The sequence below is a fragment of the Schistocerca americana genome, chromosome 1, assembly GCF_021461395.2.
Source record: "Schistocerca americana isolate TAMUIC-IGC-003095 chromosome 1, iqSchAmer2.1, whole genome shotgun sequence".
NCBI lineage: Eukaryota > Metazoa > Arthropoda > Insecta > Orthoptera > Acrididae > Schistocerca > Schistocerca americana.
This window is the reverse complement of record NC_060119.1, coordinates 418119468-418263646: the sequence shown is the minus strand read 5'-3', so window position 1 is coordinate 418263646 and position 144179 is coordinate 418119468. Positions and strand designations below refer to the sequence as shown.

General features: G+C 41.8%; 1 protein-coding gene across 1 annotated transcript; it reads right to left on the bottom strand.

Moving 5' to 3' along the window:
- Positions 1 to 78682: 78682 nt before the first annotated feature.
- LOC124555734 (melanization protease 1-like) lies at positions 78683 to 133799 on the bottom strand. The gene is made up of 8 exons (XM_047129799.1): positions 133757 to 133799; positions 120400 to 120539; positions 120215 to 120318; positions 115788 to 115882; positions 100661 to 100766; positions 95148 to 95326; positions 92822 to 92923; positions 78683 to 78993 (listed from the first exon to the last, which is right to left on the bottom strand). The coding sequence occupies exons 1-8, from the start codon at positions 133797 to 133799 to the stop codon at positions 78683 to 78685; spliced, it is 1080 nt and encodes a 359-aa protein (XP_046985755.1).
- Between the last annotated feature and the right edge of the window lie 10380 nt (positions 133800 to 144179).

The following is a 144179-nucleotide window of genomic DNA, read 5'->3' as shown; positions in this document are numbered from 1 at the left end:
GCCGTAGGATCGAGATTAAGTTGATAAAGAGAATTTGCAAACCGAAGATTTCTAACCCTCTAACCAAAAAATCAGAGTTAACTATAGGAGAACAGATTGATGTTAAAGTAACTAAAGCAAACGCCCTGATATCTCAACAGAAGCATGAGTTGAAACAACTGGGTGTTATCAAAAATTGTGTGTGCCATTTAAATATTAGGCCACACAAAACTTACTGTCACCGATATTACTCCATTCCATGGACATTAAGATCTGCTACCGATCGGGAGATACAGCAAATGATTAGCTGGAACATCATTGAACCATCCAACAGTCATTATTGCAGTCGACTACATGTAGTACCAAAGTTAGACGGTAGTGTACATTTGGTTTTGGATGCTAGGGAGATTAACAAAATTATTCTTTCTGTGGAGAACCCAACCTCCCAATATAGAAGAACTAATCCATAAGTTTCCTGGTGTCAAGATTTTTTCTACAATTGATTTGCGATCCTCATTTCGGCAGGTTGTATTAGACATGGAATCGAGGAAGTACACAGCATTCCTTTATAACGGCTGCAGTTATCAATTCACGGTATTACCATTTGGTTTAAACGTGATTTCAGCTGTTTTTATTCCAGCGTTGGATACTGTCTTGGGACCGTAGCTGCGTGAATTGGTTACCCCATTTGTGGATGATATGTTGATTGCTACAACCAACTGTGAGCAACGTATTGTAATCCTTAGAAGAGTCTTAGAAAATTTTAGATTACCAGGAGTAACTGCTAACTTGTAGAAATCCAAGTTTTCCTTGAATGAAATCAATTTCCTAGGACATCTAATTACATCCTATGGGATTTTGCCAGCCCAAAAGAAAATTGATGCAATAGAAAACGCGCCATCACCACGCAACTGAACACAATTAAAGGCATTTCTGGGATTAGCTTCATTTTATCGTCGTTTTATACCGACACAGTATCTTAATTCAGAAGCATTAATATCCTTACTTAGGAATAATGTGTAATGGCAATGGACTCGAGATTGTGAAGAAGCATTCAACAGAATCAAATTGGCACTTGTCAATGCACCCATACTACACCATCCGTACATGACAAAGGATTTTGGACTAATGACAGATGCATTGTCATATGGTTTAGGAGCTTGCTTATTTCAAATTCAGATGGTTGACAATAAATCTATTTTTTGTGCCAAATCTTTTGCAAGCCAGACACTCACTCACTGTGAGCGAGCACACACAATCACAGAGCTTGAAGCCTTAGCAATTATATGGGCATTTAGAAAGTTCCACTATTACCTAGCTGGTGCGTATACAAGAGTGTACTGTGACCATCAAGCACTAAGTTTTCTAAACAACTGTAAATTCCTTCATCCAAGATTAGCAAGATGGATACTAACACTTCAAGAGTACCAGTTTGAGGTGATATATGTCAACGGAAAAGAGAATATTATAGCTGATGCTCTTTCCAGACTACCAGAAGGATTAACTGAATCTGAAGAAATAGAAGATCAAACAACAGAATTCAAAATCTTATTAATGAAGGATGTTGAAAACAGAAGAGATTACATTAAGATGTGCAAATACATGACCCATTTACAAATAGAAGATCCTCGATGGGTACAAATAATTCAGAAGATAAAGACAAATGGCTCACCTAAACTGAAAGAGATGTATCAATTACATGACAATGTCTTATTCCATAGAAGACATTCCCAATCGAACCAATGGTGTGTCTGAATTCCACGCGATTACGAAAGGAAGTTAATATGGCATACACACATAGTCTGGGAACATTGTGGGGTAAGTAAATGTACAAAGAAGATAGGTAGATACTGTCACATTCCTAACTTGAGAAAGGTTCTACAAACTACCATAAGGAGTTGTCAGATGTGCCAAAAGGCAAAGTCTTTGAATCATGGAGCAAGAGGACTGTTGCATCCGATTATGGTTGAGGAACCTTTGAAGGTAGTAAGTGTTGATGTAACGGGACCCCTACCACGAGCCAGAGGGAATGTTAAGTACATTGTCGGATTTTACGATTTACTCACCAAGTATGTAAAATTGGATCCGATCAAGACTTGTACTGCAAAGGCAATTATTAAGAAAATCATCACTGATTATATCCCAGGAGTTGGAAAACCCAACGTTTTCTTATCTGATAATGCATCAAATTTCACCAGATGCATATGGAAAAATTTCTTGAAGGAATGCTGGATTAAACAACTATTAATTTCTAGATTTCATCCAGAAGCCAATCCAATTCAGAGGCTATTCCGAGAAGTTAACAGATTTATAAGGACTTATTGTCACAATAAACAAACTTTGTGGGTGGACTATTTAAAACAATTTGAAGAAGTTTACAATAATTTACCACACACTTCAACCAACTATACACCCTCAGAATTGATGTTTAGTAGAAAAGAAAATAATGAGTGGATAAATTGTCTACCTAAATTATCAACCAGTGAAGAATCTAGGGAGGCAAAGATTCGTCAGGCACTATCAGTGATCAAAAGAGAAAAATTTATTATGATGAAAGTTTAAAAAGGACAGACATTTCAGAGTGGAACGAAGGTGTTACTCAAGACACATCCCAAAGCATAATTGCTCAAGAAAAGGAATAAGAAGTGGTCATTAATTTTTTCTGGACCCTACAGAGTAATTTCAATGCCAAATCCAGGAGCCTATATTGTAGGACATCCAACGACTAACAAAGTAAAGGGCATGTACCTGCATAAAGATTTAAAGCCATATTTCTCAAAAGACTGATACAGTCAATGATCTAGGTTCAAATGGTTCAAATGGCTCTGAGCACTGTGCGACTTAACTTCTGAGGTCATCGGTCGCCTAGAACTTAGAACTAATTAAACCTAACTAACCTAAGGACATTACACACATCCATGCCCGAGGCAGGATTCGAACCTGCGACCGTGGCGGTCACGCGGTTCCAGACTGAAGCGCCTAGAACCGCACGGCCACACCGGCCGGCTGATCTAGGATAATTGTGAAAAGTTTGATTTTAATTGGTATATTGTACTAGTGGTATTGTGTTATTGATCTTGTATGTTAGTGTTAAGTGTTTTTAAGGTGATGTTTCTATAATTTAGTAGTTATGAATATAAGCGCTTTGCCATTGAACTTCATATACAGCACATAAAGGAGAGTATCCGTGAGCTGAGTCCCATACCAATACCACGCAAGAGTAGAGTTCATGTATGTCATCAACTCTGAACCAGAACCTCGATCCTGATCCTGGACTCATCTTCCCATCGTTTGCAACGTCGCTCACCACGACCAACATCGCTCGTTGAAGTTTATTCAGCACAATTAAAGATCAGTGTGTCATTATGCAAACAAATAAATAAAACCATTGCAATTGTCAATGCTGAAGGCCTCAATGCGGTTTTTTGCCAGGTTTTCCCGTTATCCATGCTCGAGTGAGGAGGCAAGATATAAATCCAGGATTGTCTTTTTGTTTTCCAGTATTGAGAACTGTAGTCGAGAAACAATCATGCACGCACACACACACACACACACACACACACACACACACACACACACACACACACACACCATACAATACCATCATTCACAAAACAAATATTAAAAAGTGTTATCAGTTTGTTGATATTATACATGTGTGTTAAATAATGAACAACTGTGGGTAGGAGTTCATATTCGACCTTCAGTACTCTTATGTACTCCTAGAGAGGCATATGTAGTGTAATAAATAGGTAATGTACTGAATCGACTTTGAGAAAGCTAAGTGGCAAAGACGTTATCTGAGAGACTCTATGATAATTATATCGTTGACTCGGAATGTTACTCTCTCTGTGGTTTACTCGTAACTAAGGGTAACTAGAGTTTTCTGTTCGCTTCTATTGATGTTATGTAGAGAATTGTACAAGAGACACAATAAACCGTTATTATTTCATGAGAACAAAGGTGAGCGTCATGACCTTTATTAGTATCTTTGGAAGTATTGAAATAGCAGAATTGTTTCAGATTGAATGCGACGTGTACGGGAAGAGACGTGGACAACAACACTCGAACCTGCAATCTCATGTATGAATAGTTGCTAAAAATATCCAGCCGTCTCTCCCAGGGCTCTTCATACGTGCAACAAACAGTAATTATTTTAACAGCACTATCAGAGACAATTTCATCACGTTGTTACGATCTTTTACTGCGAGCATAATACATCGACAACAGACAAACAAAAAATAGACAAACACATAGAAGAATTTACCACAATGAGCTGATGTACCTTTCCGAGTAGTGAAAATGGCTACGTGACCTTCTATAGGATATAGTACATCTGTCCCATGCTGAGACATGGCCTAACGGTTTGCAAATTAGAGGTAGGAAACAGCTGTGACAGGTTCTTTAGAGAAGCCCATGATGAGTGCCCTGTATCACGAAGTCGAGAAGTGCGGTAACAAATATTTGTTTTTATTGAACTAGCATCTTGTTCAGTTAGCTGTAAAATTCCACAAGTCTACATCTGGAAGCCTCTCTTTCTGGAACTGATCTCTGGTTGGAACTCCTGTTTGACGTTTGAGGGCCTCTATATACGGCATTTGGGCCTTTTTGGTTATAGATGGTAAGTAACCGCGTCGCCTTTTACCTCGTTTCCTATCAGTGAGCGTGAAATCAGTGGTTTCTCAATGTGTATGGCCCCACGCACTGATATAAAGAAAGCGGCTTGCACCATATGTCTCCAGCTCAGATACGATTCTGACTACTAAAATCCGTACTAAGGTAATTTTTTCCCTTTTCCAGCATCGCTTCATGATTCGCTCATTCCACCACAAAGAAATTTACAACGTAATAACGTTGTTCTGCATGAGACTGAACAATATTTATTAGTACACTACTGGTCGTTTTCAACTATACAGCCATTATTAAATGGTGAATTAAGTCCATGAGAACAGGTCAAAATCATTCGACCACAAGGATATGACACAAAACGTAAACATCTACGACAAATGGTTGTTCAGACTTCAAGACAAATGTGACGTTTTCGAACATCCGTCCATAACGTCATAAGGCCAGGAATCGTCATAACAGTAATCATAGGAAAGCAGTGTTAATCTAAACTGTCTTTCTCGCTTTAAGGACATATCAAGTTGCATGCAGAATAGTAAGTAGGAAGGCGCGGTGATCAGCACACTGGACTCGCATTCGTTTCACATACCGTCCAGCCATCCAATTTAGGTTTTCCTCGATTTCCCTAAATCGCTAAAGCGGATGCTGGTAGGATTCTTTTGAAAAGGGCTCGGTCAATTTTCTTCCACATCCTTTCCTAATCCGTGTCTGAGCTCCATCTCTAAAGACCTCGTCGACGGGACGGTAAACACTAGCCTTTCCTTTTAGTAGTGCAACGCAGTTGATTATGTTAGCGGGAGGGAAATGGAGGCGACGCGATAGCTATTGAGCGTGACTTCAGTGTCGTGGTTGTCACAGTCAACAGAGGTTTTGTCGACGTGTCCAACGAGGAGAGAAAATTCCGCTGCTGCAGTTATCGTGTTATGGAAGTAAAATTGTAAATTGTAAATTGAGTTGATAGAAAGGTCAAATCCGGGAACTTCGGTGCGTCCGTGGTTTCCCACTGTCATCTCTCAAAGATCTAAAAGCGGGTTTTAATGACAATAACTGAGCTGATAACTATTATGTTTCATTACCCTTCACTGAAAACACGAAACGCAATAACTGCTGTAGTAGTCACGAGTTAATCTTTTACGACAAACGTGGTATGGATCTGTAGTGGTTAGTATGAATCAGAGGGCTGTTGGAACTTTCAACCCAAGTTCGTATTCACCAACGCATGCCAAATTTGATGCTTGAATCAATTTTGATAATTGTCCGGCTTATGTTTTATTTGTAATCGTACAACTGTTGCAGTTACATACTTTTTTTTTTTAAATGTTGTCTACTGCAACCTTGTATAATTGCCTGTAGGGAAAGTCTAGTTTACAGTGTCATTCACATTTCAAATGAAATGTCAAAGCAAATAATTGCTCACGGCTGATCGATTCGTTGTAGTATCTGTAAGTTTAAATTGAGAGAGCGTTGGAGCCCTCACTGTTTTCGTGTCAAATTAAGAAGCTTCTGATCATTCTTCCATCCACATCGCAATAACTGGCTATTTTAACATGTTACTGTCGTAAATAAGTACCACAATAACATCAGTTTAAACAGTGGGGGGAATACGTTGTGATGGGCTCACACACAAGGTAAATGAATTTACATATGCTACCAGTGTCAGTCAGCTCCTGATAATGAGGAAGGAGGAAGCCCTCAGAGGCTACAGCTATCATTACAAAGTATTGTTGTTGTTGTGGTCTTCAGCCCTGAGACTGGTTTGATGCAGCTCTCCATGCTACCCTATCCTGTGCAAGCTTCTTCATCTCCCAGTACCTACTGCAGCCTACATCCTTCTGAATCTGCTTAATGTACTCATCTCTTGATCTCCCCCTACGATTTTTACCCTCCACGCTGCCCTCCAGTACTAAACTGGTGATCCCCTGATGCCTCAGAACATGTCCTACCAACCGATCCCTTCTTCTAGTCAAGTTTTGCCACAAACTCCTCTTCTCCCCTATTCTATTCAATACCTCTTCATTAGTTATGTGATCTACCCATCTAATTTTCAGCATTCTTCTGTAGCACCACATTTCGAAAGCATCTATTCTCTTCTTGTCTAAACTATTTATCGTCCACGTTTCACTTCCATACATTACATACGTTACAAAGTAATCAGAGTGAATTTTATCCAGCTATTTCATCGAGATAAGCTACGTCTCTAGAACGTAAGAACACTTCATCTTGTCAAAAGCAACAAGAAAGGTAATACCTACAGGAAATAACAACGAATATGAGTCGAAGAAGAGTGAGGCGTAGAACTTGCCTGACAAATAGTTAAACAGTGACGTCCAGGGGTACTTGTTGACGGTAGTCACGTTGCCCGTCTGTGATGCGGTAGAAGTCATCCTGGTAGCACGTACTGCTCTCTGCAGCACATGAGCACGCCGCCTAAAGGATAGATGCTAGTAGCGGAGCTTGTGTAGCAACACAAATTCTTGCATTCCTGAATAACGTGATCATGTTATATACTATCTTTGACCACCACAGAATTTAAGTCCACGCCGATTGCGACTGCTTCTTTTCGCTCTCCACCTTCGCTCTGGTGGTAGTTAATGCTACACCTCACAACCTGAAGTACAAAACCAGTTGAAATTTAAGTGTGGCAGGAAATTCCTAATGTCGAGAAAGGAAAATTACTATATCGGTCTCATATAAAAGCAATGACTATTCAGATTACTTCATCACCATGAAAAGGAAATATTACGAAAACCTAGCAGCATCACTCAACACTAATCCGGAAATTGAGTGAACTATCAAGAAGTGCCAAACGTCGTAAGCAGTACTGAAAAGTCTCAACTGTACTAGTAATTTAAACAACTTTGTGGACAGCTCACCACGTCCTCACTGCTAGCCACTGCTACCACTGCCCCAGCCAGCACTCAGGGCACCTGTGCTACCAGACGCGGATGTGAGGGACGAATTCAAACCGAGAATAGATTACACAATTGTAGAAACACATTTTAGTTTCAAAGTTATCCTGTTCGGCTTGGAGCCCAAGTCTATTTGAACAAAATAATGCAAAAGACCTTGATCAGAATTTCAAGGAACATTAAGATACTGCGCAAAGTCGCCATCAAATGGACTGTATCCACTTCTGGCCCTGTGTCATACACAGCTAAAATATCGGCAACACAACAGAATGTGGAGATATTATGGGTTAACAGACTAATACATTGATGCCACGTAGTTTTAAACCAAATTGTGGATAACTGTTCAAGCAGAAGAAATAGGTAAATGCGGAGTTGTGTACTTCTGTCTAACCGACAGTTGCTTTGAATGTATTCAGAGACTTTCTCTTGTTTTGTTGGTGATGCAACTTGGTATTCGTGAAGCAGACGACTACGGCTACTCCTGCGAGGTTGACAGGAGATATATGCCGTAGAGAGCTAAGATTCGTCATTTACTTGTGACAGCTAACAGCTCAATTAAAGTAGTAGCCAAAGGAAGTAATAAGATACAGCTTCTGCAGCAAAATTGGAACTAATTTCAAAAATGGTCACCACTTAGAACCTGAGCACTTTATAATGATGTGGCCAAGTCATTGCTGCAGTAAACACACTCGCATTGCTATAATTCGTAATCTTAGCTGAGGCAGGTAACTCGCAACGTGAAAGATGAGAGTACGGGTAACTACCTCCATTTTTTTAGTTTATTGGCTTTCGGTACGTGCCCATACAGCCATCTCAACACTAGGAATATAATTCCACGGTTTGTTCTGACGATGTAGAGTATCCGTTAGTTTAAGTCGTACCATGGTACGAATTTACATAGACTTAAAGGACAGATTACGACATAAAAAATTTTACATCGACAGTATACTGAAAGGAGTAATCGGGATGAAAATGTAGAACAGAGTAGACGAAAGTAGTCTGCTATAAAAATCCTACTGCCAACACAATGAAAAATGATAAAACCTGTCGGTACACATTTAGGATTTTCCTAATTCAGTCCACATTAATTCCAATTTATCAAAATTAGCAGTAAAATGTGCTTTTTTTTGTCATGAAGAATTGTTTCTAAAATTGTGGGTAGATGACTGAATACCTATGCAGGTCTGTAAGTACCGTCTAGAAAGATAATAAGGAAAGTATACAATAAGCAGATTTTGGTATTACAACCTCACATATAAGTACAGTATACAGACACATACATGTAGGAGGAACGTTAGATTAGCAGCTGATACTGTTAACAAGCTCGTACAGCATTTTACACGTTGCTATGACGTTGGATAATAAAGTTTAGAAGCTGCTTGAGAACGATAACCAAGTGTCCGAAAATTACTTGTAAGGACGTTGAGCCGACAGAGGTGTTTGTTGAACTTCCAGTGATTAAATTTCAGCTGTGCTATAACTCTCATGGAGCTCATTGATGTTTGTGTTTTATTGTACCATACTGCTCTTGGAATCGTTGGATAAATAAGTGTGTAGTGTCTGCCTTTCATTTCAGATCTCCTAGACCATTCCTCTTTCCAGTACGATGACAACCGCTTTCTGAGCGTGGATGTCACAGAGGATGTTTATGATATTCAGTAGCTCCAAGTAGAGATGCTTCTTTGGCTAGGACGTCTACTTGTTTATTTCTAGGTGTCCCAAAGCAGCCTTTCATCCATATCATCGCGATGCTGCGATAGTTCTGCTGCACCCGAAACACAACGGCAGTAATTGCTGCAACTATGGCATCGGGACAACTAACCTGTTGTAGGGATGACGTACCACCAGGGATGACGACTACTGTGTCTGCTGGGTCGTCTGTGCGAATAGTAGGGCATCCTAAATGGCAAACAGCTCTGCTATCATAATAGTGAAGTGTAGGTTCAGCTTGTATTAACCTTGTTGTTTGCTTCGGGGTTCCCACTAGGCACTACCAGCGGTGTCACTAGACTTAGACCTAACACAATGCACGCATCTTGACAGTGAGATAGAATTTCCATAGCCGTTGCGTTAATCGATCCTGGTTTTGAAACGTTAAACACATCCTAGCCTCAATCTGCTGATCTGCCATTTCGTATGACCTGCTTCAGTGCGGTATAAGAGGTCTTTTCCTCACCTTGGACCTTAATGCCTACATCTCCATATATTCAGAAACGACGGGTGGAAGTTGCATATTTATTCACCATTGTCTGTTCACGCACTGCAAGATGTCACTTACTGGATCGGCAAGTGGTCCATATTTGTCGAAAAAGAGCCGGAGGAGGAATTTCTTGCAGAGGAACATTCATTACAGTTTTAACGGATGATTTATTCACATCAAGCAGTACTGCGTTGGTTGCGGTTGACATGAACGCTCAGTAACTATTCATAAGGGTTTGTATTGTGTACTGTCGAGTTTTTGCAGCGTTCTGTCTGATGCTGATCAGTAGCACGTATGTAAATAGTTAAAGTGTGTGCTTAGTACTGGCTGGTACAAAGCCTTCGCTGTCCGCCGATCGGAGTCCCACCATATTCCAGTCGTAGCTCTGATTAGATTGCATGCATTTTCACATACAGTAGTGATATGTCGCATGAGCCCATCTTAGTTTGTCATCGATATTCATCCAAAAATATTTGCGAAACTTGAAAATTATGTTGTCCCAGTTGCACTGTTTGGGGAAGTGGGAGCCTGTGGCGAGTTAAGATCGTTAGAGTAGTCTTTCTATCACAGATTTCGAGACCATTTCTGTACGCCATTCATGCAGACTTATGAGAGCGGTATGCATTTTCCATCGACAGGACTGAAGAGTACTGTCCTCGGAATATGAATTTTGTACCCTTTTATTGAATATCTGGAGGAGAAACAACTGTATTCGCATAAGGACTGTTTTTACACACAGCTGCAGCTTCTCGGAGGTAATATCATGAAGAGACATAATTTTGATAACTTTGTTAATTTCATTGTATCTGAAACACATTGGCGAGGTTCAAGTTAGGGCACGCTGAAAACCATTACAACGAATACAGGCTGGTTGACTGGCCTCCCAACAGGAATCACTGCTGTGAGGGCCTGCGCAGTATGAATATCTTTTGTTACTTCTACATCTAAAATGCTTCGATTCTCTTCTGTTCCGGCTTCCCCACATTCCATGTTTCACTGCCATACAACGCTATGCTACAAGCGTACATTCTCAGAAATTTCTTCCTCAAATTTAGGCCTATATTTGATACTAGTAGACTTCTCTTGGCCAGGAATGCCCTTCTTGCCAGTGTTAGTCTGATTTTCGTGTCCTCTTCGCTCCGTCCGTCATTGGTTATTTTGCTGTTAGGTAGTAGATTGCTTAACTTCATCTACTTCGTGGCCATCAACTAATGTTAAATTTCTCACTGATCTCCTTTCTGCTACTTCTCATTAATTTCGCCTTTCTTCGATTTACTCTCAATCCATATCTGTACCCATTAGGCTGTTCATTCTATTCAGCAGATCATGTAATTCTTCTTGACTTTCACTCAGGATAGCAATGTCATCAGCGAATCGTATCATTGCTATCCTTTCACCTTGAATTTTAATTCACTGCTAATCCTTCGGAATATCGGCCTCCAAATTTGCTTTGTCTAGGAAAGAATGCTGAAACAAGGCATTGGCAGTTAATCCTGACGCAGGCTCAATTTGCACACAGTTTTTCCCTGCCGCCGTAATATTGATTCTGTGATTGAATACTGACTCACGTTCCTATGTAATAATTTTGCCTAGCGCCAGAAAGTGGAGCCGGTTTATGTTCCGTCTCTACTTTCAACAAATAAGATGGACGGTCAATTTTAGGTGCTTGCGTGTAAGTCAGCAGTGCAACTTACATGTTGGTGGGTGATAGTTCCTCCCTGGGTGGCGTCACCACGTAACACTTTCTCCATTTTGTTTACATTGGTCGTCGTGTCTTCCCTCTTCTGTGCATTCCCACTGACGTTTCTGCATGGGCTGAAGGTCTCTTGTTGTAGGTGCATCGACGGGTAGAACGGGTTGGTATGTGTCTGCGGCATTATTCCAAGAGAGAATATGTTTGTAGCAGTTGATAGACGATTAAGGGAGCCCGGACGTTTTGATGTGAACAAATTTGACACTGGAAGATATCGCTACATGCGGACCATTCAATCTACAGAAACGTTCTTGATATGGTTGCTGCAAATCATGCTACCAGATCGAGAGCCCCTGATAATTTGTCGAGAATAAGGAAAGTTAATCTGACATTCTTAAATTATGCTTGAAAACTAACGTATCTGTTTTTGGGGGCTGCAGGTATTGCACGTGGTGATACTGGACGTCCTACACGGCGAAAACCTATATTCCTACCACCTACAGAAACTGCAAGATTTGGTGGAAGACTCTCCTGCTCGGAATCAGTATTCCCTGTCGTGCTTAAAACAATGCATCGGAATTCCATATTTCGGAAGGAGAGTGTCGTGTGTAGACGAGGCGTATTGCACCAGATAAGGACCATTCAGCTCTCGAAACAGACACATTTGGATTGCCGAAAATACGCATGACACGTATGTGAGGTCATTTCAGCGTAAGTTTGGCGTGAAAATTTGGGCGTATATCGTAGGCGACTGTTTTTAGGATCCCGTCCTACCTCCTCCCTGTTTAAATGGGTGGACATATTTAGCGTTCCGTGTAAACGTTCTTCCGTTGTTTTTAGAAGACGTTCCTCTAGTGGTCCGCCAAGCTATGTGATGCTATACATGATGGCGCACCGCTGCATTTTACTGTTGTGTTACGGGAGCATTTCGATTATATGTATCCGCAGACATGGATTGGCCAAGGTGGTCCAGTTCCCCTGGTCAACTCTTTCGCCAGCTCTTACCCCTTTAAATTATTGTCTGTGGCGGTATGTGAAGAAAATTTTCTGTGCGACTCCAATAGACATCTTCGAAGATTTTCTAGTGTAGATACTTTTAGCCTTTGATGAACTCAAGGAAAATTCTGATTTCGGAAAACTTGCGAACTTCAAGACGAAGCGCTGCAGTGTGTGCATTCATGTTGGAGGACGACGCTTTGTGCAGCTGTCGTAAATAGTTACTGCTACTTTTCGTTCTTGACTATTTTGTTGTTACATGAACGACTTGAGAAAACGTTGTATTTATTCCTTCGTCATTATCACAGTCTTTCCCCGTTTTTGATAATTTATGGCTGTTGACTAACAAGGAGAGGTCCGTAAGGCTGGGATCCCCGTTCTGAAACCACTGGAATTTCGCGTGATATACTGGTGCCTTAAACATAATAATAGTGCCTAGATTGGTGGCGCAAGGTACTGGTAAAAGGATATTGTCCACATGGGTTTGAATTTCGTCAGGTGCTTTGGCATTTTTATTTGTTGATCCTTATGTAAATTTCTTTGGTCATCATGTTCATTCAGTTACGTGGCTTAAATGTAATTTTTTATTTCAATTCCTTTGTCACTTCATAGTAATCAACGTATGGACGTTCTCATTTGCTCTCACTGTTTTTTTTTTCATTTTTTTCTCATTTGCAGTTTTTGTTCAGACGATTCTGATTATTTTCATATGTTAACGTTGGTTTCATTTCGTCCATATCTTTTCGTCCACATTACTGCATTCATTTTATCTATTCCTCATTGTGGTTGAATTTCGGTTTTAATTATGATCCCTTCTTCCGCTTACATCTTCATCTGCGTTACTTTTTCTATAGTACAACCAGAACCTATGTTTAAAATATTTATATGACGATTATCATCCATAACGTCCAAAGCCTGTAACGGAAAAACATTTTTGATGCCACCGTACAGTCAGTACAAATAGATTATTTCGTATTTTTGTCGCTAACCGATAGATTGTCAATTTCAAAAGTTTCAGCCTTGCACAAAGATTACAATAGGTAAAACTATGATAGAAAGAAAAAATGGAGACAAATGAAAATTTTTAAGACGTTCAAATGGCTCAGAGCACTATGGGACTTAACATCTGTGGTCATCAGTCCCCTAGAACTTAGAACTACTTAAACCTAACTAACCTAAGGACATCACACACATCCATGCCCGAGGCAGGATTCGAACCTGCGACCGTAGCAGTCGCGCGGTTCCGGACTGAGCGCCTAGAACCGCTAGACCACCGCGGCCGGCTTTTAAGACGTCAAAATGACGTTACAAAGAAGTGGAAATAAGAAACATTCACTTAAAGTAATTTATTGCATAGTGATCAAAGTCGTTTCGGTAACGAATTACAAATAAAAAACTCAAATCACCTAATGAGATTCGAATTCACAACCTTCTGCACGTTACAAATGTCCCTTAACCACCTTTTTTCGTGGGTTATTCGCACACGAGGGCCTACCAGCGTGACTGGCTGCAGATTCAATCCTCGCTACCACCCAATGATTTCCTTTTTTTTAAATTATTTTCTCAGGTTCAACTAACCAAACGAAGAACGTGTTTGACAGCACCTCTGGCAGGTCTCAGCACAACCTACCCTGCAACAGTCTTACAAGTATTTTACACTGTTTCTCACCACCCTGTAGATCATAATGTGAAAAACGTAAGAAGGCGTAGAAATGCTGATTGCCCGCATTTTCAGCTTAGTTTCTTTGTTAATCACCTCAATTTTCAGTTTCTTCTCATCTGAATCCTCAAACGAATTGGTTACTGCGTGACAACGAATAATTAGTTAATAGCATCTCTTCTTGCTTCCACCCCACACTTTCGCATTCTCCTAGTACTCTTGAAATTAAATTTGTATGTGACACAGGATTTCAATGGACACGTCAGCATCGAGGTGTAAAGTGTTTCATATCTTACTGTTTCGTGACTTATGGCACAGGTTGATTTCAATTATTTTTCATTCCATTGAAATAAATTTACATTGCAAATTAGCAAAGTGTTTCATTCATTTGTATTTTGAGGAAATTGTAATCGCGACAGAATAGTGTATACAATATTGCACAAGCTAAATGCTGCTTTGATGTCCCTGCACTGAAATTACGTATCAACCACCTTCACAGCCTTCTTCAACGTCGAAAAGCTTCGAAAATGAGGAATTCTAAGTTAACTGAAAGTCTAAATAAATAAAGCATGAAAGGCGACATTATGAACTATCAGGAGTTAGCGCTGTGTAAAAACCAAAAGTGCTCGCGCCTCCCCTTTGAGAGCCTACATAAAACGATCAAGACAAGCAGTTTGCAACATAGCTGCCCCTAGCTGATCTAAGAATCGGCAACATCGATGCAAATACACACATCAAAAAAATACACACATCAAAAAAAGCATGTTGCACCACCATACAGCTAGACCTTCAGAGATGGTGGTCCCGATTACTGTGCACACCAGTACCTCTAATACCCAATAGCACGTCCTCTTGCTTTGATGTATGCCTGTATACGTCGTGGCATACTATCCACAAGTTCATCAAGGCACTGTTGGTCCAAACTGTCCCATTCCTCACCCGCGATTCGGCGTAGATCCCTCAGAGTGGTTGGTGGGTCACGTCGTCCATAAACAGCCCTTTTCAATGTGTCCCAGGCGTGTTCGATAGGGTTCATGTCTGGAGAACATGCTGGCCAGTCTAGTCGTGAGATTTTCTTATCCTGAAGGAAGTCACTCACAAAATGTACACGATGGGGGCGCGAATTGTCGTCTATGAAGACGAATTCCTCACCAATATGCAGCCGATATAGTTGCACTATCGGTCGGAGGATGGCGTTCACGTATCGTACAGCCGTTACAGCGCCTTCCATGACCACCAGCGGAGTACGTCGGCCCCCACATAATGCAAACCCAAAACAGCAGGGAACCTCCATCTTGATGCACCTTCTGGACAGTGTGTTTAAGGCGTTCAACCTGACAGGGTTGCCTCCAAACCCGTCTCCGACGATTGTCTGGTTGAAAGCATATGCAACACTCATCGGTGACGAAAACGTGATGCCAGTCCTGAGCCGTACACATGTTGTTGGACCCATCTGTACCGCGCTGCATGGTGTCGTGATTCCAAAGATGGACCTCGCCACAGATGTCGAGAGTGAAGCTGCGCCTCATGCAGCCTATTGCGCACAGTTTGAGTCGTAACACAACACCTGTGGCTGCACAAAAAGCATTATTCAACATGGTGGCATTGCTGTCGAGGTTCCTCCTACCCATAATCCGTAGGTAGCGGTCATCCACTGCAGTAGTAGCTCTTGGGAGGCCTGAGAGGGGCTGTCATCGACAGTTCCTGTCTCTGTATTTCCTCCACGTCCGAACAACATCGATTTGGTTCACTCCAAGACGCCTGAACACTTCCCTTGTTGAGAGCCCTTCCTGGCACAAAGTAACATTGCGGACGCGGTCGAACCACGGTATTGACCATTTAGGTATGGTTGAACTACAGACAACACGAGCCGTGTACCTCCTTCCTGATGGACTGACTGGAACTGATCGGCTGTCGGACCCCCTCCGCCTAATAGGGGCTCTTCATGCATGGTTTACATCTTTTGGTGGATTTAGTGACACCTCTGGTCAAAGGGACTGTGTCTGTGATACAATGTCCACAGTCAACGTCTGTCTTCAGAAGTTCTGGGAACCGGGCTGATGCAAAACTTTTTTTTGATGTGTGTGACTAGCCAACCTTGTGACAGTGCATTTACTTCCGCGTGTAGTCCTGAATTTTTCAGCTTAATTCATTTGGCATTTCGTTTCCATTTTGATGACTTACGTTACACAATCCTCATGTAAGATGAGCGCTTGGGACAGAAAATGTAATTTTTGTACCGCAGTAAAGCCGTATTTCAAATTAGCGAAAATTTTTTTTATCTTTAACACTTTGTTATGAGGTTTAGCTACGGATACTGCGACGAGAGAGGCCTGCTCCCAGAAGTGTCTCACTAGCTCATTAGTTCCACACTTGTCTTACGATGCAAGGGCGGTGTGAGTTTTCAGTTCTAATCGTGATGCAGACCAGTGTTCTTAATTTCCATTTGGTTTAATGGGGAAGTATTCTCACAAGCTCAACTCAGTTAACTTTGCTAATGGCTATAGATGTCTGCTTTGTGAATACCAAGCTTGCTCACTGTACAAACGTCTCTGAAGAACTTCGACTCGACCGTCAACAATACGAATTTGTGTTGTGTTCCACATTTGAGACCCATGCGTCAGGGGAATGGTTATGAAGCGAATAAACTTCATCTGCACTGAATCTCTGTAATAGCGGTAATACACATCCTGTGGACGTTTACTGATATCGGCATAGGCAACTTATTTCCACTCTGTGTACCGTCAAAAACTGGTGTATTTCTTGGTTTAAATCTAATTCAGAAGCTTAAATAATACGTTCGATCAACGAAATATCACTCTCGATCAACGTTAAGCTGTCCTTGAATACATACATGGTCCTGAAAATCAGCAGTACGCTTGCGTTGCTAGAGGGCGTGCACTGCAACGAATTCACGGGGTTTATCGCTAAATTTACTGTAGGAAGTCAAACAACGACAGCAAAATATAATAAATCACAATTACTCACTGTGCCTTGAGGAAAACATACCAATTCCTGACGAAAAAATTTCTTGAAGAATAGCTTCTACAAGGAGAAGAAACGAGATATAAAGCATTAATAAGAACCCTAAACAATGTAATGAGATATTCTAACTGGATCTAAATTTTGAGCCGTTAGTGTAATACAATACTTTTCGTTTTAAAGTGGGTACTCTGAATTAGCTACTATTTAATGTGAAATTGCAAATCGTAGACATTTTTGTTGATCATCACTCAACAACAGTAAAGAATTTTACAATATCCAGAGCGATGAGCGGTTCTGCCGCGAGAAAGCGCAAAGCCTGCCGCGGCACTGCTGTCTGGCGCCAGCAAGTGGGTCGCACTGATCTCTGGCGCACGTGCCGTTCAAAGCTACACGGTCTGCAAAGATAATTTTCGCATAATATTATTGGACGGAACTATTATTACCGGTGTGAGAGAAAGTGAAACACATTGCAGCTGTATTACCATTACACTCAGGATTCCAATTTCAGACGAAAGGTGTTATAACAGTTAAGAGTTTTGATCACTGGATGTCGTATTCAGACCGTGTGTGGTTTAACACTAGACCATGAGCATACGCGTTGCCCAATACCTCGAACAGAACACAAGACTTCCTCCAGGAATTTACACAGATCTCAGAGTTGTCAGCTTGTGCAGGTAGCCAGACTTAAAATATCGTGTGTGACCATGTTACTTGTCCCACGCCTCTACTGGCGGGGACTTCGGTTCTGCAGTGGCCAGCCGCCGGCTAAGTTGTGTGTCAAAAAGTGAACCTGCATGGGTTCAGAAAGACATTGCAGCAGCTGGCCGCTGGCCAGTTTTTATGTCAAAAAGTGAACATTCTGACATTTGTGCCTTTAGAAACTGACAAATGACTACAAATTAATTGGACATATTATAAAACAGAGTTTCGAAACTTTTATAACGTTGCAAGAACTAAGGAAAGTGTTTTCTTTGTATCTGTAAATCAATCTTACTTTCTCAGAAAACAGATTATGACGAAGTTCAGCAGGTGCAAATGTCGAAGTTCTAATGGTTATGTTAAAGAAACCAGGCGACCTCTATTCGGTGATGTGACTATGGACACGTGGTTGAAGTTTAAAATAATACATTTTCACAAAGTGAACAATTTACACAAAATCAACTGTCCTGTTCCCGATCAGAGAAACATCACTGTCCTCTAAACTGCACTGATCAAGCAGGTTTACTTTAATTTCCATTACAGACTAGCTTCACGTAGTGATTTACTAAGACCAAAATAGTGTTTAGAAAGAGTTTTCTGATGAATAGTAAAAAATTTAAAAATCTCTGCAAGTAATGGTGAAGACGAAAACGTTTTTTAGTCATATACGGGATGACCCCGAACTCTGCCTACAAAATGTCGGAAATTTTTCATGTATGTTTCCTGAGTAATGTGGTATAAGGGGCCCTTACTCTCGGACATATCATTGTAGATTACTTACATTTCTTTTGATTTCATACGGTGTCACGATCCCTTTCGCCCTCCCGCACTAACGCTTATGACTGTATTTATATTCCACAGAAAATAACTGCACAACAACGCTGCAAATTTCTGTAGTATGTTCGGTGGGTCTCATTTGGAAATAAAGTTTACCTTTCACTCGCGATATTTCCTGCTGATAACTGTAATGCGTACTTTATTCTTCGCCCTCGAACTTCTATCCAGCAATGCCTTTTGTTTGCTTTGCAATCAGTTGCACTTTAAAAGTGTTGCATAGCAGTATGAATAAGGTGAATGATGAGTTGGTCAATATAGCGTATGTGTGAGTTCATGGAATGCAATGGAGGTCGACAAAAAGACGCTATGTTGTGCTATTCCCACAACTATACGAGTAAGCGGCTCTGTGGGCTCAACAAGAGTACTCTGAGTTCAGAAAAGGGAGATAAGACTGATCTGCAGTGTCAGTTTGCGAACTTTGTGTAGGTCGTTTTTCTGGTGTCTTGGAATTCTAACTAGGCCAATCCTGTACATATATTCCATCATGGAATGATGATAACAACTCATTGAGAAGGAAATGCAATTCATTCAGTGAACACTGCATGGACTAAACAGTGCCTTTCGATATTCTGGTGGTTTCACTTCCGACAGGCTTGAAGCAGGACTGAATAAATTGACTGGTGAAACCGAAGTAATGAAATTCGAGGTGAAAAGTTTGTTTGTGGCACACTCCTATTTAGTACAGGAGTCCCTGACAGTAGTTGAGAACTTTGCTCTGTAATACGTTGCTTATTGGTACATTCTCCATTTTTACGGGCTTTATTAATTGTTTAATTCTTTCGTTTGTAAATTTTCTAACCAGAATTCTGTAAACTACGTACTGACTTGTTCATTGACTATGAGGTCTGGCTCATATGGCCCCACGAAAATTGATAAATGAACGAACATCATACACTACTGGACATGAAAATTGCTACACCAAGACGAAATGCAAATGATAAACGGGTATTCATTGGACAAATATATTATACTAGAACTGACATGTGATTACACTAATACGCAATATGGGTGCATAGACCCTGAGAAATCAGTACCCAGAATAACCACCTCTGGTCGTAATAACGGCCTTGATACGTCTGGGCATTGAGACAAACAGAGCTTGGCTGGCGTGTACAGGTACAGCTGCCCATACACCTTCAACACGGTACCATAGTTCATCAAGAGTAGTGACTGGCGTATTGTGACGAGCCAGTTGCTCGGCCACCATTGACCAGACGTTTTCAATTGGTGAGAGTTCTGGAGAATGTGCTGGACAGGGCAGCAGTCGAACATTTTCTATGTCCAGAAAGGCCCGTACAGGACCTGCAACATGCGCTCGCGTATTATCCCGCTTAAACGTAGGGTTTCACAGGGATCGAATGAAGGGTAGAGACATGGGTTGTAACACATCTGAAATGTACGTCCACTGTTCAAAGTGCCGTCAATGCGAACAAGAGGTGACCGAGACGTGTAACCAATAGCACCCCATACCATCACGCCGGGTGATACGCCAGTATGGCGATGACGAATACACGCTTCCAATGTGCGTTCACCGCGATGTCGCCAAACACGGATGCGACCATCTTGATGCTATAAACAGAACCTGGATTCATCCGAAAAAATGACGTTTTGCCATTCGTGCACCCAGGTTCGTCATTGAGTACACCATCGCAGGCGCTCCTGTCTGTGATGGTGTACTCAACGACGAACCTGGGTGCAGCGTCAAGGGTGCAGCGTCAAGGGTAACCACAGCCATGGTCTCCGAGCTGATAGTCCACGCTGCTGCAAACGTCGTCGAACTGTTCGTGCAGATGGTTGTTGTCTTGTAAACGTCCCCATCTGTTGACTCAGGGATCGGGACGTGGCTGCACGATCCGTTACAACCACGCGGATAAGATGCCTGTCATCTCGACTGCTAATGATACGAGGGCGTTGGGATCCCACACGGCGTTCCGTATTACCCTCCTGAAGCCACCTATTCCATATTCTGCTAACAGTCATTGGATGTTGACCAACGCGAGCAGCAATGTCGCGATACGTTAAAGCGCAATCGCGATAGGCTACAATCCGACCTTTATCAAGGTCTTAAACGTGATGGTACGCATTTCTCCTCCTTACACGAGGCATCACTACAACGTTTCACCAGGCAACGCCGGTCAACTGCTGTTTGTGTATGAGAAATCGGTTGGAAACTTTCCTCATGTCAGCACGTTGTAAGTGTCGCCACCGGCGCCAACCTTGTGTGAATGCTCTGAAAAGCTAATCATTTGCATATCGCAGCATCTTCTTCCTGTAGGTTAAATTTCGCGTCTGTAGCACGTCATCTTCTTGGTGTAATAGTTTTGGTATCTGAGGGTTGTTCACTGCGTTGTATTTTGTGTTGTGCATTTTTGTCTTTGAATGTTACAGGCTTATATACCGAGCGAGGTAGCGCAGTGGTTAGCACACTGGACTCGGATTCGGGAGGACGCCGGTTCAATCCCGTCTCCAGCCATCCTGATTTAGGTTTTCCGTGATTTCCCTAAATCGTTTCATTCAAATGCCGGGATGGTTCCTTTGAAAGGACACGGCCGATTTCCTTCCCAATCCTTCCCTAACCCGAGCTTGCGCTCCGTCTCGAATGACCTCGTTGTCGACGGGACGTTAAACACTACCCACCACCACCACCACCACCAGGCTTATAGGTGTTGTAAAAGTATTATCACAGGAATAAAACGAGTAAATAATAATGACCTTAATTTTCAAGAGGGGTAGGATAGATACTGCCTACAGGAAAATTAAAGAGACCTTTGGAGAAAAGAGAACCACTTGTATGAATATAAGAAGCTCAGATGGAAACCCAGTTCTAAGCAAAGAGGGGAAAGCAAAAAGATGGAAGGAGTATATAGAGGGTCTATACAAGGGCGATGTACTTGACAGTATAATGGAAATGGAAGAGGATGTAGATGAAGATGAAATGGGAGATATGGTGCTGCGTGAAGAGTTTGACAGAGCACTGAAACACCTAAGTCGAAACAAGGCCCCGGGAGTAGACAATATTCCATTAGAACTACTCACAGCCTTGGGAGAGCCAGGCCTAACAAAACTCTACCATCTGGTGAGCAAGATGTATGAGACAGGCGAAATTCCCTCAGACTTCAAGAAGAATATAATAATTCCAATCACAAAGAAAGCAGGTGTTGACAGATGTGAAAATTACCGAACTATCAGTTTAATAAGTCACAGCTGCAAAATACTAATGCGGATTCTTCACAGACGAATGGAAAAACTGGTAGAAGCTGACCTCGGGGAAGATCAGTTCGGATTCCGTAGAAATGTTGGAACACGTGAGGCAATACTGACCCTACGACTTATTTTAGAAGAAAGATTAAGGAAAGGCAAACCTACGTTTCTAGCATTTGTAGACTTGGAGAAAGCTTTTAACAATGTTGACTGGAATACTCTCTTTCAAATTCTGAAGGTGGCAGGGGTAAAATACAGGGAGCGAAAGGCTATTTACAATTTGTACAGAAACCAGATGGCAGTTATAAGAGTCGAGAGACATGAAAGTGAAGCAATGGTTGGGAAGGGAGTGAGACAGGGTTGTAGCCTCTCCGCAATGCTGTTCAATCTGTATATTGAGCAAGCAGTAAAGGAAACAAAAGAAATGTTCGGAGTAGGTATAGAAATCGATGGAGAAGAAGTAAAAACTTTGAGGTTTGCCGATGACAACGTAGTTCTGTCAGAGACAGCAAAAGATTTGTAAGAGCAGTTGAACGGAATGGACAGTGTCTTGAAAGGAGGGTACAAGATGAATATCAACGAAAGCAAAACGAGGATAATGGAATGTACTCGAATTAAATCGGGTGATGTTGAGGGAATTAGATTAGGAAATTGGACACTTAAAGTAGTAAAGGAGTTTTGCTATTTGGGGAGCAAAATAACTGATGATGGTCGAAGTAGAGAGGATATAGAATGTAGACTGCAATGGCAAGGAAAGAATTTCTGAAGAAGAGAAATTTGTTAACATGGAGTATTGATTTAAGTGTCAGGAAGTCGTTTCTGAAAGTATTTGTATGGAGTGTAGCCATGTATGGAAGGGAAACATGTACGATAAATAGTTTAGACAAGAAGAGAATAGAAGCTTTCGAAATGTGGTGCTACAGAAGAATGCTGAAGATTAGATGGGTAGATCATATAACTAATGAGGATGTATTGAATAGGATTGGGGAGAAGAGAAGTTTGTGGCACAACTTGACTAGAAGAAGGGATCGATTGGTTGGACATGTTCCGAGGCATCAAGGGATCACCAATTTAGTATTGGAGGGCAGCGTGGAGGGCAAAAATCGTAGAGGGAGACTAAGAGATGAATTCACTAAACAGATACAGAAGGTTGTAGGTTGCAGTAGGTACTGGGAGATGAAGAAGCTTGCACAGGATAGAGTAGCATGGAGAGCTGCATCAAACCAGTCTCAAGACTGAAGACCACAACAACAACAACAATTAGTTCTTTATTGCGGTCCATCAGAGACCATGGTTGCCGGCGGCCAGTATAAACACGAGCAGACACAGGAAAGAGACGGCGCCACTCACAGGTGGGAGCCGCAGGCTGGGGTGCTGCAGCGGGCTGTGCGGCCAGACGGGACCCCCTGGCTGCTGATGCGTTTCTGGCTGCGGCTGCAGCAGGCCTGGCGATGGCCGTCGGCAGAAGAGCACGAAGCGGCCGTTCCTCCTGCCGCAGACGGAGGCCGTCATTGACTCGTCGACGCCTGCGGGGCGTCTTTTGTGATGCAGCAGCACCGCCAGCCAGCCGCACTGCACCACCCGCACAGACGACGACTCGCACTGCCCTGAAGACACAGGGGACGTTGTAGCACCACCGTTCTTGTGTGCACTACATCTTTACTAATGGACTCACTTTCTAGAGGCCCCGCACGAATAATGAGGACACAGTCATCAGACTACAGCAAAGGAGCGTTAGAATAACAAATAAAATACTAACTGAGCTCCCTGTACTGATGTGTTTAGACACCTCTCATTTATAACTGCACCATGTGAGTAACTTTACCAATCAGTTGCGCACATGAAGAAACTTCATTGTTTTTCACGAATAGCGGAACAGGACGTAAACTAAATTACATTAACCGGGAGTAGCCATTCCAGGGAAGGAGAGGTGGCTACAATGTCAGGGGGCAGACAAAGGAGGGTTTAGGCAGAACAGCAGGCCTGTGAAAGCCCAGAAAAAAGCGCCTTTTACAATTAATGTTTTATTTTACACTGTTAGATTAGCAGTTCGTCGATGTGGGAAGGTGAGCACGCTGTCACTCCATGGAAAGACGCCAGATGGCCGGCAAGTTAACAGCTAGCTACTGGACAGCTTGCTGCAGCGATCACATGCCCAACATTTTAACAACTTCGCTTAGTGCTTGGCATGCGACTGCGTTGCGTGATCACAAACGCTGGGTGTCAACGGTTCACGAAGACGAAAAGGAATCTTGCAGAGGTAGCCATCCCCATGACAAATGACGGCACCTAGGCAGTAGCTGTGTGCAGCGACAGGAGACACATGCTGTGCACAGGTGGCAACTTGCTCCTCCAGGGTACCAGTCCGGCTGCTGCTGGAGTTTGCCAGGATCTCCCGCTGTGCTATGGCAGTCTGAAGGGCGGACTTAGTGCGAGAAGCTGGAACTGCAATGGGGGCCCGAATGCATGACTGCTGCTGGTGGTTCTGTGCGGTTCCCTCATCTAGTATAGCCCTGCGCCCTAGAAATGGAAGAGGTGTGAATGAGAAAAGAAAATTGGCACGCTTTTATACAAAGTAACAGTGTAATTGTAATGGGAATGTGCTACTTCTCGTTGCATTCTCGGCAGCACCACTGAAATGTACTTCTGGAGGAATCCCCTCCTCGCAATGCAAGAATCGTGCATTACCACTGCACTAGCAGATTTCATCGAGCAGGCCTGGTCCATCTCCCAATAATGCTACAAACTGGTTGCTATAATTGAAGTGACAAAATCCTGCACTTGCCAGCTACCAGCGTCTGCTGCAGTACTCTAGCACACATTCTCACAGATTTAATCTCAAAGTGGTAGTGGTACTAGATAAACAAACACAAAACAGTATTTTCTACAGCGGAATAAAATTTGCAATAAATATCAAAATGTTCCCCATATACACTGATGGAAAAAATGGCAGCATCGGAAAATGATAAATATAGAGTAATGAAATTTCTGGAATACATAGTTAAGTGATTAACATTGCAACATCACAAGTTAATGGAACTGCGAGATAAGGAATTACAAATGTGAAATGCTGGTACATTAAGAGGCAGTCTTACAACCAGATGTTGAATGAAAGCGTGCAACCAGCCATCCATTGCCTTGTACATGTACTGGATGTCACTTTTTGCGATTTAATTCTGTCTGTTGCTCTTGCTCGGTCGAAACAGGGGCGGTTATTGCCGTTTGTGAATGACCCTGGAGTTTCCCATGTGCCAACGATTGGAAAGAGATCTGGTGATCGAGCAGACCAAGGCAACATGTCAAAACCCTGTAAAGTAAGTTGGGTTACAACTGCGTAATGTGGACGGGAGTTATCTTGTTGGAAAACACCCTCTGGAATGCTGTTTATGAATGGCAGCACAAGTCGAATCATCAGACTGATGTACAATTTGCAGTCAGGGTACTTGGAATAACCACGGGAGCACTCTTGTTGTCACACGAAATCGCACTCCAGGCCATAACTCAGGTGTAGGTCCAGTGTGTCTGCCTAGCGCGCTGAATAGTTGGTTGCAGGCCCTCAACTGACCTCCTTCTAACCAACATCACTGGCACCGAGGCAGAACCAGTTTTCATCACAAAACACAACAGACCTCCATCCTGTCCTCCAATGAGCTCTCGCTTCACACCACTGAAACTGAAAAAGACGGTATTTGGTGTCAGTGTACTGCACGCTATAGTGCATAAGGCTCGGAGCTGTCCTTGAAGTAACCGATTTGTAACAGTTCTTTGTGCCATTGTGGTGTCAACATCTGCTCATATTGCTGCTGCAGATGCATTACCATACACAACAGCCATACGCCTAACACAACGGTTTTCTTTCTTTGTAGTGCCCGCAGCTCGCGGTCTAGTGGCTAGCTTTGGTGCCCCTGGATCACGGGTTCACGGGTTCTTTTTCCGGCCTCGTTGGGGATTTTCTCTGCCCGGGGACTGAGTGTTTGTGTTATCGTCATCATTTCATCATTATCATCATCTTTTTCATTCGTGAGAGTGAATAAATTGGACTGTGTACAAAATTGGACATGGAAAAGAATTGGGACTTTGTACGGGCGCTGATGACCGCGCAGTTGAGCGCCCCCACAAACCACACATCTTCATCATCCCTTGGTAATGCCGCGAGCTCGTCGGAAGCCCTGCCTCCTTGCTACTCTACATTCCCATGACAACCACTGACAACTACTCGTTGCCCTGTTACACGAACTTCTTCAAACTCAGTGAGATGTTGATAATCGCGTCTTTGTCGCTTTAAAGGCATACCATTTTACATCAACTCACCACGTCCAGTTTCGAAAGTAACTAACGCTCACGCCCGTGTAACTTAGACATTTTTTTCGATTTTTGTAAGTTATCGATGTGCGTGTTAGAAAGAGCAAGTTACGTTACTGTTACACAATCTTTGGTCTTCTTGTGGCACAGTATTTGCCTCTGCGCAGTCTGATACGTTCTTAGTTGGAAGTGTCGTAGGCAATGGACGTATTTATTAGTGGAATGTTGACCTGTGATGGTATCCTTTATATGAAGAAAAATTTATCGTAAAGGACAGCAAGGATGAATATGATGTATTCATTGAAAGACGAAAGGAATATAAATTTTGAAGGATGTCATTTTTCATAGAGAAGAAGTTCGAGTTAAGACTGCAGCACTTCGCAGCTAGTTTGTAGAAATAATTATTGGAAACTAGTTGACTTTGTTCACTTCCTCAGAGCTGAGAGGAAGACCAGCCAACTTTCCCGAGTCTTGCATTAACATATTAACTGATTAAGATGTTGGGTTTTTGCAGAAGTTCTCTGCTAACATTGTAAACTTTTTAAATATTTGTTTACTTTGTTAAGCATAGTTTTGTTCTGATCAATGTTATGTATAAAAATCACGCGAAGTTTTACTATGTCTTTTTGAATACATACGTCATTCTAAAATCGTTGTCTTGGAATATAATTTCATAGGAGTAGTTAATATCCCCACTCGACTGTCTATCATTACGCATTACCACATTGCGCCATGTGGTATGCAACAGCTTGAGTATTTATTTAAAAACAAAAATCTAGCTTAGTCCCTTGGTACTTGCTGTTTGCTGTCGTGCTTTTTAGATACCTGCAACAATTTTGTCGAGACGCGAGATAAGTAGAAATTTTTATTACAGCCAGATAATACTTCAGTTCAACTTGTCTTTATATTATATAAAGACAAGTTGTGTTCAGACAAGTTACAGTTCAACTCAAATTAGGTTGTGGTTGGTCAAAGGTTAGCATACCAGTTTGAGCTGGATAACGGTTTGCTTGTAGTTTTAGTAATACGTAGGCTTTTCATTGAGTGGGAGGTAAAGTTGGGATAAATTTCATACAGAAACATTCATACTGGGGACGTTACAAACAAAGCAAACCTGATTTGCTTCCCCATAGTGATGGTATTAGCGCCACTCTTATGCGACTTGCGCAAATTTTGAATAGAAATCATCTTTCAGGTGTAGAAACAGGCCTATCAACTTTTGTTTACGTCGCATAACTCCTTCTTGGTTTTGCTTTTTTTTCTTTCAGTGTATATACTTTCACTAAAATGGGTCACTTCGCTTTACAGCAAAGACTTTGAGTAGCTTAGCGCAACCGTTTATTAATAACGTGAATTAAGTAACTTATTCTGCCTAAGTGTTCAGTCGTCTGAATTTTAATTGTTGAACTTCAGAACGACCAATCAGGGATCACACTTTGCTAAGGTATTTAAGCATTTTCTCTTACACGGCATAGGACTCTAATGATTTCAGATCGTGAGGGTACGTGCTGGCGTGTACTGTGTTGAGAAATTCAACAGCTAAGTAATTGCATTTCCATCATTTATTCGGTATCTTTTAATCTACTAATTGTATAATCAATCTCAAAGATTAAATGCGATGAATCACATAAATTTAACAGAATGACATTATTGGAATGTTGGCCGAGGCTGAACTAAGAGTGTGGAATCGTTTGATGGCTTCAACCATCAAAGCACAAGATCTCTCATCAAGTGAATGAGCGTTCAGATGTGACAGGTAAAGAATCGAAAGGAAGGAAATGAACACTACTTGGCTAGACTCGATTACGCAGTTTCATTTTTCCCCGACTACCTAAACTTAAAGCCGTATCTGCTTTTTTCGATGTGCGCTGATTGCTCCACATTGCGCAAACCTGACCGTGGCGGACTCGCAGGTTACAGCGGCTGGCGTGCTGGTCCAGCTGCAACTCTACGCCCGTCATCTGCCTCCGTCCACCAGCGGAGTCTCCACACCAAGTTTTGCATCTGCAAAACTGTGTCCAGTCTCTAGTACAACTCAGACTGAATGCTTGCTGCCTGAAGACACCTACTCTTCACCTAGACAAAGTGCGCTGCCTCCTCGCTTACCGCTTGACCAATCGCTGCGAACAAGCAAGATACATCTTCGAATTAGAAAACTATATAAAAAGCCATGTAAACGTTCATTTGTTCAAAACTGTACATCTCCGGAATTTGTTGACCGACTGATTCGAAATATCCTATATCCCCCTTTCAAGACATCCATAGGATGTCCATTCCGTTCAACTGCACATTCAAGTCTTTTGCTGTCTCTGACATAATAACAATGTCATCTGCAAACCTCAATGTTTTTATTTCTTCTAAAGTCGAATTCTAATACGGAAGTGTTTTTAGGTATCTAACACTTTAACATGTGTAATTTTGCTAACAACTAATGTACAGGTATGAGCAGCCCATGCATTCTTTTTTAAAAAATTTTGTGACTAAAGCCCTTTTGGCCTGTCAGTTATTTTATACGTGACATGTAATTAATGTCTCTGTCTTGTATTGTTAGTCAGTACTTACACTTTTATATAAAAAATTTCTTTTCCCACAAATTCGTAATTATGTTATAGGCCACTTTAAACATTTAAATTCTGATGAAGGCTCTCTTAGAAGTGTTGAAACCTAGTTAATAAGACTAAAAATTGTGACCGAGGGTTCGTTTGTTTTCAGTTTTAATCTATAAACGGTCACTGAAGGAAGCAGCCATGTTTAAAACTTTGCCAAGTATTTTATATTATTATTCTCATTGTTATTCGAATCAAACAAATCTTCCAGTCCCGTTTCATCGTCATACAACATATTTTTCTCACTTATTCCTCTCGCATGTCTGTTGCTTTCCTTCCTAGTTCTCCATACTTACCTTTAATCTTTTACAACCTCCATTTCCATTATTCGACCTCTTTTTATCTATTCCATATATACTATTCGATTTGCTATCCATCATGCCCTTCTCCACGTCGGTTTATTTTGAATCTCAGAAAGTGAAATGCGGCGAAAATAAGTTTTCCAATCTCCTCTCGTGCTTATGTGGTCCTTCAACTCTTTGCTCCGTATCACGTGTCTTAAAATTTGCTTGTTGATTATTGCCCGTTTGTTAATTACTCGCATTGCTACCAGTGTACCGATGAAATTGAGGTTGCTGTTTTTGTTCATGATAGTTGAAATTACCATAGTGACTCCCATTACCTCGTCCGCTCTTAAAATTTTGTTGCTTTAATTTCAATGAGTGTTCTCACTCAGACTGCCCAGCGGCCAATTTACGTGTACTATTTCACAGTGAGGAGCCAAAGAAACTGGTACACCTGCCTAATATCACGTAGGGCCCCCGTGAGCGCACAGAAATGCCACAACGCGACGTGGCATGGATTCGACTAATGTCTGAAGTAGTACTGGAGGGAATTGACGTGATGAGGCCTGCAAGGCTGTCCATAAACCCGTAAGAGTACGAGGGGGTGGAGATCGCTTCTGAACAGAACGTTGAAAGGCATCCCATACATGCTCAATGATGTTCATGTCTGGAAGTTTGGTGGCCAGTGGAAGTGTTTAAACTCAGGAGAGCGCTCCTGGAGCCACACTGTGGAAATTCTGGACCTGTGGGGTGTCGCACTGTCGTGCTGGATTAGCCCAAGTCGGTCGGTACGCATAATAGACATAAATGGATGCAGATGATCAGACAGGATGCTTACGTACATGTCAATTTGTCAGATCGTATCTAGACGTATCAGGGGCCCCATATGACTCCAGCTGCACACACCCTACACCATTACAGAGCCTCAACCAGCTTGAACAGCTCTCTGCTGACAAGCAGTGCCCATGGATTCATGAGGTTGTCTCCAGACCCGTACATGTACATCGACTCGATACAATGTGAAACGAAACTCCTCCGATCAGGTAACATGTTTCCAGTCATCGACAGTCCAATGTCGATGTTGACGGGCTCCAGCGAGGCGTGTGGTGCAGACATCAACGGTACATGAGTGGGCCTTTGGCTCCAAAAGCCCAAATCGATAATGTTTCGTTGATACGTTCGCACGCTGACACTTGTTGATCGCCCAGCATTTAAATCTGCAGCAATTTGAGGGAGACTTGCTCTTCTGTCATGTTGAACGATTCTCTTCAATCGTCTTTGGTCCGGTTCTTGCCTGATCTTTTTCCTATAGCAGCGATGTCGGAGATTTGATGTTTTGCCGGATGCCTGATATTCACGGTACACTCGTGAAATGGTCGTACGATGAAATCCCAACTTCATCTCTACCTCGGAGATGCTGTGTCCCATCGCTCGTGCGCCGACTATAACTCCAGGTCAAACTCACTTATATCTTAACCTGCCATCGTAGCAGCAGTAACCGATCTTAAACAGCTTTGCCAGATTCTTGTTGCCTTGTATAGGCGTTGCCGATTGTAACGCCATATTGTGCCTGTATTTGAATACGCATGCTGATACCAGTTTCTTTGTACCTTGAGTGTAGTTGGCTTACACACACAGAACTCCCGCATCGTGTCACTGCAGTGACTGTAGCCTGCCCCGTTATCGCATCAGCTTCGCCGCACTCCAGAAATTATTCACAAAACATTTTTCAAACATTTTGTGCTGGTAAGTGAATCATTCGTCGTATTTGCCCAAGGTTTCACTCCACCTTCTAGCTGCCTTTTGCTGCCCGACCTGTTGCTAAAGCGCATTTTGTACTCGTATATTTAATTTTCTGTTGCATTGCCCTGTCTCCACTTCAGTTGCTTCCTCTAACGCCCGCTGATTCCGTACAGTGGCCTTCCGCACACGACTGCTTTTACAGACGTGTTATGGATTGCCGTTCGAATCTCTCCCACACGTGCATTTTACATTACTATACAGTGATTTACACCACTCACCAACTCATAATGCATCGTTTCCAACTTTATACCTATCGATTTTTTGACAATATCTATTTTACCATCAATATGTCTGACCTCATTAGCAATTTTGACCATTCCTGTTCTAATCTCTGTTACCCTGTTTAACAGACCTCTTCCTATGATGTCCACTGTATATAAGTTGTCCTACTCCTTTGTCCACATGGTGACTTCAGGTACTACAGGAGATTCAAATTTATAGTCCGAGGTCGTTAACAAGTACGAACAGTTTGGTACTTAACTCATATCGATGGCTGCGTTGTTGTCTTCGTGAAGTCTAGAGGTGATTCCACTGCGATGTTCCCGCGGTTTTCTTTGTGTTTGGATGAGACTAACTGGTTTGTAGGGCGATGTGGTATTTTGATTTTTAGAGAGCAAACGTTACATTAGTTTTGCAAATCACTATTTAATTCATTTATTCACATTTAACACTTCTACAATAATATGCAATAAGACATTGTTTCACACCACATCTGTATTCGCACCTGCTCTAGCCCACGCTTTCTCTCCAAAGTCCTTTAACCACCTCCCCCAAAGATCGACCTCCTTTCCGCATGTCCAAAGATAACTGTCTCTTAGTCGTTAAACTCGCAGTCAAAGGCTATATTTACATAAAACATTACACGTAAAGAAATTACTGACATACACGATCTTACGTTCTGTTACAATACCCCCCCCACACAAGTCCGTGCATGGCGTGCATGGGATTGTGTGTCACTATGGAATAAAATATGTCTAATACACACATCATAATAAAATTTCCAGTTCCGAAAGTTAGTAATAAAATTGGTTCCCAAGTGATCTTAGTTATATATATATACACTTTCCATGATATACAATTTGAAAGTTACATTGGCTGTATTGAGCAATAAGTGTAATGAGCTTATAACTAACAATAAAATATGGCACCTTATATTTAATTGATCATGGTAGCTGAACAGCCGTGTTAAGATGGGTACATAATTATATAGTATATGCATAAACTCAAGTTTACTTCAATACTGACTTAATGCATCTTAGTTAACCTCATTCTTCTGATTGTCAGTGGTTTCTTTAGAATATATTAAGTGAATTGTGGAATGCAGGCATCTCTCACAATCTTTTAATATAAGTGCTTCAACAAAATACCTTATGGCATGGATTGTGCCCAAAACAACCATTAAATCTAAAGAAATCATTATTCTAAAATACACAGGTTCTTTTAACCACATACATAAAATAGACATAATTCAAAATATTGTAATACTTATACACAATGTTAAATGGTTGTCTCTTAGGGAAAATTCATGTATACGTGATGAATGGAATCACATGGTGAATCCAGTGCAAATTGAATTATGTGCGACCAGCACTGTATTTTCAGAGTCAGATTGGTTTACATATTTATGATTTAATGTTTCCTTTATAATGAGATAGCTGAGACGTTCCATATGATTGTGACTATAATTGCAGTATCCTCACATTGTACATCTATTTCAGCTTTATAGGTCAAATTATGACAAACTCTACACTTAAATTGTGTAAGATTGTTAGTATTTATACCTTAACTTTACATCATTATTAAGCAGTGTTTCATTTTTATTTACTCTCCTGTGCTCAAATAGCATATTGCCATGAACAGAAATTATTCCAAATTGTGTAACAGGGTATGGGATAAATTCCTAACAGCTCTTCATTCACTTTAACATTTAATTATCTAAACTATTACAAAATATTCTCCCACAATATAAACTTCAAAATTAGTATCACATAACCTTCAATCCATCACAAGTGTTTCAAAAGTAATACACCAACATCTGTTTCCATAATGCTCTAAACCTCAATACATTCTTAATTTGCATGATTAAATTTTTAACACACTATAACATACCTGGTCTTTCAAAGTACACTCTCATAATCTGACAAGTACCTCCAGTTTGCTTTATCCATTAAATAACATTCCATCTGACATAGCTTACAAATGACAAGGTTTTGTCTTCTTACACACAATCACTATTCATATCTTATTACTTTAAAAGTGTCCACATCATTAACTTTGGTTTCTGTTAAGAGACATTACTATGACACTGTAGAATGGTTCGTAGCCCGACACACTGATCTCGTACCAAATTTAATGAATGGGTATACTAGAGAACAAAGAGAAATTAGTACAGACATAATTCACATTAACACAAAATCTACTTCATACTTTTAGCTGACCTAGTCCCACACTTTGACATGAAGTTTTCCTTGAATGATAAAACAATAAAGTGATGTAGTTGGGCCAGTCAACTAGTTCTTTCCGAGCAGCATTTTACTTATTAAAGACTATTTTATGGGTCATGTTTGTAGAGTTTTAACTCTGTAACATTGCGCAGTCCAAATAACTTCTTGGATTTTGGGTAGATTAGCCTATAGGCATTAGGGTGTGGGTTTTCCTTGATTTCAAAGGGGCCTATATAGATGTCAAAAAATTTCTTTATTTCAGAACTCATCAATCTAGATTTTTCCTGTGTTTTTACTAAAACCAGATCTCCTGCCCTGAACTGTACTCCTTTACTTCTTGCATCATGTCTCCGCTTTCTTACCTCTCCTTGTCTTTTCATAGTGTTCCTAACAGCTGTCTCTCTTTCCTGGGGTGTCATAGTTTGACAAGGTGGGAAATTAACATTCTCAGAAATCAAATTTGCAGGTCGTCTATTAAACATTACTTCGTAAGGTGAGAAACCAGTGGATGAATGCTGTAGGCTGTTCATTATATCCTCAAAGTCAGTAACATTTTCAATCCAATTAACATGATTTTTACTACAGTATGTTCTGCAGAGCCTTCCAATTTCCCTCATGTACCTTTCTGCTGGGTTACTTGATGGGTGACAAACCGAAATCAAGATATGTTTTATTCCTGTATCTTCAATAAAATTTTTCCATAATTTAGATGTAAACTGTGACCCATTATCAGACATGATGGCCTGGGGAATACCAACATTTGTGAAATAATGATTCGTCAGCTTGATGATAATTTGTTTACTGGTTGCTCTCTTTAATGTATACAATTTTATAAATTTAGAGAAAACGTCAACTATAACGAAGATGTAACTATACCCTCCCCTTGACCTTGGTAGTGGTCCATATAGATCAATAGCTGTTAATTCAAGGTTTTTATTTGGTAAAATGTTTTGCATCAATCCTTTAGATGTTTGGTTGCTCACTTTTACTCTCTGACAACGATCACAGGTTTCAAGTTTTTTCTTCACTCTCCTACTGATATTATAGAAGTATACATTTTCCTGTATCTTCTGTATACATTTTGTTGCCCCGCAGTGTCCGAAGCTTTCGTGTATGTAACTGATTAACGTGTCAATACATTGCTCAGGCCAACATAGTTTCCAATTGTCTAAGTCAGGTCTAGGTCTCCTAAACAAAATCCCTTTTTGTACTTTATAATACTGATCTACCTTTTCTCCTCCCTTTTTCCCTATATAACTTTTAACCAACTTCCAATTTTCATCATGGTTTTGGTTTCTACGAATATCATTACAGATTTTCAGTATTTCAGCTTCATCTTTTACACCCTTTAAGTACATAAGTTTGAACTCTTTCTCCTCTTTTCCATAAGTATTTTCAACATCTGCACCTACTGGTAGTCTGGAAAGGGCATCTGCAATGACATTATGTTTACCCTGAATAAATTTGATCTCATAGTCAAACTGTTGAAGGAATAAAACCCACCTTGTTATACGGTCATGATAGAGTCTGCACTCCTGAATGTACGATAGAGCTTTATGGTCAGAGAAAACAATTACCTTGTGGCCTAAAAGATAACTTTTAAACTTATTAAATGCCCAGTGGATGGCAAGTAGTTCCTTCTCTGTGACTGTATATGATTTTTCATACTTTTGTAAAACCCGGCTAGCAAAAGCAATAGAATGGTGTTCTAATTTTCCTTCTACTTCTATGTTTTGAAACAAGTGTGCCCCTAAACCTGTCTCACTACTATCTGTCATTATACAGAATGGTAACGACATAACAGGTCTATACAACATTTGACTTTGGGACAGTTGTTGTTTTATTTCCACGAACGCATCCTGACATTCTTGTGTCCAATCCCAAACAGTATTCTTTTTTAGTAAGTTACATAAGCAGTTTGCATTTAAAGCTTGGGTACTAAGAAATTTTCTATAGAATCCAGTGAGACCAAAAAAGGACTTGAGTTGTTTTTTGTTCTTGGGAGTAGGGAAGTTAACAATGGCCTCAAGTTTACCCGTATCAGGTAAGATTCCCTTTTCTGAAATATTATGCCCCAAAAATTTCAGTTCATTAACTCCAAAACAACATTTTTCCAATTTTACGGTCATTCTCCCTTCCCTCAATTTTGAACAGACTTGTCTCAGAAGGTTTAGATGATCTTCCCAGGTTTTTCCAGTTACAAGAATGTCATCTACATATACTATTAATTTTGAAGACAATTCATCACCTAATACAAAATCCAGTGCTCTGATAAATTCAGCCACAGATACATTCAATCCAAAAGGGACAACACAATATTGGTAACTTTTGCCACCATACAAAAAGGCAGTGTACTTCCTAGAATCAAGTTCAAGTGGTATTTGGTGAAAACCAGATGTCAAGTCTAGGCTACTCATAAATTTTACATTATCAAATTTGTGCAGGAGTTCATCCATATTGTCAGGATGGTCATTTTCTCTAATCAAAAACTTATTAAGGTGCCTAGAGTCAAGTACAAGTCTAACCCCACCATTTCTCTTAGACACAACTACTAATGGGTTGTTGTAAGCACTTCTACTCCTTTCTATAATCCCCCAAGTTTCCATTTTTTGGATTTCCCTTTCTACATCTTTTTTCCTGGAGAATGGAATGCCATATGGTTTTAGGAAGAAAGGATGATGATCTCTGAGTTGAAGTCTGCACTGATAGTCTTTTACCTTCCCTGGTCTCTCACTGAATGTATCCTGAAATTCCCATAACACTTCTCTTAACTGATTTTTCTGACTTTCACTTAGATTTACAGCTTCCTTCAATTTTACTTCGACTAATTCTTCGAAATTTTGTTCATTTATAAGATCAAAGGATGTGTTATCACTTATGGCTTGACTATCTACCTTGCTTACAACAGCTTTGATATGGTTGCAAGAATTACTACAGTTAAGGATGTACATTTCTGTTTTCAGAATACTATTTTTCTCAGGTTCAGTAATTATAACAGTCTTATCTTCCCAAGAGAAGCTTACACCCACTTTTAAGACCCAATCCATGCCAAAAATGAGATTTTCTTCTAACCTTGGGACCACAAGGCAACCCTGCTCAAACTCCACATTTTCAATTTGAAACGTTAACAATACTTGACTCTTGACTACCTTACTTTGCCTACCAGTGGCACCTCTGATTTTTACCCCTACAACCGGCATTTCTACAAAGTTCTTACCATCTCTAATTTTATCTCTAAATTTTTCTGAAATTGCGCATATGGGGCTTCCTGTATCAATAAGACAGTGCCCTTCCCACTGATTTACTCTTATTTTAATGTATGGACAGCCTAATTCCTTTTCATCTGCCTTCCCCTCGGGGACTTCATATAATAAATCTTTTTCAATTTCTTTATAATTTCCATCTCCTTCCTCCCTTTCAGTCTTCATCAGGTTTACCTGATTTTCAGATTCTAAGTTACTAGTGTCAAGTTTACACTTTGGCTGCACACAAAATATCTCCTTACTGTTTATGTACCTTTCACTCAGACTCTTTCTTTTACTCTCCCACCAGCGTGGGCATAAAACTCTACTAATTATACTTAGACGATACCAAAACACTTTGCTACTACCATTCTCATTATACTGGTTCCACAGGATTTCTAAAAATTGGCTTCCTTTACTTTCAATAATATCACGCAAATCTAATTCTTTCACAATATTTTCACTTTTGTTATCACCACTTTGATTAACCATGAGCTCATCAGGAAAGGCATGTAGCAATTGATTTTCAGCGGTCACTTCATTATTCTTATCATATTCCTGTACTTCGTCACCACAACTATCATCAAGTTCCAAAACTTCATTATTTATTTCAATAAAAACATTGTACTCACTTACTGGTTTGCTTACCATACTTTTCACATCAAAAATACTAACATCATCACTACTATGGTATACTTTACTGCCAGTTTCATCTATTTCTCTCTGTTTTTCACTTTCTATGGTTGATTCTTTTTCCTGTTGCTTAGGTTTATCATCAGCTGATTCACTATTACCTTCTTGTGTGAACAACCCCCCCAATTCTGAACTAAAACATTTGTTACTCTCTTCATTATTAGCTTGCTCTCCCCTTTTTGCCCACCTGTAAAAATCATTTAACATCTCCTCATCCAGAATTGAGTCAGAACTTTGGTCTCTCCTATGTTTATTTTGTGGTGGTCTACCGTGCCACATAGCATCCCAAAATTTTTTATCAAAATTTATATAATTCACTTGGTATTCCTGGTTTTTAACCTGTTTGTTAATGGTACAGTTATTTACAGTATTGGGTTTTGTGTGAAAGTTAGTGGTCCTATTATGTTTAAATCGGTTCGCCCCAAAGCTGTGGACCTTCATTGAGGCGGTCCGGAGTTTTCCGGATGTCTACCTCTATTGTCACTCCTCCAATTTGTATTCATTCTGTTGTTACCTTCCCATCTGTTGTTCCTAGTTACACCATTGCTTTCCCAGTTACTCCCTCTCCAATTAGCATTGTACTCTCTTGTTCTATCATATTGGTGTTCATTCCGAAAATCTCTATCGTCCCTCCTAGGGTTCTCTCCACGGTAATCAGAATTCCACCTCCCACTGTAATGGTTTCCGTTACTAAAATGTTGCACATTTCTCTCCATTGCCCTGTCTAATTTGTCTATATATTTTAGAAACTGGTCTAAACAGTCGTCAGGTCCATGCACTAATTCCCACTGTATTCTTTCAGGTAACCTCCTTTTAAGGGCATCAATTTGCGTCATTTCGTCAAAGGGTTTATCTAGATGCACCAATTTCCTAAGTTGATCCCTGCAAAAGTCTTTCATTGAGTGGTTTCTGCCCCTGAAGATAGGCCCATTTAAAAATTCACTTTTTATTCTACCCTGTTCAGTCTCAGACCAAAACTTATTTAAGAAACTCTTCTTAAAATCATCAAACGTTTTCCACTCATCAAAATGTTGGTTTGCCCAAGACAAAGCTTCTCCCTCAAGAAATTTTTTAACAAATTTAATCTTTAGATTATCAGACATGCCAGTAACAAGGTTGTCAGAGCAGTGTTGCAAAAAATCTACAGGGTGTAAATTATCACAAGGAAAACTTTTTACAGGTGAGTTACTCCACACACTTCCACCATTCATACATAAATTTCTAGACACAAAATTATCTTGCATTTCAGTGAATCTCTTGTCTATTACACTTAAATTACATGTTACAGACTCTTGTATCTTATTTAATTCAGCATCTAAGGAGTTAACTTTTGATTCTGTATCTAGACTTAATTTGTCTACCCTCTCCTCCACAGTTCTTTGAGCTGCAGTTAACCTTTCAATCTCTTTCCCTTGACTTGAGCTAACTGTGGCTAACTTATTTTCTAAGGTCACAAACTTATTCTCTATAGCTTCAATTTTGGAGTTCACGCCCTTCAAACTTTCTCCTAATTGAAGTTTTAAATTTGAGATCTCTTCTTTCAGTACATCACCGTTGCTTTTCATTTTTGCTTCCAGCGCTTCACTAGATGCATTTATTTTCGATTCTAGGAATTCACTATTTGAGTTCATTGCCCTTGTTAATTCGGTCTGCATTTGTCCCATTCTGGCAAAGAGTAAACTTACCCAGTCCTGTTGATCCGGTTTTCTTTCGGTTTGTGAGTCATCTGGATCGTCACTTACACCACACACGTTCGAGTCTAACATTTCTCCAACTTCCTTTTTAATTTCTTCTGATAGCGTCATGATGGCACCACGTGTTTGGATACAGTCTTGACGAAAAGTTTAAAACACACTACTTTTTCTGGTCCAGGAAACGTGTACAATGTTATTCACGTTTTACGAATTATAAAGTTTGTAATGTTCCGCAAACGAAGCGCAATTAGTCCCATCGCATTTAACTGTAATATCCCGGACGAGCCCCCAAGTTTAACAGACCTCTTCCTATGATGTCCACTGTATATAAGTTGTCCTACTCCTTTGTCCACATGGTGACTTCAGGTACTACAGGAGATTCAAATTTATAGTCCGAGGTCGTTAACAAGTACGAACAGTTTGGTACTTAACTCATATCGATGGCTGCGTTGTTGTCTTCGTGAAGTCTAGAGGTGATTCCACTGCGATGTTCCCGCGGTTTTCTTTGTGTTTGGATGAGACTAACTGGTTTGTAGGGCGATGTGGTATTTTGATTTTTAGAGAGCAAACGTTACATTAGTTTTGCAAATCACTATTTAATTCATTTATTCACATTTAACACTTCTACAATAATATGCAATAAGACATTGTTTCACACCACATCTGTATTCGCACCTGCTCTAGCCCACGCTTTCTCTCCAAAGTCCTTTAACCACCTCCCCCAAAGATCGACCTCCTTTCCGCATGTCCAAAGATAACTGTCTCTTAGTCGTTAAACTCGCAGTCAAAGGCTATATTTACATAAAACATTACACGTAAAGAAATTACTGACATACACGATCTTACGTTCTGTTACACCTGTAAGAGGTCCGAGCAGATGTAATACAGATGTAATTTTATGTAAGAGGTCCGAGCAGATGCAATTTCGATGTATTGCTCATGCGCTGCCTGCGATATGCAAGGTATAAGAGAATCGCTGACCAGAGAGCAGTGTTGACTGTACGAACTGTGTAGCTGTAGCTGTAAGTTGTTGCCAGTGTGCGTGTCTGCTCTGGTCTGGTCTGGTGTATCATGTTGGCTGGGCCGGTCGCGGTGCAGCGATGCCGGAGCCTGAGTATTATTGTATAAGGTAAAAAAAGCAGCCTCGCGCATATCCAGTAATATTATGTAAACTCCCATGTATACCTTTTAAAAATGTCCTAAGCATTCATTTCAATTTAAAGAATGTAATATTTTTTTCAATGCATGATCATTCCGATTGTTGCAAAAGAAAAATCATTTGCTTCCTTTCATAAATAACAAATGTATAGACCAGCATTGCATAGAGCTGTGCCGGAAAAGAGCTATTGTAAGAGCAGATAGTTGCCGACTTTATAGAGGAGAGAATTTTTGCTTTTTATTCAGAATGATCTTACAGGGCCATGACGCAGCACTGCTGTCGTCTAAATTTTACCAGGTTACTGAATTTATTTTTTGTTACGAGGTTTAGGAATTTTTCTGTTTTGAGCTTATATTAAATGAGAAAAGAATTTTGTGGGTACATTAAATGGGAACCAGTTTTATTCTGAGGTTACACTAAAATTTGAATCATTAACCAAATAATATTCAAAAAATATATTTTTTGTGGGGAGGTTACACTTGGCGACATCCGGCCGGGATAGTATTTCTTTGTGAATCTCTGAGGTCATATATCTGCTCTTATTTACTTAAATGTAGTTTGCATCTGGCGCAACGCATTTACTAATTTGTCACTCTTTCTTTCACAGATCAAATGGTTCAAATGGCTCTGAGCACTATGGGACTCAACTGCTGTGGTCATCAGTCCCCTAAAACTTAGAACTACTTAAACCTAACTAACCTAAGGACATCACACACACCCATGGCCGAGGCAGGACTCGAACCTGCGACCATAGCAACAGCGCGGCTCCGGACTGGAGCGCCTAGAACCGCACGGCCACCGCGGCCGGCTTGCACAGATCATCGGCAATTTATTGCTCTTTGTTGTAATTGTGTTTGTTCCATTTTTGCTTCGTCTTTGTTTCATTTTTGTGCTTAATTTTGATCTGTGAAAAATGCCGCGAAAAACTGTTAACAGTACATCGCGATGTGCAATGAGTGAAATAGCCGACTCGAATAGCTTGACCGATAATATTTGCGATACTCAGTGTAATAATGATAATCCTCCATTTACAGACAATCAGTACCGACTACCAATGTTGATTTTGATCCTAATGATGAGCCAACAAATCCAATTATGTCCAGAGTAAACGTAACAATTGATGACGCGGCACGTTCCGTTACAATGAACGCTGCTCAGTTTGTCACACCCGGTTTACAAAATTTGAATTGTGAGCAAATAATTGTTTCTAACGAAGGTGAACAATATACTCAAAGTACGTCAGATTTGTTTGATTCGGAGGTAGTACCTAACAATGGACATCCGATTAGCAAACATTTTGAAGAATCAGAGGATGACCTAATGGTTACACAAAACGTGACCAATGCACATACACCATCACACAGCACAGAAAATATAGCAGCTAATTTTGGCTGGGATCAAGTTATCGCATTATTACTACAACTCAATGAAAAATTCGACAACCATTACAAACAACTTAATGAAAATCTCATACAACAAATTAATGAAAGTTTCAAACAGCGGAATGAAATACTAGATATCCATTTCAAACAACTGAGTGAAAAACTAGACATCAATTCCAAACAGTTGAATGAAAGTTTCAAACAGTCGAATGAAAAACACGACAACCTTAACGAACAGAACAAACAACTTAGTGAACAGATTACAGCCGTTACCGTGCAACGTCATGATACTAAAGAACAATTATGTGAGGAAATTAAGGCTTGTGCTAGGAACAGTAGTGAAGAAATTAGATCTGTTGCACGAGAATTAAGTAGTACACGTGTAGCCACAACGAAATTACTTAGAGATGAAATTAGCGCAGTCACTGAACAATGTTCTGAAAAAGCAACACAGTTACGCGACGAGTTTAAATTAATGTCAGCAGAAGTTTCACGCACTCTGGATACGGAAGTTAATAAGAAATTTGAACAACAGATCAGCCAAATTGACGAACATTTTAAAGTGACAGAAATGAAAAATGTTTCAGTCACTAACACGTCACAGCATACTCCACGTTCCGAACATTTGTCACACCCACACAGCCAGTATAACTTAAGTAATTTACAGAGACCACGCGACTTAGAATCCGAAGAGACACAGACAAATAGATTCTCATTCAATCCTGAACCTGTTCACACATTCAGAGACGATATCGTTGATTATAAGCAATTTTTATACGTAAAAAAATCTAAGGTATTTAAAAATGACAGAGCACAGGTACACGCTTTGGACTGGATACGACAATTTGCTTTTGTATTTTCATCAGCTTGGTCTGTAATGCAGAAACTAGCATTGGACTGAATACAACAATTTGTTTTTGAATTTTCACCGCCATTGCTTGTAATGCAGAAACTAAAATTTATTTGCAGCGCGTAATAGACCTCAGGGGATTCATTACACTTCGATGAGTATGTGCCGTAGCGTGCACAGGGCCCCGAGCCGTAGTAGTGCTATTTCATCTTTAGTTTTCTGCACTGCTGCCTTCTCTTTTACTATCCTTTATATCTATCAAAACAGCTCTTCAACTATCGATCTATCTAGGATTAAGAATGAGTAAAGAAAATCTGATATGACGAGTTTTACCGAAAGTGACAATTTTTCATTGGACACTCCAGAACTACCAGCGTAATTTTAATGAAAGACAGAAGTGTAATCATCAGTATGCACAAAATTTTCAGCTATCGCAAACGCATTTTGGCAACAATAGAGGGTTTTCCCCACAACAGCAACAAAACCAGCCCGTTAGCATACCTAACCAACAATATAGTCTGCAAGGTCAACCAAGCTTTAATGTTTCGCCGCCTACACGTATAGCGTCGGCTCCGCCAAATAGTAACGCACAGCAGCAAGGAAATCACTACGTACAGAAAACACACCATTTCAACTCTTATCGCAACGCGCCGTATAGAAATGACTATCATGACAGACGTAAAAATAATTGTCACAATTTTCAGCATACGTTTAATAACAGTCGGTCTTATCAGCAGCAAAATCATCGGCAACAACATATTATCATGAATGAACCAGACAGTAGATATCATCCCGAACGCAATACGTCAGGACGAAATAACAGAACAGTACAAATAGTCGAAATGGCACAACACCCTCCCGCAAATAATAGCACGTCAGATAGAATTTGACTAGATACAGTACAAGTTGCATCTTCCAGCAACGCAAGCAATACTTTTGACAAGCAGAATCTTGTTCACGAAAATGTTAATACTTTTGACGACATCCGAGACACTCTTTTGCAGGAAAGACCAGTTATTCAAAAAACCATTTCACACCCTGTCATTGAAGTAAAGATTGGATCATCCAAATTTTCAGCGGTAATCGACTCTGGATCACCCATGTCAGTTATAAATGAGGAAACTTTCAACGAATGTAACAAAGAGAACACCTATCCTATATTACCATCAGGCAAAACTAAAGTAAAAGGAGCAGTATCTGGTAAATGCGTAGATGTAAAATTACAGACACATTTATCATTTTGTATTGCAGGTCATACATTTCACTCAAGTTTTTGGATTGTTCCCTTATTGACAACAGACGTTATTTTAGGTACGAATTTTCTGGTACAACATGACGCAGTTATTGACTTTCAAAATTGCTATTTAATGTTAAAGGATGAAAATGTACAACTGGCATTAGAATTTCAGCACTCTTTATCTGCAGGAGAACAAACAATGAATCGTACAGAGGTTATTTCCGCATCACGTAACATAGACTGTCATTCCACATTGTTCACAGATACGTACGTACACAACTATAATACTCCAGACGAAGCCGACTATGACGTTAGGCAAATGATTTCTGATAAAGTTAAACAGAGCAGTGCAAATACAGACGACGAACGCACGCAACTGCGCAAAATTCTTTTACAACAAGCTCCAGTTTTTGACAACGTCCCTGGTACTATGTCCGGTTTTATGTATGAATTTCAAGTTAAACAGCACGACACATTTAAAGCCAAACATTATCCCATTCCGTATATTCACAGAGAACAAGTTAAGAAAGAATTGCAAGCTATGCTTGACCAAGGAATTATTGAACCGGCAGTTAGTCCGTACATAAACCCACTCCATATTGTTAAGAAAAAGGATGGTTCACTTCGTCCCGTACTTGATTCGCGTCACATCAACGACATTATTATTAATGAAACAGATCGCCCACAGACACTAGAAGAACTTCTACAGAAATTTCATGGTACTGCTATTTATTCCACATTAGATTTGAAATCGGGATTTTGGCAAATTCAGCTCCATCCGAACTGCAGAAAGTACACGGCTTTTCTCTGCTTTGGTGACTGTTATCAATTTTGTAAATTACCGTTCGGTGTAACTATTTCTTCAGCAGCATTTATTCGCGGTTTGAATAGTATACTTCCGACAGAACTTAAAGACAGAATCACAACGTATGTAGACGACATTCTTATTGCAGAAGCTAACTGGTCTGAACACAATCTGATTCTTGAACAACTGTTACGAACTTTACGTGCACAAGGACTCAGTTAATCTTAGCAAATCGCACTTTGGGAAAACTTCTATACAATTTCTTGGACATGTAATTTCAGCAGAAGGCATTGCGCCTGACCCGGAAAAACTTCAAGCTTTACGTGACATTACTGTTCCTACCACGAAGAAACAACTACGCAGCTTTTTGGGTTTAATTAACTTTTTTCGTTAATTTATTCATTACTCGGCTTTAGACACCCCTAGATTATGTCAATTGACGGGCAAAAACACTATTTGGTCCTGGGATAGCCAAGCACATTCTGAATTTGTGAATCTGAAAGAAGCTTTGTTGAACGCACCACTTTTATCACATCCAGATCTTACTAGAAATTTTTCCATTGCTACCGACAGTTCTAACACCGCTTTAGGCGTACACATTTTCAGGAAATTGAAGAAGATGGTACTACAGTAATTAAAAACACTGCCTTTGCGAGTCGCATTCTGTCACCTGCTGAACGCAATTATTCTGTTACAGAACTTGAAACATTATGTGTTGTATGGGCATTTACGATATTTAGGCATTTTCTTTATGGAAGACACACTACCGTTTACACAGATCATAGAGCTATGCAGTTTTTACTTTCCGCTAAATTTACACACGACAGATTAAGCAGATGGAAACTTTATTTACAGGAATTTAATTTTACAATTGTTCATATTCCCGGTACACAAAATATTGTAGCAGACGCACTATCCTGTTCTCTCAGCAACAATCAGCAAGACATCGCAACCAACTTCTGCAAAGCAAATTTCAGCGTCATGTATATTCAACAAGTTGCATTTGAAAATTTCATTTCGTCGTCATTACGAGACATAGCACAAGAGCAGAGTAAAGACAACGTATGGAAAGAAATAAAACACCTTTGGCAAGACAGGAATAATGTTACCATTAGAAACCATTACACTGTACGTAATAATATTCTGTTTCGCCGCTCTCACCCTGACAGCAACAACTATGCATTCCTGACGAGCTTGTTAACAAATTAATTTGGTATACTCATTTAAGCTACGCACATTATGGAACAAGAAAATGTTTTCTAATACTGAGACAGAACTATTATTTTACCAACATGGAGAAACGTATTCGACGAGTTTTAGCGTCATGTAAAATCTGCCAGAAAGCTAAGTCAGACACGACTTCACATATTCCTCCGTTACATACCATTGTACCTGTTAAATTGAGACACATGGCCGATGTAGACATTTTTGGTCCGATTCCCAGAACTAATAGAGGTTTTTGCTACATCTTTGTCGCTGTTGAACTCACTTCAAAATTTGTCACTTTCTCTCCGTTACGCAAAGCTACTGCTAAATCTGTTTCGAAAGCATTTGTAAAACATTTTTTATTTCATGTAGGGCATGTATTGAAAGTAATTTCCAACAATGGACCACAATGTCGATCTGCTATATGGACACATGTGTTACGAACAAGAAACATTTCTCCAATCTATATATCCAAGTATCATGCTTCTTCGAACCCTTGTGAACGATTAATGAAAGAAATTGGTAAACTGTGTAGAATATACTGCCATAAAAGACATATTGATTGGGACACACAAATACTCTCATTCCAGGATGTAATTAATTCCATACCAAATGAATCTACTATGCTATCTCCGACTGTTATACTGAAAAATGTTGAACTACCTAACAAAATTAAAGAATTAGTATCCTTTCCTACATCTCGTCGACTACGACACCATGAAATAATTGACATTGCGCTGAACAACATCAAACGTGCCGCAGAGTGCCGGAGAAGACAGCAAAAACAGGTTTGTACACGCCGTGACTTTCACATTGGACAGAAGATATTAGTACGTACACACTATTTACCTAACAGAGGAAAGAATAGATGTAGTAAATTTGAGCTTCTATATGCAGGTCCATACAGAATTCGCAGCATTCGTCACCCCAATGTAGTACACGTCGAAACTCTGAGAACCAGAAAAAGTAAAGGCAACCACCATGTCGCCAGTATTAAACCCTTTATTGAATGAACATACTTTATGATTTATCACACTGTAATGCCTTTTCCTGATTTTTATATGACCAACGATGCAATTATTTATATGAACACTTACTCATGATTATTATATTTTTTCTTGGCAAGTGCCCGGCAAGGTAAGTTTAGTAGGTCGCTTTTCTTGTCGTTACACATCAGACCGTGCACATTTTTCCAGATAAACTCACACATTTTATGACCACTTATGCAATTATATCTATGTGATTACTTACCGATGATGATTATATTTTTTCTTGGCAAGAGCCCGCCAAGGTAAGGTTAGCAGATCGCTTTTCTTGTCATTACACATAAGACCGTGCACATTTTCCAGATAAACTTACATATTTTATGAACAATTATGCAATTCTATCTAGTGACATATCAATTTTATCAAATTCTTTCTCCACTAAAGTCTTCAACTCTCGCCTCTATCAACTACACAACACACAAGCTGAACACAAAGAAAGTCATTTCTTGTCGTTATATATCAGACCGTGCACATTTTCCATTTTTCATGTATGTATGATTGTTTTCCTGTTTGTTTGTATGCACTATGAAATCTTTAAGATATAACAAACACCAGTTGACTTTGACATTTTTGCCTTATGATATCTCAACATCGTGACTATTTTAGATTTTTTTGCTACTACATTATGATACTCTGTGTACATTTTTGCACCTGCACTTTGTCTATGTTTTTGACATATTACGTTTTCCGTCATGCTATGCTGTATTCTTAATTCTATCATCAGAAACCAGTTTTTATTTAATGGGTATATGATTTAAATGCAAGATGTTAATGATTGTTCATCATTTTCAGAAATCAATCATGTGTAAATGAAATAAATGAAACAAACCACAGTGGATTACCATGAAATGGGAATTTCACCTTCGGAATGAACGAAAGAAGATGCAATACCTCGTCACGAAGAGTAAATGGATCAGAATTAACAAACATTAACATGAATATACTATACACATCGTATGATAGCAGTCTTAACTAATTATTTTTCTTTCAGAATACGAGGCGATTGATGGAGGCTGTCAGACAGAACTACACATCTTAGTTTTAGTGATGAAATATGCTAGAAATAAGGAACTCTATACTATGAATAGTTGTATGAAGTAAATGGTAATATGAATAATGAACAATGAAGTGTCTTTTTGCAGATGATAATGAATGATGATGAATAGTGATGAAGAATATGGTAATATGAATAATGAAGTTTTTCTTTGCCGGTGATGATAATAATGAAGTTATGGTGATATGAATAATAAAGTTTTTGTTTACAGGTGATGATAGTGATAAATTTTATATGGCCACTAAACGCACCACTTTTAAGTTTTTCTTTGCAGATGAGGATAATGATGAAGTTTATATATTTACTGTTAGTTAAGAAATGCTATGTAGTTATTTAAGTATTTGTTGCAGTTCGTTTTGACAGTATGTCTTATGTCGCATGGTATAATGACTGAAGGTTTTGGAAAGGACAGCTAGAGTACCTATATATTGGGTACACATTTCATTACCTGTTAATTCGAAGTTCACTACTTTTCAGCATAATATGCGTTTCTTCTTTCAGCTTAATAATCCATTTTGTATTTTTTCTAGGCGAAGCTATTATGAAATTAATGTGCTATAAGCAGTTAGTCATTAAACCTGTTCTAGTACTTGCAATTTTTTTTACCCATTTGTGTGTGTCATTCATGAATGTGATCACATATACTCTACTTGTTTCATAACCTTGCTACAGCTGACTCATGACGAATGATGTTACCTATCCTCATTTGCAGCCATAAGTCAAAAGCAAGTATTTTCATGTGCCAGCAATTAATTATCGATCCCGACGCAATGCATTGCTAGCACAAAAAAAATAGACCTTGAATAATAGTTACAGTTTGTTACATTTTAAATATTTCCTATGTCACGTGAATGAGTTCTAAGTAATACTGAATGATGTTTTGTAATAATGCATAAATACTATGCCAATAATTTCTTTAAACAATATTTTTGTAATACTCTATAAATGCTATACCAATAATTAACCCTCATTTTGAATGATAACTTCTGAATAATACTGAATAAGGTTTTATAAAAATATAAGAATACTCTGTAACTGGCCAATGAGTGCCAATAATTATTTTAAATATGTTGTATGTCACTTGAATGACCAAAAATGTTTTGTACTATTCAATACTTGCTATATGTTTAGTAACTGGCCAATGAATGCCACTGTTTCTTATTTTAATTTTGTATTATGTCACCTACATGCTATTATATATGAATACCAGTAGCTTGATGCTACACTCATTAGCTCCTGTTTTGAAGGATGACTTCTGATGGTTTGTAACTGGCCAAAGAGTGCCAATGATTACTATAACTAGATGAATTATGTAAATGGTATGCCATTAATTAACTCATGCTTTGAATGATCACTTTTAAATGGTTGTACCAATGTTTACTGTCATCAGATGACTTATGAATAATATTCCGTAATACTCCATACATAGTACAGAAATATTTAGTAAATAGGCAATGAGTGCCACCAATTACTCAAATCGGTTGGTAGACTAGTGTAATTCTCAATGATGACTGGCATAAGAGTTAATGTCCTTCATCTTCTGACGTAATTACCAGAAATTACTGCAATATACGTTTGTCCTGTCTATCCTTATGATCATGGAGCACTATATTTGGTTTCTGCACTAATTCTACGTTGGTGAAAGAGTGTGGTGTTGACACATCATGGTGTCCACTACCTTGAACAATGGAGATGTTATTATGGTTCCACTGTTTGGTGTACTACCAAAATGATAACATTGAATATTCATACGACATTTCAGTGTCTTGGCTACACTGATTAATACTTCAGGGAAGAGAACTTCAGATTGTCTCACTTGGTGTTGTGCTTCTGTAGAAAGATATGGACTTTCAGTGCAGCTACGTGCAACGTGCTGTGCTAAAACCATGATGCAATCCTTCCCTTTCGTATCCTAGTTCTTGTAAAATGGTAAAAAAATACTACAGTGCGTATGGACTTTGTGTCATTTGTTAATATGTTTTGTACTCATTGCGTATACATTTTGTCATTGCTAGGTATGTTCTGTACTACAGTGCGTATGCACTTTATGTCATTTGTTAATATGATTTGTACTCATTGCGTATACATTTTGTGATTTCTTGATATGTTCTGTACTCAGTGCATGTGCACTCTATTTCATTTCATGTTCTGCACTTATATATATATGTATATACTCTGACTGTAAACTTAGTTAACTTAGAAAAATTTGTTGCTCATGGCAAGTCCAATTGACTCACCATCGCTGCCAAATTTTTGCCCCCCCCCCCCCCCCCCCCCCCCCAGTGGAGGGTTATGTGAGAGGTTCAATGGTTCAAATGGCTCTGAGCACTATGGGACTTAACTGCTACGGTCATCAGTCCCCTAGAACTTAGAACTACTTAAACCTAACTAACCTAAGGACAGCACACAATTATGTAAGAGGTCCGAGCAGATGTAATACAGATGTAATTTTATGTGAGAGGTCCGAGCAGATGTAATTTCGATGTATTGCTCATGCGCTGCCAGCGATATGCAAGATATAAGAGAATCGCTGACCAGAGAGCAGTGTTGACTGTACGAACTGTGTAGCTGTAGCTGTAAGTTGTTGCCAGTGTGCGTGTCTGCTCTGGTCTGGTCTGGTGTATCATGTTGGCTGGGCCGGTCGCGGTGCAGCGATGCCGGAGCCTGAGTATTATTGTATAAGGTAAAAAAAGCAGCCTCGGGCATATCTAGTAATATTATGTAAACTCCCATGTATATCTTTTAAAAATGTCCTAATAATAACAAGCATTCATTTCAATTTAAAGAATTTAATATTTTTTTCAATGCATGATCATTCTGATTGTTGCAAAAGAAAAATCATTTGCTTCCTTTCATAAATAACAAATGTATAGGCCAGCATTGCATAGAGCTGTGCCGGAAAAGAGCTATTGTAAGAGCAGATAGATGCCGACTTTATCGAGGTGAGAATTTTTGCTTTTTATTCAGAATGATCTTACAGGGCCATGACGCAGCACTGCTGTCGTCCAAATTTTACCAGGTTACTGAATTTATTTTTTGTTATGAGGTTTAGGAATTTTTCTGTTTCGAGCTTATATTAAATGAGAAAAGAATTTTGTGGGTACATTAAATGGGAACCAGTTTTGCTCTGAGGTTACACTAAAATTAGAATCATTAACCAAATAATATTTAAATTATATATTTTTTTTGTGGGGAGGTTACAACCTTCTCTTCAATCATACCCTCGGTTTTAGAGCCGTTTTCCAATTCCCCTCATCAGTCTTCATTTCTGAACTCAAATTTGAAATATTTGTTTTCATTTCTCCCATCATCTGCAACATGTTTGGAATTAGGTCCTCTATAACTAATCTTTCCTGCTCTGATTTACAGTTATCCGATAAACTATTGTTTTCTGAACTACGAGTGCTCGATTACTATCTGGTCGAGAGAACCTCCGTTTCCGACGTTGAGCCAGCAAACTCGCACATGTTTACACTTTCTCTGCCAGTACTTTGCTTTTTTTCCATGATGACTGCTTTTGCTGTACTACTGACGCAGAAAGTGAAGGATTCTGCCGACGTTGGAGCTGCTGCCGATGCCGACGATGAAAATCTCTACGCCGTAGTAGTAACCACAGCCGCTGTCCAACACTGCTCCGCCGTTTGGGTCTCGACTGCTGAAAGTGACATTTCGTACCCAGCACAGCTTTGATTGCCGTCTTGTCTCTTGAACAGTGCTGCACGCCTGATTTCTATCACCTTCTTATATTTTCCACTGCTGGCGATTTCTAAACACAGTGCCAGCACACAAACTGTCTACAACTCTCAAATGGTTCAAATGGCTCTAAGTACTATGGGACTTATCATCTGAGGGCATCAGTCCCCTGGATTTTGAACCTAATTAACCTAAGGACATCACATACATCCTTGCCCGAGGCAGGATTCGAACTTACGACCGTAACAGCAGTGCGGTTCCGGACTGAAGCGCCTAGAACCGCTCGACCACGGCGGCCGGCTCACTTGCAGCTTTAAGACGGAATGAATCTATACTTATATATAGAAGTGTTTGAGTTGCTAACAAGGGAACCTCCCCATCGCACACCCCTGAGATTTAGTTGTAAGTTGGCACAGTGCATAGGCCTTGAAAAAATGAACACACATCAATCGAGAAAAAAGGAAGAAGTTGTGTGAAACTATGAAAAAAAAAGCAAAATATACAAACTGAGTAGTCCATGTACAAGATAGGCAACATAAAGGCTAATGTAAGCTCAGGAGCGCCGTGGTCTCGTGGTTAGCGTGAGCAGCTGCGAATCGAGAGGTCCTTGATTCAAGTCTTCCCTGGAGTGAGAAGTTTTCTTTCTTTATTTTCGCAAAGTTATGATCTGTCCGTACGTTCATTGACGTCTCTGTTCACTGTAATAAGTTTAGTGTCTGTGTTTGGCGACCACACCGCAAAACCGTGCGATTAGTAGACGAAAGGACGTTACTCTCCAATGGGAACTGAAAACATTTGATCGCAAGGTCATAGGTCAACCGATTCCTCCACAGGAAAACACGTCTGATATATTCTATACGACACTGGTGACGGCATGTGCGCCACACGACAGGAATATGTTGTCGACCCACCTAACTTGTACACTTGGCGAATGGGTAAAAAGATTCTTCTACCTTGCCCGATTTAGGTTTTCTTGTGGATGTGATAATCACTCCCAAAAAAGTGATGAAAACATAAGAGTTTGTCACATAAACTGCAACAAATGAATGCAACAGTTTCACAGTCACATGGTTTTTCCTGTGCTCTGTCAAAACATATGTTTTCAACGTTTTCAAATTTTTCCATGTGTAGACCGTCAAATCCTGCATATGTGCAAGCAAATCTGAACATGTCCCGGCATTTTGGAGAGCGAAGTTGGTTATGTGTGAGTGCCTGAGCTTTGATAATTGTCTGAAAATAAAAAATTAAACTTTTCACTCGAGGAAAGACTTGAACCACGGACCTTTCGTTCCGCAGCTGCTTACGCTAACCACGGGACCACGGCGCTCCTGAGGTTACGTTGTCCTTGATGTTGCTTATCTTTCACATGGACTGCTCAGTTTCTATATTTTGCTTATTTTTTTCGTAGTTCCACACAACTTCTTCCCATTTTCTCGATTGATCTGTGTTCAGTTTCTCGAGGCCTATCCATTGTGCCAACTTATTACTAAATCTGAGGGGGGTGCGATAAGTAGGTTCCGTTGTAAGAAGAACGATGGAATGTTCCTTTGGACATACCGGGTGATCAAAAAGTCAGTATCAATTTGAAAACTTAATAAACCACGGAATAATGTAGATAGAGAGGTAAAAATTGACACACATGCCTGGAATGACATGGGGTTTTATTAGAACCACCCCATATGGCTAGACGCGTGAAACATCTCTTGCGTGCGTCGTTTGGTGGTGATCGCGTGCTCAGCCGCCACTTTCGTCATGCTTGGCCTCCCAGGTCCCCAAACCTCAGTCCGTGAGATTATTAGCTTTGGGGTTACCTTAAGTCGCAAGTGTATCGTGATCGACCGACATCTCTAGGGATGTATCTCTATCGGTTCTCCCTTCTATTCCAGTCTTGTATTGTTCGTGGAAAGAAGGATCGTCGGTATGCCTCTGTGTGGACTCTAATCTCTCTGATTTTATGTTGGACATATTGAGCATTTCCTGTAAAGAACATCATCTTTGCTTTGTCTTACTTTGTTATGCTAACTATTGCTACTCTGATCAGATGAAGTGCCATCTGTGGAACATTTTTTGAACTTTCGTATTTTTTTGGTTCTAATAAAACCCCATGTCATTCCAAGCATGTGTGTCAATTTGTACCTCTCTATCTACATTATTCCGTGATTTATTCAGTTTTCAAATTTATACTGACTTTTTGATCACCTGGTACATGCGTGTTGCCTGTCGCAATGATGGCCACTGTACAATGGACGTACGGTTTATTGGGTATCGTAGAATTATTTATCGCTCAGTAAGTGTACACATTTGTGGTATTATGAGGGGTTTAGTTGTAAAGATGTTTATTAGCGCAGTTCGTAATTTTTTATAGGATGTAATGCATTGAGTTGATTAACTTAATGCTCTTGCCAGTATTCCTGGCCTCATTTCAGGTCATTACAGTGTTCGCTATGTCTTTATCAGCCAGCAATATACGCTGTATAGAGTCCAGCTCTCAGCAGTCAGTGTGGCTGACCTGTGGTCGCTTCTAGACACACTGCCGGTAAAACATGGTCGCCCGCTTGTGTTAATCTTCTCATTGTCCGTAGTTCGTCTCTGTACTGACAGCGGAAAACGCTTCCAAACTTCTAGGTTTCTGTTCATAGTTACTCGGTCTCAAAACTCAACTCAATTCAACTCTTACGTTCCACTGCACACTCGAGGTTCTCCCAAGACACATTAACTTACTGTCTTCTATTGGATCGCATTTACTGAGTGGAAACTATAAATGTTCAAATGTGTGTGAAATCTTATGGGACTTAACTGCTAAGGTCATCAGTCCCTAAGCTTACACACTACTTAACCTAAATTATCCTAAGGACAAACACACACACCCATGCCTGAGGGAGGACTCGAACCTCCACCGGAGAGGAAACTGTACCTCGAGCGCTCTACAGACTTGTCATTTTAGTTCCAACTAAAGGTTTCCCCCTAAACACGTTACGTTATACGATTCACATCATTTTCTCATCCACAGTGGTATGTCTAAGCCTCAGCCGTAGTCTCATACCACGTAATCACAATTTCCTTACCCATTCTTGTCCATTCCTCATTCCAACGTGAGATCCACTTCTAGTGGCCTCGTCATCAGTGGGTCATTAAGTACCACTTTCCTCAACTGTGTATGCACCATCACTATTCGTTTCTCCACCTTAATTCCTACGATAGTAATGTGTCCTAAGCATGTCTTGTTTAACGTGGATAATAATGTGGGCTAACTGGTAAGTATATCAAAAGTTCCATAATTGACCATTGACTTATTTTATCTTAATTCATTTAGGCATTTTAGTGATGTACAGGAAAAAAGTTTCTGGTCATTTATCAATAAATGACATGCTATTCGTAACTCACTTAGATGCTTTTCTCGTCATGTTATTAATTGGCCACCTTTATTTAACTCCTTTAACAGTTTGATGTAATGCTGTTTTCAGTGCGTAACAGCCTACGTTAGCAGCGCAACACAATCACTTTGATATTTATCATAAATACAACATTATCAGTGTGTGTGATAAAAGAACAGTGCAGCTTTGATGTCATAGTATCTAGGCTTAATAATGATAGTATTGCCATATGGTTCAAATCATGGAGGATTGTGTCCGCATGTCGATCATTTACTCAGTGAGTGAATCATGTTTCAGTGTCTTCCAATGCAGATGACAAGTGTAGTCAAACCTATGAATATGAACATATGAACTGTAAACTGGTATGAATAAAACATTAATAGAAAGAGTTACAGGCTGCTGAATACTTAAACATTACATCAAAACAGACATTTCAAAATCGGACACAGAACCGAACACTACTGCATGACCCTTGAGTGCGCAGACTATAGTGTGTTCACAGTTCTAACAGCAGGACGCTCCGTGAGTGAAAGGAACTTGTTTGTTTCCGAACAAGGCACAAAGCACACACCGTCGACATCTGCACTTTTGTGCAGATATTTTAAGTGAAAATCAGATGCACATACAAAATGTGAATAAGAAAACAAACGGAATGCAATTACTCTGAAGAGCAAAACAAACTGATACACGTGTATAACATCGTGTAGGGACCCCGCGAGCACGCAGAAGTGCCTCAACACGACGTGACATGGACATGACAAATGTCTGAAGTAGTGCGGGAGGGAATTGACACCATGAACCCTGCAGGGCTGTCCATAAATCCGTAATAGTACGAGAGGGTGGACATCTCTTCTGAACAGCTCGATGCAAAGCAGCCCAGATTTTCTCAATAATGTTCATATCTTGCTAGTTTGGTGGCCAGCGGAAGTGTTCAAACTCAGAAGAGCATTTCTGGAGCCACTCTGTAGCAATTTTGGACGTTTGGGGTGTAGCATTGTACTGCTGGAATTGCCCAAGTCCGTCGAAATGCACAATGGTCATGAATGTTTGCAAGTGGTCAGACAGGACGCTTACGTACGAGTCACCTGTCAGAGTCGTATCTACACGTATCAGGGGTGTCATATCACTCCAACTGCACACGCCCCACACCATTACAAAACCTCCACGAGCTTGAACAGTCCCTTGCTGACATACAGTGTCCGTGGATTCGTGGGGTTGTCTCCATATCCGTACACGTCCATCCGCTCGACACAATTTGAAACGAGACTCATCTGACAAGGCAACACCTTTGCAGTCATCAACAGTTCAATGTCGGTGTTGACAGGTCCAGGCGAGGCGTAAAGATTTGTTTCGAACGGTCATCAAGGGTTCACGAGTGGGCCTTCGGCTCTAAAAGCCCGTATCGACGATGTTTCTTTGAATGGTTCGCTCGCTAACACTTGTTGATGGCCCAGCTTTGAAATCCACAGCAATTTCCGGAAGGGTAGCACTTCTGTCACGCTGATCGATTCTCTTCATTCGTCGTTGGTCTCATTCTTGTAGGATCTTTTTCCAGCCGCAGCGATGTCGGAGTTTTGATGTTTTACCTGATTCCGGATATTCACGCCACACTCGTGAAATGGTCGTATGGGAAAATCCCCACTTCACTGCTACCTCGGAGATGCTGCGTCCCATCGCTTGTGCACTGACTATAACACCACGTCCAAACTCCCTTAAATCTTAATAATCTGCCATTGTAGCATCAGTAACCGATTTAGCAACTGCGCAAGACATTTGTTGTCTTATAGAGGCGTTGCCGACCGCAGCACCGTATTCTGTTTACACATGTCTTTCTTTGAACATACATGCGTGTACCAGTTGCTTTGGCGCTTCAGTGTACTTTGTAACGAGCCCTCAGAGACAATGGGTTCTTTATCACAGTGCAGTCAGAATCTACCCATGAACAGTCTCTGAAATTTTTTCGACGCACTTCGGGTTCAGTCTGTTTTCTAATTACTACAGGATTCTCATACGAAAACCTGCCTTTTCTTTCTGATTCTGGTGACTTCAGGTATCATGCACATATTACCAAAAATATTGTCATTGGCACTTCTGTGCCTCCATTTCGACAGCGATATGTCGCTGAATTTGGGTTCGTTTCTCATGTGGTCATACTGTTATTTCCAATATATTTTGCAGGGAGGGGATAGTCTCCAATTAGAAAAAAAGTTTTCATGGGCCAAATAGCTTCCATATTGCAGCAGTGTGTAGAAAATATGTTACTTATTTTTTACTAACACATTCTTTTTCCTCCCAACACAACAAAAATTGAACGAGGTGTAGCCTGTCTCTACTCGATTCAGCCTACAATAGATTTCTGCTGGAGTTTTTGTAGCGCATGACTCTTTCATTTGACCTTCGTAACTTGTTCGATTATATCATTATTTAAGTTAACGTCTGGTTTGACGTGCCGGAGGTCATTATCTACGCCTTCTCCTTGTTGAGTTTTAGTCCATATGAACAAATTTGAATTGGCGATGCCGTTTGCAGTGCTTGTGGTCGTACTATTGTTATCTTGAAAATGGCTGCTTCACCTGAGATCGTAAGATTCTTTAACTCCGATCCGGATTGTCCTTCAGACATTGTCTCAAGTATCTTTGCAGCAGTGCTCACAGCTCTGACTACTTTTGGTTACAAGGCGCCTGCATGAAAACCGGTAGCCAAAAGAAATTTTGTTGAACAACACAAATCTCAGATAGAAATTATCATATGATGCAGAGGATTGCCTCTGCGATGTGCGAAGAGTGCACCACATATATCTTAAATTACAGCATTACACCATCCCTAAAACAGCTTCTGTTTTCACTACTAGTTGCATTGATATTGAAAGGAAGGTTTGGTTAATAGTGCCTCAGTTTTGGCGGGACAAACGAAAATTGGAATAAGCCCGCGTTTGCCGTGGAATTAGCTGACAAGTCGATGTGGTTTTAAAGAAGAAGGTGAGAAGAAACTTTGACGTATCGCAACCTTTGAAATGATCGTAGAAAGGGCCTGAACTCGGACTGTGGAAGATACGGAAGGAATTCGGCCGAGTCCTTTTCAGGGGAATTGCCTTAAGAGAGTTTAGGAAAATTATGAGGAGATGCTTCATCTTCTCTACTCAGCTCGCAGAAGTCATTCTTCCCGCGTTTTCTACACTATGTTTTCGTCTACCAACTGTTACGCTGTTCCTCCTTTCTTCTTTTAATAGCGTTCAGTGTTGTTAAATCGTCTTCCTAACTGGATTTAGACTAGTAGCCGGCTCGACTACACTGCGAAATTTTTTTGGCTCCAGAGAGGACAAAGGCACTGTGACGGTACAAAGCCCTGTTAATAGATGAATATTTCTAGTATGCAAGGATTGCTTTGTAGTGAGCGAGCGCGATACATGGAGCGCGATTCGCGGAAGCGCGTGGCGCGCCCGCGCCAGATTTGCAACGTGTCCGCTTGATGGTCTCCGTCGTCGGGCGGCTACATGGCCCGCAACTTGGGGTACTGTTTGGTTTTTCACGCATTACGCGAAAACTAAGTAACTTACGGTGAAGAGCGATGCGGCAGTGGGTTGTGTTCAGCAATATGCACCTTCTGAAAGATTCAATCTTTATTTAAAGTCACGAGATGCAAAAGTTATAGTAATCTCAAAATGGGTTAATATCACGAATACGGAAAGATTAATAAAAATAGTAAATAATAACTTACAGAGTTGAGCGAGCACTCATTAAAAACGTTTCGTCATAGCGGATCAAGTTCCATAGTCATATGTTAAGATTCATAAATAATTAAGCTCGTAAAGAGCAATAAACATAGTTTGAGGGAAAACTATTTATAAAATTCAATAGAAAAATCATGACGTAAAGATCGGCCCTATATAATACTTTGGGTGGCATCACACGTATTTTAAACTGGTTAAGTTATACTATACACTTAACTTGTAATATTTTTCACTGTTTACAAATCATTATTAACATTTATCGCCCATAATTAATTGATAATTATAGATATGAAGATTTTGAGCAGCGCAATGTGTAGATCACTATATATTACGTCTAAAAACTGTGCTATATGCAGTTCTATGTTAAAACTTTGCAGCACAGATGTAAACAAACAAATCTGCGCTAAGTGGCGAAACTTTTCAAAAAACTAACACTTGATTTACGGGCGATAGGATAATCCTAGAAATTAATGTAAAATAGTGAATAAGATGTACTTTTTAGCGCGGTTCCGATGGTGTACTTATTTCTATCGAGGGATTTATGTATCAACATTTGTAACCTTAACTGGTGAGATTGGTACTTGCGTAACCAGGGGGAGGCTGACGTCCGAGCCTATCGAGCGGCCATCTTGGCTAGGGGTCAGTAGTTGGTCAGTCGTTTTGGAGAGTGGATGGCGAGCAAGCCACGTGAGGGTGGCCCATGTGGTCGTTTGAGAATTCCTTTTCGCGCCGATTTATTTCGACAAAGAGTATTGTTTAATAGTGCAAGTGTGCAAGCATATATTTGGTGAACTGGAAGTGCTACGATTATTTGTGTGAGTACGGTTTACGAGGTATACATCGTCGTATGTGAATATGTGGCGAACTGTGTTTTCGCGTCAAAACTGTTAGAACAAAGAAGACAGTGGGACTTGTGGTTCTGTTCGAACTGATTGAGTAATTTTCGTTTATAGCAGCCTACATTACTGCTGTTGGGGGCTCGGAGTCAAATTATTATTAAAGTAAAACTGTAAACCGTCTCACCAGTGCTAATTTCACGGTGTGAAAGAAAAGGACAACGCCAATAAATATTGATTGAACTGTGTCGTGAAAAACTGATTTTGCTATAATAATCGCCTAATTTTTGTTCCCTAGCATTAACTGTACTCATGTCTGAGCGAATAATTAATTCAAAAACTATAACTAATGCGCGGGTGTGGAGCAGTGTACTCATGCACCAAGTGTGGAGCCAAAATTTGCAATAACATTTTTCAACCAACATTTGTATATGCACATTCGTGTGAACTCTTCAACCGCACTTCTTTATTTTTACCGCCCCGTCGCAACACTAACGGCGAACACAGCCGCAAACACGTCGCGAAAAGCGTCGGAAGCAGATTAGGCAACAGGGATGGCGTTTGAGACAGAGTGGACGCGCCAGCTTAATCACTCAACTGCAATAAATGATAGAACGGCTCTACAGCATTCCCGTTAAAAGGAACGTTTGGCCATTATTGCCTCAGTCCTTGCGAGACGAACTGCACAGCCTACTATAATTCCCTTAAAGCTGTGGCACATGCTGAGTAGTATTATTTTGTATACAACACCTTTTTTTGTAATCTGAAACGAGGAATTATTCCAACAGTTTCTTCAGTTTCTTAGAAATCTCTATGTTTCATCGACAAGTAGGCCATCAGAAGCAAAGCGCTGGTGCAGCAGGACAGGCGACACAGGCTTATCTGAAGAAACATCCTGCGTTCATACGAAATTATTTAGGGGAACAATGGAAATATAAACCTGTAGGACAGAACACAGATTGATTCTCATTCTTCTCGAATACTGCATACATGGGCAAGTGTGGCAACATGCGAAAAAACCATGTTTGAACATAAATGAAGATCCCACCCAAGCCTGCAGGTAGCGCTGTTGTATTCGACCATGAATGGTAACTGTACCATGTCCTCAATACGTTTCAAGTGTCAGTCGTGATCAGAATAGCGTTCCGTCTAGCTGTGAATGCAATACGTTGGAGCTAATTAAATTAGAACGTGGCATCTTGGTACTCGAATGATGGACGCTTCTGTAACCAACACAGCCGAATTGTTTGGTGTTTCTAGAGGCACAGTACCAGAGGTTTGTACCACACACAGCGTAAGTGGAAAAGCATCATCCAGTAAATCACAACGACCCCTTGCGATATCGGGGGCTGGAATAGACCCGCGGCCCTTCCTTGCCTGTTTAAGAGGCGACTAATATGAATTTTTTTTGGGGTACGTTTTTCACCTTGGTCTAGACTGTTCTTCAGACTTTTGGAGGTTTTCGGTGTTTTCATTTTTTTAACGCTTTTTCACTCACTTTTTTTGGCTTTTTAAATTTTGGTTCTCTTTTTAGGTTTTACCTCCACTTTCCAAATTTTCCCGAAAAGCGGGCCGTTTGGGGAAGGTCGCCTTACTGTGGTGTTCGCTGTTACCTTTTGCAGCTACCAGTCAAGTAAATCTACCTCTGCACCCAAAATCTAGTGAGATAGCCAGTCCGACTTGGTGGGGCTGTCATGTATCCTTCCAGTGGTAGCCCCATAACAACGCAAATATTGCACTGCCGCCGCCTAAAGTGTGACCTCCCTGTGTCAGCCAAGGAGTAGGTGCCTGTCACTTTGGGGTACTGAGACTCCAGGCAACGGCTACTGTGTTAGGTGCCCATAACATTGACTGGGTGGCGCCCAAAAGGAAAGGCTTCAATCGCAGTGAGTGGCATCGGGTCAGATGATCCGCAATGAAACGGATGAAACTTAATGGTGACCGTGCCAACACAGCTATCTCATCAGTCAGGAACAGTGATTGTAATGCAGAAGTTTACACTTCTGCGACATTTCCGTCATTGACCAAGCATCAAAACGGGAGGCAGGCAAGAAGAAATGGAAATGGGTAGTTTGCCGACTTCTTGGTTTGTTCCCGCACTGATGGTGGCTTCTTCGCTTCAACAAAGCCTATTTCTTTCGTTGAAAATATTGAAGATCTGTTTGTGGAGGTTGCGACAGTAGAGAAGAGGAGAAATAGATCTCTGCTGATCAAAACGTCACACGCCAACCAATCACTGCAACTTCAGGCCTGCATGAAGTTAGTATATACGGGGTGTTACAAAAAGGTACGGCCAAACTTTCACGAAACATTGCTCACACACAAATAAAGAAAATATGTTATGTAGACGTGTGTCCGGAAACGCTTAATTTCCATGTTAGAGCTCATTTTAGTTTCGTCAGTATGTACTGTACCTCCTCGATTCACCGCCATGATTTCATACGGGATACTCTACCTGTGCTGCTAGAACATGTGCCTTTACAAGTACGACACAACATGTGGTTCATACACGATGGAGCTCCTGCACATTTCAGTCGAAATGCTCATACGTTTCTCAACAACAGGTTCGGTGACCGATGGATTGGTAGAGGCGGACCAATTCCATGGTCTCCACGCTCTCCTGAGCTCAACCCTCTTGACTTTCATTTATGGGGGCATTTGAAAGCTCTTGTCTACGTAACCCCGGTATCAAATGTAGAGCTCTTCGTGCTCGTATTGTGGACGGCTGTGATACAATACGCCATTCTCCAGGGCTGCATCAGCGCATCAGGGATTCCTTGCGACGGAGGGTGGATGCATGTATCATTGCTAACGGAGGACATTTTGAACATTTCCTGTAACAAAGTGTTTGAAGTCACGCTGGTACGTTCTGTTGCTGTGTGTTTCCATTCCATGATTAATGTGATTTGAAGAGAAGTAATAAAATGAGCTCTAACATGGAAAGTTAGCGTTTCCGGACACATGTGCACATAACATACACTCCTGGAAATTGAAATAAGAACACCGTGAATTCATTGTCCCAGGAAGGGGAAACTTTATTGACACATTCCTGGGGTCAGATACATCACATGATCACACTGACAGAACCACAGGCACATAGACACAGGCAACAGAGCATGTACAATGTCGGCACTAGTACAGTGTATATCCACCTTTCGCAGCAATGCAGGCTGCTATTCTCCCATGGAGACGATCGTAGAGATGCTGGATGTAGTCCTGTGGAACGGCTTGCCATGCCATTTCCACCTGGCGCCTCAGTTGGACCAGCGTTCGTGCTGAACGTGCAGACCGCGTGAGACGACGCTTCATCCAGTCCCAACATGCTCAATGGGGGACAGATCCGGAGATCTTGCTGGCCAGGGTAGTTGACTTACACCTTCTAGAGCACGTTGGGTGGCACGGGATACATGCGGACGTGCATTGTCCTGTTGGAACAGCAAGTTCCCTTGCCGGTCTAGGAATGGTAGAACGATGGGTTCGATGACGGTTTGGATGTACCGTGCACTATTCAGTGTCCCCTCGACGATCACCAGTGGTGTACGGCCAGTGTATGAGATGGCTCCCCACACCATGATGCCGGGTGTTGGCCCTGTGTGCCTCGGTCGTATGCAGTCCTGATTGTGGCGCTCACCTGCACGGCGCCAAACACGCATACGACCATCATTGGCACCAAGGCAGAAGCGACTCTCATCGCTGAAGACGACACGTCTCCATTCGTCCCTCCATTCACGCCTGTCGCGACACCACTGGAGGCGGGCTGCACGATGTTGGGGCGTGAGCGGAAGACGGCCTAACGGTGCGCGGGACCGTAGCCCAGCTTCATGGAGACGGTTGCGAATGGTCCTCGCCGATACCCCAGGAGCAACAGTGTCCCTAATTTGCTGGGAAGTGGCGGTGCGGTCCCCTACGGCACTGCGTAGGATCCTACGGTCTTGGCGTGCATCCATGCGTCGCTGCGGTCCGGTCCCAGGTCGACGGGCACGTGCACCTTCTGCCGACCACTGGCGACAACATCGATGTACTGTGGAGACCTCACGCCCCAAGTGTTGAGCAATTCGGTGGTACGTCCACCCGGCCTCCCGCATGCCCACTATACGCCCTCGCTCAAAGTCCGTCAACTGCACATACGGTTCACGTCCACGCTGTCGCGGCATGCTACCAGTGTTAAAGACTGCGATGGAGCTCTGTATGCCACGGCAAACTGGCTGACACTGACGGCGGCGGTGCACAAATGCTGCGCAGCTAGCGCCATTCGACGGCCAACACCGCGGTTCCTGGTGTGTCCGCTGTGCCGTGCGTGTGATCATTGCTTGTACAGCCCTCTCGCAGTGTCCGGAGCAAGTATGGTGGGTCTGACACACCGGTGTCAATGTGTTCTTTTTTCCATTTCCAGGAGTGTATTTTCTTTCTTTGTGTGTGAGGAATGTTTCCTGAAAGTCTGGCCGTACCTTTTGTAACACCCTGTATATATACCAGTCACCATTTCTCCTCAGAACAAGCTCAATAGAATTCAATTCGAATTCGGGACCTAATGCCACAAACTGGTGACATGCTGCGTAATAATCTGGTGTGGCATGGAGCCCATTTTGTTCACTGCACCCAGAAGGACCTAAGGATAATAAAGTGCACATTGGAGCTTCTATCCATCCTAGCAATCGATGGCAACATTTTACCTGAGAAGGTTAAGGTCATGGTTTATAGTTGTGATTTCACGCCTTACTTTCCTCCCCTGATGAGATGTTTCAAGCTCCAAAGGTATTCCTGCTGATCTAATGAGGTTATATGTAGGGCATGTGGTCAGGCATATCATGGGGACAGTCTTTGTGACCAATCCCTCAATGTGCCAACTGTCAAGAACTGCATGCTCCTCATTCACACAATGCTCAGTGTTAAATAGGGACAATAAAATTCAAGAGTGTAAAACGCTCGACCGCCTCTTATCAAGACGCAATGAAAAAATTTGAAAGACTTCATCCGACTAATTTGGCCTCCAATTTTGCTACTATCGTCTCACAGTCCACACTTCACACGATGGCATAGTCTTGCATGACACCTCCTGGCACTAGTTGTATTCCAGGGCATGCCCCACAGTTAGAGGAGGGAACGTCAGCTCCCTCATCCTCTATACCTATAGCACTGGTGGTTCCCAAACCACCGGTGCGACCACAGATGCCCAGTCATTCTCTGCCCGTCAGGGATGAGGACACCTGTCAGTGTGGCTCTCTCTCAAGACAAGGACCAGTAGCCACAGGCTGCAGGCCGAAGAAAAGTGTGGTGTTCGTCTTCCACGGAAGATAACATGATGAAAGCTTCACATAGATCAATGTCTCAGTAGGATAAACAGAAAGATAAACTTCTTGCTGTGTCTTTGGATGTTCCACTTCCCAGCCCTGCATCAGTCGAGCCTACGCTCATGGATGATGGATAACGCAACCAAGTCGACTATGACCTGGTAGCGAAGTAATCACACCTATCTTTTCCATTCACCACTTTCTCAGACCTGTCTCCAACGCTCCTTGAATGGAAATGTAGTGGCTGTTATCGCCAATTGACCGAACTGCGTCAGTTAGTGGCTACTTAGTCGGTAATTGGCATAGCGCTTCAGGAAACACGGTTTACAGCAGCACACCTCCCTACTGTACCAATCGCATGTGTCGAGAGAACGTGCAGTGGAATCTGTACCCTCATGCATTCTGATATTTTCAATGAGCAGGTCCCCCATACCAACGTACTAGAAGCCGTGGTCGTTAGGATCTACTCGTCAGCTTGGATGACAATACGCAATACCTCTACCAGACGGACCTTTCCTTTATCATTAGCTATTCCATTTAGTCGCACAGCTCCCTGCCCCATTCCTCTTACTTGGGAGACGTCAATGCCCAAAATCCTCTGTGGGGCGGCGACACCATGTCTCACAGAGGCCGAGTACAACACCTCCTTTCAGAACAGGACGTCTGCCTACTCAACACTGGAGCTGGAATCCATTTCATTGTGTCCCACACAACGTTTTCCGATATTGGTCTCGCAGTCTGCAGCCCTAGTATCTTATCCCTGATGCAGTGGCGCATCCATGGCGATTTTGCGATAGCGACCATTTTCCTATTGTTCTCTCCCTCTCTACTCGCAGACATATAGAACATGCTCCACGTTGGTCGCTTCGGAAAGCTGATTGGCAGGCTTTATCCTCTGCAGTTACTTTTGCAGCCAGTTGTGTGGCGGACATCGACAAACTGGTACAGAATACTATTGATGCTATTATTTATGCTGCAGCAACAACGATACCCTATTCCTCCGGCTCATCCCTCCGACCGCCAGTACCATGATGGTCTCAAGATATAGCCACAGCTATCGGGGAACGTCGCAGGGCACTTCAACGGCACAAGCGCCATCCCTCCATTGATATATTAATGGCATTCAAGATACAGCGGGCGAAAGAAAAGGTAGCAAGAGTATTGGGAGCAATATGTCTCAACAACGATCTTACACCCTACTATCCCAAGTATGTACTAAAGTGTGTGCATTTGCGGCCATCCACCACACACGACGGTTTCTGGCATCCTTTGAAATGGTAACATCTGCACTGATTCCATGGTACTTGCGAATGTTTTGCGGCACACTTCGCTAAATTGCAGTAATTACGAACCTCGATAACTGCTCACTAACGTATAATGTGCCTTTTATTGAAAGGGAGCTTCACAGCGCTTTGGCAGAGGACCGCGATACGGCCCCTGGACCCAACAAAATCCACAACCAAATGTTACAACATCTTCATATGCAACTGCGTAAAATACATCCTCTGACTTCTTAATCACATTTGGCGGTGGGGAGAAATTCCCTCTCAGTTACGGGAAGGTATTATTATTCCTGTCCTGAAACTTTGAAACGACCCACAAATTTTAGCTACCTGCCTACCAATCTCTCTTACGAATAGGCTACGTAAGCTATTCAAACGAATGGTCAACCGCCGTCTTTGCTTCTGCCTTGAAGCCAGAGAGCATATGTCATGATTCCAAAGCGGCTTTCTGGCTTTCCGGTCCACCACAGATCACCTTGTTCATTTGGAATCGGCAGAGCGCAATGCCTTAGCGCATCAACATCATCTGATTGCTGTATTCTTTGACCTGCAGTAGGCATACGATACCACCTGCCGACATTACATCCTATCTACACAGCAGGAGTTGGGTTTCCAGAACAGTTTATACTTTTTTTATCCAGAAATCCATACTATCAGATTTTGTCGGGTCCGAATTGGTTTATCTCTCAGTACCAAATATGTACAGGACATTGGAGTACCTCTGGGATCGGTTCTGAGTGTAATGCTGTTTGCTATCGCCATCAATGGTATCGTAACTGCAATGTGCCCCACAATCTCTCCGTCTCTGTAGATGGATTATATTTGCCTGTGCTATGTTTCTGTACCACTGAGGTAGTGAGATAGATGCCTCTGTCAGGCACTTGAGTGTGATTTGCAGAGTATCCATGTAGATGTAAGGGTGAGAGCGTGTCGCAGATCGCCCAGCAGGGCATGCTCAACAAGAACATGCGCTATCGTCAATAGTCTACCGTAGCTGCAGTGAGGAGGATCCTCTTGACGCAGAGCGAACTCGTCGGCGACTCTTGTGTGGCCGATGAGTAGTTGGCACAACACAGTGGTATCTTCCCGAGAGGCCTAGCGAGATGTATTCCACACCTCAGTGGACCCTTTAACCGCTCTCTACTAGTTTTGGGCCGTAGTAGCCTGGCATTCCAATTCTCAGAGTCTCAAAATATTTCATCTAAGTTGTAATCTTAAGTCTTTGCCTCGTGTCCCGACGACAAGTTCATCTGCTGCAGTTGTATCTTTAGCTAAACGGTCAGGAAGTTCATTACCTGGAATGGCTATGTGGCTCAGTATCAAGATGAAGGCACTGTCTTTCCAGCCAGCAGGTCCTGGACCTTTATGACCAAAGATTTTTGGGATAGCACAGTGTAATCTTACCCACCCACACATCACCAGTAGTTTTTCAGTATCTTCAAAATAATTGATTTGATTCACACACTTCCAGAGGAGTAAGATGTACAAATAACTTTTTCCATTTATTTTCATTTCTCGTTGTGGGATGCAGTTCGTCAGGTCTAAGGGTACAATCTTAAGGCTGATTATTTTTTATTATGTAACATTCTTCGATGTCACACTGACTTTACACTCTACGCTTCCATAAAACAGAAATTTACGTTGTTATTTCCAAACATTAAAACACGTTCGATTCCATCAGATGCATGCCCACTACTCTTACTCATTCTGCGGTACTAACAATATACCTGAGAGTTTAGCCGGCCGCTGTGGCTGAGCGGTTCTAGGCGTTTCAGTCCGGAACCGTGCTGCTGGTACGATCGCAGGTTCGAATCCTGCGTCGGGCATGGATGTGTGTGATGTCCTTAGGTTAGTTTGGTTTAAGTAGTTGTAAGTCTAGAGGACTGATGATTTCAGATGTTAAGTCCCATAATGCTTAGAACCATTTAAACCATTTTAACCAGAGTGTTTACACAACAAAAGTGTTTACAAACCTTCTTGAGAAAATAAAAATGTTCACCAAGTTATATCATTATTTTGTAAATGAATCCATAATTAAATTTAATAGTTAACGCCAGATTGCGTAATTAATAATAGGAATTTTTACGAGTGCCAGGTGTTTTAAGTATTTCCAAAAGAAGAATGACTTTAGATATACATACAGAGTTAGTACATATCCATTATAAGAAATTAATTTCTATTTACACTTTTTAGCCTGAAATATAATACATCATATACAAAATCATATGAAATTCTTTTAGTGAAACAGTGGAGTTAATGTACACCTATTTAAGATTCGAAAATATTCCTGGTATCGGCTATTTATATTAAAGAAAGGTAATGTTAGAGGAGGATGTCCCATTACAACAGGGTTATGCCTTCTATGTAACTCGTGGAAACGCTACAGATCATGAAGTTGGTCGTGGCCTCGGATTTGACATACTGCAAAGCCCGAGAGATGACAACCAATTCTGCAGTGTGTAGTCTGCGCGCACTTGGCACAGAGTGCTTCTCGTGTCTCCTTGCAGGTGCAAAAGCGTAACCGATTCTGTTATTGACTTTCGATTCACCTGTGTATATGCGTACTGAGTTAAAATAATCGTAAAGGACTCAAAGAAATAGGTGTCAGTGAAGGGTAGGATCAGCATCCTTCTTGGGGCCAGAAAAGTGGTCCACCAGTCTCACAGGGCAGGGTACAGCTCACGGGGGGTGTCGAGGGGGAACTCTAGGAACGCAAACTAACGGACGGTGTTGGAGGTCCTTCAGTAGAATATCAGTCGGGATCCCAGCTAGTCTTCCCAGTTTTGGGCGACGCACAAACAATGTGAACTGCTCGTCGTGGAACAGAGTTGAGTGACATGGATGGTTAGGCACCTGACAAATAGGCACTTTCGAGAAGGTGCTATCGTCTAACCCAAAGTGGTGGGATACTAGCTATCAACAGGGCTTGTACGGAAGGCCCCCATTGCCAATTGCACGCCATTGTGGTGAACAGAATCCAGCATGCTCAGTACGGACGATACTGCCGACCCATAGGCAACACATCCATAGTCCATGTGCTATAAAATCATCGCTTTGTGATCTCAGAAGAACTGTGCGGTTTGCGTCCCACGAAGAGTGGCTAAGAAAACTGAAAGCATTCAGCTTCTTCGTGCCACGCGTTGAGCCGGTGAACATGCGGCAGCCAGGTTAGCTTGTGATCAAATAAAATACCTAAGCATTCGAAAGTTTCAACGACTTCAAGTAGCTGGTCACCAAGATAAATTTCTGGATGCGGGTGCACAGTCTGGAGTCGACAAAAATGCATAACTCTGAAATCAGTTTTTAGTTGATAACTTAGACATATACAAATTCCCGAAACAGGAAAAAACCGATGCTGAAGCCATAAAAAGTGTACTATGGACCAATGGAAGAACGTGATTTGGTAGGCTTGCTGTTGCACACTGTTTCCAACTTCTTGCCGAATTTACATCCCAAGAGTGAAACATGGTGGGGATTCGGTGATGCATTGGGGAGCCATATCGCTGTATTCCATGGGCGCCGTGGTTGCTCTGAACGGTCGCATTACTGCCAAGAATTGTGTGACCCTCTTGGCTCATCGCGTCCAATATTTGTTCCCCAATAGCGAGGCTGTGTTCCAAGGCAGTAGCGTCCCTATACACGCAGCTCCCATTGTCCAGGACTGGTTTAGTCATCACGAGGATGTATTAACGTTTGTCTCCTGTCCATCAGTCACCAGATCCCAATATTATTCTGCATTTTTACTATGGTTTCAGAGAAGGATTCGTGACTGCTAATAACCTCTATCATAGTTACCTGAACCAGCATCATTTTTCAGGATGAAAGGTATACGATTTCCTTGAAAACCATAACGCAGTTGTATGTATCCATTTCGAAACGGCTAAAAGTTGTCTTGAATGCCAACTGTTTTCCTTCACCAATCAAGCATGGTAAAAATTTGTGTTTGTGGGGATTCCACATTTTTATGCCCCCCCCCCCTCCCGCCCCCATTATGTCCAAGGGCACCATTTCATGCTGTCTAGATATCATGAGGAAGCGCACAGTTTTGAAATATAGCTAAAGAGCTGGTTCAGATTCCGACACCATAATCCCAAGAAAGGAGCACGCTTAAAGTGACCTCGTGATGCAGCTGTTTCATTTAAAGAGTATAAAGAAAAAAGTATCCAGCAGAAGCACCACGGAGAGGCTACGAGTCAGCCTCATCACAAAGGATTTGTGCAAGTGATACAAATCCTAAAACGAAATACATGGTTTTAGCCATAAATTAGACTTGTTAGACGAACCTTGAAACTTAACTGCCCCGTTTTATGACTTGTAAGTTACCTTCTGCCTCATCCCTCTTGATTAATATTAGTTGGTTTAAACAGTTAATAATGATTCAACACAACACTAGCGATTAAACTTTTCCCATAATTCCCATTTATTGTTTTAGGCACACGAAGATCTGTTTTCTACTTAGTAACTTAGACATATAACGCAGGTCAACAGCTTACATAGGCTATAAGCAGGCCAGAAAAATTTGATTCGTGGCTGTTCACAACTAATGAGATGTTTAAATAACATACCTTTGACTATATTTATCTTCATGATTAAACATGTCGACTAATGAACTGAAATTCTGACTGATAGAGACGCACACACACTAAAATAGTAGTTTCGCCTCTTGAACGCTAGTTGCCGACTGACATAGAAGTTTGCGAATTGAATGTCGGATAACAGCTCATTCCTTCTTTAATCCATGAAGCGTGTTTAAGAACCACAAGGGCTAAATACTCGTATTACAAAACGTTAAAATACGAAGTTATTACGTTTTAGATATCAACATAGAAGACTGAAACACTATAGGCATGTATATTTACATTAATCAGAGACGTTGTGGTTAACAAGTGGTTGGACGTACTCTAAATTAGTACAAATAATAATTCTATATTTTGATGTGAAAGTTTCTGCCTGCCAAGAATTTTCTGGAAACTTGAATTTAATAATTTAAGTATTTCGCAAATTAATACATCATTCAAGAAAAATTGTACTTTTTTGAGATAGAAAAAATCAGGGCTACTAAATCATACACTGAGTACGGGAAGAATTACGTTTTAAGGCTCGAATATTGTAGAATAGTATTATTGTGAATGTGAATAACTTTTGAAACATACAATTTTCAGAGAAGGTAATGCGTCCTTTGGAAAGATGGGAATAACGGATTTTAAACGAGTTATGTATATCCTAAAATAAACAGTTATTAGCTGTTACGAATTTTGTTGTGCGCGATAGTTACGTTACTGTAACATTGTGAATATTTCTTAAACTGAAATGTTCCAATACAAAATATTTGTAGCTTTATCATCGGTAGTCTAAAACGTACATTGTGTACAATCAAGCTTAGCAAAAGATGGTGTAATAAGCATTTAACATTTTTGTGTAATAATGATATTATGCGTTATGTGTGGACAATATGTCACAAAAGAAAAAAGTGTTTATTAAAGGACTGGGATTATATCTACATACTTGTGAACAGTCTACCATAATACTTTTTATATTTGGAACTTTTTCATGTCTGGAAGAAGCTGCCGTATATTATCTTCCCTCATCAGTCAATAGCGCCACAAGGCGTTTCGATGTAGTTATCGTACAGGTGAACTATGAATTTGTACATTGACGGGACGCTGAATCCCAGTCGAAGGAAATGAACTCTCAGTAGTCATATCAGTGGCATTTACCGGCGTCGTTTTAGCCCACTTACGAAAGGAAATAGAACAGTTCTCTGAAACTACTGCCCGTACGACTACAAGTAACACGTTTTGCTCATCTCTGACGTCGACGGGTCCATGGCGCGAAAATAGTCGTAAGGAAGAAACGTTGAGAGAGATTCCGTACAAGCTGTAACAGGGTGTAAGGACATCTTGAATTCCAGAAAGTCTGTTAAAAGCACCGACTGAAATGCCTGTTGCACGACAGAAAGAAAGATTATGGAAAGTACAGTTCAGACCCAAAGCAAAATGGAACTTCCACGCTGCCTTACTGCAGCCTTAACCTCGAAATTTCCAGAAGTTTAATAAATGAGGTTCGCTCCACACACTAACGTTCTATGTATCTCCTGGTGTAAATTAACGTGGTGGGAGCCTCTCTCTAACTGCTGAGATGACACATGTGCAGCGAACAGTCGCGTCGTGTTTCTTTAGTGGTAGACAGGAGTCACATCTGAGATACATTGCACGCACCTGCCTCATGCGAGGAGTCTGCGAAGCCAGCAGTCTGGTAGTCCATTTCTCAATACTGTTACCGCAGATTGTCGTGAATGTGTCGCTTATCCATAAGTCGCTTTACCAGAGTAATATTACACAACCTGTAGTGCCAGAGTGTTTCTGCAGTACGTAATCCATTCATTCTGTATCGTAGTATTGTGTAGAATGCAAGGAAATCGATCCTCCAGTTTTCGTATTTCTGAGTAATATACATGTGTCTTCCTCCGTGCCGGCCGCGGTGGTCTCGCGGTTCTAGGCGCTCAGTCCGGAACCGCGAGAGTGCTACGGTCGCAGGTTCGAATCCTGCCTCGGGCGTGGATGTGTGTGATGTCCTTAGGTTAGTTAGGTTTAAGTAGTTCTAAGTTCTAGGGGACTGATGACCACAGCTGTTAAGTCCCATAGTGCTCAGAGCCATTTGAACCATTTTTTTCTTCCTCCGTGAGTGTGCTGTAGCTACGAACGTTACACAGAACGATAACACGGAGTACTTAAAAGATCATTAGTTGGACCTTCCCCATACCCACTGAAAACACGACGACTGTTTCCTCAGTTTGTTTTACGAGAATGCAAGTTGGTACATCAGATATATCGGAACGAAAACTGCAGTTATTACTGGAAAGCGGAACGTGCCTGAATCTCGAATCTGTTACGTAACTTGCATTGATACGTACACCAAGGCTTACTGCAAAACGGTTACACAACACTCCAGCAGCTGTGACTATTTTATTGTACTGTGTGTTCATATTGGTGTGAATGTAGTGGTGCGTTACTGGCAGAAAAAGTTTACGAAGAGTGAATATGAACAATAGTCCAATAATCCTTCATCAATTCCGAGCGAGATAGCGCAGTTGTTAGGACACTGGTATCGCATTTGGGAGGACGACGGTTCAAATCAGCGTCCGGCCATCCAGAAGTAGGTTTCCCGTGATTTTCCTAAATCACTCCAGGCAAATGCTGGGATGGTTCCTTTGAAAGGGCACTGCCGATTTCCTTCCCCATTCTTGACACAGTCTGAGCTTTTGCTCTGTGCTACGGTCGCAGGGTCGAATCCTGCCTCGGGCATGGACGTGTGTGATGTCTTTAGGTTAGCTAGGTTTAAGTAGTTCTAAGTTCTAGGGGACTGATGACCACAGATGTTAACCCCATACTGCTCAGAGCCATTTCAACCATTTTTTTTTGCTCCGTGTTTAATCACTTCGATGTCGATGAGACGTTAAACCCAGTCTTCCTTCCTGCTTCCTTCCTCAATGAATTCCCTGCAATGAACGCTGATTCTACAACGCACCTCAAACGTGCATTTTTAACTATAGTCTTCTTTACAGATGGTCTTGGCATTTGTTTTAAGTTCAATAGTCTTTTGTTCAGCATCAATATTTGGGTTGCAAATCTTTCATGATCATTTTATTGCTCCTGATTTCTTCCGACAATTAGAATAAAATACCAACGATTGGTCAGAAATGAAGTGCTTCATTTACTTGTAATTTACGTCCTGACATCATCTAACGGATATGATTCACGCACAATAATGGTCCATCTCATTTTAAACGTTTGGTGATTTTTTATAACCAGTTTTCAAATCGATATTTATCGAGGGGAATTCCTGCATATCCTGCCCTACCTATTTCAGATTTTAATACATTGGATCTTTACTCGTGGGGTCATTAAAATCCTTGGTATATTAGCTTCTTTACCTAATATTGATGTTCTGATAGAGTGTATCTAAAACTGATTTCACCAAATAAGATGCACTCCAGGAATTTTCATTACCGGTGGGCAAAGCGTGTAATATAGGCTCAGGGCGAGCCTCGAAGGAGGAGTAGGTCACTTCCAGCAATTTTTGTAAACGTATGTTGGTGAATTATTAGAAACCTTTACGACTCACTAAGGAACGATTTTCGAACCTAAGTTCATATGGACTTTTTATTCTGTTGTGGTTCAGAAACACATTCCATACATTTACGGACATCAATTTTTAAACACATTGTATAATTATCCTGATGAAGGTCACGTGCAGTATTGGTCAGAATGCTGATTCAACATTTTACAATAAGACACAGTCTACAAATCAGATGAAATCTGTGGAAACTGACTTTGATATATCCATGTATTAATATCTGCGTGAGTCGATCACATTGTGAGAACAGTCGTTATAACACAAACTGAATGTTGTACATCAAAAGTACCCATTGCAGGCGTCCACATGATAGAACTACAAAAATCATACATACATGGGAAGATGATAATGACTGACTACCTCTGCTAGAATATTGCCAACACCTCTTCGAGGGAGTCCAGGATTGTTTACACATATCAAGTAGTATAGTACTGACAATGAACAGAGGTGTACTTAGGGTTAACTACGAAAGTCACCATGTCCACTGTATGTTCAGTTTATATTTTCATTCTCGTTAGTGTTTCCTTCGTCGTAACTTCTCTTCGGATTGTAGTGAACGTTCATACTATCGGCAAGGAAAATCGTATTCTAGTCGCAAAGCCCACATTGTAATCCAGACGGAAGACCGTGATGCAGCGATCGTCCGGTATCACAGGCTTCCCTAGCTTGTCCACCGATTATACCTCACGGTCCATCGCTTGCACTTTTTCCTTTCCCATCCCTCAGCCGAAAGTCAAGGATACTGCCGACGTTGGAGCTGTCGTCGATGCTGACGCTGAAGTTCTCTATGTCGTAGTAGTAACCATAGTTGCTGCCGAAGCCTGCCCCGCCGTTTGAGAGTCCTCTGCTGAAGCTGCCGTTACGTACCCAGCACACCTTTGGGTTGCCATCTTCTCTCTCGAACACTACTCTAAGCCTAATTTCTGTCGCATTCATGTATTTTCCACTGCTGATGATTTTTAAAATCGGTGCCCCCGCTGAACCACGAATTCCTACTTGCAACTTTAAGATGAAATGAATTTATACGACACTGCAGTGTCGATATTGTTAAGAAGAACATTGCGATGTTCTTTCAGACGTGCATGCATGTTACTTGTCACGATGATGGCTATTGTGCAATGGCATTATCGGACATATGGTTTATTGGGTATCATATACTAATTTATCACTCAGTAAATGTAAATATTTGTGGCACAATAAAGGGCTTTATTGCTAATATGTTTATGAATGCAGTTTGTAAAAATTACCAACATATGGTTCAAATGGCTCTGAGCACTATGGGACTTAACTACTGAGGTCATCAGTCCCCTAGAACTTAGAACTACTTAAACCTAACTAACCTAAGGACATCACACAACACCCAGCCATCACGAGGCAGAGAAAATCCCTGACCCCGCCGGGAACCGAACCCGGGAACCCGGGCGTGGGAAGCGAGAACGCTACCGCACGACCACGAGATGCGGGCAACCAACATATGAATCTGAAAACATGAACTGTAAACCAGTATGAATAAAACATTAATAGAAAGACTTACAAGCTGCTGAGTACTTCAATATTATATCAGAATAGTCAAATATTTCAAAATCTGTATTTACTGCAAGTTTGTTTGACAAGTTGAGAAGTTTTATTTTCACCTCACATGTGCTGATAATTTCTCCAGAATCAGAAGACCCATCAGGCAGTAACAAATGTTAACTGCGACAATGTAGATACATTAGTAGTCGAAGCCTGCACTGTCTACGTGGCACTGGCTTTCAGGTGACTGAGTTCCTTGCCCTTTAAGAACAATGGAGATACTTGGCAAAAAATCCTTAACCCAAGAACCCTAAAGATGGAAAAAATGTTACACTGCTACTACACTAGAGTCAAGTTAACTGCTTCACATTTTATTCACAGGCAGTCATAATTTACAGGTTACACACTAGTTAACTGCAACTGTTGGAGCTCGAGTGGTACTTTGCATAAGAGATTAACTACGTTACATAAGAAATTAACTAGAAAACATCCTTTTTATACACTACAGCAATCTTAAATTTTTTGTGGATTGGGATATAGAGTTAAAATCAGCCGTTACCAGGCATTCCTTCGACTATGATGTTTTACATGAACTTGAGCAGTGAAAGAAGATATATTTACAAATGACTACTTATGAATTATGAGTAACAAAAATACAGTATACAGGCTGTTACAAAAAGGTACGGCCAAACTTTCAGGAAACATTACTCACACACAAATAAAGAAAAGATGTTCTGTGGACATGTGTCCGAAAACGCTTAATTTCCATGTTAGAGCTCATTTTAGTTTCGTCAGTATGTACTGTACTTCCTCGATTCACCGCCAGTTGGCCCAATTGAAGGAAGGTAATGTTGACTTCGGTGCTTGTGTTGACATGCGACTCTTTGCTCTACAGTACTAGCATCAAGCACATCAGTAAGTAGCATCAACAGGTTAGTGTTCATCACGAACGTGGTTTTGCAGACAGTGCAATGTTTACAAATGCGGAGTTGGCAGATGCCCATTTGATGTATGGATTAGCACGGGGCAATAGCCGTGGCGCGGTACGTTTGTATCGAGACAGATTTCCAGAACGAAGGTGTCCCGACAGGAAGACGTTCGAAGCAATTGATCGGCGTCTTAGGGAGCACGATACATTCCAGCGTATGACTCGCGACTTGGGAAGACCTAAAACGACGAGGACACCTGCAATGGACGTGGCAATTCTTTGTGCAGTTGACGATAACCCTAATGTCAGCGTCAGAGAAGTTGCTGCTGTACAAGGTAACGTTGACCACGTCACTGTATGGAGAGTGCTACGGGAGAACCAGTTGTTTCCGTACCATGTACAGCGTGTGCAGGCACTATCAGCAGCTGATTGGCCTTCACGGGTACACTTCTGCGAATGGTTCATCCAACAATGTGTCAATCCTCATTTCAGTGCAACGGATGAGGCTTCATTCCAACGTGATCAAATTGTAACTTTTCACAATCAACATGTGTGGGCTGACGAGAATCCGCACGCAGTTGTGCAATCACGTCATCAACATAGATTCTCTGTGAACATTTGGGCAGGCATTGTTGGTGATGATTGGGCCCCATGTTCTTCCACCTACGCTCAATGGAGCAAGTTATCATGATTTCATACGGGATACTCTACCTGTGCTGCTAGAACATGTGCCTTTACAAGTACGACACAACATGTGGTTCATGCACGATGGAGCTCCTGCACATTTCAGTCGAAGTGTTCGTACGCTTCCCAACAACAGATTCGGTGAGCGATGGATTGGTAGAGGCGGACCAATTCCATGGCCTCCACGCTCTCCTGACCTCAACCCTCTTGACTTTCATTTATGGGGGCATTTGAAAGCTCTTGTCTACGCAACCCCGGTACCAAATGTAGAGACTCTTCGTGCTTGTATTGTGGACGACTGTGATACAATACGCCATTCTCCAGGGCTGCATCAGCGCATCAGGGATTCCATGCGACGGAGGGTGGATGCATATATCCTCGCTAACGGAGGACATTTTGAACATTTCCTGTAACAAAGTGTTTGAAGTCACGCTGGTGCGTTCTGTTGCTGTGTGTTTCCATTCCATGATTAATGTGATTTGAAGAGAAGTAATAAAATGAGCTCTAACATGGAAAGTAAGCGTTTTCGGACACATGTCCACGTAACATATTTTCTTTATTTGTGTGTGAGGAATGTTTCCTGAAAGTTTGGCAGTACCTTTTTGTAACACCCTGTATAAATTATGATAGAGATTAGTGCCGCGATGTACAAGGGCAACGAAGTAGATTACAATTAGTAAAATTCTCTGAACACACAGCATGGTTTTAACGCTCAAAATTACTTTGCCTGATTGAGAACGCATCCACACATGCCACCACCAAATAGTATCACAGGAAATAAGAGAATTTACATTCTGGAAATGACCCAAAAAGTTGTGTAGCCTACATTATTAGTAAAGTATCGCAAATAAACATCTTTTCTGAGATCATGAGCTACAAAAATATGATCAAAGCAATCCAGTCTTTGGTGATGTCAAACCTGAGTCTGAACAACTAGATCAAACTAAATTCTTGAAACTGGAACTTGATGAGGCAGAAGAAACAAGGACAACTTAGCTGTATTACTGAATAGAATAGTGTGTTGTGCCAGGTGATACAGCAATAATTTCGGCGCTACAGTATTCATTTACATTGAACCACTTGTTCCTCTAGATTACTGCTTTCAAGCTCTGGCGTCTGAGTTGGCACTAAAACTCCTGTTTTGGAGTTATCAGAAATTTAACAAATTTTATTTTTCACAGAATTCATTTCATAAAAAGTTACAGATAAACATCTCTGTCATAATCATCATCTCAGTCCACTCAACACATGTAGATAACATAGCAAATGTATTTCATTTTTCTTCCTCTAGTGGTAATTTGTTGTAAATGTTGTGTGTTGTAGGCAAAAATCTACAAAAAAGAAAAGTTTAAGAATGAAATTAGATATAACGATACCAATGAGCGGAAATTTAAAAATGGAGCTATGAATTTCTTAAAGGAAATGGTGAGAAACAGCGCGACAGGAGATCATACTTTGAGTTAACATCTCTTCATTTGCAATATCGCTGAGGCGAAAATTAGTATCTTGAGAGTTGATAGACTCTTCTGTATGCATCCACTCAAACGATGCACATGACGACAGGCCAACATGATGTGTTGTATGGTATAATGTGGTGTGGTGTGTGACGTGTGTGTGACATTAAGGTCTAATGTTGTCAAGTATCCAGGTGAGGAAGGACGAGACACGGGTGTAGACAGTGGGAGCGTCCACTTTGATGCACGCTGTGGGGCCAAACGAGACAACGCCGATGAGGAAACCACTGGGCGGTTGGCCCTCGAAGGCCATGAGTGGGCTGCCACTTCTGCCGTAGCAGGAGTTGTTGCCTTCCTTGCTGCCGGCGCATATGTGAGATGGCATGATGTGCTGGTTCCAGCGCGAGTACCTCTGCTGGCAAGTCTGCTCGTCCACCACCGGCTGTTGTATATACAGCTTCACTGGGGTGATATAACCTGTAAACCAACATGTACTTTTTAACCAAAACATGGACATATAAGAGACTTCCTTGAGACACTGAAACGTCTTTTGATAAATCAACACGAATTTAAAAGCATCACTTATGCGAAACTCAGCTGGCCCTGTTCCCACACAATATCCTGTGAACCGTAGCTGAAGGGCAACAGGGAGATTCCATATTCCAGGAATTCCTGAAAGCATCTGATACAGTGCCCAACTGCACACCATTAAAGAACGTCCAAGCAAACAGAATTGGTTCCTAGATACGTGAGTGGCTCAGATACTTACATAATATAACCTAGCACAGGGTCCTGGATGTGAGTGTTCGTCAAAGACAAGGTTACTGTCAAGAGAGCCCACTGGAAATTGCGACAGGACCAGACTGAATAACACAATGAGCAGGTGTCTGGGGCTGTTCGCAGATAATGCTGTAGCATAAGGGAAAGTGTCGACATCGAGTGACTGTTGGGCGATTCAGGATAAGTGAGACAGAATGTCTATTTGGTGTCTCGAATTGTACCTGGTTCTAATTGTAGGAAAAATGTGAGTTAATGTGGATAAGTAAGAAAAACAAACCTGTAGTATCAGTGGTGTGCTGCTTAAAGCAGTTACGTCGATTAAATGTCTTGGCGTTGCAAAACAGCATGAAATAGAATAGAGACCTCACGTCAGTAGCAGGGAAGGTGAATGGTCCTTTTTGCTTTACTGGGAAAATTAGATGAAAGCGTAACTGATCTACAAAGGAGACCGAGAATACAATATTTGTGTGACCGATTCTTGAGTATTGCTTGAGTATTTGGGATCTACATCAGGTCAAATTAAAGAAAACATATTCAAGCAATTCAGCGTTCTGCTAGATTTGTTACCAGGAGGTTCGATAAAGATGCGTTACAGACATGCTCTGTGAACTCATACACCAATCCCTGGTGGGCAGACGATGTTCCTTTCACGAAGCACCATTCAGACAGTTTGGAGACCCGGCATTTGCTGCTGACTTCAGTTCTAGTCTACTGAAGTCAGTTTAGATTTCGAATACGGACCGCGAAGAGAAAATGAGAAGTCATGGCTCGTATGAAGGCACAGACAGTCGTTTCTCCATTGCTCCATTTGTGAAAGGAACAGGAAAGCGAACGACTACTAGCGGTACAAGATAACCTACGCCATGCACTTTACAATCACAGGCAACTGCCTAGAAGCAGTACTGTGTAGTTTCCACTAAATAATCAGATGTGCTGTCACAGAACCTTTCAAACGTCCTCGCAGATTCTTAATAAGATTTCAGTTTGGTGTAAGGATTATCAATTTGCTTTAAATGTGCGACTGAGAAAGCATAAAATGTGTATCTCTGCACAGTAATATCATTGAGTCACAACAACAACCAGTCATCTTAAAACTGGGTGTAACAGTTTGTGGGGTCTACAAAAGAAATTAGTTATAAATAACTCACTCAACCCTTCTTCCATTACTGTTCAACAATACTGCATCCACAGGAAATAGAACAGAGGATACTGGACGTATACAAAGAAGGGTAGCACGTAACGGGACAGGTCTGTTTGGCCTAGGCAGTGAATATTGAGAATGCCGAAAAACCTCAACTGACAGGCGCTTGAAGATAAACAACTCTCCCGCTAAAGTTTGCTAACGTAGTTTCAAGAATCCGTATTAACTGAGAAATCTGAGAATACGCTACAGCCTCCTACGTACCGTTACCGTTGCACAGGAAAGGCAAGTTTAGCTCAACTATAGACCGCACAGAGCTACGTAGCCAGTCATCCTTCCTGAGCTCCAACACAGATGGAGAGGGAGGAAACGTTAATTGGAGGTACAATGCAAAATACCTTTGTTATATGCTTTACAGTGGTTTCCGGAGTATAGATGCAGAGGCAGACATTAACGCTCCGTTCAGACGTAACTTAGTGTTCCGGCAACTCTCTGTTATACTATGCCTGAGAAATTAGTTGTCATTACACTCTTCTACTATCAACATTAATCTGCATTCGAAGGACGTGGTACAGTTTGAGTTGTGTCATTGGAAAGCTTGATTTAACATAGGACCGTGATTCAAAAACTGTAATATACTTCTAAAAGTTGCTGTGGTGTTGTGAGGAGCGAATATACAGACAGGGTGTAACGAAACGACACCAACCACCTTCGACAGGTTGTGAAGTGTGTCTTGAGGAGTGCTTTGGGGATAAGAAACCATGCCTGGAGCGTCTAATGTCGCTACAGAACAGGGATGAACACCTCGCGCTGTCCCACCTATTCTGCAGCTATTGTATGTTTGTGCCCTAACAGACCTAAACGGAACTTAAAATTTTATCTTTGTGGTGATCCACAGCTTCCACAAGCTTAGTAATCGTAAACATGGCCCGTAGCAGGCTGTAATGCGATGTTTATTTAATGGTGCGGTTAGCTAATTTCGATTAAACGTCATTGTCAAGCACATTTGTAACATCTGTGTTTCATGTTATTTTCAAATCACACTTAATTACAAGTAAGAAATAGTCATATTCCGTCATTTTACGAAAGGATCCGTACTACAGGGACACCTTCTAACATCGTATTCAGAAGTTCTCTCTATGTACAACAACATGTTGTTGCACATAGAGCAAACTTCTGAATACGATGTTAAAATAAAGGGAAAATGGCTACTTCGTACTTGTAATTAAGACAATTTGAAAATGACATGAAATACAAATATTACAATTGTGCTTGACAATGACGCTTAGTCGAAATTAGCTTATCCCACGATTAAATGAACATCTCATTGCAGCCTACTATGGACCAAGTTTACGTTTACTTAATGGGATTCCTCACGATGGGACTGTCAGTATTGAAGTCGTCGGATCGCAACAATCGCGCCTACGCCCGTCACAATACTGTAGAGCATAAGAATTCTCCTTTGTAGTCGAAAGGGACGTTTAGAAGTAGCCGTTGTCCCCTATGGTTTGGATGCTCTTTACTCTATAGCATCGTTAGATGACTTTCCGGACATGGGTCCCTGTCCTCCGTTAGTTCTCCAAGACAGCAGGAATCAGTCTTTAGGGAAATTTATGTATCTTGCTGATTTTTAATAATACAATAATAAAACGGAAGAAACTGGTTAGTAGTTGATTTTCTTTTATTTAGTCCTGAACTAATCAAATGTTCTTGCGACCCTTTGCATGCATGAAGAATACTTTCTCTTGAACAGCAGTAACGACATTGCATAAAACATACAGTGGCGATGTTTAGCAAAAATCTTAAGCTACGAACTACTTAGATTAATGTGTGTGTTACTTATAGCTGTGTCACAAACAACTTTGGAAAGACAAGGTGATTTCCACGGTATTAAATAAAGTGCACCTACGCAACCAAACCAGCACATCGGTGTTTCTGATTAAGTGTGCACAGAGTGTGACATCGTAGATTGTACCACCCCACTAGCTGTTTCGATTGCCTCATCTTCCTTGGAAGAACTGACTTTAGGTAATAATGTGACGTATAACCATTGCTTTACACCCACAATGTACCAGTCACATGGAAAAATTTCGAAATTTATGGTAAGTTCTGATGGGACCAAACTGCTGAGGTCACCGGTCCCTAGGCTTACACACTACTTAATATGACTTAAACTAACTTACGCTAAGGACAACACACACACCCATGCCAGAGAGTGGACTCGAACCTCCGACGGGATAGCTGCGCGAACCGTGGCAAGGCGCCAAAGACCGCGCAGCTACTCCACGTCGCAACTCACGTGGAAAGCAGTGGTTCTGTGTGACTGAGCTTCATCTGCTACGTACTCTGACATTAATATATTATGTATCATACTGCACAGCATAGAAGAACTGTTACCTAAACGTAAGAACGACAAGAGACAGAGTGCAACCAACTAAGCTTAAAAAGAAATACAAAAAGTCTCAGTGCACGAAAAGGCTATTCCTGACGATGTGTAGAAGTTACCACAAATGCTTCAATTACTTTACGAAACAGCTTGATTATAAAAAAACTCTTCCAGACTTTTTGTTTTATTGTCCAAGTGATTTCGGGTCCAGTGAAAAGATGTACAAAGCCTTGCTGAAAAACAATGCCTCCGAACTTATAATTCGAAAGCTTTCGAAATAAACCAAAGATTATTAACATCACACATTTTTGTTCTTGATGTCTACATATTTGCAGCCCTCAGGCGCTACAGGGCTCTGAAGTGTAAGGCGTAACATGAGGGGGGGGGGGGGGTAGCGAAACTGTGTCAGTGCGTGATAAACAGCTCAGAAAACTGGAAGGACGAATTCGAACTATTCTTTTACACATGTCCCTTCAGCATGACAAAGCCACGCCACGCACGAGCACTGCGACATATGCAACAGTCAGACGCCTTGGCTTCAGTTTCACTGATCGTCTTCCATACAGTTCCGACTTGACACCATCTGATTTTCATTTGTTTAGAAATCGTAAAGAACGCCTTCTAGGGTTTCACTTGATAAATCCGCGCAAGCAAAGGTTGTGACTCCATCAAAAACTTAAATATTCTACCGTGACTGGGTCAACAAACTGGTCTCTTGTTGGGCGAAATGTGTTCGTCGCCAGAGCACTAAATTGACAAATAAATATATAGACTTGAAGAATAAAGATGTAATATGTTAATAACATTTTTTATTTAAATAGATTGAAGAGTTTTCACATAAAAATTCAGAGACATTATTTATCTGCACTCCCTCTAATTTCACCGCACTGTCTACCAAAGACTTGCTGCTGTCTTCAGTCTAAAGATTAGTTTGATGCAGCTCTCCTTGTTACTCTATCCTGTGCAAGCCTCTTCATCTCTGAATAACTACTGCAAACCAGATTCCTTTGAGCCTGCTTATCGTATTCATCTCTTGGTCTTCCTCTTCAATTTTTGCTCACCACACTACCCTCCAGTACTAAATTATGTTACCTTCATTTCTCAGAATGTGTCCTATCAACAAATCCTATCTTTTCGTCAAGCTATGCCACACTTTTCTTTTCTTACCAATTCTTTTAAGTTATTCCTCGATTTTTATATTATGAAGCCATCTAAACTTCATCATTCTTCTGTAGCACGACATTCATACATTTCTATTCTCTTCTTGTCCAAACCGTTGATCTTCCATATTTCACTTCCATACTACTCTCCAGATAAATACCTTCAGAAAAGACTTCCTAACAGTTAAAATTGTTTTAGATGTTCACAAGTCTCTTCTTCAGAAAAGCTTTTCTTGCCACTTCCATTCTACATTTTATATCTTTTCACTCCCCAAATAGTAAAACAAATTTACTACTCTTACTGTCTCATTTCCAGATCTAGTCCCTTCAGCTTCAACTTATATCCTCCTTTTAAAACACTGCCACGCTCCATCCAATTGCTCTGTCTCAGAATGACAATATCATCAGATAACCTGAAATTCCTTATTTCTCTCTCTGAACTTTAGTTCGCTCTCCAAATTTCTCCTTGGATTCATTTACTGCTTGCTCAGTGTACAGACTGAAAAACGCTTGGAAACACACAACAACCATGTCTCAGTTCCTTCTGAAGCAATGCTTCCCTTTCATGCCCCTCAACTCATAACTGCCATCTCCTTTCTGTACCTGTGTATGGCTCCCCGCTCCCTGTATTTTAGTCCTGCCATCTTCCGAATTTTAAACTGTGTATTCCATTCGACATTGTCAAAAGCTTTCTCCAAATCTGCAAATGCTATGAACGTAGGTTCACCTCTCCTTAACCTGTATTCGAAGGTAAGACACAGGGTCAGTATGGTCTCGCGTGTTCCTAATTCTTCTCCAGATTCTGAACTGATTTATCTACTCTGAGGTTAACTTCTACTAGTTTCTCAGGTTTTCTTGTAAAAAAAAAAAAAAAAGACGGCCTGAGCACTATGGGACTTAGCATTGGAGGTCATCAGTCACCTAGAACTTAGAACTACTTAAACCTAACTAACCTAAGGACATCACACACATCCATGCCCGAGGCAGGATTCGAACCTGCGACCGTAGCGGTCGCGCGGTTCCAAACTGAAGCGCCTAGAGCCACTCGGCACACCGGTCGGCCTTTTTGTAAAAATTCCTGTTAATGTTTTGCAGTCGTAACTTATTAAACTGATAGTTTGATAACATTCACACCTGTCAGTACTTCCTTCCTTTGGAACTGAAGTTATTACATTCTTCTTGAAGTCAAAGCGTTTCGCCTGTGTCATATATCATGCACACAAGATGGGATAGTCTTTGGAAAGCCAGCCTTGACAAAACTATCAGCAGTTCTGACAGAGTGTCATCTACTCCAGGGGCCTTGTTTTGGCCTAGGTCTTTCACTGCTCTCGTACTTTCTTCTAGCATCTTGCCTCCTGTCTTGTCGTCTAGTTCCTCTTCCCTTTTTGTTATACCGCCCTGAAGTCATTTTCCTTGTACAACCCTCTATATACTGCTTCCAACATTGAGCTTTCCCTTCTTTGCTTATCACTGTTTTTTCCGTCCGCCCCCGGTAACTGAGTGGTCAGTGCGACAGAATGTTAATCCTAAGGGCCCGGGTCCGATTCCCGGCGGGGTCGGAGGTTTTCTCCGCTCAGGGACTGGGTGTTGTGTTCTCCTAATCATCAACATTTCATCCCTATCGACGCGCAAGTCGACGAAGTGGGGTCAAATCGAAAGACTTGCAACCGGCGAACGGTCTACCCGACGGGAGGCTTTAGTCACACGATATTTACTGGTTTTCCATCTGAGATCTAGATATTCATACATCTGCTTTTCTCTTCTCCAACGTCTCATTAATTTTCCTATAAGCAGTGTCTGTCTTTCCCCCATTTATATGTACTTCTACATCCTTACATTTGTCCTCAAACCATTCTTGCTTACACATTTGGCAATTCTGTCAATTTCATTTTTAGGCTTTTTATTCCCTTTCGTCTGCTTCGTTCCCTGCCTTTCTGTATTTTCTCCTTGTGCTGGCGTAAGCTGTCGCCAGCACACCGGTCAGCAAAATTTTTGCGCGAAGATCGATAGTAGGCGCTGGATGAAGCACGTCTATCAGGGGAGAGGCCAAGGACACACACAACTGCAAGTATCACAACGCCCTCTCGACAGCAAGTATTTAGACCACCGCCGCTGACTGGAGGGCTTCTGGCACTAACTCACTGTACTGGCTCACTGGCTTAGCCACTGACGCACTGACTCGCTCTCTGGTTTGGCATCTGTCAGTCCACTTGCGGAGCGGGTATAGTTATTGCAGTCTACAACAGTACATAGTGTCAGATTATAGACAGATTGCCTATATTGTCTGAAAGAGGACTATTACGGATGAGCTTGTACCACAACACTACACTCTATCCAAGTTAAGTAGCAGCTATCTGTTCATGTAAATAAAGAACGTGTTAATACACATGTGCATTTGTGTTGCAGAAAGAGGATACCGACCACTCATAATAGCATCCTCTCCCTTTCTTCCTACAGTAGAAGACTTTAAAGTAGCGACGAGGATACTACAGTGGCAATGAGATTACTACAGTGGCGTCGAGGATAATTCAGTGACGATCGAAATAATCAACTTGGACGATGAGTTTGCTTGCTTCTCTTGTGTTATAGCTTGCTGAGGTGCTCGTTTCTATTTGCTGACTCGTTGTTTTCTTGCATGTATTCCAATGGGAGAACCGATGAACTGATGTAATTTCTCTTTTCAGAGCCTTTGCTTGCTTTTTGCTGTAACGTATTTTTGTGAATCATGAATTCCCCGCCCATCCCACCTCTGCCCTCACGCCACAGCCGCAGGCGGCCCATGTGGTGGATGTAACATAAGCTTTTCAGTTTCAGAACCAACTACTGACGACGGTACAGCGACTACTGGCTGCACAAACTGCGTCGGCAGCACAACCGACCAACAAGCCAGCCCAACATGTGCCGCCGACCAGCATACCACTGTTGGATGCAGAAGAGGAATGGCACGAATACCTGACCCATTTCCAAGCACATTGTCAAGTTCACTGTGTTCAATACTTCCTTTCGATAGCGGGGTCTGCAGTGTTCAGCTTAATACAAAAGCTATTCCCAACTACGTCTCCCGACGAATTCACCTACGATCAAGTGATCATTGCATTAACTCAGTGTTATGACCAGCAAGTCCAAGTAGATGCAGCTAGATATCAATTATTTCGTTTGCAGAAAAAGCCGGAACAGATGTACCGTCAGTGGTACACAAAATTAACGGGGATGACTAGAAAGTGTAAATTTAAGTGTGGTTATAGCAACTTTTACAGTAATCTCATGATACGGGATGCAATAATATTCAGCATCCCAGATAGAAGAATATGGGAAGAGATCTTTAAGTACTCTGATTCATCACTTCCCAAAGTATTGCAGATCTTAGTGCAATGTTTAACCAGGCCCCGATTTGTCAGGTCGAGTCGACCCTTGCTCGATCGCGGCCACTTGACGTCACAGTGTCGCGCATGCGCAGAAAACCAATCCCGTCCGCCACAAACAGACGCAATCGCCAGGGCAACGAGTGCACATTGACTTTGCAGGGCCGTTTTGGGACATTCATTGGCTCATAGTGGTAGACCCTTTTAGCAATTTCCCATTTACTGTGCCTATGGCTCCCACCATATCACGTAGCACCATTGTGTTCCATATTCTGCATAGAAGGTTTACCAGAAGCACAAGTGTTGGTCAATGGACCACAGTTCACTTCGCGCGATTTTGCACAGTTTTGTGAACAGAAAGTGCTCCAGCTCTTTTTCTCCTTTTAACGCTCCCACCCACGAGACGGACTATCACCGGCGAAACTTCTGTATGGGCGCCACCAGCGGACGCTGTTCCACTTGCTACACTCACCGTAGCATCTGGCGGTGCCAATTGCCCACAACTATCGCTTTGCGCCGCGCGATCTTGTTTTTCTCAGGGCTTATGGCAACTGTGGGCGCTGGGAAGGAGGCATGATCCAGGTACATACTGACTCTGTTATATACTTGATTGCAGGTTCCGATGGTTTGCTGAACCGCCACCAGAACCAAAGTCGTGGGTGTCATTTGCCCCGTGATTCTGCTGCATTTCTTCCCCCAGATTCATGGCCTTATGGTCCCATACGGCCTTCGTACGCATTTTTGTTATAGAAAGAGGATACCAGCCACCCATAGTAACATCCACTCCCTTGCTTCCTATGGTACAAGACTCTCGACAAGGATACTACACTCCTTACATCAATTACATTCAATATCTCCTGTGATAGCCAAGCATTTCAACTAGGTCACGTCTTTCACCTACCTGAAACTCTACTGCCTTCACTACCTCTCTCAAAGTTATCCATCGTCTTTTACTATATTTTTTTCCCTCTTTCAGTCAATCGTTGCCTAATGCTCCACCTCAAACCCTCAACAACCTCTGGTTATTTCAACTTATCCAGGTCCCATCACCTTAATTGTCTACCTTTTATTAAGTTCTTTAGTTTTAATCTCCAATTCGGAAACAATAGATATTTTTCAGATACCACATCAGTCAGTGCAAATGATGAACAGTTTAAAATGTGATTCCATAATCTCTCTTTAATTAATCCGAAACCTTCCAGGCCTCCAGGTCCCTTCCACATACACAATCTTCATTCAGGATTCTTAAACCAAGTGTTAGTAACGACTAATTTATGCTCTGAGCTAAATCCTACCAGGTTGCTTCCTCTTTCAACATATAGCCCAGCCAGTTTCACCCACTCTTTTTCCCTTTCTTATTCCTACTAGCAAATTCTAGTTCCCCATGACTATTGAGTTTTTCTCTCCCTAACCTATCTGAATAATTTCTTTTATCTCTTCATATATTCTTTCAATCTAGTCATTATTTGCAGCGCTAGTTGGCATGTAATCTTTTACTGCTGAGGTGGGTCACAGCTCTATGTATTCACGGTGTCATTCATGGTAGCTTACCCACATTCATATTGTCGTAATATTTTTTTATGATCCTGTTCTCACCTGACCAGAAGTCCTGTCCAGTCTGTCACTGAACTTATCTAACTTCAACTTACCTGTTTTCATTTCCAGATTTTCTAACTTACTTTCCTATTAGCTTACAGGATCTATCATTCCAAGCTCCGATCCTCAGAATTCCAGTTTTGTTTTTCCTAATGACTAAATCCTCCTGAGTAGTCCGCACCTGGGGATCCAATAGGAGACTGTTTTATCTCCTGAATATATTACCCAAGTGGATGCCATCATAATTCAATCATGCAGTGGAACTGAATGCTTCCAGAAAAAAAAAATTTAGGCTGCAGTTTCTCCTTGCTTTTAGCCATTCACTGTACCAGCACAGAAAGACCATGTTGGTTGATTTTACGAAAAAAGATCAATATACACTCCTGGAAATTGAAATAAGAACACCGTGAATTCATTGTCCCAGGAAGGGGAAACTTTATTGACACATTCCTGGGGTCAGATACATCACATGATCACACTGACAGAACCACAGGCACATAGACACAGGCAACAGAGCATGCACAATGTCGGCACTAGTACAGTGTATATCCACCTTTCGCAGCAATGCAGGCTGCTATTCTCCCATGGAGACGATCGTAGAGATGCTGGATGTAGTCCTGTGGAACGGCTTGCCATGCCATTTCCACCTGGCGCCTCAGTTGGACCAGCGTTCGTGCTGGACGTGCAGACCGCGTGAGACGACGCTTCATCCAGTCCCAAACATGCTCAATGGGGGACAGATCCGGAGATCTTGCTGGCCAGGGTAGTTGACTTACACCTTCTAGAGCACGTTGGGTGGCACGGGATACATGCGGACGTGCATTGTCCTGTTGGAACAGCAAGTTCCCTTGCCGGTCTAGGAATGGTAGAACGATGGGTTCGATGACGGTTTGGATGTACCGTGCACTATTCAGTGTCCCCTCGACGATCACCAGTGGTGTACGGCCAGTGTAGGAGATCGCTCCCCACACCATGATGCCGGGTGTTGGCCCTGTGTGCCTCGGTCGTATGCAGTCCTGATTGGGGCGCTCACCTGCACGGCGCCAAACACGTATACGACCATCATTGGCACCAAGGCAGAAGCGACTCTCATCGCTGAAGACGACACGTCTCCATTCGTCCCTCCATTCACGCCTGTCGCGACACCACTGGAGGCGGGCTGCACGATGTTGGGGCGTGAGTGGAAGACGGCCTAACGGTGTGCGGGACCGTAGCCCAGCTTCATGGAGACGGTTGCGAATGGTCCTCGCCGATACCCCAGGAGCAACAGTGTCCCTAATTTGCTGGGAAGTGGCGGTGCGGTCCCCTACGGCACTGCGTAGGATCCTACGGTCTTGGCGTGCATCCGTGCGTCGCTGCGGTCCGGTCCCAGGTCGACGGGCACGTGCACCTTCCGCCGACCACTGGCGACAACATCGATGTACTGTGGAGACCTCACGCCCCACGTGTTGAGCAATTCGGCGGTACGTCCACCCGGCCTCCCGCATGCCCACTATACGCCCTCGCTCAAAGTCCGTCAACTGCACATACGGTTCACGTCCACGCTGTCGCGGCATGCTACCAGTGTTAAAGACTGCGATGGAGCTCCGTATGCCACGGCAAACTGGCTGACACTGACGGTGGCGGTGCACAAATGCTGCGCAGCTAGCGCCATTCGACGGCCAACACCGCGGTTCCTGGTGTGTCCGCTGTGCCGTGCGTGTGATCATTGCTTGTACAGCCCTCTCGCAGTGTCCGGAGCAAGTATGGTGGGTCTGACACACCGGTGTCAATGTGTTCTTTTTTCCATTTCCAGGAGTGTATCATTAAGACAGATATCAATGCAACTATTGGAAATGCTGCTGCTCCCTCTTCAGCAACTATACATTTGTCTGGTCCCTCAGCAGGCAACTCTTAATTGTGGTTGCACCTTTGTTATCGCTGTTTGCAAGGCTGAGGTACACAAGACACCCACCACAGCAAGGTTCGTAGTTCATGCGGGTGCCCAATATTATGAAACAAAAATGATGTATTAATGAAAGTTGAAATAGATTTGTCTCACTAATGTGGAAATTACTAAAGAGTGTACGTAAGTTAGCTGAATAGTTCTGCAAGGGATTTTTCCTGATAGGAGGGCAACAGAGTGCACTCAGCCTTGTAAAATGTAGTGGTTCTGGTTCAGAATTACTTGCGCTGGAGAGATGTGTTAACCAAAACAATTTTCTCGACAGCCAGATAATGCTGATGGATAACAAAACAGTGTCACGAAATGTACGAATTAAATTTCATCATTTGCACAGTCAGTCAACCTGCATGTGAGGTCATAAAATGCGTATACTGCAATGTCCACAAATTGGTTAACGCGCACTCGGCCTGACAATTTAGGTTCGAATTTTCTAATTGGATTTAGACATTTCAGGATTTTATTGCAAAACAGTGTAAGTAGGAGCCATTCAGATCACATGGAGAGTATGTAAATAGCACCAAATTCAGTGAACGACTAATGACACACATATAAATTGTGAACTAACCTTAACTCTCACTTCGCTTTGTACCTTTCATGTTATGGAAGGGAAGTTAAATATAACAGCAGCCGGGAAAATGGTTTTCACTGACTTCTACATAATCTAATTTTTGTTCAGAATACATCTCTGGCCATCATCCTCTGAAAATACACCACATAAATTTCTTTAAGGGCAGTTAAATCTTCTTGGTAACTCTCTTCACAGCATATAATCTCTTAAACAGATGTAATACTACCTATGAGAAAAGTTATTCTATCTGCGAAGAGCTATGATGTAATCATGCACAACGTACAAAGAATGTATTAAAATTCTGAGCAAATAAACTTTCATATTATAACATGTCTTGTTAATATCTATCAAACACTTCACAAGAACAATGAAAGATTAGTTGTGCCTGTTTCACCACCAAGAAGTCTTTTATGTCAAACACAGTGATGGTCATTATATAAGACTGCATTTCAAGATGGTTGCACAATTGGATTTATCATACTAGGATCAATAAAATCAGTCACGAACTAAGTTGAATAGAGCACATTAAAAAGGAATATCAGTGAATAACCAGAAGCTTTAAAAATACCATCACCATTGCAGTTCTAAATCTCATGTATTCTGATGATCGAGCTTTACTTCCCGGACCAGAAATTTCATAAAAATAATTTTCTATTTACCCTATGCTGACAACAATAACTTACAATATACTCATATTATGTTGTCCATTTTACCCATAAGGATGATGTCAGTAGTAAAAAGAGAGAAAGATGTTCTGAGGGGTTGAGAACCGTTTTAAAATTTGGAGCATTTGTTGCCAATCTTCAGAATGGCGCCATACCGTACGTTTTGTTTTGTTATTATTTCAGTCAATAAATAATGTCTGAGCGAGGTGAGCTAACCCAAAATAAGAGTGCCGAGGTTTACTCAAGATGACGCTACACAATAATATTGTTTCCAGAATCAGATTTTCACTCTGCAGCGGAGTGTGCGCTGATATGAAACTTCCTGGCAGATTAAAACTGTGTGCCGGACCGAGACCCGAACTCGGGACCTTTACCTTTCGCGGGCAAGTGCTCTACCATCTGAGCTACCCAAGCACGACTCGCGTCCCGTCCTCACAGCTTTACTTCTGCCAGTACCTCGTCTTCTACCATCCAAACTTCGCAGAAGCTCTCCTGGAGCAGTGGCAGAAGTAAAGCTGTGAGGACGGGGCGTGAATCGTGCTTGGGTAGCTCAGATGGTAAAGCACTTGCCCGCGAAAGGCAAAGGTCCTGAGTTCGAGTCTCGGTCCGGCACACAGTTTTAATCTGCCAGGAAGTTTCAATAATATTGTTCGTTTATTGAGAATACGTTTTCCACAGCAGTTGACAAATGGAGGCGCTTACCTTCTCTGGTGTCACCCCATCCAGACACAACAAGATTCTTCCCAACGAATGTCGCGTGCCTCATCTCAGGAGCCACCGGCAAACAGATTGGTGTGATCAAAGCTGGAATTTTAAGAAATGTGTCACTAAGAATATTAAATTAACAAAGTTGTTAGCAAATATTCCAGCTACAGACATCCTTACTGTATACAACAATTCTAAATTTTATCGATACTGGATACAAAAAATAATTGACAATTTTTATACATTAGAAAATGAAAAAGAGGGAATACATAAGGTGAAAACGAAAGCTGCTGACACCTAGTGAAATGGCTCTGAGCACTATGGGACTTAACATCTATGGTCATCAGTCCCCTAGAACTTAGAACTACTTAAACCTAACTAACCTAAGGACAGCACACAACACCCAGCCATCACGAGGCAGAGAAAATCCCTGACCCCGCCGGGAATCGAACCCGGGAACCCGGGCGTGGGAAGCGAAAACGCTACCGCACGACCACGAGATGCGGGCACACCTAGTGAATTATGGGCTTCCCAACCCCAGTTCGGAACTATAAACAGAGAAAATTGAATTCATAGGCAGCTTTGAGGAGAGGACATCAACGGAAAAGTTTTAAATGTATAAAAGAAAGAAAATTATTTACAATACTTCCCCTCCATTGACTGATTTGGATTGGCAATAAAGTGTCTAGAAAGAATTTTAGGATGGTACAGCATACCTGCATACCCATTTGATGGAGACACACAAAAAACCAAACTTAAAAAACTGCATAAATTTGCAAGGGTGGGACAAAAATATGGAAAGACCGGGATAAATGCGTGTTTCATCATAAATGCAGACGCTAGCCAAGCCAGCGGGCTGCGACGCTGTGGTTGACCGCAGGAGGCACCTGTGCAACTTCCTTACAATGCTACAACTGTCAGTCGTACGCTGAACAGTGTTCTGTACGGTTGTGAGTACATCATGTGAGAGCTAGGTGGATTCGCATGCGGACAGATCGTTATTGTGGGTGCTTCCATAACTAAGTAGAGGCGAAATGTTTGGTTTTTCAAGAGGCACCTTATACAAAAAGTGGAGAAACATAATTCTCTAAGTCACAAAACGGGCGAAAGTGTGTGTTGAGTGACAGTGGCGGACGGTCATTGAAGAGGACTATGACAGAAGATAAGAGAACGACAGTCATAAATATCATTGTAGAACTGAATGTCGCCCTTATGAACTCTGTCGGTAGGTCAGCTGGAATTCCAAAACCATGTATCAATGATGAAAATGTCTAACAGGAAAACGTTGTGCTGAAACCATAAACCCTGGACTATAGAGGAATGGAATAAAGCTATTTGGTGGGATGCTTCTTAGATCACATCGTTTCCAACTTTTGGCCGAATTTACGTCCCAGAGTGGAACATGGCTCGAGTTCGGTGATGATTTAGGCACCAGTCTCGTTCTGTTCGACGGGTCCCGTGATTACTCTGCAAGGTTGCGTTACTGCGAAGGATTATGTGATTATTCTGGCTGATCAGGTCCTCCCCATGGTACACGTTTCTTCCCCGAAAATTATGCTGTGTTCCACGACGAAAGGGCTCCTGTTCACACAGCTCACATCGTCAAGGACTGGTTTTGTGAAACGTCACATGTGTCCTGGCCGCCTGAGTATTTGGTATTATGGAGCCTTTGTGTTACAGTTTACACAGAGGGGTGCGTGATCTGTATCCAGCTCTGGCATCGTAACCTGAACTTGACATTGTTTTGCAGGAAGAACAGTGTAAGAGTCCTTGAAAACCACACAGGACCTGTATGTATCCATTGCAAGTAAACTGGAAGGTATTTCGAATGCCACCAGTTTTCCTACATCGAATAGGCGTGGTAATGTGGGGTATTTTTGGTATTTCTATATTTCTGTTCCATCCCCTGTATTTCGCAATACATACTGACATGGCTAAAAGCAAAATTTTATTCGTGTAACTTCTTGACATTTCTCTGGACAGAGTTTCATGCAGACTTCCTAACACTTCTAGGTCCATCCACAATGTTAACAGTGGTTCATCGTCAATAGTTTGCTCAAATTATCAAAACACATTGTTTTGGTTACTATTGTACACAATGAGTTGCTTATGGGGTCAGTGAATGGAGCCGTCTCAATTTCAACTCGTGTGATAGTCATTTCAGGGTGTATCTCTTTCTGCAGCTAGTACTGGCAATGGGCTTGGTGGCCGTGTTTATGTCTGACACACTGTACCAGTCTGGCACGGTACATTACACTTCTCTTTTCGACAGTGCTACTAAAGAGGCGTTGTGAGGACGAGCAGCCAGCAGAAAAACACTCACGCGAATAGGGAGCGTCGCGGTCAAGTCTGAGCAGCGCGATGTCGTTGGAGAGCTTAGGGGTGTACTCCGGGTGCGGAATGGACTGCTCGATTCCGAAGTCCTGTGCCGGAGGCACGCAGAAGTCGCCGTCGCAGTCCACGTCTGTGCGCTGGTCCCACTCGCCCAGCCGTACACTCACCCTGACATGGAGAAAAAAAACATTGGCCACTGCCATCATTCAGAGAGAAATACTTTTTACCAGACATAGTGTCCCGAGTTTTGCCATCTTATGCTAAGTATGGAATTCGTTTGCTGTTACCGCTGGTGCCTATGTACTACTTCTCGTGTCAAATTTACCATCTTACAGTCCTATATTGGAACAAATAAGCCCTCGGTCACAAATATTAAGTCAAAATTGACCTGGTTTCGACGCTACCATGAGCGTCGTCTTCAGAATTAGACCAACTGTACTAAAACATATTAGGTATATAGTACATTAATAAAATTAAAGTTTGTACTGACTCGAAAAGATGCAGTACTTACAAGTCACATATTAAAAAAGACTGAGTTTTGTTGCAACCCTTGTTCACAATACGAGCAGCCCTTAGCGGCTCGCCATCTCACAACTGTTCATGACGTCGCCTTTCCAGCTTAGATCTTTTTTAATATGTGACTTGTAAGTACTGCATCTTTTCGAGTCAGTACAAACTTTAATTTTATTAATGTCCTATATACCTAATATGTTTTAGTAAAGTTAGTCTAATTCTGAAGACAAAGCTCATAGTAGCGTCGAAACCAGGTCAATTTTGACTCAATATTTGTGACCGAGGCTTATTTGTTCCAATATAATTCTGACACGGTCACTGAACCTTAGCAGCTATGTTCAAAGTTTTATCTTACAGTCCTTTTGAAAGTTCTCTTTACCGTTATGTGTAGTCTTCTAGTTAAAAAATTATCAGTCATGAGAAAACTGAACTACTCACAAGGCAATTTTACATAACCTACTATTTCTTTAGAGATGTCGCGCAATACTCTTTTCTTAGTTTGGTAATAGATACGTAAACAGGCAAAGCTCGATGATTATATTGGTTTCCGTCCCCAAGATATTTTTAAGCGAAGTTCTGTAAGAAATGGTAGACGACATCTCTTCAGGCGCGCGGAATGGCCTCGCGGTCTAGGCGCCATGTCACGGAATGCGCGGCCCCTTCCGCCGGAGGTTCGAGTCCTTCCTCGGGCATGCGTGTGTGTGTGTGTGTGTGTGTGTGTGTGTGTGTGTGTATGTGTGTGTTGTTCTTAGTGTACGTTAGTTTAACACTCCGTTGCTCGTGCGGATGACACTCGTCATCCACATGACTTTCCCGCTCAATTTTGTCTGACAGTGCTGGATTCAGGTCGCGCTATTTCCAGTATCTTTCTGTTAACTCTGCGGCTGTTAACTACAATCAATGTTGTCTTTCAGTTACGAAAGATACATTGTTTATGAAATATTATTATAGTCTGGAAGACACTTGTCATCCGCGTGAGCCTTGCTGTCACAATCTGAAACAAAGTAAGTCTGTATTACTTTATTGCTTGCTGCCTAGTATTCTCTTTATTTTTAAATTTCTGAAGAAATTTCAAAGGCAAAAAACCTCGGACAGAGTTTAGTAGAGATCCTAATGCATGGGTGGAATGGTTCAATGTGCTGAGTGATGAAGATGCTCATAGTGATAGCGCTGACTCAGAGACTGAGGATTATGTTCATGAAAACGGTCATGATTCAGGAACAGAACAAGAAGTGTCAGAAAATGATGAATATGAATCACAGGAAGAAGTAGCTCAAGAGGATGCATTTGTTTAGGAAAAGTTGGAATAACTAAACGGAGGAAAAATAAATATCCTACCAGTGTTAGAAGCAGATCCAGGCATTTGCCTGGACCAAAACATCAAACTCCTATAAAAAAGATAGAAATAGAAATTCTGAATTTGTTCTGGGATGAAAACATAATAAGCATTATCGGCAATATGCACTAATATATACATCAATTAAGTTCGTGGTAAATTCTCTAGGGAAAGGGACGCTAAAGAAACAGATGCGATAGAGATCGGAGCTTTCATTGGTTTGTTATATCGATGTGGATCTTTGAGATTTTCTAGGAAGAGTATATCGAAATTGTGGGATAACTCAAAGGGAAACTGACTTGAATCGTGTTATTTAGGCACAAGGGAAAACCAATTCAGGTTTCTGTTGAGATGTCTGAGGTTTGATAATATTGGCTCAAATGGCTCTGAGCACTATGGGACTTAACAGCTGTGGTCATCAGTCCCCTAGAACTTAGAACTACTTAAACCTAACTAACCTAAGGACATCACACACATCCATGGCCGAGGCAGGATTCGAACCTGCGACCGTAGCAGTCGCACGGTTCCGGACTGCGCGCCTAGAACCGCGAGACCACCGCGGCCGGCAATAATATTCGTGGTAGAGGTGTTCACAGAGAGATTGACACGTTGGCTGCTATCAGATAAGTACTTGAACTATTCACGAACAATTGCCAAAAATATTTTTCACCTAGTGAATGTCTTACTGTTGACGAAAAGCTTTTGGCATTTAGAGGAAACTGTCTGTTCAGGCAATATATTCCTAGCAAACCAGCAAAGTATGAGTTAAAAGTGTTTGAATTGGTTGATGTAAAAACAGCTTACACTTTGAATTTAGAACCGTACGTCGGTAAGCAACAAGAGGGACCACGTAATACCAGTAATTCAGCTGAAGATATTGTTCTTCGAATGGTCAAACTGTTTCAAACGTTAGAATATATCATACTCTGTACAAATATTAAATGTATTATATTTAGATTTAATAAAAAATTATAAAACCAGTCATAAAGACCGTTCAAAGTGCACAAATAGACCGCTTGCTTTGTGGATGACACCAGTCATCCGCGCAAGTGATGATGTCACGAATTTTCGCGCGAGTAACGGAGGGTTACGTAGTGTGTAAGTCTAGGTAGGGACTGATGACCTCAGCAGTTTGGCCCCTTAGGAATTCACACACATGTGAACATTTGACATCTCTTTACAAAACGACACAAACTACAAGCTACTAGTAATGTGTGTCTAAAGGGTTGGAACACAAAAATTTCAGAATTCCTTAAAGTGTGTCTCGCACTGGAAAAGAATTTCTTAAGCTTTGGTCTTATTTACATGTCAACCTGTTAGTGAAATGAAACAATTGTCCGCATTGTTAGCCGGGAGTCCTCACCTGGGGAAGTTCAGCAGCTAAGTTACAAATCTCCTCAGTTGGCACCACAATGGGCAACTTGTGTGTCGATGATGACGAAATGATGAGGCGAACAAAACAATATCTAGTCCACTAGCGCAGAAAATCTCCTACCTGGCTTGGAATCGAGCTCTCGCCGATTGTATGGCAGTCAAATCCACTGGCCACTTAGCTAAGAGGGTGGTATCACTGAACAAGATCTTGGGGTATTCTGATGAAGCTGTTTCAAGAATATCTGTATAGCTACCTGTGTCACTGCTGGTTCATAAAGTTTTTTTTTTTTCGAATGATGTACTTACTAATTTGGGTATAAAATACACTCAAGTTTCAGATTAATATATCAGCAAGTTCTTTGTAAAAGACAGAAGATGCTCTTAAGGATCTAGTTCAGAGAACTTAAATAACAGCAAATAAGTTTACAATGCATTATGATATTAGTATACACGTTTCCTAAGTAGCTGTTTCCAGCTGTGTTTTTTGGACCATATAACACACATCTTGCGCCTGCACGATGCCATGGCTGAAAAATTTGGAAATTTGTGGTAAGTTCCTATGGGACCACACTGCTGAGGTCCTCGGTCCCTGGGCTTACACACTACTTGATCTAACTTAAACTTACGCTAAGGACAACACACACACCAGTGCCTGAGGGAGGACTCGAACCTCCGACGGGAGGCTTAAATGATTTGCACGCTGTTACTAGTCAGACGCCCAGGCGCGCCACAACACTGTCTCACTGTAGACTAAAACAGCTCAGAATTACACTTGGACTGGCCAGACAGGCTGTGATGGAGGCTCCAAGAGCAATCACCAGTAGATCACAGCGACTCTGAAAATCCGAGAATAACCTCTCATAGAAGATATATTTTAAGAGATCTTTGACGTTACAAATATTTAGTAGGCTTGACGCACAACTCTATTAAGAATTGCACATTTAGTCATCTTACAGAAGGCACACCCAGCCTGATTACGAGTGTATCTTACCACTAATTGGCATTTAAAACGTTTCCAATTGACCAGCCATTTATGAAAGCATCGAATCAAGTGTCTTTATTACCATAGGCGCTTGCAAGTTGATGCACAAGACAAAGCATTGGAAAAATCGAGAATAAAGGGCTACCACTGCAAAATTTTTGCATATACAGTTTTACCCTCTCTAACGGCATGTAGGAGACTATACAGGGTGAACATTAATAAACCGACAAATTGCACGGACGGATTTCTCACTGTAAATGGAGGAAAAAGGAAAGTACAAACAGAAATGGACGACGTGAGTGCAATGACAACGAATCGTCCCAGAATGCAATACAGAGCTTCATCGCATCCATGTCAGAACAGATGTTCAAATTGGCCTCCATGGAATGCAATAGTAGGGGTTTTGATGGAGGACACACATAATCGTACTCTGGCTTACACCATATTGGCTGAACACTTGTCTGGAGCTTGTACTACAGTTCGTCTCAATATACTGTACAGCCCTGTCCTCCAAATGTCGTGTACGTACAATTCGCCGATCCCTGCACGTTCATCTCTCTGAAAGTCCAAAAAGGACTTGAAATGATGTGTGATGCAGTTGGTGTCTGTGAGGGTACTCGTTCTGGTACAGCTGTACTACCTCTCTTCCATTTCCATTTGCTTCACCATCTCGGCTTGTTCCCGACATGAATACCAGACCATTCCATGCTGAATCAATCACACAGCCTACAACACACGACGAACACGCGGCACGTGGTCAGTTGAACTTTAATTCGTCAGCGTCATCTACCACGGCAACGATGCATTTCTGGACACATGTTCATCTGACCTTTTTTCCTCCATTTCCTGTCAGAAATCCGTCCCCGCAGTTTGCTGGTTTTATTAATCCGAAGGGGCTTTCATCGCCCTTTTGAGGAAGTATGGCGGCTACCTGCACCTCAACTAACTAGTCGGTGACCCTACACCCGACTGGTTAGTGATTGTTGATGGATTTGATTTTCACATAGGAATGATAAATTTCCAGCAGCTTCACATGAAAATCGCTTCATTGCATAACCGTCATGTTCAGCCCTAGCATTAAAAGAGCATATAGCGTTTCAAGCAGTCAGAGAATCCTCATGGCATTCAGCAGATGCCCCGCCTTAAAAAGAACTTTCGTACGACACGTAGTCAACGGCATTGTCACATCTAATGTAGCAACCCCACCAAGAGTTCAAATGTTTATCTCTCTTTGGTAAGCTTACGGACTCCCAATGACGCCACACGGCTGGGAATGAGAATAGTGAGGAGTACTCACAGCTTGTAGCGGTTGAGGTTCTTGTGAATGATGCACTGCGCCACGGTCAGCACGTAGCGCCTGGTGACGAGCGCGCCGTCGCACAGCAACACGGGGGGGCCGTCGTCTGAAAATGCTCAGCCTCACAGCCAGTGACAACACTAAACCAGCACAACTTTTAGAAATTATTTTATTAGGAGATTGAAATCATGACATGGCAGTTTACTGTTTATGACGCAACCATTAACGATATCTTAGAGAGACTTGACTCTCTAATTAATATACACTCCTGGAAATGGAAAAAAGAACACATTGACACCGGTGTGTCAGACCCACCATACTTGCTCCGGACACTGCGAGAGGGCTGTACAAGCAATGATCAGACGCACGGCACAGCGGACACACCAGGAACCCGGTGTTGGCCGTCGAATGGCGCTAGCTGCGCAGCATTTGTGCACCGCCGCCGTCAGTGTCAGCCAGTTTGCCGTGGCATACGGAGCTCCATCGCAGTCTTTAACACTGGTAGCATGCCGCGACAGCGTGGACGTGAACCGTATGTGCAGTTGACGGACTTTGAGCAACAGCGTATAGTGGGCATGCGGGAGGCCGGGTGGACGTGCCGCCGAATTGCTCAACACGTGGGGCGTGAGGTCTCCACAGTACATCGATGTTGTCGCCAGTGGTCGGCGGAAGGTGCACGTGCCCGTCGACCTGGGACCGGACCACAGCGACGCACGGATGCACGCCAAGACCGTAGGATCCTACGCAGTGCCGTAGGGGACCGCACCGCCACTTCCCAGCAAATTAGGGACACTGTTGCTCCTGGGGTATCGGCGAGGACCATTCGCAACCGTCTCCATGAAGCTGGGCTACGATCCTGCACACCGTTAGGCCGTCTTCCGCTCACGCCCCAACATCGTGCAGCCCGCCTCCAGTGGTGTCGCGACAGGCGTGAATGGAGGGACGAATGGAGACGTGTCGTCTTCAGCGATGAGAGTCGCTTCTGCCTTGGTGCCAATGATGGTCGTATGCGTGTTTGGCGCCGTGCAGGTGAGCGCCACAATCAGGACTGCATACGACCGAGGCACACAGAGCCAACACCCGGCATCATGGTGTGGGGAGCGATCTCCTACACTGGCCGTACACCACTGGTGATCGTCGAGGGGACACTGAATAGTGCACGGTACATCCAAACCGTCATCGAACCCATCGTTCGACCATTCCTAGACCGGCAAGGGAACTTGCTGTTCCAACAGGACAATGCACGTCCGCATGTATCCCGTGCCACCCAACGTGCTCTAGAAGGTGTAAGTCAACTACCCTGGCCAGCAAGATCTCCGGATCTGTCCCCCATTGAGCATGTTTGGGACTGGATGAAGCGTCGTCTCACGCGGTCTGCACGTCCAGCACGAACGCTGGTCCAACTGAGGCGCCAGGTGGAAATGGCATGGCAAGCCGTTCCACAGGACTACATCCAGCATCTCTACGATCGTCTCCACGGGAGAATAGCAGGCTGCATTGCTGCGAAAGGTGGATATACACTGTACTAGTGCCGACATTGTGCATGCTCTGTTGCCTGTGTCTATGTGCCTGTGGTTCTGTCAGTGTGATCATGTGATGTATCTGACCCCAGGAATGTGTCAATAAAGTTTCCCCTTCCTGGGACAATGAATTCACGGTGTTCTTATTTCAATTTCCAGGAGTGTACATTAATGTATAGCAGAAAGTCTGACATTCTTCATTATGGCTATACACCAAAACTTACCTTCTAGCTTTAGTGCTAAGTACTAAGTGGCTCAGTGCCCAGTTCATAATTACGAATCCAAAAGTCTCTAATTAGATCTTTAATCAGTTCTGAGAGTTTTATCTGTCACTTATCCTTCCTTTAGCCTCAAGCTATGGTTGTTAATGTGAAATAATGCCGAGTTTCAGCGTTTCTAGGAGTCAATGTTGAATTTACGTTCCTCTGTAACTGGTCGGTCAAGTCTGTTCGAAGCTCTGGAGGAAATCAACAGGATACTGCGGTGGTGGTGGTAAGTTCCTACGGGACTGCTGAGGTCATCAGTCCCTAGACTTAACCGCTACTTAATTTAACTTAAACTATCTTACGCTAAGGACAACACGCACACCCATGCCCGAAGGACGATTCGAACCTCCGAAGGGGAGGAGCCGCGCGAACCGTGGCAAGACGCCTGAGACCTCGAGGCTACCCCGCGTGCCACAGGATACTGCCTCCAATAGGACTGTTCCTAGTAAAACACTGTGGTTCTGAAACCATCCTACAGACTGATAACATTTCTTTCTTTACTGTTGCGTTGTTTCATTACTTGCTCGGTTACAGCTAGTACTATCGAGAACACAAATACTCTGCTTGGGAAAGGCAATTAGAGGTGCACATAATTACTCATGATTTCTGTAAGCTCAACTAATCCCATCTGGGAGAACGTAGTAGCAATATCGGATCAAGATTGTATCTCACACTCTCTCTCATTAAAATCACTGCACTGAATAATGTGAAAAGCGTATCACTAAAAAAGTATGTTTATGAAGCAGTAACACTGCTCTGGCTGAGATTGAACTACTTTTATTGGTAAACTACTGGTCGTATTCAACTATACAGCCATTATTAAGTGGTAGATGAAGGCCATGAGTACCGGCCAAAATCTCGACTTACGGTTATCAGGCTACAGGATAAATGTGAGCTTCTTCGACAAATAGCTGCCCGTAACATCATACAACCAGAAATCATAGCAAACACGAAATATATAAAACCAATGTACTTCATCTGACCAAGCTGTACTGAAATAAAACGACTGGAGTTGCTCATAGGTCAGCCCCCTGGACTCACATTCAGAAGGACGCTGGTTGAAATACCCGTCCAGCCATCCAGATTTAGCAAATGCTGGGATTGTTCCTTTGAAACGTGCGCAGGATATTTCCCAGCACGTCCCATCTTAATCAGCGCTTGTGTTTGTGTCTACTTACCTCGTTGTTGACTCAACGCCAAACACTAATTATCTTTTTGTCGTGCAATAGAAAATGTGAAGAGTACTACCGTAGTTCATTATGTTAGTAGGAGGGAAAATGGAGACAACGCAATGACTATGAGAGTGACAGCAGCCAAAGTAACATCAGTGACGTGAATATCAAAATCAACAGAAGCTTTGTTCACATGTTCAGTGACGGGAGAGATTCCACTGCTGCGGCAGTCTTCTTATTCCAGGAAAATTATTATTTGTGAATTGAGATGATAGACCGAATCGTTGCTTCCGAGAACTTCCTGTGCATTCTGGTTTCGTTCTGCCACATCCCAAAGATGTAAAAGCAGTTCTTTATTATGAAATTCCTAAGCTGAAAGTTATTAACTTACATTGGTCTTGACTGAAGATAGGAAGCACAATAACTGGTGAAGTAGTCATGCATTAATCTTTTACGACAAACGTAGTATAAATGTGTAACTATTGCCATGAATCAGTGAGCTGTTGGGATTTTAAACCGAAATTCGTACTCACCAAATAAAACTAAATTTCTTGACTGGAATACTTTTGCTAAGGTTTTATTTGTATGTTTTGTTTATCACCGAGCAACCGTTGTAGGTTTTAAAAAAATGTTGTGTCCTATTGGAGACAACTTCCTATAGTTGCCTTCTACTATCCGCAGGTTTAAAGTAGGATAGCGTTGAGACACTCACATTTCCTTGTCACGTTAAGACTGAATGATAAATGAAGCTACTGACCACTTCCTCAGTGATTATAGTAGGAGTTGTCTATTTTAAACGATGTTCTTTTATTTAATGTGTATCAGTTGGCTGAATACGTCGTGATAACCTTATGAAAAGGCAAAGAAATTTACATCCGCTACCAGCATCAGTAAGTTCCTGATGACGAAAATAGAGGAAATCGTATGAAGCTTTAGATTTGCTGGCAGGGGAGGCATGCCAGCCCCAGATCGAATACACCCAGAGGATTACCGACGCGGGTCAGTGTGGTCACCTGTCTGGCTAGGAATTTTTGGTAGATTCTCACATCCCACTAGATGAATTCCAGGGTGGTACCCAAGTTACGCCTAAGTTACACAAATCACGGACATTTCTTAAGCTTTTGCTCACTTTCACATGAATAATAAATACGACATGTAGATACTTGGGGTGCAAATAAGTAGTGGAGAAAGGGGGATTCTGGGACACTCTGCATTGTTGGCAGATGTATCCAAGATGACGGCGATGACATCATCCAAGATGGCGTCATGTAGTCTTGGCAACAGCACATGACAATATCCAAGATGGTGGCCATGACATCATTCAAGATGGCGGAGTTAGGCTGGAAGTTTGAATTTTTGAGGGAAAGTGCCATGACCCCCTCCCCCAGAAAAATGGCGCTAAGTTCAAATTCCAATGGGATAATGCATCACACCACAGTTATCTCTACTAAGCAAAGAAAATCGTGGGAAGGTAGCTCACTCGGCCTGCCTCCACTAACGTATGTCACCCGACCGCCACTTCCTGCTATGAACTGGCGCTAAATTTGAATTTTGGTAGGAAGATACGCAACTTGTGGTTTCGCCGCTACTCTAAGAAAATGGCGTGAAGGAGAGGACATTTTTACTAACCTCAGTCGCTCGATCGCCACCTCCTCCTAAGTATTTGTGGGAAAAAAGGATTTGGAGATAAGTCTTTATTTAAACAATTTCATGCAGGTGTGTTCTCCGTGAGGTCCAGAGCCCAACTCACTTAGTACACATCACCAACACCAGAGGGCGTTCTCATCTGTAATGTAATCCAAGATGGCAGCAAACAGAGTGTTCACCATGATGTGTGGAATCCAACTTACGTAGTACACAGAGCCACCACCAGAGGGTGCTACCGTTACATCAGGTGATGACGCAATTACCGTTATCCAAGATGGCGTCAAATAGTGTGTTCACAACAAAGTCTGGACTGAGTACACAGTACCACCAGCAGAGTGCACTGTCCTCCATTTCATATCGTAATCCAGGATGGTGTGGGTAAATACCAGGAAAACGACTCTTCTTGTGCTGGACATATGTTTTTATTTTGCAGGCAGTGTCTCCACCATGAGATCTAGACTCCAACTGGCCTAGTACACAATACTGTCACCAGAGGGTGCTGTTGTCCATTTCCTGATGTAATCCAAGATGGTGGGAGAAAATGGCGGGAAAATGACTCTGGACACAAGTCTTAATTTTGCAGGCAGTCTGTCCACCACAAGGTGTAGACTCCAACTGAATTAGTACACAGTAGTTCCACCAGTTGGTGCTGTCAGCCCTCCTGTGATGTAATCCAAGATGGTGGTCTGTAGGGGGAAAATGGAGCCAAAATGACTCATCCTGCGCTGAGCTGCTGTTTAGTGTAAGGAAGGACTGCACACTATTTATTCTGGAACATTTTATTTAGGGATGGAGTACATTTATCACACTCCAGAATGAGATTTTCACTCTGCAGCAGAGTGTGCGCTGATATGAAACTTCCTGGCAGATTAAAACTGTGTGCCGGACTGAGACTCGAACTCAGGACCTTTGCCTTTCGCGGGCAAGTGCTCTACCAACTAAGCTACCCAATCACGACTCACGCCCCATCCTCACAGCTTTACTTCTGCCAGTACCTCGTCTCCTACCTTCCAAACTTTACAGAAGCTCTCCTGCGAAACTTGCAGAACTAGCACTCCTGAAAGAAAGGATAATGCGGAGACATGGCTTAGCCACAGCCTGTGGGATGTTTCCAGAATGAGATTTTTACTCTGCAGCGGAGTGTGCGCTGATATGAAACTTCCTGGCAGAAGTAAAGCTGTGAGGACGGGGCGTCAGTCGTGCTTGGGAAGCTCAGTTGGTAGAGCACTTGCCCGCGAAAGGCAAAGGTCCCGAGTTCGAGTCTTGGTCTGGCACGCAGTTTTAATCTGCCAGGAAATATTTATCACACTGTTTCAAACCACTAGACCTCACCTAGGTGCTGATGATGACGCGATCGGACGGGAGTGAAGACTTATTTACAGAGCATAGACCCTCCAAGCTGGGTCACGTGCACATCTGGTCCACGCAGCCGACATATAGGGTGGGCACGCAGATGCTCCAGGGGACATGCTCAGATGCGATCCGCTGCCAGATGCAGGGGAAATTTGTCTCTATTTCCGAGTATACAACCACGGTTATGCCGATGTCACAGAACTGCAAGGTGCATACACGTACACTTCATACTCAAGACACCTGAAGACAGCACTTGTCTTTACTGCTGATGACAGACTAGCACAGGCTGCCTTCCCCCTAGAATTTGTGGTGGACCAAGTGTTATGTGTTCGGCCATGCATACCTGCCCCAGCATGGTTCACACCTCACCTTGCCGCGAAACGTCTGCGTGGCAACTCGCCATCTAAAAATGTTCTCAATGTTGTTCTTATGTTACATGGCTTTGTAAAAAATAGCTGCCAAGTCGACCTCGCAGGAATTGTATAGTGTCCCAGAAATAGTTAACACTCGCTTTCTTGAAGTCTCAGCTTGTATGCACGAAAATTCTTACCCTAACAGAACCTGTTTACTAAAATAACGCCGAATACAGGCTTTCTCGATGACCTAACGTGATTTCCTTCCTGCTCTCAACATACACAAATGATCTCACCACTATGTAGAGGCTCCTATATCCCAGAGCAAAGGATGTGGATGAATCGAACTTTATGATTGGCTCTTATCGAATTTACGCACTGAATTACTGATGCCGCCGGTATCGAAGCACAATCCACCTTTTCTTCAGAAATAAAATTATTTTGCAGAGGTCGCTAAATTGCATCAACAGTTAAACCCGCGAACTTGTCTACAGATCATCAAATACATACAAGACGTACAAGAATATTGGAAGCCAGGAAGATATTTACCTGTGTAACTACAATTAAATATTACTATTGCTGCTACAGTGTGACACTGATGAATGTACAGGTAATGTCTCCTATTTACAACTGGGCTTCTGGAACGAATCTCAGTACCTATAGCACATATAATTTTCCACTTGAAATTCTCTTTCATAACCTCACAGTTATCAATGTGCTGAATCTATTCATCCCTCATGATAGGACACACAGTCATCCTTTCTAGTAATGCCATAACAAACTGTAGTAACTTTACAATGCAATATATACACATTTTACACAATGTAAGCCACAGTAACTTTACAATACAATATATACACATTTTACACAAACAGTGCAGTTACCTTTTGTATCTGTACAGCACCCAAAAAATTATGGTATGCATACACACACACCAGCTATATGTCATGATGCTCCCCAGTCCTAGGGAAGCACCGTCAGCCTTTTCTTTCTTTCTACAGATGAGACTTTCAGCAGCAATAAACTATTTTGCACTGAACAATATTGCACCAACAACTAAACCTCGCAAAGTGTCATGGATATCGTCAAATACGGGAAGACTCTTACTCATTTACACTGCTCTCCCACCAAGGACAGGAGCTTGAATATTAGAGTGTGAAACCGATCTCAAATCCATCAATATATCACCGTCTACCTTGTCGATGTAATAAACATACAATTCAGATCCTCCACCATACAAAATCATCCCTTTTACATCATTTGTACATATACCGTGGAGACGGACAGTTTCGTATATATACTCCTCTCAGCACTTGGGCATCTACGTCCGACAGGTGCCCATGGCACTTCAGAACTGTTCTACAAATTCGGGATCGTTTCCCCTCGGCACAAACTCGTTAATGTTTCTGCTTCCTTGCTTGCTCGCCTTTCTACACACACCTCCAGACTCGGGGATTAAAGAACACACGTGTTTTCGCATGGTTCGTGATAATATTATAACACTGTCGCGGTACTTCTTGATATCAAGCACTAGGCAGCATCCTACCGATCGCTAGCACAACATAATTCCCAAGATACAGACTGGAAATTATTTCTCTACGAACCCCCAAACTTTTGCGAGGTGCAGTGTGCTGTATACCACTGAGTAACTACAAACAAATAGTGGAAACTTATTTCCATTCTCGAATGCCGATGTCAGTGATGTAACAGATACCAAATCATCCCTATAATTTACAGGCCTGCATGTTACTGTCAGAAGCGGTCTTGGTTCTACAGGGGCACACAAGTATCCCATGTCTAGAAAACAGGCAAACGTGTCTTCCACATGCTAGATGCACACACCACAATCGATCTTCCCTCAACAAAATAAAAGCGCGAAATGTGCAGAAGCAGTCAACCAAACAATTTACATGGGAGTGAATAACAGTCCAACGCAAATCCACCTCCATACACAATCTTCTCAACTTTCCACTTGATCACAAAAGCTGCCCAACACATACTAAGTATTAGTTCGCTATTCGGTCGTCTACAGGACGTCAAAGTTAACTCAGATACATGCCTATGCTCCAACAGGCCTCTTAATTCAGATGGATGCTGCCATTAACAGGGAACGTAAATCATTCCCACCACAGGCCATGCATACATGGAATCATTCTAGGAAACCAGTCACATATATCCTTTATCATTATACTTACAATTAAATGTTACGATCGTGTTCTCAATTGAATGGCATTCAACAATGAGCGAACCATCGGAAATACTCTCTGCTGTCAGCACTGGCTCTGGAAATAGAAATATGACTACCTTTCTTATGACTTGACATACTCTTCCCTTTGCTATCACAGTACTCCAAGTCAAATCCATACCCTCCGTATGACTGGACATAGTCATTTCCTTTCCACAAACACATACTTTATAAAACCTGATGCTCAAATGCGATCATATGACACATTCCCTACTACTACTAAGTATAATTCTTCATCAATAACTGATTGCCTGCGATACGAAATAATACTGACCGAAAATCAACGATGGGTGTGCATGTCTCTTAGGTTTTTCTTGCAAGTCCTGCCACCATGCCCTAGAAAGAGAGACGTAATCAGTGAGATGTTAAAGAAAAAAACGATCGCAGCAACTACTGCATGTTACTGTCAGAAGCGGTCTTGGTTCTACAGGGGCACACAAGTACCCATGTTAAAAGCTATACCTAATTCACGAATTGAGGTACGACATTACCTCTGAATGAGGTGGCTCTTTCTGGACGAATACCGTGACGGTGATCAGGGGAATGTGTATTACCAGACCACGATGCAACCTTGTGATAAAAGTACCACATTTTGAAAGTGGTTCAGCTAAGGAACGTGGTATGTAAGTGGTATTTGCCACTCCCTCAAACCGATAATTCTATAGTATTTGTAACGCATTCTGTCTTGATACCATATCAGAGGTTCTGCGACATATCCACTGAGTTATAGGCGATGACTGATTGAGAAGGAACACAAACAGTAGTGGTAGATTATGTGCCGATTGAGGTCATAAGAAGAAAAATGTAGGCTAGCTTCTCAGATCTCTAGTGTTACGCTATCCAATAGAAATGATGTCATTGATTTGGAATCAGGTCTCCCCATTCAAGCACATACCTGCATCGGATCACACCCACAAGTGAATCATATTTCTGGCACTCCCATATCTCGAAACGAGTCACCTTTCCTGAACCTAGCTGCTACAGTAAAATTCCAACATGGTTTTAGTCATCCCCTATGCATCTTGCAACTGCTTCCATTTCTACAGCTCCGCGCATGTGATCGTTCCAATTTAAGTCTGAACTGAGCAGAAGTAGGAGAAAGACATATCCACCACCTTCTGCAACCCGTGTAGAAACAGGACGACTTGAGTTTGGGCAACAGGAGTATGTTTCGACCACTCGGCAGAAATGCGAACAATGTGGTACGTCCCCAAACTAGATACAAGTACTACGGATCCGCGTACATTCAAATCAATCAGCCAAACATGCTATCATCTTTATTCTCTACCCCCAACATAGAAAAATTACAAACTATAAAAGCTCATCCGATTTAGAAGTCACCTAGGCACCGATGCCGACGCAATGACGCAAATCCGCGATGGGCCTCCAGAGTGGAGATGCTTCACAAAATAGCGTAGCATGCAGCCATCCAAGCATTCCTAACGGTATACCTCGACCTTCACCGAATTTACACCTGAAACTGCTGCTGCTACTGGCACCTGTTAAATGTATAGGCACTGCAGAGGCCACTTTAAAGTTTGATCACCTATAGTCTAGGCAAATTATCGTATCCCACAGACTATACTAAGACACAAGAGGTGCTCATTCTAAGCCTGATTCGAACCCTGTTTTCTAACACACTTTTGAACAATGCCAAACATTTTGTTTTCCTAACACAACTTTGAGGCCAGTGTCATGTCCTAGACTGACGTTAAGAAGTTCTGACCCGCAAACTTTCGCAGGAAACCAGACGTAGCACGGTGTAAATCACATTCTTATGGCGGGTAGCATAAGACGCCACACATCGGTTGATTTTAAATAAAATACAGTTACAATATAAGCAAACTGGAAGAGTTTTGCCGCATTGGCGTAGGTCTCCAAACTACGGTCCGAAGTTGATTCACGAGCTCTACATTTAGACTTGTTTCTCACCCTGACGGAATAGCGGATGACTCTGCATTCCCTTTCGACTGATTCCTCATACTGCACTCATGTACGCGATCAGTGTTTTGGTGCTCTCCACCCCAGAAGTTGCTGTCCATCCACCAAAACTTTTCCCCAACTCAAACAATCAATATCAGTCAATCATTATGTAGTAACCAGTGCACAGATGGAATAGGAAAGACACCATCAATGTACTCTAATAATAAGCATCACAGAACACACAAATCATCAAAGTATACCAGACAATGCTCCACATATTTCTATCACCTCAAGCATAGTATTTAATTTACGATCTATCTGGGAGTCACAGAGCATTCAGAGAGTGAAAGACCCTCCTCACATTGTCACTGACCAACCTGACATGCAACACCGTTAGCGAATTAATCTGCAACCGACCAGAAGATTACCGCTACACTCCACCTCTCATGAATGAATGGAGCTTTCCAAGTTCTCACCCATCTCGAGATGCATCCATGTCGAGGAGCTTAGCACTCCTTATCGATGTATAGTAACACATTTCAAAGTGTTATGATGTAATAGCAGACAGGTAAGAAGAACAAGAAATAATGATTTTTATAGGCGATTGAACTCCAGACGGATGGAGTTCGACGCTTTTTTATGTAAATCAACCAAGCTATCAACTTTAAACTACTGTTCTAGAGTCTAGGAAGACATTCGTAAGAGAGGACATAAACACATGCAGTCCTAAGACTACAACGTGCTGCACTTAAAATGGGCAAATAATGTTAGGTCACCTGCGTTTCCGACCTATCAGACGTATGAAATGTAGCGTTGTTAATATTCCTTTGTGAGAAATATATTTCAAGCGCATGACATACATCCTCCTTCCCAGTTTCTCTACGAAAAACTATGTTATGGAACCGTAAAACACTTGCTCTGCGTGATACGACCACAATATAGCTTTCCGGAGGCATATAGTGTCCACTGTTCACATCCGAACACCGTTCAGAAATTATACAATGCCTGCATCAGACCTATATAAAATGCTCGTTAGTAGTGGGGGATTCATCCTACAAGGGAACAAATAAACGCATAGCAGCAGCGTCCAACATGTGAAAATTACAAGTCATTCCATCACTAACTCTGTAAACAGCACATCTGTCGGGCAAATGTGTACAAGTGGATTGCAACACCTCACAAGCTCCTATTTCTAATTTATTTATGATGCTGAAGTCTCGATTTTATACTCAAGATGAGATTTGGGGAGGGGGGGGGGGGGGAGGGGGGGGGATGGAATACATCACATAAATCAAAGTTGTTTAGAGGAATGTGTCAAATTTCATCACACATGAGATGGAAGTCCTCTGATGACCGACAGGTTAACCATTAACAATCGAAAGTAGACAGTGCTTTAAACCGCATACAGAACAAGGGGCTGTATATGAGTAGAGTGCAGGCCATGTCACATGACAGATGCACACGGACAGAACACTGGAAAAAAATTGACCTTCACCAACTTCTCCTTCTTTAGAATCATTCAGCCAACCATTAAATCATACCTCATTACAGCTCTATCTCAATCGATCACCCCGTCCACTCCATGTTAACCTTTAACGGAGATGCAAGTAAGTTTAGAGGTGAATGGTTCTCTGTCCTCCTGAAAAGCTTCAAATACTCACGTGTATCACTGGTACCTCAACAGACATACACCATAATACTGCCTCATCGGAAAAACAATTGACTACCCCCCTGATTCCCTTCGTTTCGATGTTGACCTTTTCCCGGATCCCTCCTGTTGCCGCATACTTGTTCCCATGCATAAATTGTTTGGCTCGAACCAGAAGAGACTCTAGTATTTCCTCAACTTCACAGCATTTCGGCGTATACTCTGTCAATCTATCCTCTATTCCCTCGCCATTTTTCGCAGTTCCATCCATTTTAGGTCAGATCTATCCATGCGATCGCAAAATAACGTTCCGTGTTCTAAAACTGCCTGTAAAAGTTGAACAGCTGCCAACACCTAGCCCAAATGAACTGATCGGGAGGCATAATATAGCACCGTACTCAACTGTATCCAGCCACGTCCACATTCAGCGAGCGTTTGCTCTGTTTTCTGTATGTCTGTGTATATGCACACAGCCGGCCGAAGTGGCCGTGCGGTTAAAGGCGCTGCAGTCTGGAACCGCAAGCCCGCTACGGTCGCAGGTTCGAATCCTGCCTCGGGCATGGATGTTTGTGGTGTCCTTAGGTTAGTTAGGTTTAACTAGTTCTAAGTTCTAGGGGACTAATGACCTAAGCAGTTGAGTCCCATAGTGCTCAGAGCCATTTGAACCATTTTGTATATGCACACCTGGGGCAGGTACGCACGGCTGAACATGTCACGCATGGTCCGATACAAACACTTGGGGGAAAGCAGCCTGTGCTATTCTATCATCAGCGGTAAAGAAAAGTGCTGCCTTGAGGTGTCTCGAATATGAGATGGATGTGAATGCGCCTTGGAGTTCTATGACGTTGGTATAACCGTGACTGTATACTCGCAAATAGAGACAACTATCCCCTGCGTCCGGCAGCGACTTGCAGCTGAGCATGTCCCCTGGAGCATCTGCACGCCCGCCCATTCACGTTGGCTGTGTCGACCAGATGCGCACACAGCCCAGCTTGGAGTATCTGTGCTCTGTAAATAAGTCTTCACTCCCGTCTGATCACGTCATCATCAGCATCTAGGTGAACACATATTGCAATAGGAGTTACTCTGGTGTCAAGTATGAAAGGGCTGTCGCCACCTGATGCCTGAGGGCACCTGTGTGTAGTTTGACAGCTGACGGCTGCATCACTTCGCGGGGGGACGGGGCGTGGCGGAGGGTGCTTGCGTGTGTTGATTGCATTATTTTGTGAACAGGTCTGTAGGCTGTGTTATACTTAATTTGGACAGTTTATGAGTACTGAGCATGTTTACATGTCACTGTGATGCATTATTTAGGATGAGTTTACCAGTGTGTACTGAAATTATTTGGTTAATTTAGGAGTTGTTTGGGTGTATTGAGAGCGTTATTTAGTTTACAGGTGCGTGGGCTGTGTGACATGGCCCCAAGCCCTCGAGGCCTAGTGTTTTGTATCTGTGTGATAAACATACTCCATCCCTAAATAAAATGTTCCAGAATAAATAGCGTGCAGTCCTTCCTTCAGCAATACAGCAGCCCAGCGCAGGCTGAGTCATTTTGGCGCCCTTTTTCCCCTACAGACTACCATCTTGGATTACATCACAGGAGGGATGACAGCACCATCTGGTGGAGGTACTGTGTACTAGGTCAGTTGGAATCTAGATCTCATGGTGGACAGACAACCTGCAAAATGAAGACTTGTGTCTAGAGTCGTTTTCCCGCCATTTCCTCCCACCATCTTGGATTACGTCAGGAAACGGACGACAGCACCCTCTGGTGGCAGTATTGTGTACTAGGCCAGTTGGAGTCTAGATCTCATGGTGGAGACACTGCCTGCAAAATAAAAACTTACATCCAGCACAGGAAGAGTCGTTTTCCTGACATTTACCCCCAACCATCTCGGATTATGTCACAAAATGGAGGACAGGGCACTCTGCTGGTGGTGCTGTGTACTCAGTCCAGACCTTGTTGTGAACACACTGTTTGATGCCTTCTTGGATAACAGTAATTGCATCATCACATGATGTCATGGCAGCACCCTCTGATGGTGGCACTGTGTACTAAGTCAGTTGGAGTCTGCACCATGTGGTAAACACGCTCTTTGCTGAAATCTTGGATTATGTCACAGATGAGAACGCTCTCTGATGGTGGTGATGTGCACTAAGATAGTTGCGCTCTGGACTTCATAGCAAACACTCCTGCGTGAAATTGTTTAAATTAAGACTTATCTCCAAGATCTTTTTTTCCAAAAATCCTTAGGAGGAGGTGGCGGTCGGGCGACTGAGGTTAGTACAAATGTCCTCAAATTCATGCCATTTTCTTCGATTAGCAGCAAAACCCCAATTGGCCTATTTTCCCACCAAAATTCGAACTGTGCCAGTTCATAGGAGGAAGTGGCACTCAGCTGACAGGTCAGTGGAGGTAGGCCAAGTGAGCTATCCTTTCACGATTTTCTTTGCTTAGTAGAGATAACCATGGTGTGATGCATTATCCCATTGGAATTTGAACTTACCGCCATTTTTCTGGGGGAGGCAGTCACAGCACTTTCCCACCAACATTCAAACTTCCCGCCAAATTCCGTTTCTTGAATGACGCCGTCATCATGCACTGTTGCCAAGACTACACGACGCCATCTTGGATGATGTCATCGCCGCCATTTTGGATACATCTGGCAACAATGCAGAGTGTCCCAGAATTCCCCTTGCCCCAATACTCACATATTGCATCTCAAGGGTAATGTGGCAGCAGTAGGAAGGGCATCCAGGAGCCGCTTAAACTAACCATGCCATATCTGTCAATAAGTATGCCGACACTGTGCCGATGTAGGTCAAAACCACAAGAAAAAGAAGAATGAGTGAGAGAATTTTATCTATGTATGTCATCGAGCTAAATTATGTTTCCAGAAGATAAGAAATCGTTCACATTGCTTATATTAAGTAGGAACACGATAGGGACTGTCAGCAGCAATGAATATGAGTCGTAGTAGAGCAAGACTTAGAACTTACCTAGCGAGTATGAGAGCAGTGCCAACCATGGGTACCTGTTGATGGGAGTGACACCGTCCGTGATGCGGTCAGAATAGTCCTGTCCACATGTGTCCCTGCAATACATGAGTACATCAGCACAAAAATGGAAAAGTGTCTTCCTGTCAAATGTAAGTAATGATGATTTTAGTGACAATACATATTATTCCCTGTCGAATGCATGGTATAAGTTTAAAAAGCACATTTTGATAGTGTACATCAAATGCACTGTCCTGTTACCTTCGGAGAAAATCGCTCTCTTGTAAGCTGCACTGATTACGCAGGTTTACTTTAACCTCTGTTACACATGTGCCTATACATGGCGATTTACTAGGGTCAAAATGGTGTTGAGAAAATGGTTTCTGATGAACGAAGAACGTGTACAAGTTTTGACGGTGGCGATAAATGTTTTTTAGTTCTCCTCGGACAAAATTTCATACATTGTTCTGGTATATTTTCTCAGTAATGTGACGTAACGGGTACGTACTCTTTGATTGCTCGTTATAGAGTAATTGCATTTTGTTTGATTTCATACCCTCCCTCGTTCCTCTCATTTATCCTTGTATCTGTATTCCACTGCAAAATAAATTGTAAGGTAGGTGCAACATGTTTGTCTGCGAGTTTTAGCACAACAGTAAGGAGGGGTGGGCTACAGAGTGGTGCAGCAATGCCATCGTAGGAAAGCTTGACAGAAGCAGAAAATAGTAGCGAACAAATTATCACAAGAAACAGTGGATTTGCTTAACTTTTATTTTTCGAAGTGTATAAAGACTCATTACGAATAATACAGCAAGAAACAGAGGCACAGTGCCAAATAGGAGGTGTCTCTTTCTACCAAAGCACGAATGATAGTGCTGGAACCGCGACTGGAAGGCGCAGGCGTAGCATCCCGTCATAAAGTGGCTCCGAGTGCAAGTGGGCTGAACTGCCACATCCTACCGTTCTCTACCATGCAGGTGGAGTGCAATTGTAGTCCAGAACTGCTGAAGCCATGGCTCAGCAGACATGCAGTGTTAGGTCTGCCAGATCCCACACGTGCACAATTTGCGTCTGACAGAAACTTTGTTGATATACGCCTGTGGGTTACGTCTACTGTCAGTATGCGCTCCTGATGGTGAGAATAGAGGATATCATTCGAAGATTTATATATTGTTTACTACTAATCAAAGAGCTGGATAGACGTGCATGTTAAAGTGCTACTTGCAGGCTGGGGAGATATGCCAGCCACATACTGAAACAGCTCAGTGGATTAACGAGTAGGGTCAAAGCGGTCACCAGTCTGGTTGTTGTTTTTAGGTGGCTTCTCACATCCCAATAGGTGAATACTAGGCTGGTACCCATGTTCCGCCTTTGTTACACAAATTGCAGACTATTTTTAAACTTTTTTAAACATGACTTATTTGGAAACAATTTTTTTCCATTCACACAAGGTGTTTCTTGCTGACACAGTAATAATCACATTACTCTGCCCTGAAACTTACGTTCAGCAATGTCTTGGGCCACTATTTTAGGCAGCGTTAGTTTTACATAACTACAGTGCACAGCAGTATGAGCAGCTACAATTATAAAGAGTTGGCCGATATGCATGTCACGTATGCGTTCACTGAATGCAATTGAAGGGCCCCAAAACGAAACTGTTCTGAGTTGCTTCCGCAAGTGTGTTAACTGGCAGCTCTGTGGACTCACCAGCAACATTCTTCGCCCAGAAAAGGGGGGCCAGACTGACCTGTTGTGTCAGGTTGCGAACTCTGTGTAGGCCGTTGCTGAGGTGTCTGGGACATCTAGCATCGTCATCTATGTACATATATTCCGTTAACAGACTCTTTGTTGATAATAATGGCTTATTTAGAAGAACGTGCAGTCCATTCAGTGAACATTAGACGGAGAAAACCATGCACTTGGATAACTGCTCCTAAACCATTGTTCCAGTTGGCTGCTTTCGTTCCCATAAGGTTTCCAGCTGAACTGCAGAAACTGATAGATAAACCTAAGTATTGAAGCAAATGGTTAAAGGTTTCCTAGTGAGATACTCCTTTTCTGCACGCGATTCCTCACAGTAGTTGAGAGCTTTTCATTGTAATGCTTCATTTAATCGTGCATTCTCAATTTCTTCGCGTTTTCTTACTTCTTGATTATTTCTTTACTTCTTTTGTTTGTAAATTGTCAAATCAGCATTCGGCAAACTATGTACTGACTCATTCCATGATCAGGTAGGTCGGGCTCACATCTACCCACAGAGCTTCATAAATAAATAAACATAATACTTTCCCATCTCAGGGTTGTTTCATCACTTTCTGTACAACGTTTTGGTGATTCTGCAGGGTGGTTACAATTAAACTTTCGCTACTTCATTTACCAAATGGGTATTTATTTTGTTTTAGTCTTATCTGTATAAAAGAACAGACAGAATTTTTTACATGAATAAAGCACACAATATTTTAACATAATTTCAAATGTGTTAGTAATAACTAAGTACTACGCTGTTCAAGGAGGATAAATCTACATAGAAAGTCTGCATTGAAAGAGAATATAATAGTATCTAATAAAAGTCTACGTTCCATCGTTTGACTACCTGGTGCAGAGATATCTCTTCATCCAGAATGCAGAAGACACTTGCTGCTGGTCTTTTATACTACACAGCATTGGTGGAGCACACGTTTTGCAATTTATAATTCAGGACTGCACTACCATATAAGACTAGACTACATGACACTTCACTGCACAACCTTATACCACACTACTGCACTTGCTATCAAAACCAAGCTAGATATCTCATTTGTGTGGTTGGTTAGATCCTGCATGCTGAGGTGCAGCTCAGGATTCACAGAGGCTGCGCAGGTCTACAGACTGAGAGATGACTGTCATGGTCTCAGGAAATCCTTCCTGCTCCTCTGTGAGGCTCCCTTAATTGAGGAAGGTTGCGGTAGGTGAATACTGTGACATGACATAGCTCGTGATAATGAAGTACGACCTCTTCTTGGTTGTGTCTTTGCAATGCAGGATCGAATTTCGTAAGTTGATATTTTACCTGTAAGCGATGTCAGTTTATGCCACAGTTCCTCATTCCTTTTATAGACTGCTGTCCCACGAGATGCGTTCCAGTCCTGGTCTGTACCACCTTGCCTAATGGCACATTCCAGATGATGTGATCCGGCATGCTGATTGCTCCACATTCACAAGTGTGAGTGATGAGTTGTAACGTTTTTAGTAATTAACTGGGATATGGGCCATATCCCATCTGGCCAGAAGGAAATACGTCAGTCTTCTTCATTCTTTTGTATTGGGAAGGAACTGGTATGTTCTGCTCTGTGTTTGTGCTCTGTCCCACATTTCTTGCCATTCTCTATCAATACATGACTTTATTTCTTACTCACTACATATTTTGTGTTCAGTATTTCTTTTACCTTATCATATTTGCCCTTTTCTGAGACAAAATTGAGCACGTCTCAAGCTGTTTTGGAATGATGTCCAGATTGTGCACTGCAGGATTTATGTTTTTAGTGGTATTAGTCATGACTTGCCATTAGGCGATGTAGGGATGAAACACAAGTATTAAGGTGTGCTATAATTGCAAAAAGTCAACGAGGGTCTGATCAAGATTAGCAGTGCTTTACTTATAAGACTATTTTACAAAAACAGCACCACTGGTCCTGCTTCTTGTGAGTGTCGCCGGTGTTGAAGAATGTGATTTGGAAGTTCGAATTAACTGGCAATTTGAGAATTGCTCCAGGTAAAGGCCAACGACCAGTAACGCCACAAACGGTTAAAGAATTTACTGTTGCCATGCCTGAGAATGCTGGACTGTGATATTCTAGCAGTCCACGAGCTGTGTCGTAACAGCTGAACATTTCACGATCGACTGCTCGAAAAGTGCTGAAAAAAATTGTGAAATGGAACCTCTAGTGTAACTCCCGGCACTTTTTGGTGCAGAAGGTCGTCACATCGGCCAACGTTTGTGACATGGAACGTTAAGATAATATGCAATTGACAAATGTTACCCTCTCATATGGAAATTTCCACGGTTTATTCATGATTGCTCTTGCGCATGTACTTACTAATGTTCCCATGGTGATTCATTGTCCTAAGAACACTAGTTTTTCATTGCGGGTCGCTCAAATAGCGGGAGTTTAATTACAACCACTCATCGTATTAAAGGCTTTTTCACTATTCTGAAGGTATTATCACAGAAACAATGGTAAATGTGGTAAGAGGCAGAATAAATTGTATGTACACTACTTCTCTAATGATCCACCGGACACTGTAAGTCAATTAAATGAAAACACACAGAAAGTATGGCTGAAAAACATGAAATTTGGTCGACGGTGGTACGATTCGTGTTGTATCCAATAATAACTGGCTAGTATGGAGGAAAGCAAGAGCAGACATGGGAAAGAGACGGCGCCACTCACATGGGCAGGAGCCGCAGGTTGGGGTGCTGCAGCGGGTCCTGTGGCCTGACAGGCCCAGCTGGCTTTGGCTGCTGTCCTTGGTCTGTCTGCGGCTGCTCCTCTGGCTGCGCCTGTTGCTCTGGCTGTGGGTGCTGCTTTGGTTCTGCGTGTAGCTGCAGCTGCCCCGGTGGGGACCCACAGCACACGTGGATCAAGTGGCCATCCCTCCTGCCGCAGACGAGGCCCCGCATCAACTCGGCGACGTCTGCGGGGCGCCTTTCGTGATGCAGCAGCTCCACTAGCCAGCCACACTCCGCTACTCGCACACACGGCGACTCGCACTGCTCTGAGAACACACGACACGCTGTGGCTTCACCGCTCCCATAAGGAGTCCATCTTTATAGAATCATTTTCATGTAGCCCCATTCAAAAAAAAATAGACACAATCTTCAAACTGTAGAAATGTGCGTAGTGAGAGAGAAGGGACACACAGAGAGCGAGAGAGAGAGAGAGAGAAAGAGAGAGAGAGAGAGAGAGGGAGGGGAGGGAGGGAGGGAGGGAGGGTGAGGGAGAGAAGAGGTGATACATGTTTTCCAACTATGAGATAAATATCGAATCTGGTTCTTATGCTGACTAACCTGATGTTTCAGGAAAGGTCTCAAGGGAATCGAACAAAACTTACGACATTGAAACTTCCTAGCAGATTAAAACTGTGTGCCGGACCGAGACTTGAACCAAATGAGAGTGAAAATCTCATTCTGGAAACATCCCCTAGGCTGTGGCTATCCCCATGACTCTGCAATATCCTTCTTTTCAGGAGTGCTAGTTCTGCAAGGAGAGCTTCTGTAAAGTTTGGAAGGTAGGAGGTGAGGTACTGGCAGAAGTAAAGCCGTGAGGACGGGGCGTGAGTCGAGCTTGGGTTTCTCAGTTGGTAGAGCACTTGTCCGCGAAAGGCAAAGGTCCCGAGTTCGAGTCGCGGTCTGGCACACAGTTTTAATCTGCCAGGAAGTTTCGTATCAGCGCCCCATTCAAAAAAAAATAGACACAATCTTCAAACTGTAGAAATGTGCGTAGTGAGAGAGAAGGGACACACAGAGAGCGAGAGAGAGAGAGAGAGAAAGAGAGAGAGAGAGAGAGAGGGAGGGGAGGGAGGGAGGGAGGGAGGGTGAGGGAGAGAAGAGGTGATACATGTTTTCCAACTATGAGATAAATATCGAATCTGGTTCTTATGCTGACTAACCTGATGTTTCAGGAAAGGTCTCAAGGGAATCGAACAAAACTTACGACATTGAAACTTCCTAGCAGATTAAAACTGTGTGCCGGACCGAGACTTGAACCAAATGAGAGTGAAAATCTCATTCTGGAAACATCCCCTAGGCTGTGGCTATCCCCATGACTCTGCAATATCCTTCTTTTCAGGAGTGCTAGTTCTGCAAGGAGAGCTTCTGTAAAGTTTGGAAGGTAGGAGGTGAGGTACTGGCAGAAGTAAAGCCGTGAGGACGGGGCGTGAGTCGAGCTTGGGTTTCTCAGTTGGTAGAGCACTTGTCCGCGAAAGGCAAAGGTCCCGAGTTCGAGTCGCGGTCTGGCACACAGTTTTAATCTGCCAGGAAGTTTCGTATCAGCGCACACTCCGCTGCAGAGTGAAAATCTCATTCTGGAAACATCCCCTAGGCTGTGGCTAAGGCATGTCTCCGCAATATCCTTTCTTTCAGGAGTGCTAGTTCTGCAAGGTTCGCAGGAGAGCTTCTGTAAAGTTTGGAAGGTAGGAGACGAGGTACTGGCAGAAGTAAAGCCCTGAGGACGGCGCGTGAGTCGTGCTTGGGTAGCTCAGTTGGTAGAGCACTTGCTCATGAAAGGAAAGGTCCCGAGTTCGATTCTCCGTCCGGCACACAGTTTTAATCTGCCAGGAAGTTTCATATCAGCGCACACTCCGCTGCAGAGTGAAAATCTCATTCTGAAAACTTACGACATTGTTCACAAAATAAAACTGTCATGAAAGTTCTGAGTTTCCATATAAACATAAGATGGTACACACTGCTCGGTCACAATCTATCTCCATATGTGAAGATTGACTATCGTTTCACACCGTTCTCCTCTTATTTTTGGCCGCAAAAAGATTACTGTCTGTCACCCACACTCTGAATGAACCTGAAATTACTCTCGAGTAGCAGAATTGTTTTCTCATCAAGTAATATCAAATCTCTCCAATGAGTTAACCATGCATAAGTACATTCTTCTGATGGTGGGGCAGTTTCATATTAGAAAACGAAAACTTGACTGCGAAATTTCTCCATTATTTATCTAAGCTACAAGCGACATTCCGACTACCACGACAGCTTAAGGTAACACTCAGGTACCAAGATTATGAGCATATATATATATATATATATATATATATATATATATATATATATATATATGAGTCATAAGTCTTTAAACAGATTCGATGAGACGTTATTCGGTCACACCTTAACAGCACCTTGTTCCTTCTTTTTGTCAATGTTTTCCATACATTCCTTACCTAGCCGTTTCTGCAGAAAACTTCATTACTTATCAGTCCATCTGATTTTCAACGTTCTTCTGTAGCACCACATCTCAAACGCTTCGATTCTCTTCTGTTCCGGTTTTCCCACCGTCCATGTCCCACTACCATACAATTCTGTCCTCAAAACGTACATTGCCAAATATTTCTTCCTCAAATTAACGCTTACGTTCGACACTAGTAAACTCATCTTGACGAGAAATGATCTCTTTGCCAGTGTTACTCTGCTTTTTTATGTCCGTGCTCCGTCCATTGTGGGTTATCTTGATGTCTAGGTAACAGATATCCTTATCTTCGTCTACCTCTTAATTCCCATTTCTGATAAGTTTCTGGCCGTTTTCATTTCTGCTAATTCTCCTTACTTTCGACTCTCTTAGATTCACTCTCAGTCCACGTACTGTACTCACTAACTCTTCATTCCATTCAACACATCCTGTACATCCTGTTCTACTTCTTCACTTTCACTGGGAATACCAATGTCATCAGTGAATCTCATCGCTATCCTTTCACCTTGAATTTTTATCCCACTCTTGAAACTTCCTTATGTTTCTGCCAAGCTTCTTCGATATAGAGACCTGACAGTAGAGGCGGATGACTAAATCGCTATCCTACACGCTCTTTAATTCGAGCACTTCGTTCTTGGTCTTCCAGTCTTGTTGTTCCGTCTTGGTTCTTGTACGTATTGTATATAACCTGTCTTTCCCTGTGGCCTATCCGTACTTTTCTCAGAATTTCCTAAATCATGAACATTTTTACATTGTCGAACTCTTTTCCAAGTCGAGAAATCCTCAGAACATGTCTTGATTTTTCTTTAGCTTTGCTACCGTTATCAAACTAAACGTCAGAATTGTTTCTCTAGTGCCTTTACTTTTCCTAAAGCCAAACTGATCGTCATCTAACACATCCTCAAGTTTCTCCTCCATTTTTCTGTATATTATTCTTGAAGGATCTTGGACGCATGCGCTGTTAAGCTGCCTGACTGTGCGACAATTCACGCACCTATCGGCTCTTCCTATCTTCGGAATTGTGTGGATGATGGTTTTCAAAAAGTCTGATACGTTGCGAGTCTCATACATTCTACACGCCACCATGAATAGTTTTTTTTTCTACTTCCATCAAAGATTTTACAAAATCGGATGGAATGTTATCAATTATTTTACCCTTATTTGATCTTAAGTCGTCCAAGCTCTTTTAAATTCTGGCTAATACTGGATCACCAATCTCTTCCCTGTTGACTTCTGTTTCTCCCTACATAACATCGTCAGGAAAGTCCCCCCCGCCCCACCCTTCATAGAGGACTTCATTTCACTCTTTCCAAGTATCTGCTCTCTCCTATGCATTTAACAGCGGAATTCCCACTGCACATTTAATGTTACCGCCCTTGCTTTTAATTTCACCAAAAGTTATTTTGACTTTTTTATATCCCTGCACCTTCTATTTATTTCATTCCTACCTGACTTGAATTTCTGTACTACAGAATTTCCCTGAACATTTTTGTGCTTCCGTATTTCGTCCATCAATTGGCGTAATTCTTCTGTTACGTATAGCTTTTTCACAGTACCTTGCACCTATGGTTTTCTTTCCTGCTTCTGTGGTTTTCCTTCTTATATATACCCATTCCTCTTCACCTGAAATGGCTACCGAGCTATTCATTATCACAGTATCTATAGCCTCAGAGATCTTTAACCGTATCTCTCAATTTACTTGGTACTTCTGTATCCCACTTCTATGCAAATTTATTCTTCCTGACTAGCCTATTAAACTTCATTCTATTCTTCATCTTTACTTAATGGCGTTCTGAGTCTATATCTACTCTTAGGTACGCCATACAGTCCAGTATCTGAATTCGGAATCTCTAGCTGACCATGATGTAATCTCACTGAAGTATTCCCCGATTTGCCAGCCTTTTCCAAGTATACCTCTTCCTCTTAATGATATGTAGGAAACCATTAAAACTAATTTCAAAACTATAAATACTGCGACAGACATGTGAGATACTACAACATATAAAGCAAAAATAATCTATCACCGAAAGCAGAACACATTGCATGACATTTTCTACTTAGAAGTTTTGATCTTCTCAAGCGTACTAGAGTCTGAGGTTGATAGTAGAACTCGCGAGCAGATGGCTTGGTGAAGTCCAGAGCTGCCTCTGAACGTATTAAGAGCAATTGTTTCAGTAAGCCTTTCCAAAACTTAAAATTTAGAATCACCTTAGTCACATTATAATATACAGACGAATGGATTAAATCGGCGATCATCAAGTTATTCACAAAAAAGTCGTTTTAGCTTGATGTGGCCAAAGTCAGTGATGCTACATGCGCAACACTGAAAGCCTGTTTTGAGGAAGAAGTACTACCTGCTGCTCCAGTTGGCTTATTTATCGATCTACACTTAAAAAATTTGTCCTGCCATATTACAGGCACACATTACAGATTAGAATTCCACTGTTCAGTCACAAAGTTTTGATTGATTTATTAAAATATCTTGTATAATTAAAAAAATACAAAGCCATATTGGAACTAGCTTTAAGTTTCAGTCAGAAGTAATAATTGTGCACCTTAACTAACTTCGCATTTTGAAGCTCTTGTTTACTAAATTAGACTTTTTTCCTTGTTTAGGACGATACAACCATTTCTAAAAGTTGCCTACTCCAAAATCGTAGCAACAACAGTACCAGTACATGTATTCCATTGTCAGTGATATTAGAACGATTTTCGCAAATGACTCGGACATTTTCGGGCTAGGCTATATCACCTCCAGTCTATTCATTTACCCTTCTCCATCACCGCTGAAACTCTGTGTTGTGTACATAGTTCCGCGTAGTCAGCGCGTACACAACTTTCCCACTAGAGCGCGCCCCGCTAAGCACAACAGTGCAGGCGCAGCGCTCGTCCATCTCCGCACTACGAGATGGCGCTGTCTTAGAGATGGACCAAATTCTGCTTCCGCCGATCCGTGTATTAATATGTCACGCAGCCAATGAGATTGCTGCTAACGTAGAACCTTTTCTCCTAGCGGATCACACTCGCGCAGTGTACAAACCTCCGATTAGTTCGTCTGCATTTGCCTGCATTAGTCTGCATTTGTCTGTACCAGTCTATAGTCAAGTTTCAGTCTGCGCCTAATAAGATTATTATATTCCTGTACATAGCCATAAAGATAAATGTATAGACACTTTGTCAAGTATCAGAGATATGTGAGAATAAGATTAACGTACCAAGACCAAAGGAACTTCAGATTGTCAATTGTAAATAGCCTCCAGAATCAAGTTAAGTAAGGTTTATGATTTTTATTATTTTAATAAATGTGTGCGAAAATTAATCAAGTTCTGTTTAAAGTTGGTCACCGTCAATCTGCTACTCTAAGCGTGCAAGTGGCATTTCTATTGTCTGACCTAACGGCAGAAGATAAACACGCCACAATAAGACCACGAGACATATTGCTGACACTCGCCTACTTCGTTAGAGCGACAAGTCAAATAATCGGATGGTGTGTGTACCGAAGGTCTTACAGTACGCACACCACACTCTGTAAAATCACTTTGGACAAAAAATTTACAGCGCTTTGGCAAACGAACCACTTCCATTGTAGGTGTAATGTATTTTTGAGTAGAAAACACTTCAAACGGGAAGCCTGCGAATGCTTCTAGCACAGCCTTACAGTTTGTCAGCAGATATTTACAAGTTAATACTACGTTACTGCTACTTCAGACAAATAAGAATAATTTAACGCTTTGTCAACTGTAACCTTGCAAGTACAAAGTGCTGTTTGTGTTCCGGCTTTATCTGCTGTGTGTTCATCAGCCTTTCTTTTCGAGACCACACTCAACTACCAATTCCGGTTTTCTCTAGAAGAACTTATTCTTTCTGCGGCATCATTTTAGAGACACTAAGTATGCTCTAGGCGCCGTTTAGTTGGATACGACTACGAACGATGCGACTTCACATTATTAGTTTTATGGGAATGTGTATGTAGCAAGTGGGGAACCACGTCGTGTGATTCTGCTGTCCCTCACAAAACCTTCCGTACCATCGTCATTACATATAATCACTATATGTACTCACAATATTTACTCACACCCCACACCCCCACCCCATAAACCATGGACCTTGCTGTTGGCCCGCATCTCGTGGTCGTGCGGTAGCGTTCTCGCTTCCCACGCCCGGGTTCCCGGGTTCGATTCCCGGCGGGGTCAGGGATTTTCTCTGCCTCGTGATGGCTGGGTGTTGTGTGCTGTCCTTAGGTTAGTTAGGTTTAAGTAGTTCTAAGTTCTAGGGGACTTATGACCACAGCAGTTGAGTCCCATAGTGCTCAGAGCCATTTGAACCAGCCAGCCTTGCTGTTGGTGAGAAGGGGCTGGGTGTCTCAGCAATGTAGATATCTGTACCGTATGTTCAGTCACAGCGGAGGGGTAACAAACGTGAGATTCCTTAAGAGGGACAGTAGTCTTTTCAGTAGTAGCAGGGGAAACGGCCTTGATGATTGACTTATCTGGCCTTGTAACATCAACCAAAACGGCCTTGCTGTGGTGGTACTGCAATGGCTGAAAGAAAGGGGAAACTACATCCATAATTTTTCCCGAGGGCATGCAGCTCTACTGTACAATTAAGTGATGGTATCCTCTTGGGTAAAATGTTCTGGAAGTAAAATAGTTCTCCATTTGGATCTCCAAGCGGGGACTGCTGAGGAGGATATTGTGATCAGAGAAAACTAAACTGGCGTTCCATGAATCGAGAGTGTGGAATGTCAGATCCCTTAATAGGGCGGGTAGGTTATTAAATTTAAAATATGAAATGGACAGGTTAACGCTAGATATAGTGGGAGTTAAGTTCAGTGGCAAAAGGAACAGGACTTATCGTCAGATGAATACAGGAGTATAAATAGAAAATCAAATAGACTTAATGCATTAGTAGGTTTAATAATGAGTAAACGAATAAGAAGGCGGATAAGCTCCTATGAACAGCATAGTGAGCACATTATTGTAGCCAAGGTGGACACGAAGCACACAATCACCACAGTAGTACAAGTTTATTGGCAACTAGCTCTACAGACGAAGAGATTGAAGAAATGTATGATGAGATAAAAGAAATTATTAAGATAGTTAAAGGAGACGAAAATTCAATAGTCATAGTAGGTGAACATCGACTGGGGGAAAAGAACGAAAGAGGAAGCAGCCTGGTAGAATTTTGATCAGATTATAATTTAACCATAGCTAATACTTGGTTTAAGAATCATGAAAGAAGATTGTACACGTGGAAGAGACCTGGAGACACCGGAAGTTTTCAGACTGATTTCATAATGATAAGACAGAGATTCAGGAACCATATTTTAAGTTGCATGATATTTACAGGAGTAGATGTGGACTCTGACCAAAATTTATTGGTTAGGGGAACTAGATTAAAATTGAAGAAACTACAAAATTCTAGGTATTTAAGGAGAGCATCAGTGGGATCATTAGGGAACTATTGAGAAGAACGGGGAAAACTAATACGGTAGGAGAAGAATGGGTGACTTTGAGAGACGAAATAGTGAAGGCAGCAGAAGATCAAGTAGGTAAAAAGACGAAGACTAGTATAAATCTCTAGGTAACAAAATAGATATTGAATTTTACTGATGAAAGGAGGAAATACAAAAATGTAGTCAATGAAGCAGGAGAAAGGGAATGCAGACGTCTAAGAAATGAGATTGATGATAAGAATAATATGAATAAAAAGGAAAGAAGATAAATGTAAGGATTTAGACGCATATATCAATAACGGAAAGATAGATACCATCTACAGGAAGATTAATGAGACCTTTGGAGAAAAGAACTCAGATGGTAAACCAGTCCTAAGCAAAGAAGGTAAATCAGAAAGGTGGAGGGAGTACATAGAGAGCCTATACAAGGGAGATGTACTTGGGGCAGTATTATGGAAATAAAAGAAGACGTAGATGAAGATAAGATAGGAGATACGATACTGCTTGAAGAATCTGACAGGGCGCTGAAAGACGTAAGTCGAAACAAGTCAGTGGTAATAGATAACGTTCTTTTAAAATTACTGATAGCCTTGGGACAGCCAGCCATGACAAAACTCTTCCATCTCGTTAGAAAGATGTAAGAGACAGGCGAAATACCCTCATACTTCAAGAAGAATATAATAATTCCCATTCCAAAGAAAGCTTGTGCTGACAGGTGTGAAAATTACGGAACTATCAGTTTAATAACTGACGGTTGCAAATTACTAACACAAATTTTACACGGAAGAATGGAAAAAATTGGTAAGAGCTGACCTCGGGGAAGATCAGTTTTGATTCCAGAGAAGTGTAGGAACAAGCAAGGCAATAGTGATTACTACTTCCCACAGAAGACAGGTTAAGGAAGAGCAAATCTAAGTGTATAGCATTTGTAGATTTAGAGAACGCTTTTGACAATGTTGACTAGAATACTTTCTTTCAAATTCTAAAGGCGGCAGGGGTAAATTACACGGAGTGAAAGACTATTTAGAAGTTTTATAAAAACCAGATGGCAGTTACTAGAGGCGAGGGGCATGAAACGGAAGCAGTGGTTGAGAAGGGAGTGAAAAAGTGCTGTAGCCTAACCCCGAAATTATTCAATCTGTGTATTGAGCAAACAATAAAGGAAAGAAAAGAATGTTTTTATTACGAATTAAAGTCCAGAGACAAAAATAAAAACTTCGAGGTTTTCCGATGACATTGGAATTCTGTCAGAGACAGCAAAGGACTTGGAAGAGCAGTTGAATGGAATGGACAGTTTTTTTTTTAGCTTTAAACATGGCTGCGTTGTCAGCGACCGTTACAAGGTAAAATTAAAACAATTGCAGCCCTCGGACGCAAAAAAGAAGTCTTTTTGGCCTAGGTTTCGGCCACTTCTAAGAGTGCCTTCATCAGAATTATAACATTTAAAACTGGCATGTCAGGTATAAAATCATTATGAAGCGATAACGCTGTAGTCACAGAATAATAAAACAGAACACACAGAGGCAGGCCAGTAAGGGCTGCACCACATGTCGAGCTGCGGTAGCATCAGACTAAGGCGCCCGCGTTAGTAGTTGCGGACAGGTGAGAGTTATACCAAAAGTGCCATCTAGAAGCTGCAAATACAAACCGGTTCCTTAACATTCCAAATATAGACAGGTGAAATGTGTAATACATGAAGCAACAGGCAATATTTTATCTGACAGCAGCAGACATGGTGACAATTTGTCTACATAAGAGCTTAGAAGTACAGTTTAAAGGCCCGCAAATGCCGTTACGGAGTTACAAAGGAGCTGAATAACTCAGCGAACGGAAGAACGGTATAACACGAAACGTAGTTAATATACAGCAGTTAGTGAAGAAACAGTTATGATTCGACTTAGATAGAAGAAATATTTCGGTAAAAGCACGAGGGAATACGAAATCAAATATCAAAAAACACCGTTGAAGAAGCTTTTATTACGTAATCGTAACTGCTCATTAAGAATGAAGCTACCATTTCGAGAAAGATGTTTAAAGTTTTCTAATTCTTCAAAAACATCTGATCTACACCCTTCCTTCTCAGTGTGCAAATTGTTGATATCGTGAACAGCTTTAGGCGCGTGACCTGTAATTAGAAGGTACTCAGCAAAAGACGAATTTTGGGTATTAGTACCATTTTTCCTTAAAACATGTTTTTATATCTGACTGTAAAGGCACGCCCTGTTTGTCCTGTGTAGTAAGAAGAGCAGGTTTCGCAAAGAATCTTACAGACACCAGAATTTTTCAAAGGGGAATGGGTCGATTTTAAATTATGAACAAAATTTTTTTCATGCTATTATTGGTTGAAAAGGCGACGTTGCAGTTGTATTTATTTCGAAGAACGAGTTGGATCTGATAGGAGATGGGCCCAAAGAAAGGAATAGAAAAAAATTCTTCTTTAGGCTGGACTCAATGATAGAGATGCCGAGTATAGTAACTCTTTTTACAGTTTTCTTTTTAAGGATGTTATCCAGTATGGTAGGTTCGTACTCGTCACTAACTGCTATCATTATAATTATATTATTTCTTTCCACGAATTTTTCTTTCGAAAGTGGATTAGAAGAAGCTCTGTGAATAGAAGAGTGAAAGACAGCGTTGTTATGAAATTGTGGGTGCACAGATGATGCAGGTACGATGTGATCGGTACACGTTCATTTACGAAAAACATTAAATGTGATTTTATTTTCTTCCTCTGTAAGCGTCAAATCAAGAAAATTCAAGTGATAGGCCTCGTTTTTAGGTTCGCTGGTGAAGGATATTTTCTCGTGAAGTTCATTGAAGAGATTGAAAATACGGTCGATGCCGTCAACAGCTCCTTTGTAGATGACTAGAATATCATCTACATATCTGTAATAGGAGAGAATGCCTAGCGCTGACATGAATTATCCATTTTTATACAATCAAGACCAGTTTTTAGGTCGACATGCATATTTACTACTACATTTTTGTCTGCTAAGTTGGGCATGACATTGTACTTTAGGCCTTTTACGAGTAAGGCAGTTTCATTCTGTGTAAAAGTAATGTTAGTTTTACTTAAAATTCTTTTGTAAAATACATGGCTGATTTTCTCAAAAGTGCTCTGAGAACATTTGCAGCAGGATACAGAGAAAAAGTTTAGTAAGTTTCTTTTCGTGCTTACGCAATATACCTTGTTTACAAATTTCTAAGTGTTCAATAATCTGCATCCAGAAATCGTCAGCATTAAAATTATAATTAATATGGAAGATATTTGTGAGCTCTAATTAGAGTTAACATACCTCTTCATTGAGAATATCTTTTTTAGCGTAAGGCTTTTTAATATGATCATAAATTAGATTTTTAACTACATGTCTAAAAAACTTGGGATCTTTTTTACAATTTGCGAAATTAATGTAGGCTTTCACATAATTAGGGACCAGCCCACTTTTATCACATTCCTTATTAAACTGAATGGCCATATCTGTACTTAGCAGTTTCTTCTTTAGATATCTATATTTAGAAGCAGCCTTTGATGCTTGGGCAGGCAGAAATCTTAAAGTGTCTTGAAAGGAGGATATAAGATAAACATCAACAAAATCAAAACGAAGATAATGAAATGTAGTCAAATTCAGTCACATGAGTTTTAGAGAGTTAGATTAGAAAGTGAGACACAAGGGGTGTAGCCATCTATGACAATGAACAATTTAGATGAAAAGAGAGTAGAAGCTTTCGAAATGTGGTTGCTACAGAGAAATGCTAAAGATTAGATGGGTTATCATGTAACTAATGAGGAGGTAATGAACAGAATACGGGAGAAAAGAAATTTGGGGCAGAACCTGACTAGAAGAAGGGATTAGTTGGTAGGACACTATCTGACACATCAAGGGATCACCAATTTAGTACTGGAGGGATGCGTGGGGAGGGGGGAGGGTAATAATCACAGAGGGAGACCAAGAGATGAGTACAGTAAACAGATTAGGAATGATGTAGATTGCAGTAATTACTCTGAGATGTAGAGGCCTGCACAGGATAGAGCAGCATGGACAGCTGTATCAAACCAGTCTTTGGACTGAAGACCGCAAAAACAATCACAACAACATTTACTCCTAGTCCCCTGCAGAAAATTTTACCCTTGCTGCCACTATACTATTCCGGTGTAGTACTCAATAAGTGTCTTATTGACAACTTGGGTCCGTGGTATCATAGGGACTGCATCGCCAGTGGAGGATTTTATGCATGAGCTGACCTCTTAATTATGTCCCATAAATGTTCGATGGGATTCACGTCCAGTGATCAGGGTGGCCAAATCACTCGCTCTAACTGTCCAGAATGTTCTTCAAACAAACTGGGAACAATTATGGGTCGCTGACAAGACATTGTTGTTTGGAAACGTGAAGTCCATGAGTGGCTCCAAATGGTCTCTGAGTAGCCGAACATAAACATTTACGGTCAATGAATGATTCAGTTGGACCAAAGGACACAGTCCATTCAATGTAAACATAGTGCGTAATAGACGCACTACCATCTTGCAAAGTGCCTTATTCACAAGTTGATTCCGTGGCTTCATGGGGTCTGCGTCGCACTCGAACCCTACGGTCAGTTCATACCGTCTTGACGGTCTCATCTAACCACGCTACGGTTTTTCCGTCGTCTACGGTTCATCCGATATGGTCAGGAGCCCACAAGAGGCCCTGCGGTGTTAGCAAAGGCACTCGCGTCGGTTGTCTACTGCCAGAGCCCATTAACACCCAATTTCGGCACACTGTACTAACGGATACGTTCGTCGTACGTCCCACATTGATTCCTGCAGTTATTTTACGGAATGCTGCTCGTCTATTAGCACTGATAATTCTACACAAACGCTGCTGCTCTCGGTTGTTAAGTGAAGGCCTTCGACCACTGCGCTGTCCATAGTGAGAGGTAATGCCTGAAATTTGGTATTCTTGGCACACGGACACTGTGGTTCGCGGCATATTGACTTCCCAACGATTTCCGAAATGGAATGTCCCATGCGTCTAGCTCCAACTGCTATTCCGTGTTCAGAGTCTGTTAATGCCCGCCGCGCCATTATCATGTCGGAAACTATTTCATATAAATCGCTTGAGTAGAAATCACAGCTTCGCCAATACACTGCTCTTTTATAGCTTGTGTATGCGATACTACCGCCATCTGAATATGTGCATATCACTATACCACGACTTTTGTCATCTCATTGTAATTTCCATCAGACACGTTTCGCTTTTCGCTAGTGTAAGTATCAGTATCATGAAATTACGTTATGTTTGTAAACAATATCCTATGAATATTTCCACACAGTGTATAAAATATAATCATTAACTTTTCGAGTAAGAATCAGTTAGTTTGGCTTGTTAAATCGTTTGTTCTAGCCAAGATTTTTCTGTAACTCTTGAATTTATGCTAGCTGCTTCTGTGTTCTGCAGTAACTACTTGCTAATGTTTATCGAGGTAACAGCAAAACTCACTGCTTTTTATCTCGACTGTGCTTTGCGTATACAGAGCAGCGTGAAATTTTTAAAATAATAGCTTGTATGACTCTGATTTACCTTTGCCACCGCTTGCAGTTCCTTTAGTCTGTGTTGTGGCCATCGTGTGCTGTGGTGCAAGAGGGGAGCAGAATGAGGAGTCATTCACAGATCTCAGCTTCAGCACAATAGCTGGTGCTTTTCTTACATATTTTGGGCACTTACACTATATACCTGTATAACATAATAACATTGTGTCACGCAGAATTTGATTCAGCTATACATGGATCCACGATAAAGGAGAAACTATCACCTTGTTCTCTACAAAAACTTCAGGTTACTGTAGTTGTAAATGACACAGTTAGAAGAGGGACAAGAATTCTACTATATGTGTGTTTCCTACCTAACGATAGCTATTGTGATAAGTTAGATCCGACGCGTTTCCAAACTACTTTAGCAGACTTACCACTGACACATTTTCCACGAAACCCCACTGCATTTTGCGCCGAAGTTTCACTAATTTCCGTACAAAGACGCTTCAGCCGCCCTGATGCTAGCCTGCCATGTAAGTGTGAAATACACTCAAGTTCACCAGAAGAGAACGCCGTGAACGACTTCAAATAGGACGTTAATATTCACTGGACATGTACACTGAAGAGCCAAATGAAACTGGTACACCTGCCTAATATCGTGTAAGCAGAAGTGTCGCAACACGACGTGGCATGGACTCTAGTAATGTCTGAAGTAGTGCTGGAGGGAAATGATACCAGGAATCCGTAAGAGTACGATGGGGAGGAGATCTCTTGTGAACAGCCCGTTGGAAAGCATCCCAGCCATGATCAATAATGTTCATGTCTGGGGAGTTTGGCCGCCAGCGGAAGAGTTTAAACTCAGAAGAGTATTCCTGGAACCGCTCTGTAGCAATTCTGGAGGCGTGGGGTCCTGCTGGAATTGTCCGTCGTAATGCATAACGGATATGAGTGGATGCAGTTAATAGGACAGAACGCTTACACACATGTCACCTGCCAGAGTCGTATCTAGACGTATCAGGGGTCCCATATCACTCCAACTGCACACGCCCACACCACTACAGAGCCTCCACCAGCCTGAACAGTCCCTGCTGACATTCAGGGTCCATAGATTCACGAGGTTGTCTCCATACCAGTACATGTGCATCCGTTCGATATTATTTGAAACGAGACTCGTCCGACCAGGTAACATGTTTCCAGTCATCAACAGCCCATGACGGAGTTCACGGGCCCAGGCGAGGCGTTAAACTTTGTGTGTGCGGTCATCAAGGTTACACTAGCGGGCCTCCGGCTCCGAAAGCCTATATCGACGACGTTTCGCTGAATGGTTCGCTAGCTGACACTTGTTGATGGACAAGCATTGAAATCTGCAAAAATTTGCGGAAGGGTTGCACTTTTGTCTCGTTGAACGATTCTCTTCAGTCGTCGTTGGTCCCGTTCTTGCAGCATCTTTTCCCTGCCGCAGCCATGTCGAAGATTTGATGTTTTACCGGATTCCTGTGATTCACGGCACACTCGTTAAATGGTCGTACGGGTAAATCCCCACTTCCTCGGAGATGCTTTGTTCCATCGCTCGTGTGTCGACAAAAACACCACGTTCACAGTCACTTATACTCGATAACCTGCCATTGTAGCAGCAGTGACCAATCTAAGGACTGCGCAACACACTAGTTGTGGATAGCAGCTCCATATTCTGCCTGTTTACTTATCTCTGTAGTTGAATACGCATACCGATATCAGTTTCTTTTGCGCTTCAGCGTACATTAGGGTATGGTCCGCAGAAATGATTAGCATATGAAACATGTCGGGCCGCTGGTTCAAGGACAACATCGATATTGCTGCGCAACACCACCTACCAGTAAAATGTGCCTGCGGCTCTCGTTGTCGCTCTAAACCGAAGGTACTGGACCAGTCTGACTTGAGCACGCTATCAGGGGTGACAGACCGTCGTCGTTTGTTACGGCTTCTGTTACGTGCGCGTCGTCCGCTTCTCCTCCTACCTTCGACGAATGTGCAGAAACATGCTACAGGGCAATGGTGTATGGAAAGACGTCACTGGGGATAGAAATGGAATCAGATAATGTTTTCCGATGAATCCAGGTTCTGTTTGTGTGAAACTGATAGCCGCATTTTGGTTCGCAGCAGACAGAGGGAGAGGCATCACAGTGACTGTATTTGCACTAAATATACAGTGCCAACTCAAGGCCTTATGGTGTGGGGTGCTATTGGGTACAACCAAAAATCACAGTTGGTGTGTGTATAGGGCAGCATGACCTACGTGAATGGCATCCTGCAACCTGGCTCGCCATATCGAAAGACTTGCCGCCAATCGAAAATGTGAGAGATATGGCGACATGACGGGTCCAACACTTTGACCCCGTGCCAACCACCACAGAATCAGTGTATGCAGCATGGACGGCTGTGCCACAGAACGCCATTTGCACTTTATACACCTCGATGCCATCACGCATGGAAGACGATATCAGGGCCCATGGCGGACCCTGTTCAATAGGACACATTCTGAACCGAAATGACTGAAATGCTAATTATTTCTGCAGCGCACACTAATCTACATATCCTCAGAATGTGAACGTCCCATCTCCAGTCGCTCAAGGAGATCTGTTTTTTTCTGAACATGAGTGTATGTATCAATTAACTTGCTTTCAAAGGTACATAGCCCCAGCAGATTATCTCGTCTGCTGGATAAATAAGCATTTCAAGCATAATAAGGTTAATGTTGTTGTTGTTGTGGTCTTCAGTCCTGAGGCTGATTTGATGCAGCTCTCCATGCTACTCTACCCTGTGCAAGCTTCTTCATCTCCCGGTACTTACTGCAACCTACATCCTTCTGAATCTGCTTAGTGAATTCATCTCTTGGTCTCCCTCTACGATTTTTACCCTCCACGCTGCCTGCCCTCCAATGCTAAATTTGTGATCCCTTGATGCCTCAGAACATGTCCTACCAACCGGTCCCTTGCTCTTGTCAAGTTGTGCCACAAACTCCTCTTCTCCCCAATTCTATTCAATATCTTCTCATTAGTTGTGTGATCTACCCATCTAATCTTCAGCATTCTTCTGTAGCACCATTTATCAGTCTTTCAACACAATCAGGATCTCTGGCGGGTGAAAGCCCGTGTCTGCCCAGCAGGACCTGTGTCACGCGTGTCATGCTTTAAGAGAAAAAAGGTCATTTTATTTTGGCTCTCAAAGCCAGGAAATTTACGATGAATGCGTTCAGCTGCACTATCAGACAATACATGGGCTAGTCCTAACTAAATGTTACACTTTTAAATATGTTTATCCATCCAATAACTTATGTTACCACTGCTGCTACTTTTTCAAGGTTAGCGTTATTTCGAACTGTTCTTGTCAGCGGGCAATAAGATGACGTGACTCCTTTGAAAGAGACTCACATCCCGGATATAAGAGCGAAAGACGGAAGGGTACGCGGGGCTGTAAACATTAAAAATGTCACAGCTCCGAACGGAAAACGAGAAGCAAAATATTTCGGGTAATGAAACGTCAAGGGAGAAGAACCGAGCTCAAGTCGCGCGTCGGACACTGCTGAGCGTTGCCGGTGTGCCTTTACTCTGTGAGGCTAGGTGACTATATTTTTTGTGTGTATGCTGCTGCAGAATAATTAATTTATATTCTATAGATTTGAATCTTTATTTAAAGATTTTACGTCTGTACCATAAGCGTTGGAATTTGATTGAAGCAATAACGTTCAAAACGTTAAATTTGTAACGTGAAAAAAGAATGAAAGGTGTGTCAGATAATGTAGTTCACTGCTGTCCTATTTTCATTTCGTATGAATTTTTCGTATTCTGTCTGATGTTTCTTTCTCCTGTCTCAGCGGTGAAATCATAATGTCTGCTTTGCTTTCCTCTATATTCCCTCTTAGGTCAATGATATGGAGGGGGAGGAGGAGATTAGTGTTTAACGTCCTGTCGACAACGAGGTCATTAGAGACGGAGCGAAAACTCGGATTAGGGAAGGATGGAGAGGAAAAACGGGCGCATCCTGTCAAAGGAACCCTCCCGGCATTTGCCTGAAGCGATTTAGGAAAATCACGGAATGGTGTCCCTATTGGTTACTGCTTTTATTTCATCAGTCATTTGTTGTTGTTTGTGCACGCCTCCCCGTATTTTTATATAATAAAACTACTTCCCACAGTATATTTCACCTTTCGTGCGATTGTCGGCTATCAGTATCGCCCTCCGTATGATAATCGTCTTCAGTCTTTTCCGGATTTCTTGTGATTGCAGTATTGTTTACAAACACTAACAGGAAGCCGAATTTCGTTTCTGATTCTAGGTGGCTGGTTGGTTTGAGGACCAAACGGCGCGGTCATCGGTCCCATCGGATTAGACAAGGATGTGGAAGAAACCCTCCTGGTATTTGCCTGAAGCCATTTAAGGAAATCACGGAAAACCTAAATCCGGATGGCCGCTCGCGGGTTTGAATCATCTTTTTCCCCGAATGCGAGTCCAGTGTGCTAACCATTCCGCTACCTCTATAGGTGTCAATGATGCAGTTATTTGTATACCAAATTATAACTGCATGTGCAACAATTTCAACAAGCATTAAGCGACAAAAAAAAAAGAAAGATCTCAATCATCCTTTTGCTTCCAGAGAATTAACAATGTTGATGTTACTCTAGGTGCTTGGCTCAGTAGTTTCGGAGACAGAAATGTAAACTACGTAGTTTCTGGACAGATCTCTTGTACATGGTACAAACGTAAGATGGGCAGGCAAAGTAGCTCGTGTCGACCAAGACTTGAGAAAATTACGGAAACCTACGCAAAAGTATCGTTACAGCCCTGTTGAGATATTTTCTTGAAGTACCACACAAAACTACTACAATAACTTAAAAGAATTTCATAGATATTGGTGGACAAGGATGCACTGACATACAATCTATATTGTTATAAAAATTAACATTTTAACATGGTTGCAATAATTTGTGTGCTATTAGTTAAGAGGTAAACATATGCTAACGTAGGCCTACTATAATATATGTCTTCGGCATTCACCCATTCTCACACGAACTCAACCACTATCTTTTGAAATCCCTTTCAACATCTAAATATACATGAAGACGTTCAGCATGTTAGAACTAGAATGTATAATTCGTTCGCATCTTAACACACACGGTTACAAACTGAAGTGAAAAAAGAAACGCGTAGCAATAACAGTAGGAAATGAAGCTGCCATAAGCAAGACTTTGCACATCAATAAGCAAAGTTATTAAATTCTAATAGGAAAAATGTAAATAAATAGTCCTGGCGAGTCTCCCAAATCTCACTGTATGTAATCTGTCTTACTTTGACGTACAGGAACATAGTGGTGTAACGTACCACTGCAGGCTGCGAGCACAAGCTAGTTTAAACGTGGGACTAGTAACATGTCTTTTCACGGCCAATTTTCCCGCTTTCGTCTTGATCCTGATACGTATTTAAGAACAAATTACTTTTACCTATTATTTACAGTATAATAATATAAGGGCAGGAGGAACTTACAGCGAAATGAATGCATGTGTCATCATTGCGAACAATCTCCTGCTGTCTTTTTATGTCGCCTGTAACGATCTTAATCCGTTGCCATTGTGGTTAAATACGTTCATGATCGATTTATCAGAACATTTATACACATCGTATGAACACTGCATTCAGAGACTGCGTAGCAGAGCAATTGAGAACAGCCTGTCCCGTAAGCGTTTACTGGAAACTACTTAGAATAGCCGGCCGCGGAGAAAACTGTTACACATGCACTGACGCCTGTCGTTAGCTCTGGTAACGCGCGCTACTGTTTCCAGCACGTTCTGACCCAAGACTCTGCACTCCGCTTTACGAGCAATTGCTGCTTTAATTACTGACGCCAACGAACTAACACACTGAAATTATATAAATTTCTAATACGCCGTTGCTTTCACTTCATTCGAAGGTTCAAGATGCCGCGAAAAGTTACTTAGCAGAAAATAGCATTACGTGATTTGCAAGTCCGCTACCCACCAAACAGGTGCCTTAGACTGAAACAAAAAGTAAATATTTCTAAGGGCTTCTTACATATCCTGTATGGGTCTCAAACGTAGTTCTGAAAAATCAGATGGTAAATCTCACGGACACATTTAAAGGTCATACGTCGGGTTCAAACATTGCAGCGTCAATTACCCATCTGTGGTTATTTTGTGTAGTTAGACAACCTCCTTCATCATAACTCAGAACTTCACACTCGTTTCTGAACTGTCCAGCGCTATCACATCGCACCCTAGACCGAAAAGATAGCAGAAGGAATGAATACATCATGCTAAAACTCATCAAGCATTTGTATGGATGTTTCATGAAACGCAGATTGCCCGATGTCTCCGCGACAGCACCATTAATACGTTCGAATAGTATAATAACATCGTTCCGACACCATTTTCCTCTTTCATAACCAACAGGAAAGATTTTTCGATACCGAACAACTTTTTGTGAAATAATGTCACACTTAAAGAGACTTTATGTTAATAGACGAGAACTAATTCCTGCTTTTTGAATTGGGAATTGGTAGTTTTCGCATGGGATTTTGGGTTGGCATTATTTAGAAACATTTTTGAGATTATTTGTGCACTTTGGTTGATTTGCCAAATTCATCATCTTTCAGCTTTCAGGTGGCAGCATATGTAGTCTTCTCCTTTCATTTTATTTCTGTATCACCCTTCTAAAGAGTAAATCGTAAATGATTCCACGAGTGTCCCTATGATCATTAATCTGGCAGACAGCCATCACTCAAACCGACTAACCTGCATCTTTTCTTGCTTCTCCTATGCACAACGAATCTTTATCTGTGCCGTACTGCTCCCTGTTACATAATTCCTTCTGCCAAAAACTTTCACCTTCTACATTGATAAACGCATTTGTAAGTACTGCTTCAAAACGTATTTATTGACTACAGGCATCAATAACTCTGTGGATGACTGATAATTTAATTTATACACGAATAACTTCATTTTCCCCCTTCTTTCTTTGTTCATTCGGGAAACTAACTTACTGTAACTTTTTGTTGGTATTTCATCCGTTTACATTCGAACTGAATATTGCACAAAGAAAGTTTGCGCCTTTCTTAGGCTCAAATTGCATTATGTCTAACACGCACAACGCTTTCAATATTCATTGTTAAGGACTTCGAGTAAGAAGCTTAACGTAGAATGATCAAGATTATTAGTACCTGATACCTTTCCGTATAATTTCAGATCAGGGAATGGTTATTTCACTGATCGAAACTAGTAATCAATGTATCCTTCTTTCCGATCTTGGCAAACAAACCGTTTCCTGCAGAAGACTACAGCACTATATTTAAAGATCGGAGGTGATCTTTAATTACACTCCTGTAGTCTTATTTAGGAAACTTTTCATTTGTTGAGATAGGAAAGAAGGATACATCGATTACTAGCTTAGACCAGTGAAACAGCCATTTCCAGGTTCTCAATTTTACAGAATGTATTGGCCAATATTCGTTATATAAAGAATAGACGAAATTAATCGTTTCATAATTATTGCAGGAGCATATACGACATAGCATAAAGTAGTGTCTACATCGACTACTTAAGTAAGACGCTTTGTCGCCTCTTTACAATTCGTAACTGTAAGGGAAATTCAAATAAAATTTATGAACATATTCCACAGTCATTGGTAAAAAAATTGTGTACGAAAAGAGTATTAGAATAGCACGTACTTTAAAAATTGTAGTTACGAAATGTTTGAAATAGACACGCTATGCAGCGCTTCATTGTGCAGTACAACAGAAACACCACAGAGATATGACGCGGCAACATAAAGCACCATCTTGCCTATTGACAGGATTGGATAAAGGTATCCACTTGACAGCAATAAGCAGGCTGACCGATATTGTGTAGCACCACTTTTGATTCACTGAAGCCGCCATCAGGTGGCTGATGAGTGAACATGCAGTACTTTCACAGAATAACAAAAAAATTGCAGTACTTAAAAACAGATGTAGAATATATTGCAATGCTTTATAAGTAAAATATGAAAGCTGTTCAGATCGAAAGAGCCAATGGATGGCGTAGGTGATAAAGATTGACGTACAAATAGTGCGATGCATCGGACTACACGTAAATGGCAGACACTACATGAAACAGTAGAATGCCTGAAAACATTAAACTGAACTACTCGTACAATGCAACTTTATAAATTTCAGTTTTAGTTTATCATGGACGGTCGCAAGGCAAGTAGCGGACGGTCGGCATAGTGGCGGTACAAATTACGTAACAGAAACTAATACTGATGATGTTCAGGGTAACGGAGAGCAAATTCGATTATTGGCTACACTTACATGCGTGCAAGTGTTTCATTCGAAATAACAGCCAAAAATACGAAACTGAAAACTACGATCCTAACGTGATAAATATGTCCAAGACAATTAGAAATGTTATAAAAATAACTAAACAAGTAAGTGTGAAGGCACAAGTACAGAAGTACAGTTATAAATATGTCCAAGGTGGTTACAAATGTTATCAAAATAGCTAAAGAAATAAGTATGAAGGCACACGTACCATAATCACATACAGTGATGCACAATGACTAGGTAAAGAGAACTGTAAGTACTAGCTTTCATACAACCAACGCAAGTGAAAAATATGTAGGCAGTGCAGCTCTGTATCATGTTACATGTAGGATGTATGTACTTATGTAACAATATGGCAGCCACAAGGTCTAGGTACAATATTTTATAAATGTAATAATACAGCATTTCCAATTCATAAAACGATACGATTATAACTTATTTTTGCAAAAGAAATGTTACAGTTAACTAATACACTGTTATTATGTTGGATGTAGAACATAATGTCAACCACGTGTTGACTATAGAATTCAATAACAATCCCATAAGAAAATGGTAGGAACATAGGGAATGGAGGCAGATATGATTACACCATTATAATGCCATACATTATAGACAAAAATTTAGGATGTACAAAAGGTACAAGTCCAAGTAATAACTAACAGAGAGTTTTTTAAGAGAAAAGCACATAAATGTCCTGTCTGAAAAACCTAAAAAGGCTATATAATATGAATATTAAGTACTATTCCAATCTCTTGCTTTTTAGTAAAAATGTAGGACATTATAGCGTCCTGTCTTGAAGCTGAATATCAAATTTGAGTTTTCTTACGAAGTATATGCTACGTAGTCCTATGTCTGCATAATTAGCTTTCTATCAAAGCATATTATGTGTTATCTGCTTAATTATATTAATGCTACTATTCAGAATGTAGCACTGACATACATTTAAGAGTAGCCAATAACGGATATGCTTATAGGTACCCTGAACGTTAATCAAAATTATCTTCTGTTGTATAATTTGTACCATCTCTATGCCGACTGTCTGCTGCATGTGTAGCGAGCATACACGATAAACTACAACTGAAATTTGTAAAGGTGCATTGTATTTCAATTTCATATTTTCAAACATTGTACTGTTTCACGTGGTGGCTGCCATTTACGTATAGTCCGATGCACTGCACTGTTTGAATGTCAGTGCTTATCACCCACAACATCCGTTGGCTCTAATTGTACAATTTTCATAGTGCACGTATAAAACATTGTAATATCCCCTACATCTATTTCTGACTACTGGGCATATTTTATTTTTCTGTAAAAGTATAGTATTTTTAATTAACCGCCACCTGATGGCACCTCCAGTGAATCAAAGGTCGTTTACACAATATCGTTCGATTTGCTTTTGACTTCAGCTGGATAGCTTCATTCGATATTGTCAGCAGACAAATGGCTCGTCATGTTCGCACATCATATCAATATGTTGATATGTCATACTGCATAATATATTGTGGCATGACGTATCTAATGCCTACATTTTGTAACTACAATTTTTGAAGTACGTGTTAGCTTAAAAACCTTTTGTACATACTTTTTTACTGATTACTGTGGATTCTTTCCATAAATTTTACTAGAATTTATCTTGCAATTTGAAATTGTAAACTTGATAGTGACAAAGCGTCTAGCTTCAGTTGCGATCTTGGCAAACAAAAAGTTTTCGTAAAGAAATGTATAACACTACAGCAAGGTTTTACGATGACCTGGCTACTAAATTTGGGGGATAACTCGAGAGAACCAATCACAGCGGCACTGTGTAGCTATTTCCTATGTACTCTTAGGCCCTACGTCATATTAAGGTAGGAAGATGATTATTATATTGTCTGAAGCATGCTGTCCTCACAGTAACTTGGTTGTAGTGCGTAAATTTCAAGCATCGTACATGTCGTAGTCATCGGTATTATAACACACACATTGGTTTCGGCTGCTAGGCCTTGGACACTATATCAGAAACTTGGACAATTTTGTCACAGTTCCCACATTCTTGTCTAAGGTTTGCTAAAATAAAATTAGAATTTCATGAAGCATTTTAAAAATAGCTTTTAGATTACGCTGGGCATCAGTAAATGTCGGCG

Coding starts and splice junctions, on each gene's coding strand:
- LOC124555734 (XM_047129799.1), bottom strand. CDS start 133,799: ATGGCCACAACACAGACTAAAGGAACTGCAAGCGGTGGCAAAG. Junction 100,767..115,787: donor ACTGCTCTCATACTCGCTAG/GTAAGTTCTAAG, acceptor GAGCATTTTCAG/ACGACGGCCCCCCCGTGTTG. Junction 95,327..100,660: donor AACCTCAACCGCTACAAGCT/GTGAGTACTCCT, acceptor TCTCCATGTCAG/GGTGAGTGTACGGCTGGGCG.